The 144,179-nt window shown below is 38.4% G+C and overlaps 4 pseudogenes; all 4 read right to left on the reverse strand.

Annotated features, from left to right (window-relative positions):
• Positions 1–56,363: 56,363 nt before the first annotated feature.
• LOC149149021 (phosphoenolpyruvate carboxylase pseudogene) lies at positions 56,364–57,419 on the reverse strand (annotated as a pseudogene).
• Positions 57,420–57,667: 248 nt separating this feature from the next.
• LOC149149022 (kinesin-like protein KIN-14C) lies at positions 57,668–59,509 on the reverse strand (annotated as a pseudogene).
• Positions 59,510–62,383: 2,874 nt separating this feature from the next.
• On the reverse strand, positions 62,384–63,065 carry LOC149149023 (phosphoenolpyruvate carboxylase pseudogene; annotated as a pseudogene).
• A 695-nt stretch (positions 63,066–63,760) lies between these two features.
• Positions 63,761–114,231, reverse strand: LOC149149024 (kinesin-like protein KIN-14C pseudogene; annotated as a pseudogene).
• Between the last annotated feature and the right edge of the window lie 29,948 nt (positions 114,232–144,179).

Genomic DNA, 144,179 nt, shown 5'->3' on the forward strand with positions numbered 1-144,179 from the left:
AAATGATTAAATTTACAGAATAATTATTTTCATTTCATACATTAGATAATTTAAAGTCAAAAAATAGGTCTTTTGAAAAAAGGGTCTAAATCAGCATGAAAATCACTGCCATTATAAACACAATGTACATAAAAAAAATTAAAGTGCCAAAAACTATGCTCTAAAAAAACATGTGTGTTCTACATCACCCCTTTTCAAAATTAGGTCACTTTTTTGCTATCTCTACGAAACAGGTAACAATATCAGTTCTCGTTTCAAAGTTTACATTGTTAGCATTAGAAGTAAGAGCTCATGACATCATCATAGGAAACATGAAAGACGTCTGGAACAAAATCTATCACAGTCAACTATGAAGGATATACCTCTTGGGAACCTCATTGAAATCTCAAGTAACACTTATGGGAAAAAGGAAGAAGTCATCCATGACAAGGCACATCATACATCAGTCAAAAGGTAACATCTGTTGGATAGGGATATGCAAGATCCTGAAGGTTCTTTAATAGAATATTCATCATAATTTTCACCAATTTAGAGAGGAAGCAAGTGTTTCATGAGGAGCTCCAACTTGTGGAATTCATGGGATGATGTTATGATGTCATAAGAGATGAAGAATATCAAGGGGTTGAAGATCTTTTCAATCCAGGAAGCTACTGAAAGAAACCTAGATGAACTAAAGGTAAATGAGGTATGTATGCTTGTATTCAATATTATAAAGTCATGTTTTATGGTTGTAGGTAACCTGGATCAATGCTTTATCTTGAGAAGCATGATCAAAGGAAAGGAATCTCCTCCTATGAAAAGTTGTCGGAAGGCATAGCTTACACTAGATGAAATCAACATAATATGTCGTCATATGAAGTATGAGGTGGTTAAGGAACTCTGATTGAAATATCCTGGGAATGAAATGCTTGAATAAAGGAAGGAAGAGATCATGATATATAAAACCATGGTAAAAGAAATGAACATCTAAAAGGCGAAAAAGATTCAACTAGGATATCTCCATGAAAGATATGAAGACTTTGATGGAGTCTGAAAAGGAAAGAGGCACTTGATAATATATATATATATATATATATATATATATATATATATATATATATATATATATATATATATATATATATATTTGGGAGATATGTGTCAATAAGTATGCAGGATGTTGACGAAAACTTGTAGATGTCATGATGAAATACCATCACAAAGGTAATGTTGATTTTAATGTTCATTCCTTTATTTTTCAACAAATATATATATGAGTTTATGTAAGGTTGCCAAGTAAAAATCTATGGATGTATTCCACCACTGATGTGTATGTAGTACGATGAAAGTTCCTTAAGTAAACATGGCATGAAGAAAGAGGCATGGCATGAAGGAAGGCCATATATGGACTGATGGATCACTTTCTAATGATGACATGGTTGACTCATGAATGAAAGTGATGGATGGTCAGTGCCCTACGTAGAAGTCCCAAACATGAACACTCCTAGATAATGAAAATAAGTTCATTACATTATGAGGAGGAGTTATTCAAGTAGATGGCCATCCCATCATCTCGACTTGAGGAGCTGATGTAGGTCCCTAATTAAGAGGCAGTTTGGAAACAAGTTTCTTACTTGGAAGAAACTTGGAAATTCCTAAGCCAAGAAGGAGCTTATGTACATTCCTTCCATAGGAATGAGTACATTCCTTTATTGGAATAGATATTTGTTGTGGGGAAAAATGCCTATTTAGGACGATCCTATCCACCTAAGGTTTGATAGTGCCTTAGCAACAAACGAATGCAGCTATCATGATTTCTTCCTTTATGAAATATGAAAGAGAGGAGATCGGCAGACTTACCGTTATCTTCCGGTTGTCCCTCGAACTAGATCCTCTTCTCTTTGTGTGTCCACAGCTACTTGCCTCCTCGCTCGATCAAGAGAATAGCTACTTGAATCCCACGAGATCACAAGAGAACAGCTACCTGTGACAAGAGAGCAACTACTTGCAACAAGAGAAGAACACAATACAAAGGCAAATATACATATTCATAAATGATTTAGGATTAGAAGTAAATCAAATATACTAATGCAATTACACAAAATACACCAGCATATAGGAAAGAATCAAGATAGATTTATTGAAAGTAACAGTGTTCAGGAAGAGATACAACCCATAGGGCTCCAACCCAGCATCTCCTTCCCAGCAGAATGGACTTCCTTCTTCAGCTCCTTTCAAAGCATAACACACCCAATGTTTCTAGCCACAAACCAACACTAATTCTTTGCAAATACTAAATTCCAGCCTCCCTAGACCTCATGAGAGAGATCTATATATAGGAGTTTTGGAGAAAGGATGAGTCAGCTTGATGCTGGCATGAAGCTGACTAGTGTCCTCTCCCACTTCAGTTCTTGAGTCCACTTGGAGATTTGGAACCTCTTACTCATCACCAGTCGAATTCCCTGATCCAAGTGTCATTTTGGAAGCTTCCTGGGCATTGACACCTTGAGGAATGACTCTGCCACATGTCCAAACTCGCCCAACGCAGGTAGCCTTATTTGCAGTTGACATTCAACGCAGGTAGACAGTGGAGCACTTGACATTCAGCGCAGATGCTCAGTGGAGAAGTTGACATGATCCAGAATTGCCTTGTTTTTGAGTGTTTTCAGGTGGAGAACTTTTGTTAAGTGTTGTGGTTTGCTGGCCTTGTTCTTCTAGGGGTAAGAACAACATGTTTAGGGACTTTGGATCCCTTGATTATTGACATTTCATGCTCAGTGATGCGAGGCACAAAAATGTCTATAACAGTTGCCCCCTAAAGTATGAGGTCGTTTATTGGGTGAAATGCTTTATCCAGGAGGGTCCGAAGTTCATCCATCTGCTGGGAGGAGACCTGTAATAAAATACAATACAATACATTATGATTCATTCTGCTTTCATGATCTAGCTGAGGCGGGCATTCCCATGGTCGACTTTATAAATTCATTTTTGTACATAGAACAGACGATTGTATGATGGTAGACTGATAATTTTGGTGAAAATTATCATCCTTTGAGTAGGATGATCATCTGCTGCAATGATGTACATTTCAAATGTCTTTATATTTCCTGAATATATATCGCAGCCCGGACGGATGAAACTAGATCCGGGGTCTTCAAACTCGTTCGATCTTCACTCTAAGTACAAGTCGATCCATGTGAGAATTGCGCTGAAGTCGAACATGGAAAGACGTCACTTGATTACCGGTCAATGATGTAAACCGTTAACAAGCGCGAGAGGAATCACCGATAATGATAATGACCCTCAAGGTACTGCAGTACAATTCACGTGGTGTGAATAAAGGACTTGGCGTCGAACGCCACGCAAAATCTTCTGGTCGAAGGTCATTGATGTATACCTGTCGCCGGAAGTGTGAAACTTGCCATTGAGGCATGCAAGCTTCAAAGTACTGAAGGGGGTTGTTCCTAGATCAACTCCTTGGATAATGAGCTGATGTCGACAAGGAGCGATCCGTCAAAGGAGGGCCTTAATGAATCCCACATCAGTGACACGGAATGGAGCTAATGACTTTAATGGAGGTGAAAACAATCTGTGACATATGATTTAGGGTGGCGGTCATGAATGGATGAAGGATAATGTATGGCAGTGGATGGGACCCGGTTGACTCTTTCTGAACGAATTCTCTTGAACATAGGGCGACATTGATGCGATGGATCGGTAGAATTACCCCAAATATGGATGGTACGGCAAGACCATGGTGATGTGACCGGTGAATGAAACAACCCAACTTGAATGTGATACGGAGGAAAAGTGTCATGTTCAAGAGCGACCTGCTACCATCAAAGTTTTCTTGATCTTTCCCAATTTTTCCCCAGTCATTGCTGACCAGTACCTCTTTATTTTTGTTAAGCTTGAGGAGGATAACATATGCTTGTTCTATAACCTGCCCTTCGGGCAAGCCCATCGCTATGTTTTAACGAGCTTAGCGATAGGGAAACTCGTTCTCGTCTAAAGACAAGTTTGTCGCTATTTAATCATTTTAACGAGTCTAACGACAAGGAAAACTCGGTCCTTTTCATTTTTAGAGAGTCTGAAAAGGTACATAAAGTTAACTCCAAAATTCCTTTTTCGTCATCTAATCCTTTAAGTCCGAAAAAGTATAAAACAATACAGAAGGGATGAGTTTTTGATAACTTTAACGAGCCGAATAAAACAAGCGCTCGACCTTTTTGTGCAATAATCCCTCAGGTCCAAAAAGATTAAAATCTAGAGGAGGGATAGCTCTTCCGGTCCCTTTTAACGAGCTGGAAGGCCAAAACTCGGCAATCTTTTCATATTTTACGAGTCAGTTGAAAAGAGCTTAAAGAAGACTCGTCTTTTGAGGAACGAGTGATAAACAGGGATAGCAACTGATTCCAGGTACAGGTTGGAATTTTCCAATCACAGCAGTGTCACAAGGATGGCTAGGTGAAATCACTCTTCGCAGCTGTTCCTCAAAATGGGTAAACAATCATATGGAGGTGAATGATCGGCCAAATGAAGGTGGAGGTGGCAGGTGCAAACACGACCAAGGTTTTTATGGCTGATAAATTTACGATCACAATCGTTATTTACCGGGATAGGTTCATCTTTTAGTTAAAAATGAGCTTAAACTCTGGAGGAAACATTGCTCACTGCTTATATTTATTTTTTAACGAGCATAAAGACCGCGTTAAAACTGCTCGGATCTTGCGTTTATTTTTTAACGAGCATCAACTTTATGCTAAAACTGCTCGATTACCCAGTCATAAGATAAGAGTGTCTCATGAAAGATCCCATTTTTTATAGAGCTTGCGCCTTACCAAAGCTATGCTCACTCATCCTTTCTTTATGCAAGTTTGGAAACGGCTAATCCTACGAGTTTAAAGGGTTAGACCTACAGGTTTAAAGGGAGGACCTAAAAATTTAAAAAATAAATAGTCCCCCCTTGCTTGCACTCCAAAAGGTTGCATGCCCCCAAGTATAAAACAGAGTTTCAAGGTTACCTCTACTTTCTCTTCCGCCAAAACATTTGTTTTAATCGAGAGAGGCTTACCTCTTTCAGGTTACCCAAAGATTGTCCTGTTATTTTTTCAACAAAACACTTCCTCGGCAATGTCTACCGAAATAGACAAGGGTGAATGACCTTTGTCAAACACGTAACTTTGAATCTTATTCTAGAACAACCCCTCTTCCATCCACGGACGGGGTACGGAGTAGTCATATTCTCCTGTGGAAACCTACCCTATACCCACAGTTTCCCTGCCGAAGCAGGCCAGGATGTATGCCCCCTGGGTTCCAGTCATATCCTCTCGGATTACTCGCGCTCATCAGGAGGACGGACCGTGGGTTGAGACACTTCTTGCATGAATAGACCATATAGGGATGGCACGTGACTATTTGCGATGTGTGATCCGGGAAACGAAAGTTGGTCTACGAGCTTGACCATTCTTCCTCCATGCAGAAAACACATTACTCTAAAGAGTGAGGAGACTACAGCTCCCATGCAATATATATAGTCTCATCCAAGGAGTAGGTTATAATCCAAGGGTCCTTGAACGACCATCACGTTCATTTGAACGGTCTTCCCTTTCAATGTTATGGGCACATTGGGGAGGATCCCTAAAGGTCGACTGGTTCCTTTATCAAAACCTGATAGATTTCTCATCTCAGGTAAAAGCATCGGCGAACCAAGCGCTTTCCAAGAAATAGAGGAAAGGATACTCACAGATGCCCCCTCATCAATGATAGTGCCAGCCATTACCATTCTGTATATTTGAAAAATAATTCTGAATGGCACACTGGCTGGCAACTGGGGTCTACCTAGTTGGTTCCAATCAAAGGACACAACCAGGTTGCTTGGTGGTGGGACCAAATATACGACCGGATAGCGCTCTGATGGACTTCCTTCCTGTGACAAAGGAATGGTGGCATTGCCCCCTTGATCATCAGAGCAAGTGCTGATGAAGAGAACTTGGACGGTGTCGTCTGTATTCTCCTCTATGATGGTGTCATTCGAAGATGGAGCCTCTTAAGGAAAAATCGGGTCAACTGCCGTATCAACCTTTTGACTTTCGTCAGGCATGGATCCAGATGGTTCATCTTCAATGACAAATGCTTCGGCTGACCATCTAAGTGGCTAAGCCAGATTCTCAACTAGTGAGGGACTTGGCAGGAGTTTTTGATATCCAGGAGGAAGATTCGCTCGTAAAATCGGACGATCTTCCAGAACTCTTTTTGCCTCGTCTAAGAAGGGACAACGGTGGATGGTGTGATCACCTTCACACAGTCTGCAGGGAAATTTAACTTTCCCATTCGGTCCTGGAGCTTCACTCCCACTAGTTGACGGTGAGCAGTCGACATGGCTATCAGAGGTCGATGCTCCCGAATTGTGCAAACGGGGGGACCAGTCTCTTAGTATCTGTGGGATACAGGGACAATCTCTATGGAAGTGGTCTCCTCTGCATATGATGCATGGCAATTTAGGCCTTACAAGTGTGGTGTGTGGATTTTTGTTAGACGACATTTGTTTGCCCCCAGTCGGCTTAGGCTCCTTCTTCTTCTTTTCTTTCTTCTTCTTCTCCTTCTTCTCCTTAGGAACCTGATTTTTTGATCGACCAGTTCCGTCAAGCGAAGAGGAAGGAGGGGAGGAAGATGAAGTGGAAGGCTGGGAGGCAACTCTTGTCTGATCTAACTGTTGATTCGACTGTTCAGGAGTGGTGTTATTCTGAACAACATTGGTCGAAAAGAGCCAAACTGTTAGGCCAATTGTCAATCCTGGAAGTGACAATGTGGCCATGTGGGGCGCACCAACATCTCCCCAAGAGGAGAAGGGACTAGGATTTCCACCCAAGGGAACTCCTTGGTTGGTGTGCTCCATCTTTTCAACCTAAAGATCAACGGAGGATTAAAGGGTGATTGTTTCGTTTAAAATAAATTGTTAACGACGCTTTTAGACACAACTTGCTTTTTCAGTTTTAAAGAGTCGAGAAAAAGCTAAAGATGACTCTAGTCTCCTTCGATGTTTTAACGAGCCCGAAGTGACAAATGCTCGGATGGACTTTTTCTGTTATAGAGTCTGAAAAAGGCCAAAAGAAACTGCTCTGGAGATCTAGGCAGAGGGTGTGCCAAACCTTTCGCAAAACCACAGAATACGTTTTACGGTACGGGTGGTCGATCTTCGTGAATGCTGTGTTCACTGCATTGCGATCAGTAGGGCGGCCGACACGGCTTCCTAAGGATAAAAGATATATGCCTATAGGGGTCTCCCAATATATACGCGACGGTACGTGGGAGCGAAATCCGTATTAGTGCCACCGACTCTCAGGAGGAATCACCCACCTTCTTCGAGATCGACAGTCACTATGTTTAACGACGCCGGAACACGTCTCTACCTAGACCTCTACGATGAGCATTATGTTGCAAAGCATTGTTAGGTTCATTCAATATATTTTAAGTTGATCCTTTTAAAGTTTGCCTTTCAAGGTTAACCACGAGATGTATGATACCAATTCCTAAATGCAGTCTAAGATGATAAGCAAGCTTTACAATCTTTCAACTTTGAAAATCCTAGCTACTAAGGAAAAGAGAGCGACTATCTTTTCTCAAAGAGCAATCAACACACTCTAATGCACTTTCCCTAAATCCAACATGCAAACTTATCAGATGCAAAATGCACAATGCAGGTGTTTGTTTTCACTTTCTTAGTATAAATGCCTACCAAGAAAGCTTTTTGCACAACTTTGAATTCGCTTTTACAATGATCAAAATAAACAAGTTCACTTTCTTCGAAATCAACAAGGGTAGAAGAGATTACAATCACTTTGCGATTTTTGAAATAAAGACTCGTTTTGATACTTTGAAAAGAACAAATTCAAACCAATAAGCAAAAGTAAACTATAATCAATCTGAACAAACAACCAATGAGCTCTCTTCTAAGATCACTTTCAATCAGATCTGAATCAAAGGCTACAGAAAGACCACTTTACTCATGCAAAGGAAGACTGTAAATGACACCACAAACACATAAAAACATTTACAATCTTTTTGTACAAAAATTGAGGTGGAATTCAGGCAAAGAAAAGGGTTATCAGACCAGCACCTATACTTGGTTAAAGGCTGCAAAAACAGAGATCAAAACAGGGCAAGAAAGGACAAAGAAACCTAGCTGCACAAGGCCACACTGGTTCAACGCAGGTAGAACACTGTCAGTTTGACATTCAGCGCAGGTAGCCCCTTTGGGACTTGCGTTGAAATGCAGACTGCCTTCACAGTGCCTGCGATGAAGAGAGAAACTCTCGTTTCTCTGGGTTTCTGGGTCACAAAATGCTCAAAAATCGACTGTTTCAGGCCAAATCAGAAACACAAGCAAGGTATAAACAGAGGGATGCTTTGATAGGGTACTAAAGACTATCACAAGGATCAATCAAATCATTTGTGGATCTAGTTTAAATCATAGACAAGTCCAACATACTGGATCAAAGCAGCAACTTTTACTTTGCATCCGGGAAAGATGCAGTTCAAGAGTTGCTGTCAAGTCTATGAAGTAAACAACTGACGGAAACACAAATGAAATGAATAAATAAGTTCTTCCCCAGCGGAGTCGCCAATTTTTTGTGGGGAAAAATTCCTATTTAGGACGATCCTATCCACCTAAGGTGTGATAGCGCCTTAGCAACAAACGAATGCAGCTATCATGATTTCTTCCTTTATGAAATATGAAAGAGAGGAGATCGGCAGAGTTGCCGTTATCTTCCGGTTGTCCCTCGAACTAGATCCTCTTCTCTTTGTGTGTCCACAGCTACTTGCCTCCTCGCTCGATCAAGAGAACAGCTACTTGAATCCCACTAGATCACGCGAGAACAACTACCTGTGACAAGAGAGCAGCTACTTGCAACAAGAGAAGAACACAATACAAAGGCAAATATACATATTCATAAATGATTCAGGATTAGAAGTAAATCAAATATACTAATGCAATTACACAAAATACACCAGCATATAGGAAAGAATCAAGATAGCTTTATTGAAAGTAACAGTGTTCAGGAAGAGATACAACACATATGGCTCCAACCCAGCATCTCCTTCCTAGCAGAATGGACTTCCTTCTTCAGCTCCTTTCAAAGCATAACACACCCAATGTTTCTAGCCACAAACCAATAGAAATTCTTTGCAAATACTAAATTCCAGCCTCCCTAGACCTCATGAGAGAGATCTATATATAGGAGTTTTGGAGAAAGCATGAGTCAGCTTGATGCTGGCATGAAGCTGACTAGTGTCCTCTCCCACTTCAGTTCTTGAGTCCACTTGGAAGTTCTTGCTTCCACTTGGAGATTTGGAACCTATTACTCATCACCAGTCGAATTCCCTGATCCAAGTGTCATTTTGGAAGCTTCCTGGGCATTGACACCTTGAGGAATGACTCTGCCACATGTCCAAACTCACCCAGCACAGGTAGCCTTCTTTGCAGTTGAGATTCAACGTAGGTAGACAGTGGAGCGCTTGACATTCAGCGCAGATGCTCAGTGGAGCAGTTGACATGATCCGGAATTGCCTTGTTTTTGAGTGTTTTCAGGTGGAGAACTTTTGTTAAGTGCTATGGGTTGCTGGCCTTGTTCTTCTACGGGTAAGAAAAACATGTTTAGGGACTTTGGATCCCTTGATTATTGACATTTCATGCTCAGTGATGCGAGGCACAAAAATGTCTATAACAATATGTCCTCCCTAACTCAAAGGGAGAGATAGATACATCGTTTTGGTGCTCACCTAGGAAGACAAAATGGAGGATTGAGTAATCATATGACATTTGATGCTCTTTGAGGATGAGATAGGGAATCCAAGATAAGAGTAGTTGTAGAAGACTGATATTCTTTGAGCACTGGGAATTGAAGATAAGAATAGTCCTAGTGGAACATAACCATGAGAACCTAGGTGGGGTATGTCCCAGAAGAGACAATGATTAGGGTGTCTATAAATCATTGGTCTTGCCAGAATTGAGCTCAGATCTTGTGGAGAGATAGAGTTGTTATTCAAGGCCATGCTATGTGGAAATTTTGGTTGATATGATGCTATATAGATGGTTTACCTATCAATTCTTATTATGAGAAATTCTTCAGATTGCAAATTACCAAGTATGATTATGAATACCTCCCTAGTTAAGAGGGAGTGTTGAAAAGTGTAACTAGGTTCGGTCTTCATAATGACATGTAATTGTGATTTTTGAAAATGATGAAAATAAGAAAATAAAATTATTATTGTAATGCTTTCTTCATGGGTTTCATGTATGAATAACCCTTATTAGGGATATTACAAATGTACATGAGTCTATAGAATTTTATAGAATCCCTCCAAAGACAAGCACAAGTTCTCCTCTTCATGTCTGCCTCAAGATAAAGAAAAATATCATGTCATCTCACCTAAAGGAAGACAAAACAATTCATTATTCATGTCGTCTTATTTATGATGGAAATACAACTATATATAGGGACTTCGGCCTATTCCAAAGTGACAGAAGTTCATATCATATCTAAGATTGAAATGACCATTTCAGGAGGAAGTTTCGGTACCATACAATTCAGATGTAAAAGAAGGAAATTAGATAGACGAGGAAGGGAGAGTAAGCATCTTTTTGGGCTAGTCACAGTGAAGAAGTTCAGAGATATCTCTGAAATTTGGGATGAAAATTACAGAGGTAACTTCAGATAGGAGTGCAAAGACTATTTCGTTGAAGGATCTCGTTCAAGGGCACAAGATGGAATAGATAAGCTCGGTATTATCTCATAGTGAAGTGTATCTCAGTCTCGATGTCATAACAAGTTTAGAAATACAATCTTGGTGCCATAACATTTCATTGCAATCATAGTTTGTTGATGATGTTGCTGTGTTTCGGTACCATCTCACTGATAAGGCTCGGTGAAGGAATTAATGTTATCAAGAACTCGGTGCCATCACAAGGTATCGGTAATATGACAACAAGGAGGTCTCATGGGAAAGTAGATATCTATTTTAAGACAATGATAATATCTTTGTGGTTGAAATGTATTAATACTGAGAAGGTCTAACTGGAAAATGAGTCAAGAATAAGCTTGACTATCAAGAGAATTTGTGTCTTGGTCTTGATGTGGAAAATAGGTCAAGGGTCTTGGTCTTGGTATTCGTCAATTGTAATCTCTGTAGTAAGAATTTCTGCGGGTTTTTCTCTCAAAGAGTCAGAGATTTTGTCCCTTGCTGATAGCCTACATTATGTGTCTCTTATCTATTTATGTTCATGCATTGGTAGGTGTTTGATGAAGAATGACACTATTAATATAATTAGAAGAAGATCCTAATCTAAAGTTGTAAAAATCACTCACAAGTAGTTACTAATCAAGAGAAAACACCTAATTCATGATGCTGTAGATTTCTCAACATCCTAGATGTCTCCACTCTGATTCTCCATTTTTGGCTGCTCCACAACTCTCTAAGGCTTCTTGTGAGGCTGCATGTTGAGAGGTCTAACATGCTCCCTCTCAACCACCATATCTATAGTCTCTTCCTTGATCTTCAAGGCTTTGCATGAAACTTCTACCTAAAGTGCATAGAGGTTCTTGAATTGAACCCTGATTTATTTCACCTGCCTCGTGTCTATGTGTCTCAGGAAATCTATCCCTTTATTGACAATCACATCATAACCATGGTCTTCCAACACTACTACAGAGATGAGATTTGTCTTTAGATGAAAAACAAACATCACATCATTGAGCCTGAGAGGGGAGCCCGACTCCCTCTGAAAGGTGACTGTAGCAATCCCAACCTCATTGTACCTTCTGTCATCTCCAAAATCAATGTTCATCTAGAGATATTTCTCCTCCAAGTAACTAAAAAAATCATTATTTTGTGTCATGTGGGATGAGGCACCATTTTCTAGGTACCACACACTCCCCATCACTGTGCTTGACATGCATGCTATGAGGCTGAAGTCAATCTTGAAATGTGAAGCCAAAGCTTCACTTACTACTACTGCAGGCTCCTTCTTGCTTGCCTTCTTGTGTGGACACTTAGTGGCATAGTGCCCTTAGTGATGACAGTGAAACAATTTATTTTGGACAAGTATTTCTTCTTGCCCTCTTGGCTGGAATGAGCCTCACCTTGGGACTTCTTCCCATTGGCCTTCATTCCTTTACTTACTAAAGAAAAGTGTTCTTTCTCTTATTTGGATGAGGTCCCATCTCTGGTATGCTACCTTATTTCCTATTATATGAAATCAGACCATAAGAACTCCACATTTCATAGTTTCTCCCTCCCATTCATTGAATATTGATAGTTGTGCTAGCTCTTGGGAAGGCCAAGAAGGGATACACTTACCAAATCATCTTCAGCTATAATATCACCAACTTGAACAAGTTCATCATGACATTATGTGAACTTGCTTAGGTACTGCAAAATAGTCTCGTTCTTCTGCATCTTGATATTTCAATGTTTATCCTTGAGCGTCATCTTCCTGTGGTCACTACTATTCTCGAATAGATATGTCAATGTCTACGATATTTCATACATAGTCTCTTTCCCATGGATATCTGAGACAATATGATCTCGTACTCCCTCCAATATGATTCTCCTCGCCTTGGATACACACTTCTTCCACTATGTTAGATCCTGAGCATAAGATGTTGTTGGTTTCAGGATATCATTATCAATGAATTCCTTCAACCTATTATCTTGCAGCACTACCTCCATTCGGTCTTTCCAAGCAACATAATTTGAGATTCCCTCAAGGGAATACTTGATCCTTAGTCCATAGAAAATCATCATTTTAGCTCTGAATAATTGATCCTACAAATCTTCTCCTCCTGCAATTACAACTTCGAAATATCTCATCTACAATGAATCCTGCTCCGGTACCATGTAGAAATTAATGTGTAGATTTGAAATTGCTCATGAAATTTACTAAATCACAAGAGTCAAAGCTACTCTACTAGTCTGTGGAAGTTAATTCACCATTTTGAACAAAAACCATAGACATGAAAAAGGAAGCATCACACATGCACATAGATTTATCTAGGGGAATGCAAATTCTCAAAAAACCTTCCTATCTATATTCCATTAATCAAAGACTAGAGATGAGATACATATGCTTTCTCAAGCCTGAGGACACCTTGCATGTGTATACTTTTTCCCTCTACCTAACTAACTGACTATGGTCAGTACATACCCAATTTTCAATCCCTCCAAGCTCTTATTTCCTTGCATTGTTCATTAAGGAATTAGGTCCTTATTAATTATGAAATTACCTCATCGAGACTATGCAATTCCTGTAGGTCCTTCCTCTGACTGCGTGCACCACCTGTACACATTGGAATAGTCTACAACTAATAGTACATTACCTTGGAATCCCCATCTCAACTGGGTAACTCCAATTCTCTGATTGCATGAGCTAATTTAGGCTGATTGGTTAGTTATCTGGATAATCATTGGGTCTGGTTGAAGTTCCACTTCGACAACTTGACCTTCCACTAGTTCTTCCAATAGTTAGAACTAATTTAACTGTCCATAACTCAATTTGATTGAATTAAATTGCTACAACTAAGATTAACTCAACCTAGGCTCCTAAAATTTAGGAAGGCATTGCGCACAACTAAACTTCATGCCCCTAACTCGAATTAACTGAATTATACTCCTATTTTTTAGGAATCAACTCAAGTAAATTGAAGTAACCTGAACTTCAACCTGTTAACTCGAATTAAGTTTTCTTAACTAAGTGAAAAGAGCCATGTCACCTCAGTTAACTCGTCCAAGTTGTTTGTTGATGTGGAATTTTGAATTTCCTCAATTTGATTAAGGTAAAAATCAAAATTGAGAATTTCTCATTGCATTTTCAACAATTTGAGCCTCTTAGTCATAATTTGATCACAAATTGTTTTTATTGGTTACGAAATCTACAAAGAAACTTTAGATTCCAAGGATACCATAAAAAATTGTAACATTAAGGGGCTTACCATAATGCTCAGGTTGAAAAGCAACATAGTTACCATTTAGAGAGTACTCAACATGTTAATTCAGGTAAGTCAGTAGAATGAAATATTTCAATATAGGTAAATTTTTCTCAAATATGAATATGAATGGAATAATTATTTGACTTAGTCTATGTTATACTTCCTTGTTACATCATTCAACCCTTTTACTTATATAGATCCATCATAAGTAGGGATCTAACATGAGTCGAGAGGGATCAAATTTCTTCACATGCAAATTTCTTCCGTGTAAAATACAATGTGTTATTTTTCATTGTTTAAATTATATTTTTGAATGCTATATAGAATATATTTAGGACCAAATCAAATAAACTTTTTAACCATAAAAGACTTAATTTTTTCATGATATACACATAAAAAAATTTAAATGATATATACTTAATTTACATTAAAATATTTTACATCACATGTACATTGAGACACTTTATCTCACAAATTAAAATCATTTTTTATTATTAATATATTTTTAATTATATGTCAAAACTAATTCTTATTAATTCTTAATTTTTTTTCTATATATAGATATATTGACATAAATTAGTTAACATAGATATTCAAATAGTTTATTTAATTCTCCTGGTGAAATATGTTTGGAAAGTATAAGACTTAAACAGAATACTCATACATTTTTTTATTTCTATTCCTTTTTTAATTATAGCAGACATTATTTTTCTATTTAGAACATAATTTTTATTTTTGCTTTTTATTTTAAAGGGGAATGGAAAGAGAGACAACTTTACACATCTCCCTGATAGTAAGTTGTGAAATAAGCCTCTCCGCTCAATAAAATATTAATTTGACAAAGTCTATGTTAACCTTCCTGGTTACATCATTCGACCTTTTTATATTTACAAGAATTAATCACATATTCACTAATCTTCCTTTTTATATTGACAAGAATTCATAACATATTCACTAATCTTGTCTTGCAATAAATTCTTTTACATCACTCAAGCATGCTGGGGAAAGATAAAGTCATTGATTGTAAAATCTATAACCTAAAATTCTAAAGTTTGAATCATAATATTTAAATATGACAACATTTAAAATGGAAATTATGTCTTCTACACAAATTTATTCAAAATTTGTTAACATATTGAAAAATAAGAAACCAATTCATATTTGTATTGGAACGTCATGTTAAAATAAATTAACTATGGGTCATACAGTTTATTTTCAAACCAGTGACATGTAAAAAAGAACCAAAAACATCAACAAATGCTTGACAAGCATTGCTTCTATCATTATTGCTACGGTAAATCTCCATTGAAATAAGAGAACTACTATGGACATTGGAGGAAGAAGAACTGGTTCTAGGGTTTAACAAAGGAAGTGGCAAAGGTAAATAGGTAACCATGGAAGCGCAGGGAGGAGGGAGCTCCACTCCCTCCTACAGGAATGTAGTTTCAAACAGAGGAAGGGCAGGGAAAAAGAACAAGCCTCCACACTCCTCAGAGGACACGACAAAAAATACTGAAACCCAGAAGGCGGAAGGCAACAATACCCATGCATAGCAAGGGACCCACGAGGAAGATGACAGGAGGAGAAAGCAGAAGACAGAGGCCAGGGAAAAGAGAATAAAACCAAGATGGGGCCCTGTAAACCCAAGACCAATACTAAACCGCGGGTAATATTGAATGATCCAGCTCTGCAAGAGCAGAGGGATCATATGGCAAACTATGCTATAATATGCAAGTTTGTGTGAATCTGGCTGACAGAGAAAGCATTGTACACTTGGATAAAATAAAACTGGAAACCAAAAGGGGAGTTAAATATACATCTTGGATCCAAAGGTTTCTTTACAGTCGTGTTCATGAACATGGAGGACAGAGATAGGATTTTTGAAGGAGGACCATAATTCTATGCAGCAACGGGTCTATATATGTGGCCATGGACGATGAACTTTGTACCAGAGCGAGAAACATTCACATTGGTACCAGTATGGATTAGACTCTACTCGTTACCTCTAGGTTATTGGATGCCAAAGTCTTTAAAAGCTATAGGTAATAAATTAGGTCATTTTTTAAAGATTTCAGAGGCAACACTACGAGGTAAGTATACCTCCTATGCCTGTATATGTATGGAGATGGACCTATCAGGAGCTCTTCTAGATGAGGTCATTCTAGAAGTCTATGATGGCGAATGGGTTCAGACAGTTGACTATGAGCATATCCCGTTCAGATGTCGCAAATTTCATGAGCATGGACACCTATTCAGAGATTGTCCTCTTAATAAAAGGGAGGAGCATATAAACACCAGTAAAGAAAAAGACCATACAGGGTTTGCTAAAGTGGGAGGAAAAGGGAAAGGAGGGTAAGGAAGATAGAAAAGAATCCCAATGATAAAAAAAACAAGAAGTAACAATAGATTTGAGATCTTAGAAGAAAGAGAAGAAGATGAGGGCAATCAAAGGAAAATGGAGGATCGAGCAGAAAATGGGAAAGGACAAGAGACTAGCATGGAGTTCACATAGGAATAGAATGAACACACAACAGACTTATTGAGCACCATGGAAATAGAAAAATACCATGAAATGACTCAAATTGAAAGTGGTATAGAGGACCAAGACTTATAGGAGATCCTGGAAAGGGAGAACCTAGAGCTAGAAAAGTTTCTAGAATAAAGAGAAAAACTAGGAATAAACTCCATACCACAAGAGGAAGTAGACAAGGTACAACAGATATTCCTTAACAAGTCACACCAAAAAGCTGTAGGAGTCAAAAGAGGACATGGAAACCAGGAAAACAAAGGGGCTTCCTTAATAGGATTAATAACGGGAAAATTGGCAAAAAACCTAGGCAGGAAGAGAGGAAGAAGGAGACAGAAAGAATTGCTGCTAGAGTGTGGAAAACTCATGATTGACTCAGGAAGGATGAAAGACCTTTCCAGTTACTCCTTCAAAACCCCACCTCAATGAAGATCACAACCTGGAACATCAGAGGACTAGGGAGTAGAAGAAAACAGAGGAATCTAAGCAATAGGATCAAAGAGGAAAAGCCTGACATAGTGTTTATACAAGAAAACAAATGCTCAGTGGAGAAGGTCAGAGAAAAACATAGCAAATGGCTAAATAGATATGAATATCTTGAGGTCAAGGCAAATAAATCTAATGGTGGCATTCTCTCTCAATGGGATCCTCAGAAATTTGACATGCTTGACATGGAGGCATCTAGACACTACCTCTCCTTGATTATCCAACCTGTAGGTGACAGGTAGTGTTACATGAACACCAATGTCTATGGTTCTCAACCAGTGGAGGAAAAACATCGGCTCCTCACTACACTGGAAGATATGAAAAAGAGATACCAAGCTTTACCCTGGATTCTAGGGGGAGATTTTAACATGATAAACTCACTCACGGAGAAGAAAGGGGGAACTAGAACACTTGGTAGGGATTCAGTTGCCTTCTAGAACATTCTGACCAATATGAAACTGGGGTATATGGACACTGACAATGATATTTTCACTTGGAATAACAAAAGAGGTGGCTCTACCCAAATAGCCTTAAAATTAGATAGATTTATTATCTCCAAGGAACTTCTCCTCATGGGGAGTGGCCTAACAACATTCATCCTTCCTTTTGGAGGTTCAAACCACTAGCCCATCCAATTGGAAGCTTCTCTAATTAGTAAACCAGGGAATAGCCCCTTCAGGTTTGAGAATGTTTGGCTCACGCACTTAGATTTGCTCACAAACATTGAAAAATGGTGGAAAGAAGAGCTACACTTGCAAGGTAAAAAGATGTTCCTTCTACATCACAGGCTCAAACACATTAAAGGTAGACTCAAAGAGTGTAATAAAAATGAATTTGGTAACATATTCAAAGCTAAAGGAGAAGTGGAAAAGGAACTCAAGGAAATAAATCAAATTCTTATCAAAGAAGGCTACACAGAGGAAAGGAAAGAGATAGCAAAGTCACTTCAGCATGAGTGGGAAAATAGATGTCTACAAGAGGAAATATTCTGGAGACAGAAATCCAGAGTCCAATGGATTAAGGAAGGGGAGTGAAATACCAAATTCTTTTACAGATCCACCATAGCTCACAGAAACAACAACAAAATTGCAAAACTTACATATCATCATGGTGTAGAAAGAAACACTCATGAAGAGATGGAAGAGGTTCTAGTTCAACATTTTCAGAGAATTGCTGAGGAAACTACAATAGATAGATCACAGTTTACTGAAAAATTTACATAGTACATTCCTAAACTGGTCTCCAAAGAAGACAATTACAATCTCAACAGACCAGTGATAGAGGAAGAGCTTGAGGAAGTCATCACAGAGATGCACAATGGGAAAGCTCCAGGCTCGGATGGCTTCAACGTGGAATTTTTCAAGACATGTTGGAGGATTGTAAAGCATGATATTCTGGAGGTAGTAAAAGACTCACGTAAATCTAAAAAAGTCTTGAGGGCGCTCAATGAATCTTTCATAGCCTTAATCCCCAAATAGGAAAAGGCCACCTCTCCGGACAGATTTAGACCTATAGCATTATGTAATGTGGTGTACAAAATAATATCCAAAGTAATTGCAAACAGACTCAAACCTCTCCTCCCCACCCTGGTGTCTGAGGAGAAAATGAGCTATGTGGAAGGGAGACAAATTTTGGATAACATAATTCAAGCGCATGAAGTGGTTCATTCACTCATCACCAATAAGCAGGCATGGATGGTAATTCAGCTGGACATAGCAAAAGCCTATGATAAACTTAGCTGGACGTACATAAGAGCAGTACTAAAAGCATATGGCTTTGACTATAATTGGATTAAGAGGGTCATGGCTCTTGTTACCATTGATAGCTATTCAATTATTCTTAATGGCTTTCCCTAAAAAACATTCAAGCCTAAAAGAGGTCTCGGGCAAGGTAATCCTCTTTCCCCTTTCCTTTCATCTTAATGATGTAAGGGTTAGGTAGAGAAATTAGAACTGCTGAGGAAAGAAGAATTCAAGGTCTGAGACTCACTCGAGGAGGGGACATGGTGACACATCAACAATTTGTGGATGACACTATGCTTCAAGGCACACCTACAGTCAAGGAAGCCAAAGCATTCAAGCTAATTCTGCATGAGTTTGCTATGGCAGTGGGTACTAAGGTAAGTCTTACTAAATCAAAGATTTTCTTTTTCAATACTGATATTTCGATTCAAAGAAATCTATCCAGAAATTTGGGCTTTCAAAGAGATTCATTGCCCTCTAAGTATCTGGGAGTTCCCCTCACTAATAAACCATTGCACAAGGACATCTAGGAGCCTGTTTTAAATAAATTGAAAGACAAAATCAGCAGGTGGACAAACAGAGCCCTAAATCTAGCAGGAAGGCTAATTCTCACTAAGGCTATCCTCCAAACCATCCCTATCTATATGCAATCAGCCATTCTAGCAGCAACTGAGGTCACTATTCAAATAAGAAACATTCAAAGAGACTTTCTCTGGGGGAAAGGTGAAGAAAAGAAGAAATGGGCCCTGGTGGCGTGGGAAAGGGTATGCAAACCTAAATCTCATGGAGGCTTGAGTCTACATGACCTAGAAATTCTAAACAGAGTTCTGGGAGCTAAAGTTTGGTGGAGATGGCTAAAGGAAATACAATCCCCCTGGGCAAAACTATGGAAGAAAAAGTATGCAATGAATTGGTAGGACACGAACCTCATAAGAATGACAGGACAAGTAAAAGGTTCTCAAGTTTGGAATAGGGCTTGGGAGAACAAAGCCCTAGTTCAAAAAAATAGTTTCTGGGAGATTAGAAGTGGAAATTTGGCCTGGCTTTGGGAGGACAATTGGCAGCAGGAGGGAAGTCTCAATAGTGAGGATTTAGCTAGTATCCAAACAAATACCTTTAGCAAAGGATTAAGGAGGGTTGGTGACTTTTCGGATCGATCAAGGAACAATGGAAAATGGAGAATTTGGAAACTTCTAGTTTACAATGAGATGAGCATGCTGAATATTCAAGCTATAGCCCTCAAAGGTCTTTTGGAAAAAAGGAAAATCTTAATCTCAACCTTGGATGATCAATTAAGATGGGGAAATAACAAGGTAGGTGTATTCCCCTTAAAGAGGCCAAAAGAATAGCCATAGGGCTTAACCTTCCAAGCACTAACAAGACTTGGAAAGAACTCTGGGATAACCCTCATTGGATGAAGGTCAAATTGTTCAAGTGGCTGGTTCATTAGGGCAAGATTCTGACATGGGATAATCTAAGAAAATGAGGCTTTGTTATCCCCTCAAGATGTCACTTGTGTGGACAACAGGAAGAAACCACAAATCATCTCCTCAATAGATGCTCCTACATTGCCACACTATGGAACTGGGTTGGAGATGTCTTCGAGAAAACAGACAGGCACGAAGATGACATCATTGCTACATTGAAAAACTAGCTGAATTTTTTTTCAGATAATGATACAATAAATTTAGCCTGGGCATTGACTCTAGGGTTCTTAATCTAGAATGTATGGAAGGAGTGCAACAATAGAATTTTCAAAGACAAAATGGGCACGATGAGCAGCATCCTAAAGCTAATCCTTAAGCAAATCAATGAGACTATCCACATCCTGGGGGTGTTTCTACTGGAAAACCCATAGGACACAGAGAGGCCAGAATCCTGGAAAAGTTGGAGCTTCAGGTTCATCTCCCTGAGTATCCTCTGCAGATCAACAAGAATACCTCAGAAGGTAAGGCTTTCTAGCAACCCCCTTCTCTAGGTTTTTTAAAATTTAACATAGATGGAGCCTCAAAAGGAAATCCTGGAGAAGTAGGTTATGGACGGGTCATGAGAGATGAGGAGGGAAACATACAGGTCATTTCTACAGTTATCTAGGGAAGGCAACCAAAAATATGGTTGAGCTCATGGCGATGGAGCTATGCTTGGAAATATTGCTCGAACACAACATTCATAATGTCATCATTGAGGCTGACTCAGAGTTAGTAATTATTTCGGTCAAGCAGATAAGTGCAAGAGCAGCACTAGAGAAAATTTTAGGTCACTGGTGGCTTATACAAGTCTACCAAAGAATTCAATCACACCTAAGAATTCTAAGAACTCTTAGGTTTGTGCATGTTCGCAGGGAAGCCAACAAAGTGGCAGATTGGCTTGCCAATGAGGGGGTTAGAAGCAAGTTTACCAACATGTGTTGTTGCTGGGAGGAGGTAACAGATGACAAAATGAGAGCTGAATGCTTAGCATGGGCCCTCAGTGATAGATAAAAATATCAAAATAAGTAACGAGACAATATTTCACTTCCTGTCAATGAAGCATAAATATTTCTCAGAGGCTGAGCATTGTAAGTTCACATAGGAATCCCAGACAAAGACAGTCATTGGGCCAAAGGATTTCTGCTCAAAAGGAAAAAACTATGAGGAAATAGGCTACCATGAAGAAGGACATTCCATGCATGAGGTGACCCTTCCAAGCATGTCGTCCTCGTGTAACACATTGGAGGACAGAGGATCAGGGAACTGGAATCAAAAACTGCTTGAGAGAAACTACCCGCATCAAGCACCCCTTGACCCAGAAGCAGTTTTCCCGGATGGTAAGTGATGCCACTTAGCAAGCGATGCATGGCGGTGGAAGAAGAGATAATACTGCCCTCATTGCGTGGTATTCCTCGGGCTTATCAGCGACGCAATGTTGATAGTGGCCATCAGATTAGGAGGTGGGAGATCAACAGCCGTAGTTTGTCGTACAAGTTTGTGGGTCCGGAAGGTCAAAACTGCTTATGGATTACCACCTTCATCGGGCACCCTCAAAACAAAAGATGGTTTTCATGGAAAGCCGGTGATGCCACTCAGTGAGCAACACGTGGCGGGGGATGGGAAAGGAATACCACCCTCATTGCGCAGTATTTATCGTGCTTTTAAGCCGCGCGATATGGATACTAGCCGTAGGATCAAGGGAGAAGATCGATGGCCAGTGTTGGTCGAGAAGTTTAGGGGTTTTTCCGGGGGCTATTGCTCCACGCGATTTGGTTTTAGTCTGCTAGATAAAAAGGAGACAGTTCAATGGTGGCTAACTTTGGGGTCCATGTGCATGCTTAAGGTTCTAGGGCTGTCTTGGCCTTGGTTTTAGTTTGCCTATGGGCGGGTTTTTTTCGGGCACGTTGTGTATTTTTCCCTCTTCCTTTGTGGGGGTTTGCGCCACTGCGCACTTGTTGTAACCTTTGTAATTTATTTTCTTATCTAAGTCAATAGAAGGACCATCTCTTGCTTAAGCAAAAAAAAATGAAATAAGAGAACTTCTATGAACAAAATATATTGAGTGAAGAAAGAGCTACAAACTAACCTTTTTCATGCATTATTGTGCTCACAACAAAATTATACTAATAATCAAATAATCGTACCATTTTTTGTGATTGTCGTAGCATCATTAATTGATTTTGGATTTGAAATGGTTGGTTAATGTGTTTTATTGTGAATGTGCTTCCAGATTATAAATATCAACCATCTTAATGATAAAATTTTATAAATATAAGAAATTTTTCTAATATGAATGAAGCACTAATTTCGGTAAGAGTATGTTAACCTTTCTTGCTACTACATTCAACATTTTTATATGGATGAGAATTTATCACATATTCACTAAGCTTATCTTGCAATAAATTATTTGACATGAGTCAAGCATGTGTATATAATCTATAATCTAAAATTTTAGAGATTGAATTATCAAACATTAAATACAACAACATTTATAATGGATACTTTTCTACATCATAAATTTATTCAATTTTATTTCAAAATTTTAAAAATATTCCACACAAACTTAATTTCTATTTTATTAAACATCACATATCACATATAAATATGTTCAGTATTAATTTAAGATAGAAATACTATTTTAACCATAAAATCAACTAATCGAAAGATTATTTCAAAGAAGCACTAAATTAGGAGCTATTTTAGTTGGAGTAAATATTTCAAATCCAACTAACTAACTATAGAACAATATCATGTAAATTTTACATTTAATGATGAGTAACATGATTTAATATGGACAAGACAAGGAGGAGTTAAATCTCCAACACTTTCCCTTAATGAGTACTTGTCTTTGATCTTCTTGTGTGCCAATGTCTTGCATATGTAATCATTTTCAAAATCATGTAGAGTGAATTGCATCAAGCTCTCTCATAATCTTTGTTAAGGTGTAGTTATCAAGTTGAGTTCCCAAGATCCACTTCTAGATTCTCAAATGATAGACCTCCTGAATTCAATTACTTAATAACAACATCCACAAGATTTTGCATAACCTCACTAGAATACCACTCTCATGTCTTCAACAAATAATGAGGGATCCTTCCCTACACCCACAACTTCCAAAATAAATCGAAAAGTATCCATGTTGTGCTTTATATCAACTCAATCTCTTGAACATATAGATTCTTTTGATGACAAACAATTCCTTGTTTTTAATCACTGAACTACTAGTCGTTATATGGATGTCCTTCCATCTACCAACATACATGGGTGTCAATCATTATACATTCCAGTTATCTAGGTAAATAGTCTAGATGCTAAATTTATCCAAAGTTAGTTTTACAAAATGACATCTTTATCTAATTTTGGTAATTCTTCATCTCTTGTTTACAAAAAATAAAACATTTCTACTATTATAAATAACATAACTATATTATCATTGATACCTCCTCCAAATGACCTTCTTCCTCTTCTCTTTATGATATCCCCAATAATGGAGAAGTTGATTTCTAGCTTAGTAATAATTTCCACAAATAGATCGAACAAATTATGAAAAACCTTGTGACTGCATAGTTCTCCACATACATATCTAGCAAATTATTCCACCAGTGGGATAGGAATTAATCATTCCAAACCCATTTTCATCTCCTTGAATTGATTTCTTGAATTACTGCCAAAATTTTGAAAAATGGGAAATAGTCTCAATAATAAATTCCATTGCATGTAGATCAAAGTAATAAAAAAACAGAAGATCACATGGATTCTTTGAGTATGGTCTCTCTGACTACCCTAACTACCATGGTAAATGTACAATGAGGGAATGGAAATTGGTGGTGATGCATGATGATGTACTACATGGCAATCCCCACCATTAGGTATGCCCATCTAGTTTAAAATGTAGCACTAACTTTGGATAGCCATAACACTTTCTTGTAGCTCACTGAATTTGCTACCATTTCTTGCATTCGTGCCTTGTTATATGATATTATTGTAATCCCTCACATCCTTGAAAATTTCATGGTATATTTGAAACACATCTCTTGCCATTTGTCTGATCACCAATTAGTGATTTCTTTTCATTAACAACAAGAATGTTTTGGTTAGATTATTGAACAAGGTTGTGGGAATTCTGATCTAGTTTCATAGATGGTCCATAGATTCTACAAGTAATCACAAATCACATTCTCTCAACATCTCCAACTAGGAAAATTTTAGGGGATAGTATTCGCAAGTCAGCTAATTTTCCATGTTTTTTCCAAAAAAAAGATTCGCCAAGTTCCATTTTTTCTAAAAATAACTCACCCAAATTTGATAGTATAAAAGTATTGTAGCTTGAAAATCACCAAAATTTTCTATAGATTAATAATATATAAAAGTAGTGTACCTTGAAAACCACCAACATTTTCTATATATTAATATTGTATAAAAGTAGTGTACCTTGAAAATCGCCAAAATATGCACAGAACACACTATTCATTAAGCACATAAAAGTAGTTTGAGCATTAGTCAAACTGAATGGAACTACAAAAAGCTCATAATTCCCATACTTGGTCCGTAAAATCGTCTTGTAAATGTCCTCCTCTTTGATGCGTACTTGATGATATTTGGATCTCAATTCGATCTTTGAGAACACTATTTCTCCCTTTAACTAATCGAATAAGTCATCAATCCTTGATTATGGATACCTATTCTTGATGGTCACTTTGTTCAAATTCTTGTAGTCAATGCATAATATGAGAGTACTATCTTTCTTCTTCACAAACAATATGGTGTGCCCCATGGTGATACACCTAGACTAATATATCCCTTGTCCAACATTTCCTTCAACTATAGCTTCAACTCAATCAACTCAAGTATGCTCATCCTGTAAGGTGTTTTTGATGTTAGTGCTTCTCCTGAAACTAACTCAATAGAAAAGCCTACCTCCCTATGAGGTGGTAACTCTGTAATGTCATCAGGAAATACATCCTTGAACTGTTGTAAAATTGGGTACCAGCTCAACACATCTGCGTCTTCAACTTCCTTACCCTTATCATTAGAAATTTGCATTGTGAATAGCTTGCACCCTTTCCTGCGACTAAGCTTTTCTTGCATAGTCACCATCCTAACTGATGTGGCTTTCTTATTTCCATGTAAGATTCTTAGTTCTCCATTGTCATAAACACACTCAATAGCTTTGTCGTAACAATCCACCTTGGTTCTATGGTGATACAACCAATCCATGTCCAAAAACATATTGTATGATCCCAACAGTTATTAATTCTAATGTGATGTGGTAGGCATACCATTTAAATCAAATGCACAATCTCTTACCCAATGTTGAATTCGATTCTTCATACTTGTAGCAAACTGCACTAACCAATATTCTACATGCAATTCCTTACTCAAACCACACTTATCCACCAAGTCAAGACTAACATATTTATAATTAGATCCAGGGTCAATAAAAATAGAAATATCTTCATCAAAAAGCTTATTTCCCATCTCAATGATGGATGCATGATGGTCTACTTGTTTGTTATCTAATGTTGTATGAATGCCAGGAACACTCTGACCAACATCCCCAACAGTTTTTACCTCCTGCACACTATATATCTGAGGCCTACTACCCTGATTTTGCACACAATCTTTCCTGTGTTGATCTTTGCCAGAAGTCTAACACTTTATAGGCTTCCAACATGTCTCCTTATTATGTTCTCCTGATTGGAATCCTTGTCCTCTATCTGATGCATTTAACTTCTTATATGGTGCACCATTCTATTTACTATCTGTACCCTATGGTATTTCTCACTTTCTGTCCCATTTTTCTTTGTTCTTTTCATTACCCTTCCAATATGGTTTAGTCTCAAACATGTGCTTCGATTTTTCATAGCAATGCCTTAGATTTCAAATGGCATCCTCTAACGATCTAGGCTCATCGAAATCAATCATGTCTTTGAATGCAACCCCTAATCTAGTAATGAACCTCTGAATCTTAGCCTTCTCCTCTGTGAGATAAGGCACATACCTTAGTAACTCCAAGAACTTGCTAGTGTACTCATCATCTATCATCGATCACATATTTAGCGCATAAAATTCTTTTGCCCTGTCATCAAGGTATCTCTCTGATAGTTACTTATTCTTAAATAGATGCTCAAACTTACTCCAAATCAAATCCTCGTCATGAATACATTTGACATTCTTCACATCTTCCCACCAAATGTCTACTTTACCTTTCAGACTGAATGTAGCTACTCTGGCTTTCATGTTCTTTGAATAATAGTGAAACCTAAAGAACTTCCTCATGCCAAGTAACCATCCCTCTGCATCCTATGGTTTCTTCATCTCTCCATCAAAAGTAGGTGGCTTTTATTTCTTAAAATCACCTGGAAACTATCCCCTATCACTCCTCCTATAAGAATGATAATGATGACAATCATAGTGGCTATTTGAATCAGAACTAGAATAATACTTGTGTCTATCCCCTATCTTATCTGGAGTGTCCAACAACTTGTCATCTCAAATTGTGTCATATCTATTTGACCTATGATCACCATGCGACCTATTGCCATATGCCCCTTTAATTTTGTCCTATTGCTCATAGTTGATCCAGCGTGGTCCCTATCGCTGCAAATATGACAAACTCTGAAGTATCACTGCATTTACCTCTTCTTGTTTCTCATGTGCCTGTATGATTATGTCATTATCTATCTTACAACCCCTTATTTCTTCCTTTAAGATTCTCAGTGTAACTACCAAATTGAAAGAGTTCCCAACACCATACTACTCTTCTGATTCACAGGGATAGTCTTTGTAGTCTACCATCTTGCTAGCCATTTGATATTTCTTCCTGCAAGATATATCATGTCAGCTAAACCAAATCAAACTAAACCAATTTACCTTAGTATAGCTCAGGGAGGACAGCTTGTCTACAAAATCAAAAAATAATCCTGATACATGTATAACATAATCATGACAACATATAGAAACATAACACAAGCATATGACCATCAAACCATCATTCTAGCTAGGGTCCAGTCATCAATGCACATTGACCTTAACAACATCTCATACCACAACCTCAAGCATGACAAAAACCACTACATCATTGTACACTTGACCACATGCAAACATTAACATGCATAAGTAATGCATAACCAACTATACACATGCACAAACACATGTAATCAAAGCATAAACGAAGAATACTTGTAACCAAACCTACAAGAATGATACATGTAACCAAACATAGAAGAATGAAACCAAGTGATCCAAGTGGATATTTGTGGCCACCCACCAATTCCACTTGGACCCCCACCACTGCTTCTTTCAGTTTTTTAGTTTCCTTAACTGTAGCACAGTTTACTATTTTTAGCTATTTTTCGGGTCCTAAACTTTTGGAGCCGTTTTGCGGCCCTAAAAGATGTTTTTTGGAAATCTACTGCCAATGATTTTTTTGTCTAAAATCATATTTTTTTCATACTCCTCGGAGAGATCTTTCCAATGGGTTATCATGCACGTTAAACAGAGATAATATGACCAAGTAGTGACCCCAGGAAGTTGGCTGTCCAACTCACCCCAACTGGGCCCATAAACTCTTGGTGTTACATCTCCTTTGGTTAGGGTTTTGCTTGTTTAGGGTTTTCTCTTATTGTTCAATAATAAAAAGCCCTTGAGCCTCATTGTAAGGAAGTTCAGAGGCATGTAGCCACCACATATCTTCTCATAGATAAGCTACCCTTTCCCTAGTTGGTTTATTTGTAAGCATATTTTAGTATTTTACATTAATGAAATGAAGTATTATTTCCGCTACATCTCTGTGTTTATGGCTATCTTTGTAATTTCATGCGTTCCTATTTAAATCCAGATTATTGGTATCAGAGCGGTCTGCTTTTCTTCTCTATTTTTCTTTGCATGTCCCCAATCAGGTCGGGATATAAGGAGTTAGGGCTTGAACTGGTCGAACCTTTGTAAGACCGGCCTCGAAAATCCCGACGGCCTCCCATGGCGAATGAAAAGAAAGATGATGGGGAAGGAGATCCTATCAAAATCTTGCTCGAAGAAGCCCTTGAGCGACAAAGCAATGCGATGATGGACAACTTTGCCCAGATCCTTCAGTGGCTACACAGGGGCGATGCATCAGCTTCCAACAGCTACTCTGGAAATGCCACATTGTTTAACGTACAAGTTAATTTTGAAATACCCATATCCAAGGGTCAGATAGATGCAGATGTTGTCGATAAATGGTTAAATCTGCTAGAAGGTTATTTTTCTGTTCATGATTTTTCCAATCGAGAAAATATTACTTTCACTCTTCTCAAAGTAGACCCCATGTCAAGGACTAGTGGGAAACCTATTGCGAGTATAAGGATGAAAGTACAAGCTCACTATTTTCAGCTGTACCCACTTGGAATTCATTCTGGGATGCCATCAAGGAGCAATACTACCCCGTTGGAAGCTATGAGGATCAATACATAAAGTGGACCATGCTGTGGAAGGAAAGGGACCAAGACATACTGGAGTTTACCAATATTTTCCATACCCTTCGCACAAAGTTAGGTATCAAGGATTCGAAGTATCATTTGGTACTCAAATACCATGACTACCTGCCCAAGCACATCCAAGAAGAAATAGAATTCCTGAACATCTCCTCACTCGACATGGCATACCGATATGCTGTCAAGGTCGAGAAAAAGTTTAAACAAAAGAAGCGAGACTTTGGATCTGCGAATCTGAAGCAATGGAAAGGTGCCCCCAAACTACAGAACAAAGAAAAAAGCCAAGGCGGGGCATCCCAAAATAATCTGCCAAAGCTGCAAGCAAAGAATAGTGCTCTGAAGCCGAAAAAGGACACGGGAAAGTGGTGTGAGGTCCATAAGAGCTCCACTCACAACAAAATGTTGGCATTATGACATAGGTTTGGCACTATGACACAGGTGTTGTCCTTGATGGAAACTCACTCAGATGGAAGACCACTATTCAAGCTCTCAGAATGAGAGAAAAGGAGGTATACATAGTTTACCTTTGACTAAGTCACATAGACACGCGGGATTGTCGATAAAAAGTCGCGTATGTGTATGCACACACCTTCATGCACGAAAAAGCGCATACGTGTGGGAAAACTTATCTTTGGTTCATGGTATTTAGTCCTTGGTATTTGGAGCTATGGTTTTCGACCATGGTATCTCGTATGAAGTGTTGAACCTAGGTATTTGGTCCAAGGTATTGATTCTTTATGGTTTTGGACCATGGTATTGTGTAAGGCCTAAGACTATAAAAGGGGAAGGAGATCATTAGGCAAAGGTATTGTCTCACGCATTGAATATCTCATGAAGAACTAGATCTAGAACACTAGTCATTGGGTTATGGTGTATAGCTGGATCTGAATCAAGGAGGAACCTGAGTGCAAGAAGAAGGATAAGTACTATTGATGGATAAAGATCTTAAGGCTTGAATAGTAGTATCTTTGTGTGATTTTGATATGTTATTTTGGCACATGACTTGATCTATAAATCTGATAATCTGGTTATAACTGATGTCTGAATAAGTGAAAAGGATAAATTATCTTTTATAGATCTGTACACAACTTCAGCGAAGAAAAGGAGCGTATACACACTGGTTTTGTAATACAGAATAGTGTATACACTGGTCGGCCTTAATTCAGAAGCGTATGTATGCAGGGTGTACACATTGAAGTAGTGTACGTCTCTTGAAATATGTTTTATGTTGGGTCCCTATAATACTAGTGATTACCCCATTACTATTGTAGTTATACCCCTTATTTATATTGTTGTGCCCCCATTTCCCCCATATTGTTATTAATGTGCCCATATAATCCCTTTATTGTTATTTTTGTGGCTTTATATTATTATTGTTAGGTCGGCTGGATTATAGTGTGACTCCTTAGACTCCTATATATAGAAAGGAGGTTTTGTCATTTGAATCATCCAAGAATTGTTCATTTATGTAATGTAAAGGAGGTTTCCCCCTCGAAGAGGCTGAATTCTAAGACGTTGATCTATCTTTTCTATATTTTCTTGAGCTGGTTTCATAACATTTGGTATCAGAGCTTTGGATTCTAGGGTTTCACTGCTCCAAATAGGTCATCATGGCATTTTCGCTATAACTTTTTTTCTGTGACGTTTCAGAAGTCGCAAAAAAATCCCATTTGAGAAATCGCGCTGAACCTTGGGTCCAAATTTCAGAGCTTTTCGCGCGATATTTTTGGAGATATGATCTGAGGAAGTTGGTCTTTTTGCAGACTGCTGAATTACACTCAAAACAGGTGAGCTGGGGAAAATCGTCATAACTTTCTTTCTGAGCATCGGATTGAAATTTCGTAAGAAGGTACAGAAAGAGGACGAACTTTAGTTTTCTTTTATATATTTTTCAGAGTCAAAGGTTGAAAGAGTGACACGTGGCACTTCATACAAGTTCGTTCTACTGAACTAGTCTATAATCAGGTCACTGCGGGAGATTGTGCATAACTCTTTCTTGGAGAATCCAATTTGGATCAGACTAATGGAATTGGAAAGAGGACATAGAAGGATACTACAGGTCACAATTTCATAACTTGATGATTCGAAATTACAGAGGTACATCAGATTCAATATCAGGCTTCTACAAAGTAAAAAAAGGTGTGTAGTTTTTTTTTTTAATTTTTGCATAAGATTGGTTTGAAGGAATTCGAAGGGCATAGTAAAGCATTATTATTGGTAACTGATGCCTCGAGGAAAGAAAATGAAAACACCTAGTAAGGAACCTGAAAGCTCTAGCATGACTCATGAAGAAGAGGAAGAAATGCTACATGATATATCAAAATTACAAGAACAAGTGCAACAAATGTCACGCTCACAAAAGCTAACAGATGCTAAGATAAATGGCGTGGAATCTAAGATAAAGGGCATGAAAGCTAAGATGGATGATCTGAAGGCAGATTTGAGGACAGATTTAAAGACAGACATGGAAGATTTGAAGACAGATTTGACAAATTTTCTACAAGAAATACTTACTAATGGTGAAAAGGTTGTAAAGGAAACTCATGATGTGAACAAAAGAAAAGTTAATCATGATTCCATAGACTCTAATGTTGGATCAAAGACCCACCATATTCCAAAAATCGATATGAGGAAGTTTGATGGCAAGGATCCCGCTACATGGATATTATAGATGGAGCAGTTCTTCGATCTCAATAATGTGCAAAACACACAAAAGGTACGTATGGAAACTTTATATTTGGAACCAAATCAGTTTGTATGGTATCAATGGCTTTGCTCTCGTAAACAATTTATCACTTGGGCAATTTTTACGGAAGAATTGATAGCACATTATGAGGATACAAAAAGCAACACCTTTTTTAGCCAATTGATAAGTCTCAAACAAAAGGGTTCAATAATGGAGCACATTGAGGAGTTCCAAAATTTGAACATAAGGGTAAAAGATATTCTAGAGGAGCATAGGGTTGATGTGTTCACAGGGTCTTTAAAGGATAATATCCAACATGATGTTCGACTTTGGGAACCTGATTCATTAGAGAAGGCATTCAGGTTAGCAAGAAAAATGGAAAGCAAAATTATGGCAACCAGGAAGCATACCACTCACAACTATAAAGACGGAAGTGCAGTTGCCCCTAGTCTTTCACAACCTATAAGGTTGACACCACAACAATTGGAAGAAAAAAGAGCAAAAGGGCTTTGTTATAGTTGTGATAGCAAATACACTAAAGGTCATAAGTGTGCTGAGAAGAAATTATTCTACATAGATTGTGAAGAGGAAGAAGAAAAGGAGCAAGAAAGGTCAAAAGAACAGGATATGCTCCAGGAACAAAGCCTAGATGAAGAACAAATAAATCCGACCATATCTTGTAATGCATTGGCGGGAATTACCACTCCTCAAACCATCAATATAGAAGGACAAATCAAGGAGAAAAAGGTAATAGTGTTGATTGATTCAGGAAGCAACCACAATTTTATTCATTGTAGGGTAGAAAAAGAATTGAATTGCTTCCTATATCCAGCACCAGAGTTTCAAGTGATGATTGCAAATGGAGGAACAATAAATTGCTCTGGAAAGTGCCATAATATCAAGCTATCCATGGGAGAATATGTATTGACTAGCCCAATGCTTTCCTTTCCAATGGGAGGTGCTGATGTTATACTAGGAGTCCTATGGCTACAATGCTTGGGTACAATAGCTTTTAATTTTCAAGAACTTTTCATAAAATTTTCTACGGAAGGAAAGGAAATTGAATTAAGGGGTATTGCAGGGAAACCAGGAAAGATAATAAGCTCTAATGGTATGACAAAGCTTCTAAAAAAGGAGCAAAGGGGTGTAATTGCAAAATTATGTTCGCTAGATGTTTCCACATTAGAATCATCTATTTCTCCAGATCTCCAAAAAGTCGTGGACAATCATTCCAAGGTATTTGAGACTCCCAAAGGTCTCCCACCTATGCGTGATCATGATCATGCTATTCATCTGATTCCAGGAAGTGTTCCTGCAAACATCAGGCCGTACAGATATCCCTATGTCCAAAAAAGTGAAATTGAACGTATGGTTGCAGAAATGCTAGAGGCTGGTATAATTCAACCGAGTCAAAGTTCTTTCTCTGCTCCAGTAGTATTGGTGCACAAGAAGGATGGATCATGGTGCATGTGTCCGGATTATAGGGAGCTCAACAAGCTCACTGTTAAAGATAAGTTCCCCATTCCTGTCATTGATGAATTACTGGATGAATTGCATGGATAATTTACTTCACCAAGTTGGATCTTCGTTCAGGATATCATCAAATCAGAATGAAGATTGAAGACATTCCGAAAATAACATTTAGAACCCATGAGGGTCATTATGAATTTTTGGTCATGCCTTTTGGCCTTACCAATGCACCTTCAACATTTCAAGGTTTGATGAATTCAATTTTCAAACCATTCCTTAAAAAATTTGTGTTAGTATTTTTTGATGATATACTTATCTACAGCAAGTCTTGGAAGGATCATGTTGAACATGTTGACAGGGTGCTACAGCTATTGGAGGAGAAATAATTATATGCCAAAAGATCCAAATGTTTTTTTGGAGTCCAGGAGGTGGAATATTTGGGTCATATTGTATCTCATGAAGGACTTAAGGTAGACCCTAGCAAAATTAAATCCATTAAGGAATGGAAAATCCCCACATCCATAAATCATTTGCATGGATTTCCTTGGTTGACAGGGTATTATCGCAAGTTTGTTAAGAATTATGGGAGAATAGCAGCACCTATAATGACATTATTGAAGAAAGATACATTTTCATGGACTCCGGAAGCAATAAAGGCCTTTGAACATCTTAAAGAGGCAATGTGCCAAGCACCGATCTTAGCTACACCAGACTTCACAAAAACCTTTATTGTGGAATGTGATGCTTCAGGAAATGGAATTGGTGCTGTTCTAATGCAAGATGAAAGACCCATTGCTTTTGAAAGTTGTCCAATCAAGGGAAAGTTTCTAAGAAAAGCTATTTATGAGAAGGAAATGTTGGAAATACTCCATGCACTTAAGAAATGGCGACCCTACCTAATGGGAAGACACTTCAAGGTAAAAACGGATCATGATAGCCTTAAATAACTTTTAGAACAAATATTATCCTCTGAAGAGCAACAAAAGTGGGTCACAAAGATGTTGGGTTATGACTTTGAAATCATCTACAAAAAGGGAAGCAAAATGTGGCGGCAGATGCACTCTCAAGAAAGGATGAGGATGTGGAAGCATTGTTGTGCGCTATTTCTATCATCCAACCAGATTGGATAAATGAAGCAAGGGAGGAATGGAAGAATGACGAAGAAGTGTGGGCACTTATTCGAAAGCTACAACAAGATTCCAGTACGTCTGACACATTTATGGTACAAAGATCGCTTATACCTTTGTAAGAATTCCTAGCTAAAACAAAAGATTCTTATGTAATTGCACACTTCTCCCTTAGGAGGGCACTCAGGATTTTTAAAAACTTACCACAAGGTTAAGAAGGAATTTTTTTGGGATGGCCTTAAATCAGATATTCAAAAGTTTGTGGCAGAATGTTCGGTTTGCCAACAAAATAAAGTTGAAACAATTAATACACCAGGTCTATTACAACCTTTATCCATTCCAAGCCAACGTTGGGAGGAGGTATCAATGGATTTTATCACAGGTTTACCCAAGTCTGAGGGAAAGAGTGTCATCATGGTTGTAGTTGACAGACTTACCAAGTATGCACACTTTTGTGCATTATCACATCCATTTAGAGCCATTACAGTTTCTACTGCATTTATGGAAACAATTCAAAAGTTACATGGAAACCCAAAGATTATTGTAAGTGATAGAGATCCCATTTTCACTGGAAATTTTTGGACAAAATTATTTTCTCGTCTTGGTACTCAGTTAGCTCATAGCTCATCTTATCATCCTCAATCTGATGGGAAAACTAAGATAGTAAACAAATGTTTGGAAGGATATCTTCGTTGCTTTGTATCTGATAAACAGACACAATGGGTCAAATGGTTGCCTCTGGCTGAATGGTGGTATAACACTTCCTTTCATACAACAACAAAAATGACCCCATTTATGGCACTTTATGGGTATCAACCACCATCCATCACATCATATTTAAGAGAAAATTCTAAGGTTCAGGCAGTGGAACATCACATCGAACATCAACAACAAGTCCTCCAACTCTTAAAGGATAACCTCGTGTTGGCACATAATAGAATGAAACAACAGGCAGATTAACATCGCAGTGAAAGAAGTTTTGATGTAGGTGATTGGGTATTCCTACGGCTACAACCATATAAGCAAATGTCCCTCAAGCTAGCTAAGAAGGATAATAAATTATCACCAAAGTATTATGGTCCGTACAAGGTGTTGCAAAAGATTGGTACTATGGCATACAAATTGGAGCTTCCTGCAGCTTCTCGATTGCACCCAGTTTTCCATGTTTCATGCTTAAAGAAGGTTATAGGCGACAAGCTCCCAGTTCAAACAATATTGCCAGAACTTGACGAGGAAGGAAAAATTATATTGGAACCGGAAGCAGTTATAGAAACAAGAACTCGACAGCTACGAAATCGATCAATTTCAGAGTAACTTATCAAGTGGAAGAACTTATCCGCTGAAGATTCCACATGGGAGGATGAGAATTTTATGCAGAAATATCAAGAACTACTCAAGTGTTGAGGAAAACACTTTTTTGAAGGAGAGGGGCATGTTGGGTCCCTATAATACTAGTGATTACCCCATTACTATTGTAGTTATACCCCTTATTTATATTGTTGTGCCCTCATTGCCCCCATATTTTTATTAATGTGCCCATAGAATCCCTCTATTGTTATTTTTATGGCTTTATATTATTATTGTTACGTCGGCTGGATTATAGTGTGACTCCTTAGACTCCTATATATAGAAAGGAGGTTTTATCATTTGAATCATCCAAGAATTGTTCATTTATGTAATGTAAAGGAGGTTGCCCCCTCGAAGAGGCTGAATTCTAAGGCGTTGATCTATCTTTTCTATCTTTTCTTGAGTTGGTTTCATAACATTTTAGCTACTTCTGTTTATTGCTGCAGTGTTCTGGGTTTAGAATTGGTGTCTGGTTACTGTTACTATTTTCTGGGTACAATACTTAGATAAGTGACTATTTGATTTAGTTTTGTTTGGTGCAAAGGAGATTGGTTGATGCAGATATACTTGATGTTTGATTGATGTTATTCATGGATCCAGTCTAAAAATTTATGAAATGTGGTCCCTGAAAGAAAAGAGAAGGTTGTAGCCTTCTGTAGGTCAGCACGTATGCACTAGTACCTCAGCTAGTACAAGAGCTAAGGGGGTTGTAGTTCCCTTCCAGAAGAAGCTGGAGAACGAGAGAAGGTTGTAGCCTTCTACAGGTAGTAGCCTGCGTACTGGTATAAGACTGCACCAGTACAGAATCATTGTAAAAAGAAGTTTCTAATTAAAAGAAGATAGAGACGCGTTACAGCACGTGGTTTTCACCCACATTGGGTTTCCACCTTATATCTTTGTGTCCATGTGTGTGATGATCTATTCTATTTTATTGCTCCTGTTTACTGTTCTTATGATTAATGAATTCCTGATGCATTGATTAAAGATCATCAATTAATGAATCTTAAGCTTTCTGATATACGCTGGTTGCTTTAGACACAATAGTGTATATACGTAGTTTCCCATAGCTGAAGTAGCATATACACATCTGATTGTGAAATGAAAAATAATTGATTTGATAATACTGATTCACCCCCCCTCTTAGTATTATTTCCAACAATTGGTATCAGAGCAGGTCCTTCAAAAGAATCTTGGTCACTTGAAGGAAGATCTATCATCATGAGCAACTACGAGAAGGAAGCATCTATCAGGCCACCTATCTTTTATGGAAGCAACTTCATCTATTGGAAGGTAAGAATCACAACCTATTTTCAATCTCTTGGTACAGAAGTTTGGGATATCGTGGAAACAAGATACACATTTCCATCAGCAACTCCTACAGATACGATTTGTAAGAAGCAGTATGAAACAAATGCAAAAGCTATCAATACTCTATTAGGGAGTTTATCTCAATCAGAATTCATCAAGGTTATGCAACTCAAAACCGCAAAAGAAATATGGGACAAGATCGTTATGAGCTATGAAGGAGATGATCAGGTAAAACGTGCAAAACTACAAACTCTCAAAATCCAATATGAAAATCTCAGAATGCACAGTCATGAAAGTGTGGCTAATTATTTCTTACGTATAGATGAGATTGTTAATTGTATGAAAAACTTGGGTGAAGAGATAAAAGAAGCTACTTTGGTTGGAAAGGTTCTAAGATCTTTGTCTTCTAAGTTTGAATCAAAAGTTTTGGCCATAGAAGAAAAGCAGAATCTTCAAAGCATTACCATGTCACAGCTGGAATCAAACTTTGTCAAGAACCTTCAATGGGGTTCTGGAAGATTCAGAGGTAAGCTACCTTTTAAATTCTTTGCTTGTGGAAGAGTCGGTCACTATGTAGCCAAGTGTCCTCATAGGGACAAGCTTGACAAAGGTAAGGAACCAATTGGATGGAACAGAAAATAGAATGTAAGTAAGAAGAGCTATTATACACATGAAGATAGTGATGGATTTTCAAATAGTGATGAAGATGAACAAGGTAATGATTATAGACTTTTGATGGCTTCTCAAGGTGACGATTTCTTGGATGCTATAGGTGAAGAAGGTCTTTATGAAGAAATTTCTAAACTTAAAATTTGTTTAGAAGAAAAGAATATGATTATAGATACTCTGACATTCCAACTTGCTGAAAGGGAAAAACACAATGAAAAGTTAGAATGTGAAATTGTGGGACTTAGAAAAGATATTGAGAAAACAAAAGCTCTTAATCATAGATTTTCTAAAGGATCTGAAACTTTAGATGAGATTATCAAAGTGCAACGTTCTCCTCTAATCGGGATAGCTCTTGGGTATACTGAAGAAGCATCTCAAGCAAAAAATCCATCTACCTCCAAAAGTTATCTTGAAGCAGCAAGGAGAAGTGAACAGGTTGACAATCGACAATAAAGGCACAATGCAAATCACCAGGTAAATCAGGAATAATTTACTTCAAGAATGAACAGAGATCACCAAGTAAATCGAAGGAAATCTAGTTCAAGGATGAACAGAAGCTACGACCAACCACAAGTAAATCATTCTCAATTTGCCTCAAGAACGAATGGCTATTACAATCACCTAGATGGAAAGTTTGATCATCGCAGGAATTTCTTCAATGGCCAATGTTTCTCTTGTCATAACTTTGGACATAAAGCAGCTCAATGTGTTTCCTACAAGACCATCATGACCAGAGAAGAACAAAATCAAAGGAGTGTGACTGGAATCATGAAAAGAACCTACAATAACTTTTCTGCTCTTGAAAATGAAATAGAATGTTCTATTTGTAACAACTTTGGTTATGAAGATTCTGAATGCAGGAGTAGGTTTCGACAAAAAACTTAGAAGGAGAAAACTTCATTGAGTCCCAAAACATGGAGGAAGAAAGAACCGCAACTAGAAAGATGTGGTATAACCTTATATGCAGAAGGGCAGGAAAATCATTGGTACATCGATAGTGGATGCTTGAAACATATGACAGGTGATAAAGAAAAACTTTAATCATATACTGCCTTAGAAAAAGAAAAGAAGGTCTCATTTGGAAATGACACCCCTGCATTCACAAAAGGTAAAGGTTCTGTTCTTTTGAAAGAAAAGGTCAAAGCTGGAAATGCTATGTATGTTGATGGCTTAAAGCATAATCTCTTTAGTGTCAATGAAATGTGTGATCAAGGAAATGAGGTAATATTTCGTTCAAATGGATGTATTGTTCGTGAGCTTGATACAGGAGAAATAGTGATCAAAGGCATAATAACACCAAATAATTTATACATACTCAAGGGAGGACAACAACAATGCTATCTAAGAAAGAATGATGAACATTGGCTATGTCACAAAAGATTGGGGCATCTAATTGCTCTCAGATATGGAAAGCATGCAAATATTAGGCAGTTCGTGATCTTCCTAACATCAGAATTGCAGACAATACAATATGCAAATCATGTTAGTTTGGGAAGAAAACAAGAACTAATTTCCCTGAGAAGGAGGATCAACTAGTAGGCCACTTGAACTTGTTCATACTGATGTATGTGGTCCAACTAGGAAGAGGTCACCTCGAGGAGAAGAATACTTCATATTGTTCATTGACGACTTTTCAAGGATGTGTTGGATAGGACTTCTGAAGCATAAAGATGAAGCTTTCGAAAAGTTAAAAGCATTCAAAGCCTTGGTTGAAAATGAATCAGATCGCAGAATCAAATGCCTCAGGTCTGATCGAGGAGGGGAATTTACCTCGGATGAATTTTTCGATTTTTGTGAAGAACATGGAATAAGAAGGGAATTCTCTATTGCAAGGACTCCTCAGCAAAATGGAGTAGTGGAAAGGATGAACAGAACGGTTCAACAAATGGCTCGTGCTATGCTTGATGAGTCTGGAACTCCCGCAACCTTCTGGGGTGAAATTGCATTTGCTGCGGTTACTATTCTCAACAAGACAAATGTCCGGGTGAATAGCTCTCAAACTCCTCATGAACTTTGGTATGGTAAGACTCCCACGGTTAAATACTTCAAAATTTTTGGAAGCAAATGTTACATCAAAAGGACTAATGAAAACCTTGGCAAGTTTGAACCTAGAGCAGATGAAGGCATTCTCCTTGGTTACTCTCCGCACAACAAAGGATACAAGTGTTGCAATAAAAGACTTGGAAAAATTGTTGAAAGTATTGATGTAGTGGTTGATGAAGAAGGAAACATTCCTAGGCAGGTAAAATACGAAGATTTCGAAGATGATGAGGACTATCCTTCAAGATCAAATCAAAATTATGATGAAGAAGAAACCCATGAGGCACCAGAAGAAGACTCCATCCAGGTATGTTCAAAAGAATCATCCAGAAACTCAAATCTTGGGGCAGAAAGAGGAAGGTGTACAAACAAGAAGAACTATTTCAGAAGATTCAAGCTATCTAGCATTTCTCTCCTCCACTGAACCAAAAAATGTAAGAGAAGCATGCAAAGATGAATGTTGGGTCAAGGCCATGAATGAAGAACTTGTGCAGATTGAAAAGAATAACACTTGGGAGTTGGTTCCTAGACCAAACGATAAGAATGTCATAGGGACAAAATGGATATTCAAAAACAAACTGAATGAAAATGGAGATGTTATTAGAAACAAGGCCAGAATTGTTTGTAAAGGGTATTCTCAACAAGAAGGTATAGATTTTGAAGAAACTTTTGCACCAGTTTCTGGACTTGAGGCCATAAGAATGTTCCTTGCTGTTTCTAGCTTTCAGAAGTTCAAGGTTTTTCAAATGGATGTGAAATCTACCTTTTTAAATGGAGACTTGGAAGAAGAAGTGTATATTGAGCAACCAGATGGATTCATCCTTGGAAATTATCCAAAACTTGTATGCAAACTTAAGAAGGCACTCTATGGTCTTAAACAGGCTCCAAGGGCTTGGTATTATTGTCTAGACAAATACCTCCATCAACAAGGTTTCTCAAAAGGATCAACAGATAGCAATCTATATGTAAAAATTGATAATGATAAATTTCTAATACTTGTTGTGTACGTTGATGATATCATCTTTGGTAGTAATGAAGAAGCCATGAGTCAAAATTTTTCTTTGCTGATGCAGAAAGAGTTTGAAATGTCCTTGCTTGGTGAGCTGACATATTTTCTTGGTTTACAAGTCCAAAAAAATAAAGATGGTATCTTTTTGTCACAAACCAAGTATCTCAAGGAGATCTTGAAGAAATATGGCATGGAAGATTCAAAACCAGTATGTACCCCTATGGTAACAGGATGCAACCTCAATGCCAATGATGATTCAGCAGCAATACATCAACCAACCTATAGATCCATGATTGATAGTCTGCTCTATCTGACAGGTACCCAACTAGACATCATGCATGCAGTGGGAATAGTTGGAAGATTCTAGGTAAATCTGAAAGAAGCACACCTTCATGCAATTAAAAGAATTTTCAAATATCTTCAAGGGACACAAAACTATGGCTTATGGTATCTTAGAGATACATATCCCACACTTCATGCATATACAGATGCAAATTGGGTAGGAAGCGTGGATGACAGAAAAAGCACTAGTGGTGGTGCATAATATATGGGTTCCAGATTACTCTCTTGGTTCAGCAAGAAGCAAAGTTCAATTGCTTTATCTACAACTGAAGCGAAATATGTGGCTGCTGCATCTTGCTGCACACAACTCCTTTGGATGATACAAATTTTGCAAGATTTTCAAATCACTTGTACTCCACCTATCTCTATTTTATGTGATAATACAAGTGCAACAAATATTTCAAAAAATCAAGACATGCATTCAAAGACCAAGCACATACCTATCAAATATCATTTTCTCTGAGAACAAGTGCTTGAAAAAAAGGTCAAATTGGAGTATGTTCCCTCCAAGGAACAGGTTGCTGATATACTCACCAAACCACTGCCCATGGAGACATTTGAATACCTCAGACATAAGCTGGGAGTAGTTGATGCATCATCTTGCTGTTGAAATTTTTCTGTTTCAAAAAAAATAAAAAGATTGGTTGTACACAAGTTTAATGAGGAGAATCTGCATACATACGCCAGCTTATGTGGATACAGTCGGATATATGTTGGTTTGAAGACAAATAGTGGGCTAGGCTTAGGATGAAAGGAGTCTGATATGGGTCTGACAGAGACCATCTGGCACAGGTTCAAGGGGAGTATATATATTCTTATAATAATGCATTGTTGTCATTATCCTAGAAGATCTTGGTTCAAGATCACAGTGTTTTGGTTTCAAGGGGAACAAGTGCAGAAGGAGAACATGGTTTCTGGTCTGAATGATGATTGACAGATGCTGCTAATGATAGTTGTTGATAACTACCATAGTCTGGTTATAGATATTTCATCTCTATGTCATGTATTTATTTTCTTATCAAGGTCATGTAATGGCCTACTTTGGTTTCCCCACTATGCCTAGGATGGATAATCTAATGCTCTTGTTTATCTTGTGTAAACTTTTGGTGTATCCCCACTTGGTTGGGAGATGGTTGTATGTATGAGTCTTTGGTGGTAGGAAGGTTATTAATGATGTATAAAGTTATGTATCTTCTTGTAGAACATCTTCTTGCAGACCTTGCCTACAGTCAGGGGGAGCATGGACAACACAGTAGAGTAGAGATTTTAGCATGAACTCAGGGGGAGCATAACCCTTTTCCCTTGATGAAAAAGGGGGAGAATGACTTTGAGTGGCTTGGGGTTTCCATCAAGTCCAAAGGGGGAGATTGTTGGCATTATGACACGGGTTTGGCACTATGACACAGGTGTTTTCCTTGACGGCAACTCACTCAGCTGGCAGATCACTTTTCAGGCTCTCAGAATGAGAGAAAGAGAGGTATACGTAGTTTACCTTTGACTAAGTTGTGTATACACGCAGGATTACCAATCAAAAGTCACATATACGTATGCACACACTTTCATGCACGAAAAAGTGCGTATGTGTGGGAAAAATTATTTTTGGTCCATGGTATTTAGTCCTTGGTATTTGGACCTATGGTTTTCGACCATGGTATCTCATCTGAAGTGTTGAACCCAGGTATTTGGTCCAAGGTATTCATTCTTTATGGTTTTGGACCATGGTATTGTGTAAGGCCTAAGACTATAAAAGGGGAAGGAGATCATTAGGCAAACGTATTGTCTCACACATTGAATATCTCATGAAGAACTAGATCTGGAACACTAGTCATTGGTTTATGATGTATAGCTGGATCTAAATCAAGGAGGAACTTGAGCGCAAGAAGAAGGATAAGTACTATTGATGGATAAAGATCTTAAGGCTTTAATAGTATTATCTTTGTGTGATTTTGATCTATTATTTTGGCGCATGACTTGATATATAAATATGATAATCTGGGTATAATTGATGTTTGAATAAGTGAAAAGGATAAATTAGCTTTTATAGATCTGTACGTAGGTTCAACGTAGAAAAGGAGTGTATACACGCTAGTTTTGTAATGCAGAATAGCGTATACGCTGGCTGGCCTTAATTGAGAAGCGTATGTATGCAATGTGTACACATTGAAGTAGCGTACGTCTCTTGAAATATGTTTTAGCTACTTCTATTTATTGCTAGAGTGTTCTGGGTTTAGAATTGGTGTCTGGTTACTGTTACTATTTTCTGGGTACAACATTCAGAGAAGTGACTATTTGATTCAGTTTTGTTTGGTGCAAAGGAGATTGGTTGATGTAGATTTACTTGATGTTTGATTGATGTTATTCATGGATCTAGACTGAAAATTTATAAAACGTGGTCCTTGAAAGAAAAGAAAAGGTTGTATCCTTTTGTAGGTCAGCACCTACGTACTAGTACCTCAGCTAGTACAAGAGTTAAGGGGGTTGTAGCTCCCTTCTAGAAGAAGCTGGAGAACGAGAGAAGGTTGTAGCCTTCTGCAGGTAGTAGCTTGTGTACAGGTATAAGACTGCACCAGTACAGAATCATTGTAAAAAGAAGTTTCTAATTAAAAGAAGATAGAGACGAATTGCAGCAGGTGGTTTTCACCCACATTGGGTTTCCACCTTATATCTTTGTGTCCATGTGTGTGATGATCTGTTCTATTTTACTGCTCCTGTTTACTGTTCTTATGATTAATGAAGTCCTGATGCACTGATTAAAGATCATCAATTAATGAATCTTAAGCTTTCTGATATACGCTGGTTGCTTTAGACACAATAGCGTATATACACAGTTTCCCATAGCTGAAGTAGCATATACACATCTGATTGTGAAATGAAAAATAATTGATTTGATAATACTGATTCACCCCACCCAGTATTATTTCCAACACAAAAGTGAGTGTTGAGCCAAGCAGTCACTGGTGGCCAAGCTAAAGGTTTCAGAATCAGATGCATGTTCTGACTCTGAGTGAGAACCCGACAAGGGGAATGACAAAGGGAAGCAGATTATTGATGTAGAGCCCAACGTCACTATTTCCACCATGAAGATCCAAAAGGAGGAACTCAAGTATCCAAAGGAGGAGGAGAATTTCTTCCACTCCCAGATGTGGGTAAAGGGCTCCCTGCTACAGTTCATTGTTGAGAGCGAGAGCCAGTAGAGGTCGTGAAGCAGCTGGGCTTATTGACCACAGCACATCCACAGCCGTACACCATCAGGTGGCTTCACCAAGGATGGGATCTTCACGTGAGCCAGTAGTGTCACCTTCCATATAACATCAAGCCCTTCAAAGATGAGGTATTGTGTGGCATTGCTCCCCTTGAAGTTTGTGATGTATTATTAGGACAACCATACTTCTGGAAGCGACATGTTGTGTATGAATCAACACCCCGTGCTATTACTGTTACTTTGGAAAATATGTTGTACAAGATACTGGACATAACACCTCCTACCACCATCTCTTTGGTTACTGCAAAAAAATGTAGTAAGCTCATTTCCAAAAATGGGAAATTTGTTTTCTTGATGATACGCCCTCAAGGAAAGAAGAAGACGGTGGCCATGATCTCCAGACAAGGCCCCTCTACACGACAACTATTTATGGACAAGGTCGTGGAGGAGTACAAGGACATCTTCACCTCCCCTGCAGGGGTTCCTCTGCACTGTCACATCAAGCACTCCATCGATCTGATCCCAGGTGAACCACTTCCCAATGGACCAATCTATCGGCGCTCTGTTCTGGTGAATAATGAAATCAGGAGGAAGATTTAGGAGCTGCTATAGAAAGGTCACATCTGTCCGAGTCCATTGCCCTGTGGGAGCATGATCGTGTTGGTACAGAAGAAGGATGGAACTTGGAGACTCTGTATTGACTATCGAGCACTGAACAAGATCACTGTCCATAATAGGTGCCCGATCCCATGGATTGATGACCTCCTGGACCAACTGAAGGGGGAAAGATATTTCAGCAAGATTGATTTGAAGTCAGGATATCACTAGGTACCAATCGAACACTTCAATGTGTGGAAAACTACCTTCAAAGCCAAGGAGGGCCTTTTTGAAATGGTTGGTTATGCCTTTCGGATTGACGAATGCTCCTGCAACCTTCATGAGGCTAATGGATGACATCTTGTAGCCATACGCCAACTCATTTGTAGTGGTATACTTGGATGACATCCTGATCTTTAGCCAGAGTTGGGAATAACACCTCCACCACATCTGAAAGGTTCTCCAAACACTTCGGCAACACAAGTTATGTGCCAATTTGGAGAAATGCACTTTTGGCATGACCCAGGTTCAGTATCTAGGATACATTATTGGTGAACAGGGGGTGCATATGGATCAAACCAAGATCCAAGTCATTCAGGATTGGCCATCTCGAACCACTCTGATAGAGCTTCACAACTTTCCGGGTCTTGCCAACTTCTGCCACAAGTTCATGTTGGGATTTTCTTATATCACTTGGCCCTTGAGTCAAGTCACCAAGGGAGGAGCGAAAGAAAAATTCTTTTGGTCTGAATATCAACAGAATTCATTCAAAGAGTTGAAAGATCACCTCTGCTCGGCACCAGTGCTCGCATTACCAAACTTGCAACAACCATTTGAGGTCGAGACAGATGCCTCTGACTGTGCTATTGGGGCAGTCCTTACTCAACATGGGCATCTAGTGGCATATCACAATGACACACTTTCAGACATAGTCCAGATGTATCCCGCTTATGACAAAGAGATGTATTCCATTGTGCAGGCCTGTCGACAATGGAAGCATTAAATTTTTGGGAAGGAAATGATCATCCACATAGATCACCAACCCTTGCAGTTCATATAGACCTAAGGGAAATTTCAGAATGATTGTCATCAGAAGTGGTCCACATACCTACAACAGTTCCATTTGAATATCAAGTATAAGAATGGCAGCACCAATAATGTTACAAATTTCCTTAGTCGACCACCGATCATGGCGTTAACCACCGTGCTCAACTCTTGTGGGAACGAGACTTATGATTGGCCACTTCTCTACTAAAGCGACCCAGAATTCGGCCATACATACCAAAAACTCTTGGAGGATCAGCATGTTCCGGATTTTCACCTCCAAGATGCCCTGTCATGCCACCTAGGTCACCTTTGTGTTCCTTCAAGCGAGCATGCCAAGATGATTTGGGAAGCACATTACATTCAAGCTATTGGGCATTTCAGGGTCGAGAAAATGGTGGCATTGATGTAGAAGTATTTCTATTAGCTGAATCTTCGACAGGATGTTGGGAAGTACATTAGATCATACCCTTCTTGCGCCATTTCCAAACTAACCATCAAGAAGAAAGGCCTCTATACCCCATTGCCTACCCCTAGTTGACCCTAGGAATCCATCTCCATGGATTACATGTCAGGCCTTCCTTCCACTAAGCATGGAAATGACTATGTTTTTGTGGCCATCGATGGGTTCTCAAAGATGGCCATTATGGTGGCCTGTAAGAAGAATATCACAACAAAAGCCACTACTAAACTCTTCTTTGAACGAGTGTCGGTACACTTTGGGATCCCATAGTCTATCATCTCAGATCAGGATAGTAGGTTCCTCAGTACATTTTGGTCCAGTCCCTGATCGATGCTGGACACCAAACTCACTAAGTCCACAACCTTCCATCCTCAAACTAATGGCCAGACAGAGGTTGTCAATAGCATGATCATACACATTCTATGCATGTACAACTCAAAGAATCCCCGCACATGGGACAAGAGCCTCCCCTATGTTTAGCATAGCTATAATCAGGCTCTCCATAGTTCGATTGGCCATAACCCTTTTTAGGTGGGCTTGGGATTCCAGCCACTATGTCCCATTGATGTGGCCATGCCATTTGCAGCTACTCACATAGATTCGGCTCATGTCCAGTATGAAATAGATAAGGCAAAAAACTTCATTTAGCACATCTAGCATATTTGCCAGTAGGTCCATGACATTCTATAGAAATCAAATGCCAAGTAAAAGTAGCGATATGATCAACATTAGGTGCCACACAAGTTTCAGGTGGGCAACAAAGTCTGGTTGCATTTGCAAAAGGAATGCCTTACCATAGCCTATCAGAAACTCAGACCACTCCAATATGGTACTTACACCATTACCAAGGTTGTGGGAGACAACGCATTTGAGCTCAACATTCCCCCATTCCTTGGCCTGCACCCAGTGTTCAATGTGCACCGTCTTCGACCATACTTTCCACCATTACTAGACACATCCGACATTGCAAAACAGCTCACGCCCATAGAGTTAAATCCATATTGCATGAAAAATGCTACAAATAATCAAATCATGGACACATAGATCAAGCATACTCACCAACAGAATATCCAACTATATCGAGTCGTCAAAGCAGGCCAACTCCTTCACTAGGGCAAGTGGCTCACTACAAAAGTTTCCTCATCTCATGGAGGAACTCAACGCAATGGGGACCATTACTTCCTAAGGGGGGAGGAATGATCCAGGTGGATATTGGTGGCCACCCGCCAATTCCACTTGGACCCCCACCATTGCTTCTTTCAGTTTTTTAGTTTCCTTAATTGTAGCACAGTTTACTATTTTTAGCAGTTTTTTGGGTCCTAAACTTCCGGAGCCATTTTGAGGCCCTAAACGCCATTTTTTTGGAAATCTACCATCAATGCTTTTTTTATTTTAAATATTCTCTTCCGTTTTAGTCCTCTGAGGGATCTTTCCAACAAGTTATCATGCGTGTCAAACGGAGATAATATGACCAAGTCGTGACCCCGGGAAGTTGGATGTCCATCTCACCCCAACGGGGCCCATAAACTCTTGGTGTTACATCTCCTCGGGTTAGGGTTTTTGGTTGTTTAGGGTTTTCTCTTATTGTTCAATAATAAAAATGCCTTTGAGCCTCATTGTAAGGCAGTTAGGAGGCATGTAGCCACCACATCTCTTCTCAGCGATAAGCTACCCTCGCCCTAGCTGGTTTATTTCCATTTTTGTTTGTAAGCATATTTCAGTATTTTACATTAATGAAATGAAGTATTATTTCCATTGCATCTTTGTGTTTATGGTTATCTCTGTAATTTTTTGTGTTCCTGTTTAAATCTGGATCACCAAGCGACATATAACAACATGTAAGCGACATATAACAACATTAACCAGTCATACACTCATGACAATGCACTCCTGTTGGGCCTAAGAATTATCCTTAAAATACATCCACTTTCACTCCATTCAACATCCACTTTCTCTCCATTCACAAATTTTCTCACCTCTATTCCACCACTATGTCATCACATTAGCTTCACTTTCATCATTAAATGGGTTACCATTGTGTTTTCCAAAACATTATTAATTCTTAGTATTTTTATGAGAATTTGTGGTTAAACTTTCGAAAATAATACCCATATACTTATACCTAACAATTAGAATGCGTTTTTTGACATGTGTAGGTACAAAGGAAGCTTCTAACGCACCCTTATGTGGCACTCTATGTTCAAATTCGAATTTGAGGAGATCATGGACCTCATGGAGAAGATCATGGAGGATAGGGTTATGTGTCACCATTGGTTGAGAGATATGTGGATTTGAAGAGAGAATATTGGATCCACATTTATGAGTTTGTTATCATAACTTTTGTATAAATAGGAGTGTTATCTCCTTCATTTGTAATCTTAACTTTCTTTAGAATTTAGAAACTTAGTCCTTCATTTGTAATTTTAGATTTAGATTCTCTTGGAATGTAGAACTTGGAGCTTGTAATTGAAATTTGCAATTAATGATAAATAAAGTGGATTGGATTTTCCTCTACATTTGACTTCTTTCTAGGTGTGCTTGTGGAGCTATGGAGGGCCCTCATTGCCTCACTTGCATACTTGTTTTGGTATAGTAAGCTTTCATTTATGTTTTTAATTTCATTAGTTTAAAGATCATGATGTTGGAAATATAAATGAATAGTCTCTTGTAAGAGAGCTTTAATATTTCCTGTAATCAATTTCAATTATGTTTAAATGCCTCCATTTCTTAGTTTATTGATTAAGATGGTTAGAAATATTAATGAATAGTCTCTTATGATGGAGCTTCATTATTTCTTACACTTGTCATAATGTCTTTTAATTTTTAGATTTCATTTTGTTAAATGACTAAATAGGTGCTAGAGATCCCAATGATAGAACTCCTGTAAGGGAGCTTTGGCATTTATTCACCTAGCTTAGTTTAGTTTCTCTCTAAGTCCATATATATTGGATGATCCTCGAAGTTTACTTACGTGGATTGATAATAAATGAAACTCTAATTTGCATCTGCATTTTAGACCCAACATTTTAGCGTTGTTGCCGGGGAGGATGATTTGGAGATGGACTTAGGAAGTTATTTTTATTGAAATTTCTTTTTATGGACTAACCTATGAAACCTGGTGACAGCAGGATCTTCATAAAGGAGTTCAAGTTTGAGATTTTTGAATTTTTTTCGTACTTTGTTAGTTTCAAATTCAGTTTTTAAACCCCCCATTTCTTACTAATCCATCTACGGGTGAGAAAATTGGAAATGTTGAACAGGTACTTCTTGGAGAGCAAGAAAAATATTGATGATTGGTTTCAAAATAACCTTGCACCAACTCCAAGAATAAGATAGGTTACTCACGTGCTTGAAATTAATCAAGTAAAATCTTTAAATTTGGATGTGAGCATTTTTGAATTTTTTGTCCGTAGATGGCTTCACTGGAAGCATTCTTTTACCTAGGAAACAAAAAAAAATCTTTCAAGTTAAGGTAGAATATATTAGAAAAATAAAACGAGATATCGTGGACTTTTCTTTTAAAAAATAAAAATAATAAAAAAATATCATCATCATTTTTCATGAATGAGCTACTCCATCCACGCTAACCCGCAAAAATAAAATAAAAACAAATAAATAGGTTAGTATGCTCTCTTCCTGCGGGTCGAGCGATTAGGAAGATCAGAAAATCTATTGACTTATTTTCAAAAATAATATAAAAATATCTTGCTTGGAAATTTCACAAATCATTAAAACTACAACATTATAAGAAATCAAAATCATTTTTTTTAAATTTCGATTTCAAATTTAAAAATGAAATCTATAGTTTAGTGATTTCATAGAAAAAAAAAATTTCCTCTTAGGCTTGGTATTGTATGAAAGCAAGCCAAGTCTGCATATAAACAATTCAAACAGGAGGTTGAATCTTCTCTACATTTACTTTATTCTTGGCTTCTAAATTTTTGGAGCTCATAATTTCTGTAATAATGAGATCCTTCTTTTCATTTGATCTTAATTGTGAACAAAGTGTGCCATGTTGGGTTGCATAGCTAGGTCTCCTGGATCCCTTTCCCTTCATCAAATTATCAATCTTGCTTGATTTCCCGTTTCGATGGTCAACCTCAATCTCAACATCATTCTCACTTTCTTATCAATCTTGTGTCTCATTTTGTTGTGACTCTTCCGTATGGGCATCACTGCTATCTCGATGCATTTCAAAGTGGCATTTCATGTGACCATGAACTAGTTTCATTCCCATGCAGATCACAATTTATAGAAGAATCGATGGGTTTGGAATCGAGTTGTGACCTAACTGATTTGATTTTGTTACAACATTGCTAGAAGACGCAACATTTTTGACACGTCATTTTGAAACATGTTTGGTGATCAAACCAAAACAAATCAGGAAAAACAAAGACATGGGTTTTTTTTAAAACAGAATAAGTTACATAACCCAGAAATCATTTCCTTGGATTCCTAACGGTTTGAGAGGAAATCATGGTTCTTTGGGACCCTTACATTCATGCTTGAGTAAACTATGAAACTTGTTCCAACTAGTGAATTGTTGAACTTGAGTTGTAAAGGATTATTGGGTTCCTATGCTCAATAAAAATTACAATATCACGTCAGATTCATCGAGAACACTAGCATGCAACCCAAAGATTCATCTGCGTGTGAATCCGGCTTCTGCGAGTTAGAAACAACTAGCATGTGAGACTAGCTTTGGAGCTTCAGAACTGGAGTTGTATTGGGAAGTGCATAAGAGAATTTGGTGCCTCGGCTTACACTTTCTTGCAATAGAGTGATTGCCAGCCAGCTACGTGAGAATAGGAATTGTCACTTTGACGATGATTGCATAAGAGCGCTCAGAAATGAAGGGCCATTGCTAAAGGGTGTTGAGATGTTATTGACATGGAGAAAAGATTCTAAATTAAACTCTGCTTGGTGTTTTCTGTTTGTTGAATTAAGTAAAGGGTTTCTGCCAAATTGGGCTAGCTAAATTAGGTTCCGTGGAACAAGCTCCTTCCTTTGGTCTCTTATTCGAGTCACTGCAACTATATCCTTATGATTAGCTTATATGACTCTTCCTCATTCTGCTATCTCGACTCGCCTGTCCACTACATCTACACTTTCACTACATAATCTCATTTCATTCCTCAAGTCTTGATTTGATATGCTTTCGGTTGATCCATTTTTAGCGATTTCATGATTGCATACAGATTTGGTGGCATGATTTGAGGGATTTGATGATTTGATGATTGCATGTATATTTTTTGAAGCTACTAATTAGAAAAGATATTGATCTTGGCATCTGTTGCTCCAACTAAATATTCAATTGTGCCATAACCTCTGCATCAATTATTCATAGAAACATGGGAGCATTATTTCTTTAAACATGTACTAATGATTTAACATCACCTTCAAGAACAACAAACTATGACTCTCAATCTACTAAAGAAAATGGAAAAAACAACAATGGATATCCAAATGTTTACTATCTTACCAATTCTAATTTTGTTGACATTGACAACAAATGTTATCGCTCCGGTGAGCCTTAATGATGCAGGAGCATCTGGACTTAGCAAGAAATGTGAAAGTCTGTTCACATGTTGTGGCTAAAAAATTTGAATTTCATTGACCTGAGTGGTCAAAAGTCAGTTTTTACTGAGAGGGTTCGATCCCTCAAGAAATGAGTTGTATTTCATTATTGTAATAAGTAGAAATTATCTTATTTTAGATTCAAAGATACGTTGTTAGCATCAGTGTGTGATATAGATGGAAAATACTAATTTGACTATTATATTGTTTAAGAATAGGGATTGAGTTGTTAGACAAGATTGGATTGATAACATGAAGAAAACGTAATGTAGACAAAAACGGAGGGATAAGAGAGGATTGAGTGAAGTAGGAGTCATGTGACAAAGCGAGGATTTTCATATTGAACAGAGGTCTTAAATCATTGTAATCGGGCTAAAGGGAGAGACTCTATAACCATTTTTTATTATGAATAATTGATGCATGTGTATGATTATATATTAATGCTATGTGTGATTAAACATCAGATTTGTGGAGTCCCTCGTTTGCCTTTTTTTCTTTGTATTTGGGATAGACTTGAATATTTCTCTGTTTTCATGTTCTATGATATAAAACACAAAGTTAAAAGAAATTGCAGCCCTTTGTATTATTAATAGTGTTGAGTGCTTAAGATCTCAACCATTGGATCCCCTCTATCGCATCGCAAATATGCACTACACAGGGTCAGCTCGCAAGTCTTAAGAAGTTGCAACATGTGATCGCGATTATCGCATCACAAGGAAGCTTATGTGTTATCGGACTCCAGTCATGGACAGTGCAATATGTGATTGCGAGACATCGCATCAAAATATTTCATTTGAAAGGAACTGGGCCTAGAGAATTGGAAACCTGCGATATCCGATGGAGGTGGGACCACTGATTATATCGTATCGCAACACTTTGTTTGTATGTACCAAGACCTGAATACTTTCCCATAGTGACTTGCGATTGTGATAAAATATCTAGACCGTTAGATCTAAATTTGCTATGATCTATGGTGAATCGTGAACGATTCTATTTAAAAAGGGGAAATATCATTGTTTTGGGCTTTTACAACAGAGGTCTGATCATAGCAGAAAAGGTTGGACTATAAGGGAAATAATAAACGTGTGCTGATTGCTGAGATTTCTCAAAACGATTGTCACCTACGTCATTTGTGGTATCAGAGCAAAGATTAAATATTGATGCAGTAAACATGCTGCCAAGGAGAGGAGATGGCATTGGTCGAGGAAGAATGGAAGCAAATGTAGTTCTGCTGGAAGAGATCTGAAGTCTACTTACGAGGATGGAAACAATTGACATTGCTCAGAGAAGAACACCTGATGAAGGGGAAGATAGTGCTAAAGAAGAATCTTTTGAGGAGGAAGAAGAGGAGGAAAATGAAACTACAAGAGTTATTAAGGTGCTAGCGAAAGTAGGAGGAAAACCAAAGGTGGAAATTCCTACATATGAAGGGAGTCTCAATGCAGAAGACCTAATGGATTGGATTAGGTCATTAGATAAATATTTTGATTATGAAGAGGAAGCTGACGATAAGAAGAAGGTGAAATTTGCAGTTACCATATTGAAGGGTCATGCAGCTATTTGGTGGGATGAGCTACAAACATCTAGAACGAGGAAAGGAAAGTCCAAGATCAAGCAATGGGACAAAATGTAAGTAAGATGAAAGCCAAATTTATGCCTAAAGATTATTAGTTAAATATTTTTAAACAGTTGCAGAATTTAAGGAAAAAAGCAATGTCTGTTAAATAGTACACAGAAGAGTTTTATAGATTGAGTATTAGAGCAGGACATGAAGAAGATGACATGGAGAAGGTAGCCAAATATATCAATGGCTTAGGATATGACATACAAGACAAGATCATCTTGTTAAGTATGAAGACTATTGAGGATGCTTATCAAGCAAGTTTGAAGGCAAAGGAGAAGATGTTGAGAAAACAACATCAAAGGAATAGAGGAAGAAGCTCAGTAAGAGGTAGAGGAACTACCAGACCAAGGGGATAGAAACATCAACATGAAGTAGGTAGTTCAAGTAGTAGACCACCACAAAGAGGGGATTTTAATACAAGAATATTTGCACCCAAAGGAAGAGGCCGAGGTAGAGATATTCGGTGCTACACATGGGAAGAATGGGGACATGTGTCATGGGACTATCCTCATAATAAACCAACAAGTCAGAGGAATGTGAATGTGGCTGAGGCAAAGCCCGAAACACCTCGACTTGTAGAAAAGGAAGAATCTCCTCAAGCAGGAGAATCCCTATTTTTGAGATGGAAATTGCTCAAGGCAGAGAAAGAGATTGAAGAACTAGCACAGAGGAAGAGTTTATTCAGAACTACCTGTAAATCCAAAGGTAAGTTCTGTAAAGTAATAATTGACAGTGGAAGCACTGATAACCTTGTTTCTACAGAGATGGTGGACAAGATCGGATTAGCGAAGGCAGTGTAGTCTACTCCTTACAAAGTGTCCTGGTTGTAGAAAGGACATCAGATCATTGTGACAAAACAATGCAAGGTTGAGATACAAATTGGTATGTATAAGGATGTAATATTATGCGATGTAATGCCAATGGATGTATGCCATGTATTGCTGGGAGGAGTGTGGTAGTTTGATGGAAATATATTCATGATGGGAGGAGAACACTTATACTCTGGAGAAGGATGGAACTAAACATACATTGCTATCATTGAAGGATGACGCTGACAAAGGAGCGCTTGGAAGTAGTGTTATGCTGATGAGTGGAAAGGAGCTATTGCAAGAGATTGGAAAAGGTGAAGAAATGCATTTTTTTGTCATAGGGAGACCGAAGGAAATTTTAACTTCCACGAACTTGGATGATTTTCCTGAAGAAGTTAAAATTATGTTAGATGATTTTTCTGACATTGTTGTGGATGAGTTGTCGAACGCGTTACCACCTGTTCGGAGTATCAGTCATCACATTGACTTAATATCGGGAGTGAGTTTGCCAAACAAAGCCACTTACAGGTTGACACCTCAAGAGAATGCAGAAGTTAGAAGGAAAGTGTAGGAACTGATGGATAAGGGACTAATCAGAGAGAGTCTTAGTCCGTGTGCTGTACCAATATTACTCAATCCAAAGAAAGGAGGTGAATTGCGTATGTACACAGATTCCAGAGCCATAAACAAGATCACAATCAGGTATAGATTTCCTTTTCCATGCATGGATGATTTGATGTATTGTTTGAGTGGGTAAAATTATTTTACTAAAATAGATTTGAAGAGTGGATATCATCAAATAAGAATTCGAGAAGGAGATGAATGGAAGACCGCATTTAAAAAAAATAGTGGGTTGTATGAGTGGTTAGTGATGCCTTTTGGACTCACTAATGCACCTAGTACATTCATGAGATTGATGAACGATGTCTTGAAGGAATATGTAGGCAAGTTTGTTATTATTTATCTTGATGATATTCTGGTTTTTAGTAAAAGTAAGGAAGAACATCTAGAGTGTTAGCACTCAGAATTAACCTTAAGGCCGAGAAAAGGCAATTTCAAGGTAACCACAGACCAAGCTTTTGATTTGGCATCTAGCCCTGCAAGACCAGAGAGGGCTCTCTCTTTGCCAACAAGACGTGGCTGCAATAAATTAAATTTTAGGCTAGCTATTGAGTGCGGGGATTTGTTTGAAAGGTTTTGGGTCGAAATAGGAAGATAATGGACGATTGGGCTATGGATTCGATGCCAGTTTCTATCGGAAAACTTGGGGCAAAGTAAGTGCCATGTTCAGCCAGATAAAGATTTTGAATGTAAGAAGAATAGGGGAGAAAGCCCGCTGCCCTACAGGCATCAAACAAGGGATGGATCTGCAGCAGAAAATTTAGACGAAAGAGAAACACAAGGTTTCTCAACAAATCATCTAGCATAGGATGAATTCTGCAAAGACAACCATTACATCTAACAATAAAATCATCATGAAAGGAGCATCATTACAGATGAATTCCTAACACATCTCTTAGATAATGTTGTAACAAGGTAGAAAAACAAAATGTGTAAATGAATTTATGAGGAAAACATATTGGACATTTAAGCACCGTGATAAATCCCAGGTCCAAAGGGCAGAAAACTACTTTATTAAAATGATATTTAGGAAAATCTTACATAGTGCCAAGCGGCCTCTCTGCTGCCAAAATAGAACCCTTACATCTTAAAATTAATCCTAATTATAATATTACGTACTAATTATGATTTCCTAAACACAGGAATCAAAATAATAAAAATAAAAAAGAAAACAAAATATGTGCTACTGTCAAATTACATAAATTAAAATCATAACTAAATAATCTAATTAGATCTCATCAAAATAGATTTGCTACAATATTTTGAACTGGAATTGTTGAAAGTGTCATCGTTGGAAATCTGGAAGGTTTTAATAACTGTTGATTTTAAGCCTACAAACTTTGCCACCTGTTCGTTGGAATATTTGAATGCTGCCATCTATCCCCTTCAAAAAATCAGGCTACTGATTTCATGGCTAAAACATTTTCCATTGATTCCTAGAAAAATTCGAATAATGCCACATGCGTCTTTCAAAAATTTGATTTACTGGTCACCTTGCACCCACCTGCACGAATTTTGGAGTTGTTTGATCGATCTGTTGTTCTTGTCCCTCCTTGGATGTTCTCTGATTGTGTAAATTTCGAGCCCCGGTTCTACCCCACGATAATCAATATCAGATAACAACTCATTCCTCATAGGCAATGGATCAGCAGGAGGTAGGACCTGCCTCTGGTATGCAAAAGTATATGGATTTGATGCTTACGAAGGATAAACATCAAGCAATGGTGTATGTTGAGGCAACACTGTGTCAGGTCAATATAGTGGAACTAGGCGAACCTGATCAACAAATGGTACACATGTTGCTGCAACGTATGGAGATTTCTTATATCCTTTTCCATAACATGCTTGAATGCTCCACCAATCCTAGCCAAATAGGAAGATGAAATCGAGTTTGTGTCCAAGCGAATATCCATGGGATGGCATGGAGTGACTCAATTCCTCCACTTGGCTTCCTTTTTGAGTGGTGACTCTCGACATTCATTCGACCATACTCCAATTCTGGTGTTGCAGAATGAAAACATTCAATGAATCTCGAGTTATGGAAAATAATTGATCTGTACTCCTTTGTAGCAACAACAACCATTTCATCCATAAATGTAAGCTAGTCGAGCTTTGGTGCAACTGGAGACCACATTCCATGCTCCAGAGTAGCAACAGTAAATCATTGGAGAGTTCTGAAACACCAATGTTTCTCACCAAAAGACTTTTCTATAACTTCCACTTGAATAGTGACTCGAAAAGAACCATGAATTGTATCTGGAGGTTGTGACAATATGGCTAGATGGGTTGGGCCTTCCCCCCTACCTACAGTTCCTCCACGACCATGGAACATTGTCAACTTAACACCAAATTCTTTAGCAACCTTAATAAGGTCCTCTTGTGCCTTGTACAAATCCCAAGCTACATTTAACCTACCAGCATCCTTTCCAGAATCAGAGTAACCAATCACGACTTCTTGATTTCTATCAATTCTATTTTCTGTACCATTTTATTGAAAATAATCTAGCCAGAGGGGCAGGAGAAACCTCTAGATCTACAGGTTTCTCCAATAATGGTAAAACATTTAATGGCCTTTTTACATGGAATTCCCATTGTAATAACTCAACTACTAAAACATATGATGCTGCAAGTTACCATCTAAATAATGTAAGCTCCAAAGTTGTCAGCATGAAGCTCAGATATCACATGAAATGTGTCTAGAACATCTCAAACCTCATTTGTTTTTGGGATATCTGGCCCAAGCAAGGGACATTTCCCTTGTAGCTCTGACAAAAGCCATGCTTGTCGTTGTTCCTTTGACCACTCTTTGTAGGATCTACCATCTTTTATCCATGTGAAAACTAGCAGCTACAGCTTAAGCAAAGACCATTCCTTATTCTTTTTGTAGCACCATCTTCCGTGTCTCCAAGACTCTAAGCAAACATGCTTTGGAATTTTCTCCATGTGTAGGTTCAATTCCGATCACTTTCAGAATTTTTTATTGGATGGCTCTATGAGCAGCACCAAAGGGCTTCGTGCAGCGCCATAGTCCAAAAGCACAATGCCACAGCCAGGATCACAGCGCCACACTCTAGTTGTCGATCTTTTGACTTGGTTTTAATTTTTTGACTTGTGTGTGTTGTGGATGCCAAGGCGTTGATATTTGGAGATGAGCTGGGCATTTAGTCCTAAGTTTGTTACTATTAGAATTAGTATCTTGAGCATGGAGTCTTGACTCCTTTAATGTCTGTAAGCGTTCAATCTCAGTATCTTTCTTTGTAACAACATCCTTCAGTGTTGCAATCGGATCCTTCAGATCCTTAAGTTCCTTACTCTCCTTGTTGCTTTGTGCAACACCTCGCCCAACATCAGACACCCATTCTAAGGAATCCTGAAGAATCTGAGTAGGCTTGTTGTTATGATATGGTACACGAGCACTTTTGTTGGCTAAAGCGGATATGACATCCCCAAGAGCTGACAGAGATTTATTGATATGTTGTGCTTCTCTAAGTCTATCACCAGTAACTTCTAACTTGTTAACCCTTTCGCTACCAGTAAGGTCAACCAAATGAAGGCACCCATGAAGAATAGCTCCAGAAGACAAGTCTATTCCTTGCACATGCATAGTCAAGACACTGTGAGAATGACTACTATGTTCATTGAGAGCAGTAGCACCTACTGCCATGTTATTTTATCCAAATTTCACTAAATCAAAAACATATGTTGTTGATTCAAAAGGCAACATAATAGCATCAGGAACACTGAGGCCATTGGGTTGGGATATTCTTCTGATCACAAGCCTTTTATTTGAGCCATCACTTGCAAGCAGATCGCGTACTTGCTCATTATATATTTCTATCATTTGAACACCAACTTCATACAGAAATAAGTCTCTTCTTTTTGTGAAATCTGAAAAAGGTCATTTAATGCTCAGTAATTAACTCCCTAGTCGTCCTCTGATGATGAATTTGGACCATTCATTGTAAAAGTCTTTCCAGAACCAGTTTGACCATATGCAAAGATGCAAACATTGTAGCCATCTAGAACAAACCGTATTCTAAAATCACTTGCTCTTGAGATGCAGAAGGACCAAAGACTTTGTTGAAGGTAAATATTCTTTGGGCTTCTTTCCCTTCTTTGTTGGGATTAACAATTAATAACTCTCCATTTTTACCAATGTAGTCTATAGTAGTTTGGTTTCTAGACTAGCCTGGGAGAAAAGGCCTCACTCTAGAGTACACCCTAATATTTCCTTTCAAGTTTTGAACTTCATTGTACAATTGTCGATTCTCTTCAAGAACCTTGTGATAGTTTGAAGCAACAATTGATAATCTGGTGAGTTGGTTCTACATATGGCAATACATAGCATACCGAACATTTTAATTTCCATTTTCCAGTTCTTTTGCACTTCTATTACTTCTTCTTTATCCAGTTGAGAGACAACCTTCACCTCTTGCAGTGTTTGACAATGGACACACAAGAACTTTTGATAGTTAGAATCTTTCTGCTTCAATTTTTTCATCTCCATAACAGATAATTCTTCTAGCTCTTTGGTTTCCTTTCTTGAATGAGCCAAAAGATCATCCATTTCACTTAATTTTTCCTGCAAGTCTTGTTCAACCTCTTGTTGAAATTGTTTCCACCCTTGGGTTGCATCTAGGTGAAGATCCTTGACAGCCACTAGGCTATTATCCAATGTACACTTGTAGACAGACCCATATGAGCCCTCTCCAACCTTATTTGATACTTAAAAAAAAATCTGTTGCTGCCTCAATTTCTTCTATTTTAGCCACTCCTTCATGTCTGCATCATGCCTTAATTTCTCTTCTACTCTATCACAATCTAGCCACAATGCCAGCCACTGAAATCTCCTAGCTTCCTCTGGATCATTCAATACTTGAATTGCTGCATGGGAGGCCTTTGAGTCAACCATTCATTCGGTCATATCTTTTGATCCGGGAGCCGGTTTTTGGACTGTGATATACCGTTGGAAAGCTCTTTCCAAGCTGCTCCTAATAAATGTACTTATGACATGTTTTGTGCTAAATATGATGTGCAAAACATCTAAAAAAACCAGACATAGTAAGAGCTCATGTTGATCCCTGCTGACTGACTGCGAAGACTGCACTAACATCAGCCTTATTGGGGATGGCAGCTCCTTGGAAGTGTCAAGAACACCATAGACCAAGTGCCTCATCCATTGGGAAATACGGTCAAACAACTACAAACAAAAAAAAACTTATACCAATCCATAAAACATACACATACTGCAACCTATACATAAACAAATATCGGAAAATGAAATGTTGCATTAGGTAGCTTATTTATACACAAACCTACTCTACTTTGCAGCAAAATCAATAGATCAAGTGATATTGTAATGCTAGATAAAACATTCAAGTAATTGTGACAAGGATGCTGCTTGGAAGTGCTTGAACGAGGATGCAAATGTAAATGCTGATAGCCATCCATGCACATAAGGAGTCTAGTTGTGTAAAAGACAATCTGACCTATCATTCAAACTGAAATTTTTTTCCATGTACGCTACAATAGGATCAAAGAAACCATACTCTGTTTGCTGCCCCAACTCCTCAATACATGCTTCCAGCTGCAAATTATTAATGCAAACATCCAAGGGCAACCTTACCTTTCCCTCATTTTGCTAGAAAATGTCCCCAAAGAATGGGACTTAACAATCCAGATCCTGGGACTGTATTTGGGTCTCCAATTCAGTTAGATCTTCTTCAAATTTGAAGGAAAACTCTTACAAAAATTTGAGCTTAACTTCATGGCTACATCAACAAGACTTCAAATAACAAGAAAGAGATGAAGCAAAGTTCTCATCTATCATCCGTGCACATATCTTCCATTCTCTAAATCATTGAATAGAGGGCACCTCTATTTTGAATTCTTCATTTTGCTCCATCTGTTTCAAGAAAGATATGCCAAAAATCTACAAATGACTTAATAGATCTGATAGGGAAACTTTCAATCCATCTTCTACATTTGACTTGAAACGAATCAAAGAACAATCTGATGAAGACATCTTCCTTTCTAACTCTAAGAATTTGCACAAATGTTTTAAAATTGTCAATATGTTCAAGAGTCAAGGTCAGACCTTCCCCATTGAATTTAGGGCCACTACTCAAAATATATGCATCCTTTAGTAATTGATTAGGAAAACCAGGAAGATTAGAAAAATTGATACATGAATACCTTGAACAAATAGAAGCAACATCTGAGTCCTTCATTTAGCCAGTAGAGCCACCATCAATACTTTGAAACTCGAGATTTCGAACAATGGAGTTGCCAGGCAGATGTTTCAGCCTTCCTATTTATTTGACTACTGTCAACCATTACCAATCAGATCTGCAACTTGAACGATCTTTCCTGGAGAAGAGTTGTCACCTCGTCCCCGGTAGAAGCACCAATATGTTAGCACTCAGAATTAACCTCAAGGCTGAGAAAAAGCAATTTTGAGGTAACCACAGACAAGCTTTTGATCTAGCATCTAGCCCTACTAGACCAGTGAAGGCTCTCTCTTTGCAAACAAGATGTGGCTGCAATAAATGAAATTTTAGGCTAGCTATGGATTGCGGGGATTTTTTTGAAAGGTTTTGGGTCGAAACAACAAGAGAAAGGATGATTGGGCTATGGAGTCGATGCCAGTTTCTGCCGGAAAACTTGGGGCAAAGGAAGTTCCATGTTCAGCCAGATAAATATTGTGAATGTAAGAAGAATAGTGGAGAAAGCCTGCTTCCCTACAAGCATCGAACAATGGATGGATCTGTAGTAGCAACTTTAGACGAAAGAGAAACACGAGGTTGCTCAACAGAGCATCTAGCATAGGATGAATTCTGCAAAGAAAACCATTACATCTGATAACAAAATCATCATGAAAGGAGCATCATTACAGATGAATTCCTAACACATCTCTTAGATAATGCTGTAACAAGTTAGAAAGACAAAATGAGTAAATGATTTATGAGAAAAACATACTGGACATTTAAGCACCGTGATGAATCCCAGGTCCAAAGGGCAGAAAACTGATTTATTAAAATGATATTAAGGAAAATTTTACACAGTGCCAAGTAGCCTCTCTACTGCCAAAATCGAACCCTCACATCTTAAAACTAATCCTATTTATAATGTTACATACTAATTATGATTTCCTAAACATAGGAATCAAAATAATAAAAATAAAAAAGAAAACCAAATATGTGCTACGGTCAAACTACATTAATTAAAATCATAACTAAATAATTTAATTAAATCTCATCAAAATAGATTTGCTGCAATCTTTTGAACTGGAATTGTTGAAAGTGTCATCGCTGGAAATCTGGAAGGTTTTAACAACTATTGATTTTAAGCCCACAAACTTTGCCACCTGTTCGTTGGAATATTTGAACACTACCATCTATCCCCTTCTAAAACTTAGGCTGCTGATTTCATGGCTAAAACATTTGCCATTGGTTCCTTGAAAAATTCGAATAATGCCACATGCCTATTTCAAAAATTTGATTTACTAGTCACATTGCACCCACCTACATGAATTTTGGAGTTGTTTGATCGATCTGTTGTTCTTGTCCCTCCTTGGATGTTCTCTGACTGTGTAAATATTCAAGCCCCGGATCTACCCCACGATAATCAATATCAGATAACAACCCATTCCTCATAGGAAATGGATCAGTAGGAGGCAGGACCTACCTCTGATATGCAGAAGTATATGGATCTGATGCTTGGAAAGCATAAGCATCAAGCAATGGTGTAGGCTGAGGCAATATTGTGTCAGGTTGATATAATGGAACTAGGGAAACCTGATCAACAAATGGTACACATGTTGCTGCAGCGTATGGATATTTCTTATATCCTTTTTCATAACATGCTTGAATGCTCCACCAATCCTAGCCAAACAATAAGATGAAATCAAGTTTATGTCCAAGCGAATATCCATGGGATGGCATGGAGTGACTCAATTCCTCCACTTGGCTTCCTTTTTGAGGGGCGACTCCCGATATTCATTCGACCATACTCTAACTCTGGTGTTGCAGAACGAAAATATTCAATGAATCTCGGGTTCTGGAAAACAATTGATTTGTACTCCTTTGTAGCAACAACAACCATTTCATCCATCAGTGCATGCCAGTCAGGCTTTGGTGCAACTAGAGGCTGCATTCCATGCTCCAGAGTGGCAACAGTAAATCATTGGAGGGTTTTGAAACACCAATGTTCCTCACCAAAAGATTGTTCTATAACTTCCCCTTGAATAGTGACCTGAAAATAGCCATGAATTGTATCTGGATGTTGTGACAATATGGCCAGATGGATTGGGCCTTCCCCCTGCCTATAGTTCCTCCACGACCATGGAACATTGTCAAATTAACACCAAATTCTTTAGAAACCTTAATAAGGTCCTCCTGTTCTTTGTAAAAAGCCCAAGCTACACTTAGCCTACCAGCATCCTTTCCAGAATCAGAGTAACCAATCATGACTTATTGCTTTCCATCAATTCTGTTTCTGTACCAATTTATTGAAAACAATCTAGCCAAAGCAGTAGGAGTAGCCTCTAGATCTGCAAGTTTCTCAAATAATGGTACAACATGTAATTTCCTTTTTACATGGCATTCCCATTGTAATAACTCAACTACTAAAACATCTGATGCTGCAAGTTACCATTGAAATAATGTAAGCTCCAAAGTTATTAGCAGGAAGCTTAGATATCACATGAAATGTGTCTAGAACATCTTGAACTTCATTTGTTTTTGGGAGATCTGGCCCAAACAAGGGACATTTCCCTTATAGTTCTAACAAAATCCATGCTTGTCGTTGTTCCTCTTACCACTCTTTGTAGGATCTGTCATCTTTGATCCATGTGAAAGCTAGCAGCTACAGAAGCAAAGGCCATTCCTTGTTCTTTTTGTAGCACCATCTTCCGTGTCTCCAAGACTCTAAGCAAAAATGCTTTTGAATTTTCTCCATGTGCAAGCTCAATTCTAGACACTTTCAGAATTTTTTATAGGATGGCTCTATGTGAAACGCTAAAGGGCTACGCTTAGTGCCATAGTCTAGAAGCACAGTGCCACAACCAAGGGTGCAACACCACACTCCAACTGTCGATATTTTGACTTGGTTTCAATGTTTTGACTTGTGTGTGTTGTGGATGCAGGGGCACTTATATTTGGAACTAAGTTGGGCCTTCCGTCCTAAGTTTGTCGCTATTAAAATTAGTATCTTGAGCATGGAGTCTTGACTCCTTCAATGTCTGTAAGCATTCAATCTCAATATCTTTCTTTGTAACAACATCCTTCAGGGTTGCAATCTGATCCTGCAGACCCTTAATTTCCTTACTCTCCTTGTTGCTTCGTGCAGCACCCAACTCAACAATAGACACCCGTTTTAAGGAATCCTAAAGAATCTGAATAGGCTTGCTGTTACGATATGGTACACGAACACTTTTGTTCGTTAAATCAGATATGACATCCCCAAGAGCTAACATAGATTTATTGATATTCTGTGCTTCTCTAGGTCTATCACCAGTAACTTCTGACCTGTTAACCCTCTCGCTCCCAGCAAGGTCAACCAAATGAAGGCACCCATGAAGAATAGCTCTAGAAGTCAAGTCTATGCCATGCACATGAATAGTCAAGACACTGTGAGAATGACTACTACGTTCATTGACAGCAGTAGCACTTATTGCCATGTTCTTTTATCCAATTTTCATTAAATCAAAAACATCTGGTGTTGATTCAAAAGGAAACATACTAGTATTAGGAACACTGAGGCCATTGGTTTGGGATATGCTTCGGATCACAAGCCTTTTATTTGAACCATCACTTGCAAGCACATCACGCACTTGCTCATTATATATTTCTATCATTTGAACACCAACTTCATACTGAAATAAGTATCTTCTTTTTGTGAAATCTGAAAAAGGTCATTTAATGCTCAGTAATTAACTCCTCAGTCATCCTCTGATGATGAATTTGGACCAGTAATTGTAAAAGTATTTCCAAAACCAGTTTGACCATATGCAAATATGCAAACATTGTAGCCATCTAGAATGCACCGTATTCTAAAAACACTTGCTCTTGAGATGGAGAAGGACCAAAGACTTTGTTGAAGGTAAAAATTCTGTGGGCTTCTTTCCCTTGTTTGTTGGGATTACAATTAAACACTCTACATTTTTACCAATGTAATCTATAGTAGTTTGGTTTCCAGACTAGCTTGGTTGATAGTCCAGTGAGTTGGTTCTACATATGGAAGTACATAGCATACCCAATGTTTTAATCTCCATTTTCCATTTATTTTGCACTTCTATTACTTCTTCTTTGGCCAGTTGAGGGATAACGTTCACCTCCTGTAGTGTTTGACAATGGACACACAAGAATTTCTAATAGTTAGAATCTTTCAGCTTCAACTTTTTTATCTCCATAACAGATAATGATTCTAGCTCTTTGGTTTCCTTTCTTGAATGAGCCAAAAGATCTTCCATTTCACTTAATTTTTCCTGCAAGTCTTGTTCAACCTCTTGTTGAAATTTTTTACACCCTTGGGTTGCATTTGGGTGAAGAGCCTTGATGGCCACTAGGCTATTATCCAATGTACACTTGTAGACAGACCCATATGAGCCCTCTCCAACCTTATTTAATACTGAAAAGAATTTTGTTGCTGCGTTAATTTCTTCTATTTTATTCGCTCCTTCATGTTTGCATCATGCCTTACTTTCTCTTCTGCTCTATCACAATCCAGCCACAAGACTAGCCACTGACATCTCCTAGCTTCCTCTGGATCATTCAATACTTGAACTGTTGCACGGGAGGCCTTTGAGTCAACCATTCATTCAGTCAAATCTTCTGGTTCGGGAGCCAATTTTTGGAGTGTGATATACCGTTGGAAATCTCTTTCCAATTTGGTCTAGATAAACATACTTATGACATGTTTTGTGCTGAATATCATGTGCAAAACATCTAACAAAACCAGACATAGTAAGAGCTCATGTTGATCCCTGGTGACAAACTGTGAAGACTGGAAGAAAGAGAAACTACTGATAAATCTGAAGAAATGTAGCTTCATGAAGGAAGAATTAATTTACTTAGGATTTGTATTTTCTAAAGAAGGATTGAAAATGGATCTAGAGAAAGTCCAATCAATTTGGAACTTGCCTATGTCTAGAAATATATTTGAGGTAAGAAGCTTTCATGGTCTTGCAAGTTTTTACAAAAAGTTTATCAGAGGTTTTAGTCAGATTTTTGCACCAATTCTTGAAACAATTAAGGAGACTAATTAGCTGTTCAAGTTGACAGAAGCAACAGACATGAATTTTAAACTGTTGAAGAGGAAAATCACAGAGGATCTGATTTCAACTTTGCCTGATTTTGAAAATGTATTTCAAGTTGAAACAGATGCCAGTTGGCGCAGTTCCAAGTCAGGAACAAAGACTGATAGTGTAGTTCAGTGAGAAATTGAATGAAGCGAAGAAGAAGTATTCTTGTTATGATAAAGAGTTTTACGCTATTTTACAAGCCTTGAAAAAATGGAGACATTATTTGCTGCCAAAAGAATTCATATTGTATTCGGACATTCATGCATTATAGTTCATAAATAACCAGCCAAAATTGAACCAGAAACATGACAAGTGGGTAGAATGTTTGCAGAGATTTACTTTTGTGATAAAGCACATAAGTGGTAAGTTGAATAAAGTCATTGATGCGTTGAGAAGGGTAAGTTTTATTGTGCAAGAATTCAAAGTTGGTGTTGTAGGATTTGAAGAAATGATTGAAATGTACAAAGATGGTGTAGATTTTAAAGATGTCTATACAACAGTTCAAAATCCAATACTTTATATCAGTGGTTAGATTATCTCATACAAGGAGGCTTATTGTTTAAAGGCAACAAGTTGTGTATTCCCAAATGTTCTATGAGGGAAAACATAATAAAGGAAAAACATAGTGGAGGATTATCTAGTCACTTTGGACAAGATAAAACCTTTGCTTAGGCGAATGCTTTTTATTATTGGCCAAAAATGCAAACTGGTGTTAAGAAATTTGTTGAGAAGTGTAGGATATGTTAGCATGCTAAAGGGAGAAGTCAGAACACAGGATTGTATCAACCATTACCAATACCAGACTGACCGTGGGATGCAGTTATAATGGAATTTGTTTTTGGATTACCTAAAAATAAAAGAGGGAATGATTCCATTTATGTTGTGGTAGATAGATTTTCCAAGATGGCACATTTCATTGCTTGTAAGAAGACTAGTGATGCAACACATATAGCTAATCTATGTTTTTCAGAAATCGTAAGATTACATGGATTACCTATAAGTATTGTGTCCAATCGAGATACAAAGTTTGTAGGGCATTTTTGGAGAACTCTTTGGAAGAAACTAGGAGCTAACCTCAGTTTTAGTTTAGCATACCATCCTCAAAAAAATGCACAAACCGAAGTAGTAAACAGGAGCTTGGGAAACATATTGAGAAGTTTAGTGTATCATAATCCTAAATAGTGGGATTTAGCACTAACTCAAGCTCAGTTTGCTTATAATGCCACTTCAAAACGAAGTATTGGAATGAGTCCATTTCAGATTGTTTTTGGAATGAATCCAAGAGGTGTGTATGAGCTCAGAAATTTGGATAAATAGGAGACAAGAAGTGCAAAAGCTGAAGAGTTTTCAGAACATATGTAAAGACTACAAGAAGATGTCAAAGGAAGATTTCAAGAAATAAGTGGTAAATACAAACAGACAATGGATATGAAAAGAAGAGAAAAAAAATTCTTCGGTGATGAGGCTTATGTGGCTAAATGATAGATCTTGCTATGATACTTGGGGTCACATCGTTGGTATTCAGATCAGATTCATGGATGATCACTTAAGTGGCATATTATTGTTGGTTAGCCAAGAGAATGGTATTGCAGGTTACAGGTCTAAATGTTGTTGACAGATGCTTATGGTGCAGATCATATATGTTGTATGATAGTTGTTGATGACTATCATGGTATTGTTAAGTCTTTGGTCTTTTTTAAAAATGTCATGTATATATTTTAAAGACCCATGAGTCATATGATGTAATTTGTAACCCCACTATGCATGGGATGGATGATGTAATGTTTCTTGTTTTTGATATGTATAAACAATTGGTATATCCCCACTTGGTTTGTTAGATGAGTCAAATTTGGTATATCCCCACTTGGTTGGGAAATTGATGTATGTATGATTCATTGGTGATAAGAATGTCATACTCACTTAGTTGAGTTATAGAGTCATGTTATTCTTTTGAAAAATATTTTTTCAGACTCTACATGTGCTTAGGGGGAGCATGGATGGTTTGGTGCACCTAAGCATGTTCAAAGGGGGAGCTCAATCAGAGATTTCAGCATGTACTCAGGGGGAGTATTGTTATAGTAATTTTTGGTCACTACAACCCCAATCATACATGTCCATAAACCAAGGGCTCCTAAGTCCATAAAAGTGTTGCTTCACACCCTAAAATAACAAGTTCAGCTGATTACATCATCTCCCAGAAGTTCTCCACAAAAAACGGCTCAGAACTGGTCAAAGTTGGACCATACAGACTACCCAGTGCAGAGGGTGCGATGCATCTCACCTGCCCAGTGAAAAGGGTGCGATGCATACTGGAAAGCCCTTTTCTAGGGTGCGATGGGTGAGAGTAGAAAAATGTCAGAGACAGTTTGCAAGGTGGATCGTCATGGAATCTTCCAGAAACTCCTCCTGTGACACTTGCCTCTCTGAATTCGCCCAGGGATGAGTAAGAGATCATCAATCTCGAAGTGGAATCAAGAACTATCAGATAGAAGACACTAATCAAAATCCTAGATGCTAACTCACCCCACTGCAATCATCTATATATGGATCCCTTATCCAAGAGATCCGGGGGGCTGGAATTTTGTATCTTGTAAGGAAGTGTTGTTGGTTTCTTGGTGGAATATCATAGTATTTGGTGATATAAGCTTTTCATGAGGTGAAGAAGGGCTTTCATGCTGGGAGGATGATGCTGGGTCAGAACAATTGGTTGTAATCCTCTTTGCTATTCTTGATATTAATAAAGCTATTCAAGTTTTCCTCCACATTCTTGTGTGTTTGATGATATATGCATTTGTGTGGTCAATATATATCTGGTCCTATATTGTTTATGATTGTAGATCTCTGTTTTTCGATAGTATTATGTTGCTTTGATTCCACAGGTGCTCTTTGAAGCTGGGTAGATGAAGGCAAAGTGGCAAGGATCTGTCAGAAGGGAGAGGAACTATGCAAGGAACTAAGCGCAAGACTAAGGTTGGTGTCCTTTGTTCCCCTCTTATCTACTTCTCCTAAAGGAAAGCGAAAGTAGCTTTAGTTTGTTTGTTTCTAAGATAGCTACCAGTCTTAGTGGGACTAGTAGCTCCGAGTGGACACTAGATTTCCCGATAACAAAATGGCGACTCCACTGGGGAACGAATAGATTATTTGCTTGTTTATATTTGTTTTTTTATAAACTTATAGATGGAGCCTGAAGTCAAGTCAGCTAGCCTTCGAACTGCATTTGCTATGCAAGTGCAAAGTAGATCAATGCTGCTTCAGTCTATCTCTGGGTTTTGTTTATAAATTGGACAATCGATTTGAAAACTTTCTAATTTCCCTAGTGGTGGCTCTAGTAACCTCATTAGATCAACCCCTGTGATTTATATTTACTAAAAATCATTAGCTCGGCCTAAATCCCTGAACTAAGCTGCAAACTGTGACCCGGAACCAAGTTGAAGTCTCGTCCCTAGACCATCGTACTTTCTCCTCTTGGGAATCTGGATGAATCACACCTCCCGTGTGCAATAGGTGTGATGCATCGCACTTTCCCTATGTTGCAGGTGCGCTGATCAGATAAGACCTCTTCTGCTCTCAGATTTTAGTTTCTGTGTTCACTCCCTTCAGCTTTATTCAGGAGTTTTGTTGTCTGTGATCAGTATACCAGTGTAGAAACTCCCTTCTTTTGTATGATTCCGCCTCCATAGTACAAAGAATTTTGAATGTTTTTATGTATTGTGCGCCATTTACACTTCTCTTTTACAAAAAGTAGCATAATCAAACTATCATATTTTGATTTGAAAGTGTCGCAAGTGTCGTTCTCAGTCAAAGAAAAGAATTCTATTGTTCTTGACAGTTGATTATACAGTTACTCTTGTATTTGATTTGAATTAGTAGTTTTTCAAGTGTCGAAAGTAGTTTTCAATTCAAAATAGCAAAGTGTCGTCATTATCTTCCTTTTGTTTTTGAAGAGAAATTTGTTAGTACTGTCACTTTTAAAAGATAATTCAGATTTGTACTTAGCATTCTTCTTGTCATTCACACATTAAGAAAGCTAAAAAAAATACATACATGTGAATTTGCATTTAGACCGCTTGTTGGTTTGATTTAAGACAGTGCATCTAGTGTGTGCTCTCTGCTCTATGTTGAAATAATATCGTCTCTCTTTCTTTAGTAGCTAGGATTTTCATTGCAAAAAAGAAGATTAAATGATTGTTTATCATCTTAGATTGCATTTTAGGAATTGTATATCTACATCATGCGGTGAACCTGAAAGGAAAATTTCTTAAGAAAGATCAACTGTAAAATAAATTCAATGAACCTAAAAACTCTTTGGAACCTAATGCACAACATTTAGAAGTCTAGGCTAGAGATGTATTCCGGCGTTGTAGAGCCTCGTAACTGTCGCTTTCAGTGTTGGTTGGGTGATTCCTCCTCTTTGAGACGATAAGTGCTAGTACGGACTTGTGCTCCCACATACCATCAAGTATATATTGGGAGACCACAATAGGCTATATCCTTTATCTATAGGAAGCCATGTCTACCGCCCCATCACTTGCAATGCACTGAACATAGCATTCAGGGAGATTGATTGCCGTACCATAAAAAGTATTCTGTAGTTTTGCGATTGGTTTGGTAATCCCTCTGTCTAGATTTCCAGAGTAGTCTCTTTCATTCCTTTTCAGATTCCTTAAAGGAAAAGGTCCATCTGAGCACTTGTCACTTCAGGCTCATTAAAAAGCGAAGGCGACTAAAGTCATCTTCTGTTTTCTCTCGACTCTTAAAAATTGAAAAAACAAGTTGTGTCAAAGCATCTAAAATTTATTTTAATCGAAATAATATCACCATTCCCACGTTGGTGTTAGGTTGAGAAAAATGGAGTCCACCAACCAAGGATTTCCCCTTGGAGGAAATCCTAGTCCTTTCTCCTGTTGGGGAGATGTTGGTGCACCTCATATGGCCACATTGCCACTTCCAGGATTGACGATTGTCTTTCCAATATGGCTCTTCTCGACAACTGTCGTTCAGAACACCGTGATTCCTGAACAATTAAGTCAGAAACTGGATGATACTAATGTTACCCCCCAACCTCCTACTTCATCTGATTCTCCCTCTTCTCCTTCCTCTTCGCTTGATAAAGCTGGTAAGGCCAAAAATCAAGTAACTAAGAAGGAGAAGAATGGGAAGCAGAAGAAAGAGAAGAAGAAGGAGACGAAGGCAAAAAGGCGTAACTAGGCATCATCTAGTGAAAATCCACACACTGCACCATCCAAGCCTAAATCTCTATGTGTCATTTGTAAATGAGACCACTATCATCGAGATTGTCCTTGCATCCCTCGGATCTTAAGGGAGTAGTCTCCTCGTTTGCACAATCCGGTGTCATCAACCTCTGAAGATCATGTTGAAAGTACACCATCAACTAGTGAAAGCGAAGCATTTGGACAAAAAAGGAAATGTAAATTTCCTTGTAAATTGTGTGAAGGCAATCACGTCGTCCACCGTTGTCCCTTCCTAGATGAAGCTAAAAGAGTCTTGGATGACCGTCCTGCTTCACCACTACGGCTTCCTCTTGGATACAAGAAACTCTTGCCGAGTCCATCACTAGTTGAAAATCTGACCGACACGCCATTGTGGTTGGTCAAAGCATCTGTCATTGAAGATAAACCCGCTGAATCCATACCAAATGAAAGTCAAAAGGTTGAGGTGGCAGTCGACCCCGTCTTGTCTTTGGAAGGTCCATCTTCAGATGACACAATCACTGAAGAGAATGAGAACAACACCGTTCAAATTCTTTTTGTAAACACAGACTCCAATGAACATGGGGCCAGTCTACCCGTTCCTTTACTAAAGGAAGGAAGTTCATCAGAGTCATATCCGACCATCTATTCGATCCCAGCTCCAAGCAACCTAGTTGTTTCCTTTGATTGGAATCTACTAGGCAGACCCCAGGTATCGACTAATGTACCATTCAGAATCATTGTACAAGATTACAGAATGATCATGGTCCGTACCATCATAGATGAAGGGGCTTCTATGAGTATCCTTTCCTCAACTACTTGGGAAGCGCTTGGCTCGCCATCACTTCTGCTTGAGATGAGAAATCTGACAGGCTTCAACAAAAGAACCAATCGACCATTAGGGATCCTTCCTAATGTGCCCATAAAATTGAGAAGGAAAACCGTTTACATGAATGTAATGGTTGTCCAAGGACCTCTAGATTATAATCTACTCCTTAGGTGCAACTATATTTATAACATGAGAGCCATTGTCTCCTCACTCTTTAGAGTAATGTGCTTTCCGCATGAAGGCCGAGTGGTCAAGCTCGTAGACCGACTTTCGTTCCCTAGCTCACACATAGCTTAGTAAAATGCCATCCCTAAATGGTATTTTCACGCAAGGAATGTCTCATCAATCTCCAGTCCGTCCACCTGAAGAGCACGAGTGATTCGGGAGGACATGATTGAAACCCAGGAGCATGCACCATGGTCTGTTTCAGTAGGAAGGCCTTGGGTATAAGGTAGGTTTCCTCGGAGGATATATGACTAGTCTGACACACCCGTCTGTTTAGGAAAATGGGATTAGACTGGAATAAGATTCCTTCGTCAAAGTTATGTGAGTGGAGGTGACCGCGCCACTCACCTTTGTCTATTTCGGTAGGCATTTCCAAGGAAGTGTTTTGTTTGCAACGCGGACGGAGCAATCTTATGGTAACCAGGAAACTCTACTTTGCCATGTTTGGGGGCCTGCAAACCTTTTTGACTGAAATCAGAGAACGACCATTTATTTTCTTAGTTTGTAGTTTCTCAACCCTTTAAACTCGTAGGATTGGTCGTTCCTAGCTTGCATAATGAAAGGATCTGAAGCAATGTTTCGAATGGTGCAAGCTCCCTAAAAATTGAACCTATCGATGAGACATCCTTATTATATGACTGCCACAAGTAGTTTTTATGCGAAGTTCAAGCTAGTTAAAAATTAAACCTTAGCAATGAGAAAATATTTCACCCAAAGTTTAAGCTCATTAAAAATGAACCAATTTCCGGTAGATAACCATTGTGAATGCATTATCATCAGCTTTTGAGCCCTGGTCGTGTTCTCATCATCACCTCCACTTTGTTTTAGCCGATCATTCACCTCCATTTGATTTTTTACCCCTTTTTTGACGAACAGCTACAAAGAGTGATCCTGTTAGCCATCCTTGTGACACTGCCGCGATTGGAAAATCCCAAACCTTAACTGGAATCAACTACTACCTGAAATTATAACTCGTTCATCAAAAGATGAGTCTCCTTTAAGATCTTTCACCTGACTCGTAAAATATGAAAATATTTCCGAGAAATTGGCCTCTCCAGCTCATTAAAGCTACCGAAAGTGCTATCCCTCATCTAAATTTTAATCTTTTTGGACCTGAGGGATTATTACACAAAAAGATCGAGCGCTTGTTTTATTTGGCTCGTTAAAATTACCGAAAATTCATCCCTTTCGTATTATTTTATACTTTTTCAGACTTAAGGGACTATATGATGAAAAATGATTATTGGAGTTTCCTTTATGTCCCTTTCAGACTCTCTAAAATTGAAAAGGACCGAGTTATCTTTGTCGTTAAACTCATTAAAACCAAATAGCGACAAACTTGTCCATTCAGACAAGAACGAGTTTCACTGTCGCTAGGCTCGTTAAAACATAGCGACGGGTTTGCCTTAAGGGAAAATTATAGAACAAGCATATGTTATCCTCCTCAAGCTTGACAAAAATAAAGAGGTACTGGTCAACAATGACTGGGGAAAAATTGGGAAGAAAACTTGAAAAAACTTTATTGGTAGCAAGTCACTCTTGAACATGACACTTTCACTCTGCATCCGAGTCGAGTTGGGTTGTTTCGCTCACCGGTCATATCACTGTTGGTCCACCGCACCATCCATATTTGGACTTAATGCTACCAATCCATGTCAGTGTCCTCGGTATGTTCAAGAGAATTCGCTCAGAGAATTCACTTGTGTCTCATCCGCTGCAATACATTCACGCTCCATTCTTTCATGACCGCCACCCTAAACCCTATATCATCAGATCGTTTTCACCTCCAAAATCATTTACTCCGTTCCGTGTCGTAGATGTGGGATTCATTAAGGCCCTCCTACGATGGGTCGCTGCTTGTCGACAACAGCTTATTATCCAAGAAGTGGACTTAGGAACAACCCTTTCAGTACTTTGAAGCTTGCATGCCTCAAAATGGCAAGTTTCTCACTTCTGGCGATAGGTTTATATCAATGGCCTTCGATTTTGAAAGATTTTGCATCGTGTTCGAAGCCAAGTCCCTTTTCACACCATGCGAATTGTACTGTAGTACCTTGAGGGTCATCATCATTATCGGTGATTCCTCTTGCACCTGTTAATAGCTTACTTCATTGGCTGGTAATCAGGCGATGTCTTTCCATGTTCGACTCCAGGACATCTTTCACATGGATCAAATTGTACTTCGAGTGAAGATTGGACGAGTTTGAAGACCCCAGATTTAGTTTCATCCATCTGGGCTGTGATATATTCAGGAAAATAAAAACATCAAATGTACATTGTTGTTGCGGAGATGATCATCCAAACTGAAGGATGGTGACTCTATCAGAATCATCAGTCTGCCACACAGACACTTGTCTATCTTATGTCCATGAAAATGAATTTATAAAGTTGAGCATGGGAATGCTCGCCTCAGCTAGATCATGAAAAATATTTTGAATATAATGTATTGTATTGTAGCTTCTTACAGGTCACCTTCCAACTCGAAAAAACTTCGGATCCTCATGATAAAGAATTTCACTCGACATCAAAAGATTAACGACCTCATGATTTAGCGACAATTGTTATAGACATTTTTGGGCACTGCAACCCCAATCATACATGTCCATAAACAAAGGGCTCCTAAGTCCCTAAAATTGTTGCTTCACACCCTAAAAGAACAAGGTCAGTTGATTACATCATCTCCCAAAAGTTCTCCACAGAAAACTGCTCAGAACTGGTCATAGCTGGACCATACAGACTGCCCAGTGTAGAGGGTGCACTGCATCTCACCTGCCCAGTGAAAAGGGTGTGATTCATACTGGAAATCCCTTCTGTAGGGTGCGATGGGAGAGAGTAGACAAATGGTAGAGACATTTTTCAAGGTGGATCATCATGGAATCTTCTAGAAACTCCTCCTGTGACACTTGCCTCTCTGAATTCACCCAGGGATGAGTAAGAGATCATCAATCTCCAAGTGAAATCAAGAACTATCAAAGAGAAGACACTAATCAAAATTCCAGATGCTGACTCACCCCCCTGCAATCATCTATATATGGATCCCTCATCCAAGAGATCCAGGGGGCTGGAATTTTGTATCTTGTAAGGAAGTGCTGTTGGTTTCTTGGTGGAATATCATAGTATTAGGTGATCTAAGCTTTTCATGAGGTGAAGAAGGGATTTCATGCTGGGAGGATGACACTGGGTCAGAACAATTGGTTGTAATCCTCTTTGCTATTCTTGATATTAATAAAGCTATTCAAGTTTTCCTCCACATTCTTGTTTGTTTGATGATATATGCATTTGTGTGGTCAATATATATCTGGTCCTATATTGTTTATGATTGTAGATCTATGTTCTTCGATAGTATTATGCTTCTTTGATTCCACTGGTGCTCTTTGAAGCTGGGTAGATGAAGGCGAAGCGCAAGGATCTGTCAGAAGGGAGAGGAACTATTCATGGAACTAAGCGCAAGACTAAGGTTGGTGTCCTTTGTTCCCCTCTTATCTACTTCTCCTAAATGAAAGCAAAAGTAGCTTTAGTTTGTTCGTTTCTAAGATAGCTACCAGTCTTAGTGGGACTAGCAGCTCTGAGTGGACACTAGATTTCCCAATAACAAGTATGGATAGCATAATGTATACCAAAGGGAGAGAATATCTTGGTCCACCCTTTGCCCTTGATGTCAAAGGGGGGGAGTGACTTGGTGTGGTTATTGCCATCAATTCCAAAGGGGGAGATTGTTGGCATTATGATTTAGGTGTTGTCCTTGATGGAAACTCACTCAGATGACAGTTCTCAATATAGTAGTAAAGGATTACAAATCAGACTACAGAGAATGATGAAAGAGAGGTATACGTAGGTTCACAATGACAAAGAAGGGTATACACATAGGTTAACAGACCAAAAGGAGTGTATAACATACACATGCACTTTCATAGAATGAAAAGTGCGTATATCTTGGAAAACTAAGTTTTGATCCAAGGTATTTGGTCCATGGTATTTTGATCCATGGTATTGGTCAATGGTATTTGGTCTGAGGTATTGACCCTAGGTATTTGGTCCAAGGTATTGGTCCTAAGTGGTTTTGGTCCATGATATTGAGAAAGTCGTAAAATGATATAAGGAGGAGAAGATCATTAGGCCAAGTGTGCAAGGTGTGCAAGTATTGAATATCTAATGAAGTGGGAGATCCAGTATGCAGGTTATGAGTTTGTGATGTTGTGCTTGATCCTAACTAAGGATTCACCTATATGGATGATGATGGATCGGGATCTTAAAGCTTGGAATGTATTATCATTATGTGGTTTGATCATGGATATACTAGATCTAATTACTGACGCATATTTTATTATATAAATGTTGTGGTCTGGGTATGACTGATGTCTGGCATGCATATCTGTACATGGGTTCGCCTTGGTAAAACCGCGTATACATGCTGGTTCGGCTCATCAGAATCACGTATACATTATGAGATTTGATATTTGAGGTTGTTGTAGAGTTCTGGTCTCTACTCTATGTTTTCGTGACTACATTTTGATGACAGGGTTTCAGTGATTCAGTTGTTGGGTGATTCAGAGATTGATGATGTAGACATAGTTGATGGTTGTATTGCAATGGTGATAGATTTTGTGCTTCAATGTTGTTGATGGGTCTAGTATGAAAATTGGATGAAACATGGCCTTCAGATTATGTTGTTGTGTTCCAAGAGTATCCAATATGAAAATTTATGAAACATGGTCCCTAGAGGAAGAGTGAAGGTTGGAGCATTTAGTAGGCCAGTGCCTACATACTGGTAAAAATATCAGCCAGTACAAAAGCCAGGGGGTTGGAGATCCCTTCCAGTAGCAGCTGGAAAACAAGAGAAGGTTGTAGCCTTCTGCAGGTGGGTGCCTGCATACTGGTATGAGTCTACGCTAGTACAAGATTGTAAATAGGTTTTTCTTTCATTAAAGGAAGACAAGAGTAGGTGGTTTTTGTCCTGCATTGGGTTTCCACCTTATATATTGGTGTTCATATGTGTGATGATCTTTTCTGTTTTTACTGCACCTGGTTACTGTTTATATGGTTAATGAAGTTCTGATGCACTAATTAAAGATCAACATATCATGAATTAACTGAATCATAAGTTTGTTGGATATACACTAGTTGCATTAAACACAATTGCGTGTACATGCGAGTTCCCTTAACTGAAGTAGCGTATATGAATCTAATTATGGAAATGAAAATGTTATTGATTTATTAATATTGATTCACCCCCCCTCTTAGTATTATTTCCAACAATTGGTATCAGAGCAGGTCCTTTAGAAGAAACTTGATCGCTTGAAGGGAGATCCATAAAAATAAATAATCAAGAAAGCATGGGATCCATCAGACCGTTGTTGAGAGATAAAAGGTGTCTTTTTAACTCCTATTTATCTTCACATTAATTGTCAACCCAGGGACAACTTTTTATTTCAAGAGTGTACTTAGTCTGAGGCAGCTATTTACTCAAGAGTAATGTTTTGCAGTATAGTGCTTAAAATCCAAAAGTAAATGAATGCTGGAAACAAAATCTAATTGGAACAGCAAGAAACTGAAATGTTTTGAACTAAATCATTCACTCAAACAACCATCAATTGAGGATACAGTAGCAACAACTCATTCCTCTAGAAATTGATGCAATTGAAATCAAACTGGAACAAGACAATCAATATGGGAACGAGGAAGCAATAACCAATGTTCTCTATAGTTGGCAGTCTTACTTTAAAGCAATTAAAAGGATATAGAAATTGAACAAAATTTGCTATTGAAAGTAAACTAGAAAAACTCTTTGCAATTAATCAATAGAAATGAACAACAAAGTAAATGGACAACAAACTGTAATTAAAGGAATTAAACAACAAATCCTATTTAATAAATCTGAACAACAAACTCTAATTAATGGAATCGAATAACCAATCCTATTGAACAACAATTTGTAATGAATATCAATCAAATGGAATAGTAAGTGGAATGAAACCATAATTGAAATAGAACAACGAAGCTCTATTAAGGCATTAACAAGATAAATTATATAGTGTTGAGATTCTTCTTAAATAATAAGAGAACAACAACGCGATTTGTTGATATAAAAAGTAGAAAACATCCATCATGCGTAGCAATTCCTCCCCCTCTCTGAAAAATTAGCATGCCCTCATGCAATTCTAGAAAACAAGTTGAGGTGGTTGCTACCATCTTTGGAATTCTATGCTTGGTGTAAAACAACATGGAACAAGGGAGGTGTTGAGAATGAATAAGAATATCAATGGATGATAAAGAATATGAATGACATGGTCATAAGAAAGAAATGAATGAAAACAACACTCCCCCAAACTGAAAGATGATATGCCGCTGAAAAATGGGAAGTGGTAAAGATGTGGAATGAAGGATGATAAATAATGCTCAAAATTGATTTTCATTAAATTCTCCTAAATTCGTAATAAATCAGAAAATTATGTTATTTTACCTCGAGTTGTACCTCCAAAAAGAAAAATGTGGAATGAAATATATGTACTGGCATTTGTTGAAGTTGATGTAGGCAGAGTTGGTGCTGAAAGTGATGCAAAAGGTGGAATCTAGGCAAGCACATCATGTCTGCAGAATTGTTCGTGTGCACGAGTTGTTCAAGCCTCTTCTGTTAGTTGCAATAGTGTGGTCATGCTGCAAATAGAGTTTCCCTCCCATTCTTGTTGTTCTCCTGTAAACAAATCACTATTTTGCATACAATGTCCTTGAATCCACAGTGTTAGTTTTGAATAGCAACAGATAAGATGCATGCAAAATTTTAATCAGAAAAACTTTTGTATACATGCAATACTAATCTTTTGTCAAATCAACAAGTTATGGCAGAGTGCAGTAATCATATCGCATGCTATCCCATAATGCATACATTCCCCCCTTCAATTGGAAAAGGGATTCCATGACCATAAAGCATATGAAAGGTGTTGTGCTGACGACAAGGCAAGGGAATGAACAATACAACAGTAAATGAAGCAGAGTACATATATCAATGATACGACGATGAGAGTTATGGTTATAATAAGAGCAGAGTGTGTAAAGATAGTTATGAATAAAATTTAGGATGCTTTCGATTGATGATAAGTTATGTGAAAAAGAAAAATGACAACAATATGCCAAAAAGATGCTTTGTTGATGGTATTCTAGCTGAAAAATGATGTGATTGATCAGAAAATAATTTCCCATGCGTAAAGGTTCAAAATAGGGAAAAAATTAAGGAAATAACTTCTCTAATAAAAAAATAAATAAGAAAAGGGTATTATAGTAATAATTGACGATAATATATAACTTCAATACCATAAAAAGAGCCTCTGCTGCCAGCAGGCGTCCATAGCCTCAGCAAGGTTGCTTTTTAACCCATATGAGCCAGGATCCTCAATTTACAAATGAAGAGTTCCAGTGTTGTTCTACAGAGGATATCAATGTGCTAGCGTGGTAACCAAATAACTACACTGCCATTCACTGGGATGTAGCAAAATTGATCAGGCCGGCTTGTGATGAAACCTCCTGTTCCAAGGATAATTTGGCTATCCAATGGATCATAACCCTGGTGTGTTGGCCATAATGGGAATTGATCCGGATTTAAACAGGAACGCAACAGATTACAGAGATAACCATAAACACAAAGATGCGATAACCATAAATACAGAGATGCAACGGAAATAATACTTCATTTCATTAATGGAAAATACTGAAATATGCTTACAAACAGAAATGGAAAGAAACCAGCTAGGGCGATGGTAGCTTATCTCTGAGAAGAGATGTGGTGGCTACATGCCTCTGAACTGTTCCGAACTGTGTTACAATGAGGCTCGAAGGCCTATTTATTGTTGAGAAACAATGGAAAACCCTTCACATCCCGAAACCTAACCCTAGAAGATGAAACGCCAAATTATGGGCCCCCTTTGGGTAAATTGGTACATCAATTTCCCGGGGTCGTAACTTTGGCATACGATCTCCGTTTCACGCGTACGATAGCTCGTTAGAAAGATCTATCCGAGTACTACCACTTTGGGAGGCAACATGGGTATGACCCATGTTGCCCCAGATTCCAAAAAAAACGTCGTTTAGGGCCTCAAAACGGCTCCGGAAGTTCAGGACCCGAAAAACTGCTAAAAATAGTAAATTGTGCTACAATTTAGGAAACTGAAAAAGCTGAAAGGGACAGTTGTGGGGGTCCACATGGGATAGGTGAGTGGCCACCAACATCCACCTGGATCAGGAATGCCACTTTGTTATAGCCTTATGAATATGGTAGGCTGGCTCGTAATGAGACCCCCTATTCTCCATCTACGAACAAAATTTTGTTGTTATTGCACATTTTTATGATAAAAGGAGGGAGGTTCAGTACTCCTTGAGAACAGGAATGGTGGAACAAGTTGAACATGTCAATAGAAAAAATATACCAATAGTCTCATTTATTATAGACAGAGAATATTATAACCAGGAAAGGTGGAACCAGCATGGTATTAAGATGATCAATCAATATTATGTTCAACAGAAAAAAATGCAGTAAAGTGGTATATAAATAATTGTGTCCCTTTTGAAAAGAATCTATCATCAAGGAGTTGTCCTGTTAAAGATCATAACGTGAATGATATTAACTTGCTTCAATAGAATCTATAATTCTTGTCCTCATAAAAGTAGTGTACTTCATGCCATGAAAGGGAATCAGTAAAATGTGGTTGAGATGAACTAGGAATAATCCCACAAGAGGAAGGAAGGGTTGCTCTCGAAAATACTCCCAAAGTGTTGCTCCTTTGAAGGAACAACAAAAACACTCAAAAAAAAGTGTTGTTCCTTGTAGGGAACAACAAAGAAAATGCATGCCAAAAAGAAAAAATACACACGAAAAGGTGTTGTTCCATGTAGGGAACAACAAAAAAATGCATGTGAAAAAGTGTTGTTCCCTAAGAGGAACAACAAAAAATGCGAAAATGATGTTCTTTTGAAAAGGAATAGAAAAAATGTGAAAGTGTTGTTCTTTTGGAAAGGAGCAACAAAAACGTGAAAGTGCAGAAGTGATGTTCCTTTCGGAAAGGAACAACAAAAACATGAAAGTGCAGAAGTGTTGTTCCTTTCGGAAAGGAACAACAAAAACGTGAAAGTGCAGAAGTGATGTTCCTTTCGGAAAGGAAAATAAAAAATGTGAACGTGTGGAAGGGTTGTTCCTTCAGAAAGGAACAACAAAAACATGAAAGTGCAGAAGTGTTCCTTTCGGAAAGGAATAGCAAAATCGTGAAAGTGCATAAGTGATGTTCCTTTCGGAAAGGAACAACAAAAATGTGAACAGGCAGAAGTGTTGTTGCTTTGGAAAAGAACAACAAAAATTCAGAAGTGTTGTTCCTTTGAAAAGGAACAACAAAAGTGTGAAAGTGTTGTTCCTTTGAAAAGGAACAACAGAATGCAGAAGTGTTGTTCCTTTGAAAAAGAACAACAAAAGTGTGAAAGTGTTGTTCCTTCGGAAAGGAACAACAAAAATTCACAGTCATAAAATGCAAGCACACAAAAAATGAATTGGTTGTTCACTGCATTGATGCTAAGGATGGGCTATAATTTGAAGGAAGCAACACCCGAAACAAAAAAATATAAGAGAAATCAGAAAAGAAACAACATTTTATTTAAAAACAGTATTAAGTTACAACGGCGATGATGTTATTTCTTAAGGCAAGGAAAAAATGATCTCTTTGAAAATGTTTTGGCAGCAGTGACAAGCCATGAATCTTCAAATTGAAATCAATTCTTCATTTCTTCTATTATGAATCTGTTGGGTAATGAGTTGGATGAAATTCCCTTGTTTTATTAAAATTTCTTTCAAGAATCGCTCGTTCATAAATTTACCTTCTTTGTTCTTCTAAGACCTGCAAAAATGAGTATCTACCTACAATAAAACATTAAATCATGGAGAAATATAGGTTTGTGGGATCCCCGAATCCAAGAATTATGAAAAAAACTAACAAGTAGTTACTCTGTAGAACAAATCCATGGACAAAGTAAAATTAATTTATTACCTGCGGAAGAGCAGTGGCCAATCATGCTAACCAGCAGAGTTTCAATCATAACTTCTTTGTTTTTCATCTGATTTGAGTGATTCCAAAGCCAAATGAGATTTGATTCAAAGGTTTATCTTTAGTAGCAATATGTTTTAAAAATTCAATGCTATGATATGTCAAATTTGCTTAGAACAACCTGCATAATAGAGTCATTTTCGATTACCCCACTTAGAACAACAATGGATATTTTAAGCATAGATTCTTCATTTGATATCGGATTCAAATGATTAAAATTGGAAATAAAATTATATTAATTTATTTATCTCCAATAAAAATAGGTTTTAAAGACAATAAGAATTGATAGGTCAAATACTCTAAGGAACAACCGGAAAGACAAAGTTTTAAGGATGCTGATTTACGATAGACAATCCCTATTTTGATCATAACTTCCTCATACGATATCAAAAATGAGTGATTCAAATTGCCTTGTAAACTATATTCATAGGGGAATCAGCCATAGAAAAAGGTTTTAAAAATATGATCATTTAGGTCTCGAAAAATTGATTGTCCCAACTCTGTTCCTGAGCTGCCCGCTAGACACCCTGTCAATGTTTTGGTTCTAACTTTTTCGTTTCAAATCAAAATTGAGTGGTTCAAATTGGGTTTAAAAGAATACATCAATGGCTACTTAGTATAGAAATAGGTTTTAAAAATATTTTCATGTAGTCCTTCAAAAACTAACTGTCCGAACTCTATTCCTTAGCTGCCCACTAGACACCTTGTCAATGTTTTGGTTCTAACCTTTTCGTTTCAAATAAAAATTGAATGATTCAAATTGGGTTGGAAAGTAGACAGAAAGGGCTAATTAGGATAGAAATATGTTTTAAAAATGTTCCCTTTTGACCCCTCAAAACATGACTGTCTCGACTACATTTTCAGAAATTCCATCAAGCCCGCAAGCTAAAAAAAATGATATTCAAGCAATTTTCCATATTGATAATAAAAATGAATATAAGTGTTTGTAGAATTTTTATTTGAAATATATTGCATCTACATATGCATAAATTAGAATATTTATCATCAATGTTGATTTCACAACGTGTTGCAACAAAGAAACAACTATTTTTACAAAAATAAAAAAAAATGTGTTTGTTTTATTTCTTATTTTATTTTCTCCACTATCCTATTCTTCTTTGAGAGTCGAATATGTTTATGTATAAGAGTATTTCCAATGGAACCATTTTAGAAATAAGGCCTCTAGTATGTACATACCTAAATTTGAAAGATGCATGTTGATAAAAATTAGGGTATGAGAAGCCAACTTCCCTTGAAAAGATGGTGCCAAAAATTGTTGAAGCATAGAGTGATACCACAAACAAATGATGGAGTAAAACCAATCTTCAATATATCCCTTACTTTCTTGATTTCCCATGGCGATCATATCATGAAGTTCTTGAGCTTTTAATATGACTTGTTGATGCATATTAAAAGAAACCTCATTTTCCTCCATAACTTCTACAAGTTTTGAATTTGAAACATTATGAATCTCAATATGAGTTTTATCCAATGGTGCATGTGAGATAGAATGGGTGGGAAGGGTGGGTAAATTTTGCAGTTCAACACTGTAAGCATGTTGTACTGGTTTATTGTGGTGAGGGTGTGGAATGATTTGAGCAGGAAATTGTGTACAGAATGGAGCATTTTGATGATGTAGATGATTGGGTTGAGTGAATGGTTTTGATGGGAAAGCAAGATGTTGTGGGAGAGCTGGTGAAGAATATGGAGAATGTGTTTGTAATACAAGATGAGGGAGAGTAGTCATGCAATCATAAGGTGAACCATGCCAAACTTGTAAACAATATTGGTGGTGGTTATATTGAGATTGACATGGCTGCCCCAACACAATAGTATTCCATAATGGATTATGCATGTAAGAGAATGGAGAAGAAGTGTTTTGAACCATACCTGTAGGCGATGATTTCCATGGTTTTGACCTTGTTGTAGCTTCCTCATCTCTTTGATATGCTACTTCCATCCTAGATAAGGAAGAACAACTATCTATGGGATGCTCCTTTTGATAATGAGGGAAAAACACTTCTTCAATTTCTTGATTTTTCTGAACCTGCAAAACATCCAATTTTGACCTTAGAGAGCTAATGAAATCAACTTTCAAATTTTCAAATAAAACATTGATTTCAGCTCTTATGTCTCTTGTTCTTGTAGCAGATTTGGAAAAGAAAGAACAAAAATCTCTAGGATTCTTACGAGCCTTGGAGATTCCTCTTAAATATCTTATGCACAATTCTTAAACATAACCTTTTCCTATCAGATTTAAGAGTTCTAAAGATTCATCTTCGATTCCTTTGATTAGGAGTGTTTTTAAGATCTCTTTTCCCAAATGCTTATATTTTGATTTTTGTAGGTTTTAATGAAATCGATCTACATAGTCCTCCAAACTTTCATCTTCTCCTTGTATCATACTAAAAATATCTTCATTGGATTTGCAATAGTTTTGGTACTACTTCAATAATATGTTCTTCATGTCCTCCCATGTTTGGATGCAGTTCCCACCTAGGCTCATGAACCATCGGAGAGCTGCTCCTTTTAGAGTAAGAGGAAACACTTTTAACCTTTGATCGTTAGTGTAATAATCATATCCTCTACAAAGTATTTCGAACTCAAATAATAATGTATCTGGGTCTTCATTTGTCAAGCCATGAAAATTTGGTAGAGAAGATGGGGGAATTATGTGCATTTGTGTCACTCCTCCTAGATCTTTGATAGGGAATTCAAAAGTAGAAATGTGAGCCATTTCTTACCATAATAGAAGATGTTCTTCATGTGTTTCTTTGAGGCTCCTTCTTCAAATGTTCCTGTCAATTAGTTAATGAAATGGGTGGTTCTTACATCACCACTTAAGAGAAATCATGAGATTTGTTTTTCAAAATTTCTATTTTATTTTTTAGTCATTCACACAGAAATTCAAACATCTATTTCTACCCTAAGTTATTTAATAGTTCTGTTGGAAAGTGGGTGGGGGAGTAGGGCTTCTACATGCTCCTGTATGCAGGTTCTTACCTTTCGTTTTTAATACCCGATTATTTCCTAACAAGCACTCATCAGATGCACACTACTCTTTAGAAATGGCTACACTCTCCCCGGCAATGGCGCCAAAATGTTGAGCGATAAAAGGTGTCTTTTTAACTCCTATTTATCTTCACATTAATTGTCAACCCAGGGACGATTTTTTATTTCAAGAGTGTACTCAGTTTGAGGCAGCTATTTACTCAAGAGTAATGTTTTGCAGTATAGTGCTTAAAATCCAAAAGTAAATGAATGCTGGAAACAAAAGATAATTGGAATAGCAAGAAAATGAAATGTTCTAAACTAAACTATTCACTCAAACAAACATCAATCAAGGATACAATAGCAATAACTCATTCCTATAGAGATTGATGCAATTGAAATCAAACTGGAACAAGACAATCAATCTGGGAACGAGGAAGAAATAACCAATGTTCTCTATAGTTGACAGTCCTGCTTTAAAGAAATTAAAAGAAAATAGAAATTGAACTAAAGTTGCTATCGAAAGTAAACTAGGAAAACTCTTTAAAAGAAAACTCTTTGCAATTAATCAACAGAAATGAACAACAAAGTAAATGGACAACAAACTGTTATTAAAGGAATTAAACAATGAATCCTATTTAGTAAATATGAACAACAAACTCTAATTAATGGAATCGAATAACCAATCCTATTGAACAATAATCTATAATGAATATCAATCAAACGGAACAACAAGTGGAATGAAACCATAATTGAAATAGAACAGCGAAGCTCTATTAAGGCATTAACAAGATAAATTATACAATGTTGAGATTCTTGTTAAATAATAAAAGAATAGCAATGCGATTCGTTAATATAACACACTGATATCAAAGCAATTAAACAACTAACTGATTAACTTGCAGACTGTAATAAAAGCAAATATGAACTATCTCACAACAATAACGAAAAGGTAGAGATACAAACAGTGGATCAATCCACTAGGGCCAGGCCCTCAACCAGCGGTGAAACGCCGCTGAGCTACTGCAGAACTATGAAGTTAAACGACAACACGTTCTTGTATTAATCATCCATAATAGCGTTTATAAATAGTCTATCTCTGTTTAATCAATGAGAGTCAATGAGGAATTGTATAATTACAACAAGAAATCTCTCCATCTCTTAGACATCCACCCCAATACGTAATACATGCTCTGCTTTTATAATCACAAAGAGGAGAAATAAGATAGTAAATATGATCTCTCATAACAATATTGGATTGTTTCTAGTCAATTTATCAACAAGAAAATATATTTCCATCCATCTTTCAACAAGAGCAAGGCAAATTTGGCTTTGCAGCTGAAACTTGGAGGATGGCCGCAACAACAAATCTGAGAAAATCGTGCTCAAAGAACCCTGCATCTCTCAATACAAGCCAAATTTGGGCAAACCATTCTTTAAAAAAAAGCTAATTTGATCTGTTCTAGACAAAACCCATGTTCCCAGAATCTCAACCGCAAAACTGTCACTTCTTATTGCAACGAATTTCTGAGTTGGAATATTTGATGATGATTTGGAGATGAAATCTATAATCTGGCAAATATCTTGGAGGCTAAAATGGTGAGTGATGTTACAAAATATATTAAAAAACTATCATTGATAAAATCATGCATAATCATCAATTTATTAAAAATAATGGAGAATAAATAATATTTTTCCATAAGAGCATAAATTATTATAAGATAGAATTATATGATAAATTATGAAAATGACATGATGAAGAATGGTAGAAATGGGTGGAATAAGCATTCAAAAGTGATAATAATAATGGCATATTAACGGCCCAACAACTGCCAATCTTCGATGGGAGCAATTTTGTTTACGGAAAATAAGAACCACAACATATCTACAATCGCTTAGAATGGATGTTTGGGAAATTGTGGGAAAAGGATATACATTTCCAACAACAATTCCTACAAATACGCTAGGTAGAAAGGATTATGAAACCAATGCCAAAGCTGTCACTATTTTATTGTGAAGTTTGTCAAAATCAAAGTTTGTCAAGATCATGCAGCTCAAATCATCCAAATAAATATGGGACAAAATCATTTTGAGCTACGAAGGAGACTCTCAGGTAAAATGTGCTAAGCTTCAAACTCTCAGAATTCGGTATGAAACTCTTAAGATGCATAGTGATGAAAGCATAGCTAGTTTGTTGGGTCCCTATAATACTAGTGATTACCCCATTACTATTGTAGTTATACCCCTTATTTATATTGTTGTGACCCTATTACCCCCATATTGTTATTTCTGTGCCCCATAGAATCCCTCTATTGTTATTTTTGTGGCTTTATATTATTATTGTTAGGTCGGCTGAATTATATTGTGACTCCTTAGACTCCTATATATAGAAAGGAGGTTTTGTCATTTGTATCATCCAAGAATTGTTCATTTATGTAATGTAAAGGAGGTTTCCCCCTCGAAGAGGCTGAATTCTAAGGCGCTGATCTTTCTTTTCTATCTATTCTTGAGCTGGTTTCATAACATTTGGTATCAGAGCTTTGGATTCTAGGGTTTCGCTGCTCCAAACAGGTCATCGTGGAATTTTCGCTATAACTTTTTTTCTGTGACGTGTATGAAGTCGCAAAAAAAACCCATTTGAGAAGAATAGGCGCTGAACCTTGGGTCAAAATTTTAGAGCTTTTCGCGCGATATTTTCGGAGATATGATCTGAGGAAGTTGGTCTTTTTTTAGACTCTTGAATTAAAAAAACAGGTAAACTGGGGAAAATCGTCATAACTTTCTCTCTGAAGATCGGATTGAAGTTTCGTAAGAAGATACAGAAAGAGGATGGACAGCAGTTTCTTTTGGGTGTTTTTCAGATCCAAAGGTCAAAACAGTGACTCATGTCATGTCGTACAAGTTAGCTCTACTGAACTAGTCTATAATCAAGTCACTGTGGGAGATTTCACATAACTCTTCCTTGGAGAATCCAATTTGGGTCAGACTTGTGGCATTGTAAAGAGGACATAGAGAGATACTACAGGTCACAAGTTCAGAACTAGATGATTGGAAAGTACAGAGATACATCAGAGGAAATATCGAGCTCCTACAAAGTGAAAAAAGGTGTGTAGATTTTTTTAACTTTTTGCTTAAGCTTGGTTGGAAAATTTATTTTGAAGGAATTCAAAGGGCATAGTAGAGCATTATTATCGGTAACTGATGCCCCGAGGAAAGAAAATGCAAACACCTAGTAAGGAACCTGAAAGCTCTAGCATGACTCATGAAGAAGAGGAAGAAATGCTACATGATATATCAAAATTACAAGAACAAGTGCAACAAATGTCACGCTCACAAAAGTTAACAGATGCTAAGATAAATGGTGTGGAAGCTAAGATAAATGGCGTGGAAGCTAAGATGAATGGCATGGAAGCTAAGATGGACAATTTGAAGATAGATTTGAACACAAATTTGAAGACAGGCATGACAGATTTGAAGACAGATTTGACTAATTTTCTACAAGAAATACTTACTAATGGTGAAAAGGTAGTAAAGGAAACTCATGATGAGAACAAAAGAAATGTTAATCATGATTCCATAGACACTAATGTTGGATCGAAGAATCACCATATTCCAAAAATCGATATGAGGAAGTTTGATGGCAAGGATCCCGCCACATGGATATTACAGATGGAGCAATTCTTCGATCTCAATAATGTGCAAAACACACAAAAGGTACGTATGGCAACTTTATATTTGGAACCAAATCAGTTTGTATGGTATCAATGGCTTTGTTCTCGTAAACAATTTATCACTTGGGCAATTTTTACGGAAGAATTGATAGCACATTATGAGGATACAAAAAGCAACACTTTTTTTAGCCAATTGATAAGTCTCAAACAAAAGGGTTCAATAATGGAGCACATTGAGGAGTTCCAAAAATTGAACATAAGGGTAAAAGATATTCCAGAGGAGCATAGGATTGATGTGTTCATAGGGTCTTTAAAGGATAATATCCAACATGATGTGTGCCTTTGGGAACCTGATTCATTAGAGAAGGCATTCAGGTTAGCAAGAAAAATGGAAAGCAAAATTATGGCAACTAGGAAGCATACCATTCACAACTATAAAGACGGAAGTGTTGTTGCCCATAGTCTTCCACAACCTACAAGGTTGACACCACAAAAATTGGAAGAAAAAAGAGCAAAAGGGCTTTGTTACAATTGTGATAGCAAATACACAAAAGGTCATAAGTGTGCTGAGAAGAAATTATTCTACATAGATTGTGAAGAGGAAGAAGAAAAGGAGCAAGAAAGGTCAAAAGAAGAGGATATATTCCAGGAACAAAGCCTAGATGAAGAACAAATAAATCCGACCATATCTTGTAATGCATTGGCGGGAATTACCACTCCTCAAACCATCAAGATAGAAGGACAAATCAAGAAGAAAAAGGTAATAGTGTTGATTGATTCAGGAAGCACCCACAATTTTATTCATTGTAGGGTAGCAAAAGAATTGAATTGCTTCCTATATCCAGCACCAGAGTGTCAAGTGATGATTGCAAATGGAGGAACAATAAATTGTTCTGGAAAGTGCCATAATATCAAGCTATCCATGGGAGAATATGTATTGACTAGCCCAATGCTTTCCATTCCAATGGGAGGTGCTGATGTTGTACTAGGAGTCCAATGGCTACAATCCTTGGGTACAATAGCTTTTAATTTTCAAGAACTTTTCATGAAATTTTCTGTGGAAGGAAAGGAAGTTGAATTAAGGGGTATTGCAGGGAAACCAGGAAAGATAATCAGCTCTAATGGCATGACAAAGCTTCTAAAAAAGGAGCAAAGAGGTGTAATTGCACAATTATGTTCGCTAGATGTTTCCACATTGGAATCATCTATTTCTCCAGATCTCCAAAAAGTCTTGGACAATCATTCCAAGGTATTTGAGACTCCCAAAGGTCTCCCACCTATGCGTGATCATGATCATGCTATTCATCTGATTCCAGGAAGTGTTCCTCCAAACATCAGGCCGTACAGATATCCCTATGTCCAAAAAAGTGAAATTGAACGTATGGTTGCAGAAATGCTAGAGGCTGGTATAATTCAACCGAGTCAAAGTTCTTTCTCAGCTCCAGTAGTATTGGTGCACAAGAAGGATGGATCATGGCGCATGTGTCCAGATTATAGGGAGCTCAACAAGCTCACTATTAAAGATAAGTTCCCCATTCCTGTCATTGATGAATTACTGGATGAATTGCATGGATCAATTTACTTCACCAAGTTGGATCTTCGTTCAGGATATCATCAAATCAGAATGAAGATTGAAGACATTCCGAAAACGACATTTAGAACTCATGAGGGTCATTATGAATTTTTGGTCATGCCTTTTGGCCTTACCAATGCACCTTCAACATTTCAAGGTTTGATGAATTCAATTTTCAAACCATTCCTTAGAAAATTTGTGTTAGTATTTTTTGATGATATACTAATCTACAGCAAGTCTTGGAAGGATCATGTTGAACATGTTGACAAGGTGCTACAACTATTGGAGGAGAAACAATTATATGCAAAAAGATCCAAATGTTTCTTTGGAGTCCAGGAGGTGGAATATTTGGGTCATATTGTATCTCATGAAGGAGTTAAGGTAGACCCTAGCAAAATTAAAGCCATTAAGGAATGGAAAATCCCCACATCCATAAAGCATCTGCGAGGATTTCTTGGGTTGACAGGGTATTATCGCAAGTTTGTTAAGAATTATGGGAGAATAGCAGCACCTCTAACAACATTATTGAAGAAAGATTCATTTTCATGGACTCCGGAAGCAACAAAGGCCTTTGAACATCTTAAAGAGGCAATGTGCCAAGCACCGGTCTTAGCTACACCGGACTTCACAAAAACCTTTATTGTGGAATGTGATGCTTCAGGAAATGGAATTGGTGTTGTTCTAATGCAAGATGAAAGACCCATTGCTTTTGAAAGTCGTCCAATCAAGGGAAAGTTTTTAAGCAAAGCTATTTATGAGAAGGAAATGTTGGCAATACTCCATGCACTTAAGAAATGGCGACCCTACCTAATGGGAAGACACTTCAAGGTAAAAACGGATCATGATAGCCTTAAATACTTTTTAGAACAAAGATTATCCTCTGAAGAGCAACAAAAGTGGGTCACAAAGATGTTGGGTTATGACTTTGAAATCATCTACAAAAAAGGGAAGCAAAATGTGGTGGCAGATGCACTCTCAAGAAAGGATGAGGATGTGGAAGCATTGTTGTGTGCCATTTCTATTATCCAACCAGATTGGATAAACGAAGCAAAGGAGGAATGGAAGAATGACGAAGAAGTGTGGGCACTTATTCGAAAGCTACAACAAGATTCCAGTACTTCTGATACATTTAGCTGGAAAAATGATTCGTTATGGTACAAAGATCGCTTATACCTCTGTAAGAATTCCCAGCTAAAACAAAAGATTCTTATGGAATTGCACACTTCTCCCTTAGGAGGGCACTCAGGATTTTTAAAAACTTACCACAGGGTTAAGAAGGAATTTTTTTGGGATGGCCTTAAATCAGATATTCAAAAGTTTGTGGCGGAATGTTTGGTTTGCCAACAAAATAAAGTTGAAACAATTAAGACACCGGGTCTATTACAACCTTTATCCATTCCAAGCCAACGTTGGGAGGAGGTTTCAATGGATTTTATCACAGGTTTACCCAAGTCTGAGGGAAAGAGTGTCATCATGGTGGTAGTTGACAGACTTACCAAGTATGCACACTTTTGTGCATTATCACATCCATTTAAAGCCAGTACAGTTTCTACTGCATTTATGGAAACAGTTCAAAAGCTACATGGAAACCCAAAGATTATTGTAAGTGACAGAGATCCCATTTTCACTGGAAATTTTTGGACATAATTATTTTCTTGTCTTGGTACTCAGTTAGCTCATAGCTCATCTTATCATCCTCAATCTGATGGGCAAACTGAGATAGTAAACAAATGTTTGGAAGGATATCTTCGTTGCTTTGTATCTGATAAACAGACACAATGGGTCAAATGGTTGCCTCTGGCTGAATGGTGGTATAACACTTCCTTCCATACAGCAACAAAAATGACCCCATTTATGGCACTTTATGGGTATCAACCACCATCCATCACATCATATTTAAGAGAAAATTCTAAGGTTCAGGCAGTGGAACATCACATCGAACATCAACAACAAGTCCTCCAACTCTTAAAGGATAACCTCGTGTTGGCACAAAATAGAATGAAACAACAGGCAGATCAACATCGCAGTGAAAGAAGTTTTGATGTAGGTGATTGGGTATTCCTACGGCTACAACCATATAAGCAAATGTCCCTAAAGCAAGCTAAGAAGGATAATAAATTATCACCAAAGTATTATGGTCCGTACAAGGTGTTGGAAAAGATTGGTACTATGGCATACAAATTGGAGCTTCCTGCAGCTTCTCGATTGCACCCAGTTTTCCATGTTTCATGTTTAAAGAAGGTTATAGGCGACAAGCTCCCAGTTCAAACAATATTGCCAGAACTTGACGAGGAAGGAAAAATTATATTGGAACCGGAAGCAGTCACAGAAACAAGAACTCGACAGCTACGAAATCGATCAATTTCAGAGTATCTTATCAAGTGGAAGAACTTATCCGCTGAAGATTCCACATGGGAGGATGAGAATTTTATGCAGAAGTATCCAGAACTACTCAAGCATTGAGGACAACACTTTTTTGAAGGAGAGGGGCATGTTGGGTCCCTATAATACTAGTGATTACCCCATTACTATTGTAGTTATACCCCTTATTTATATTGTTGTGCCCCTATTACCCCCATATTGTTATTTCTGTGCCCCATAGAATCCCTCTATTGTTATTTTTGTGGCTTTATATTATTATTGTTAGGTCGGCTGGATTATATTGTGACTCCTTAGACTCCTATATATAGAAAGGAGGTTTTTTCATTTGTATCATCCAAGAATTGTTCATTTATGTAATGTAAAGGAGGTTGCCCCCTCGAAGAGGCTGAATTCTAAGGCGTTGATCTTTCTTTTCTATCTTTTCTTGAGCTGGTTTCATAACATAGTTACATCCTACGTATAGATGAGGTTGTCAATTGTATGAAGAATCTGGGTGAAGAACTGTCTTAGTTGAAAAGGTTTTGAGATCCTTGTCTGCTAAATTTGAACCCAAAGTGTCTGCCATAGAAGAAAAACAAGATCTGTGGAATATCACTATGATGCAGCTTCACAGAATCTTAATTACCTTTGAGATGAGAAAAGGAGGACCATCAGATAAGAGAGAAGCAACATTTAAAGCATCAACAAAAGGAAAAGAAATGCTCTATGAATCAGGACACATCTCAGAAGAAGAAGATGAGGTAAATTTTGTCAAGCAGTTTCAACGGGGTTCTGGAAGGTTTAAAGGTAAGCTACATCTCAAATGTTTTTCTTGTGGAAGAGTTGGTCATTATGCTGCTAGATGCCCTCATGACAAAGGGAAGATGTCTAAAGAAGGTAATAGAAGTTATTATACTCATGATGATAGTGATGGCTTGTCCAATAGTGATGAAGACGATCAAGAAATAAGACTACTCATGGCATATGAAAATAATGACTCAGAAAAAGAAGATTTCCTTAAAGAAATCAATCAACTTAAAATCAGTTCGGCAGAAAAGGATACAGTCATAAACGCAGTGACAAATAAACTCACTGAAAAGGAAAAACACAATGAGGTGTTAGAATGTGAAGTGGTAAGTCTAAGAAAAGAACTTGAAAAGACAAAGACTCTGAATCTTAGATTTGCTAAAGGATTAGAAACATTAGATGAAATCCTCAAAGTTCAACATTCGCCCATTATAAAGATGGGTCTTGGTTTTCATGAAGGTGAATCTAGTTCACAAGGTAAGGTAAGAAAATCCAATGAAAAATCTGAGATGCTCAACAAGGAAATAGAAATTCAACCACATCAACAACTAAGGAAAGAGATTCTTCAAAGAAAATATGTTATGCTTAATTGTGGAAGTAATAGTCAGTTATTTCCTTCAAAGAATGATGTTTAATGTTTTATATGTTATAATTTTGGACATGTTGCAACAAAATGTAGAAGAAGAATGGTTCAAGATAATTACACAAAAAAATCATCAAGTTCTAGGTACTTTAAGGGATATTTATTTCCTTGCAATATGTTTGGTCACAAATCTATTGATTGCAATAAAAGGAATATGAAACATATAAGATGTTATCATGTAACAAGTTTGGACATAAAGTAAAGGAGTGCAGGAGAAAAATTCAGACACCAAACCAAAAGAAGCATACATCATCTCAATCCCAGCTATTGAAGAAGACAAAATTATTGTCAGAAAGATGTGGCATAGCTCAGTTTGCAGACATGACAGACCCAGGGGAAGCTGAAAGTGTAAAACTTTAGTATTCCAATTTTCATACACACTTATTATGAAGAGAAGTTGTGTATATACGTGAGTTAGACATTGCACAGTCGCGTATATGGTGTTCTGAAGAAAAATCAATGGTACAGACTACGGAAAAGGAGTCTGATATGATTCAGTCACTTATCTTCTCTAGTTGATCATGGTATGGCATAGGTTCAGGTGGATCATATGCTTCGAATAATGCATTTGTTGGCATTATGATGTATGTGTTGTACTTGATGGTAACCCACTTGTAGCATAACAACTCACTTGTATATGGTAACTAGAGGAATCTACATAAGAGATATCAGATGTGACAGAATGCATGATAGTAGTGTTTATAGATGTGATGAAATGTAGGGAAACTTCAAGGAATCAGTTTAGAAGGCAACTCACTCTGATGAAAGATCATAGTATAGCAGGTAAACAATAAAGAATTGCAGATCAGACTACATAGAATGAAGAAAGAGAGGTATACATAGGTTCCCCTTGACCAAGATGCATATACACGTAGGTTAATAGAACAAAAGAAGCATATAATGTACACATTCACTTTCACAGAAGGAAAAGCACGTATACCTTGGAAAGCTAAGTTTCTAGTCCAAAGTATTTGGTCCATGGTATTTTGATCCATGGTATTTGGTCCGAGGTATTGACCCTAGGTATTTGATCCAAGGTATTGGTCCTAAGTGGTTTTGGTCCATGGTATTGAGAAAGGCCTAAAACTATATAAGGAGGAGAAGATCATTAGGCCAAGGCAAAAGTAATTGAATATTTGATAAGGTGTGAGATCCAGTATGCAGGTTATGGGTTTATGAGGCTATGCTTGGTCTGAGCCAAGGAGGAACCTTAGCGGTTAATGGAGCACAAGATCTAATGATGGATTGGGATCTTAAGGCTTGGAATGAATTATATTTATATGGTTTGATCATGTTTATTCTAGATCTGTATACTGACGCGTGTGTTGTTCTATAAATATTATGATCTAAGTATAACTGAAGTTTGGAATAGCTGCAAAATTATGAATGAATATTTACAAATGTATACGCTGGTTGACTTTGGTAAAAGCGCTTATACATGCAGGTTCGACACATATAAGCAACGTATACTTTATTGACTATGATGTTTGAAGTTGCAGTTGGTTTTGGTTGTTGATGCAGATGTTATAGACATTTTTGTGCCTCACAGCATGGAGCATGAAATGTCAATAATCTGAGGGATCCAAAGTCCTCAAACATGCTGTTCTTACCCTTAGAGGAACAAGGTCAGCAAACCACAGCTCTGCAAATCAGTCTTCCACTGAAAAAACACTCAAGACAGGTCAATTTTGGATCAAAGCAGCTGCTCCAAAGGGTACCTGCGTTGCATAGCAGGTGCAACAAAGGCTACCTGCGTTGCAAAGCAGGTAGGACAAAGGCTACCTGCGTTGGGCGTAACTGGACATGTGGAGGAATCTTTTTCTCGAAGTGCCAGTGCCCAGGAAGCTTCCAGAAAGGCATGTGATCAAAAGATTCGCCTAATAATGAGTTAAGAGCTTCTAGAACTCCAAGTGGAAGGTAGAAACTCCAAGTGAAGGACTGAAGAACAACTGGAGTTGAAGAGCACAGCAAGTCACACATCAACATGACTTACCTTCACTCCAAAACTCTATATAAGGATCTCATCCCATGGGATCTAGAGGGCGGAATTCAGTGCAAAGAATCGCTGTTGGTTTGCAGTTGTGAAGTATTGGGTGATTGCTTGAGGGAGGTGAAGAAGAGATTTCTCTCCGTCGGGAAGGTGATGCTGGATTGGACCTCGCATGGTTGTATCACCGCCTGAACCTTACTTCCATATATTAATAAAGCATTTGAGGTTCTTCTATTCGCATGTGTTTCAATGATGTATTGTCTTACTTGCGTCTTTGATTTATGCTAATCCTTAGATCGATTATGAATGCATGCTTCTTGTAGTTTCCTTTTCTTGTCTTATTTGCAGGATCTCGTGTAGCTGGGCCCGTGAAGAGACTTGGAGCTGGGAGCAAACGGAAAACAAAGGAGATAGGATCGACCATTTGCGCAAGACATCGGTAAGTGGATCTATCCCTTTTTATCTCTTGCATGTCATAAAGAAGAAACTTTAGATAGCTTTGCTTTCAGCTGTTGCTAAGGAACTATCACCCTTAGAGTGGGTTAGGGTCATTCCGAGTTGGATACTTTCCCCCACAACAGACTGGCGACTCCGCTGAGGACCGTGTCTTGTTGGTAGCTTGTGTATTCTTGCTATTCATCTCTTGAACAAAGGGAGTACCGAATCGAACTGCATGCGAGTCCTTCGAATGCAAAGTAGAGGGCAGCTACTCTAGCCCAGTGCTGGGCATGTTCATGATTTGAAGAGCTGATCCACAAGGACTCTTTTTTGCTCTTTGTGATAGTGTTCATCTTCCTTAATCATCCTCTAGAGTATACTTGACTGATAGCCTCTGATTTGGCCAAAAACCGTTGAGTTTTGAGCAAACTGTGACTCGGAATCTGGGAAGGACGAGAGTTGTCTCGTTCAGTGCAGCTGCAACAAAGGCTACCTGCACTGCAACGCAGGTCCCGAAGGGGCTACCTGCGCTGCATCCCTGTTTGACAGTGCAGTACCTGCGCTGATCCAGTTTTGCCTTGTGCAACTGGGGTTCCCCACTGTCTGTTGCCCAGTTTTCACTATTGTTTTTGCAGCCTGCTGTCAACCTGTATACCCAGCTGAGACCACTTTTCTTTGCCCTCATTCCGCCTCAGTTGTATGTTGAAACCGTGATTGTTCTTATTGTATTTCTTGCTTTCATTCACAGTTTCTCGTAGCGAAAGTGAGCCAGTCTTGCTGTGACCTCTTAGATCTAGACCTTTGAGAAAGCGTCATTGTGATCCTAAGAGCTAGTTTATCGCTATTCATAGCTGCTTGGGCATTTACTTTCGTTTTCTGGTTCGAATTTCAGTATTTCTTGTGTAGAAATGAGTAAATCTTAAGGTGTTCTTTTGATTTTTGGACAATACTCGTGTGCTTTCGCTTGAAATTGAATTCGAAATCGTACAACAGCTTTCTTTTTGTCATACACAACATTAAGAAAGAAGAAAAGAAATACTTGCATTGTGCATGTGCATTTTGACAGTTTGCATGTCGATTTAGGGAAAGTGCATTAGTGTGTGCTCCATGATCTGTTTGAAAAGATGATGTCTTTCTTTTCCTTCAGTAGTTAAGGTTTTCATAAGTTGAAAGAATTCAAAAAAGCTTGCTTATCATTCTTAGACTGCATTTAGGAGTTGTATATACATCACGTGGTGATCCATAAAGGCAAACTGCTAAGCAAGATCAACCTAAAAAGAACTGAATTTATCTAACAACGCTTTGAAACATAACGAAACACAGTAGAGGTCTAGGTAGAGACGTGAACCGGCGTCGTTAAACATAGTGACTGTTGATCTCTACGAAGGTGGGTGATTCCTCCTGAGGGACGATAGCACTAATACGGACTTGTGCCCCCGCGTACCGTCGCGTATATTGGGGGACCCCTATAGGAACAAAGCCTTTATCCATAGGAAGCCGTGTCGGCCGCCCTACTGATCGCGATGCAGTGAACACAGCATTCACGAAGATCGACCACTCGTACCGTAAAACGTATTCTGTGGTTTCGTGAAAGGTTTGGCACACCCTTGCCTAGAACTCCAGAGTAGTTTCTTTTGGCCTTTTTCAAACTCTATAACTGAAAAAGTCCATCCAAGCATTTGTCACTTCGGGCTCGTTAATACATCGAAGGAGACTAGAGTCATCTTTAGCTTTTTCTTGACTCTTAAAAAGTGAAAAAGCAAGTTGTGTCTAAAGCGTCGTCATATAAAATTCATCTTAAATGGAACATAATCACCCCTATTCCTCCATTGATCTTCGAAGTTAGTCTTTTGGCATCGTAAGTTCTTGTAGAATCGCTAAGAAATCTTTTGGATAGACTAGATATGTCTGAACAACCGTCGACATCTAGGACTGTGTAGTCTGACACAGCAGCAGCAGAACCTCCTGCTACTACTCCAACGATGTTCGCTGGTATACCATCTGTCCCGGCAAATTGTCAACCACAAGTCGGAGTCCAATCAGGGACGACAATATGGTTAGTTCCTTTTTCTTCATCCAGATTATCATCTGGTACTTCTTATGTTGAAACTCAACAAATTGATCCAATGTGTCTTCAAGGGCCAATTTGCCCTTTAAGTACTGGATTTCCACCATGTGGAGGGCAGTATGCTCTTTCATTGTTCCCTCCTAGAGAACAACCATATGAAAGTTTACAACAAGGATCAGGTCAAACTAGAATTACATCCAGCGGTTGGGTACCAATACTGCCTCAACGATCAGGAGTTGCATATTCATTGCGACCAGTACACCCTGTGTCGAATATTACCACCACACCTGCTATGGCGAATGCGTCGCAAGTACAAGCGCTACCTGTTGTAATACAACAACCTCTTGTCTCAGCGGCTCAATCACAACCTCAGGGTAGTGCCTCCTTATCTGGAGTGACTCAGGCTCAAACAAGTACTGTGACTCCTCATCTTGGTCAATCATCCAGTATTGGTCAACAACAAATGGTCCAACAACCACAACTGGTTCAATCTCAGCAACCGCCATTCCAGCAATCATATCAAGGACCTGAGCAACAAGTCTTTGTAAGTAATGGGCAACCATGCTATAATGGTTATGCCCATCAACCTTGTCAAAGTTGTCAGCATTATGCTGGTCTGCAAAGACCCATTGCTCAGGCGATACCATCTTATCCTGGATATGCTTCACCTAACCTGAACCAACAGTTGCCCTTTGTAGCAGCTCTAGAATTGCCAGATCTAAACCGGCTGACGAATGATCCAATTGCTTATGCCCCTTGGTGGCCAGCGATTCCGCATAAACTTCCATCAGACATTCCTAAATTCAATGGAAATCCAGGTGAAGATCCGTCGAATCATGTGATGACATTCCACCTATGGTGTTCATCAAACACCCTGAATGATGATTCGATAAGACTTCGCCTCTTCCAGAGGACATTGACAGGTCCAGCGGCTAAATGGTACATTGAATTGCCAAGAGCCTCTTTCGACAATTTCAGCTCCTTAGCCACGACTTTCTTAACCCATTTTCGATTACCGATAAGGTATGAAACAGGAACAGAACTCCTTACCAACTTCAAACAGACAACGGCCACTCACATATCTGATCATATACATGAGTGGCGACGTCGTCGTAGGATGGTGAAAACTTACGTTCCCGATCAGCTGTTAGCTGAATGGTTTATAAAGTCATTACTTCCGGTTATAACGGAAGATGTGGCCAAGGGAGGAGTCGTAACAGAGGAGCAAGTCATTGCTCGTGCTCAATACTTAGACTTAGTATATACTCAGTCGGGCACGCTCTACGACAAAATACCTGACGCCCCTAGACCTGAATTTTCATTTCCTCCCCCTCCTGAATCGAATACTAACTCTCACGCCAGTAATGGCGTGACTGGCAAACGCAAAATTTCTAGTCAAAATGCAAATGAGGAACTTCTTGCCTCAGAAGTAAATGCCATGTCGACCGACAAGGGCAAACAACTGAAGCAACCAGGGGGCAAGAAGAAAAAGAAAAGGAAAGGGAGACCCCCGACAGGGTGTCATATATGCAATGAGGATCATTGGACAAAAGATTGTCCACATATACCTGAAGTTAAGAAACTCTTCAAGAGTTCAAAAATCCCGGCAGTATTGACTGATCCGTTTCCTAATCCAAGACAAAATCTGGTTGCGAATCAAAATGCTTCCCGATCCCAAGTGCTTATGTTGTCCACCTCAAAGCAGCAGAATAATGCTTTGACAAGGAATAAAGGTTACCGGAATCCACAGCGGTCGAATAACAAGGCTGATAAACAACCTAGTAGTTCGACAACAACTTTGAACGAAGTTGTGCCACCCATCGTTCCTAAGCCAATAATAAACTCGCCAAAAGGAGTAGTACACAAATCGACATTTAATCCTCGTGCAAAAGTAGCACAGAATTATAATATAATAGAGGACCTGACCCAATCGTCATCCGCTATGTCGACACTTGAGGTAGCGCAAAATTGCACCTCCCAAGAGCAAGCTTTATTATCAGCCATAGGTGGGATTGGCCCAATGGATTCCAATCTTATGGCCTTTGATCATAAAGGATATGACCCTCAGTTACCAGCTCAACAAGCTTTCCTTATTCAAGTGAAAGCCCTAAACAAAACTGTTCATCGAACAATTATTGATGAGGGGGCATCTACATGTCTTATGTCGATGAGTTGCTGGAAAAATTTAGGCTCACCACCCTTGTCGAAATCGTCAACGACGTTAAAAGCATTTGATGGACGATCATACACTCCATACGGGATTTTAAATAACTTGCAAGTTGAACTGGGGGGCAAAACAATAGAAGTTGATGTTGAAGTAATCGACGGAAACCTCGATTACAACATCCTACTGGGAAGGCCTTGGATATATGCCATGGCTGCAGTTGTGTCGACCTACTTCAGGAGGATTGTATTTCCTTTTCAAGGAAAATTTACAATCGTCGACCAACAAACATTTCTCCCCAACAGTTCTCAAGTTACGGGAAGCAGCACAATGATCCATGAAAGTAATCAATCACTCCAAAATATCGGAGTAGGTCTCCTAAAAGACCCTGCCTTAATGGGTACTTTTGCCCTACCGCCGGCGAGTAATCTGGCGGAAGTAGCCACAGTGGAAACCTACAATATGAAATCTTCTATATCCAACGGATTCAGAAGATTCCTAAATATTTTGTCAGCATGGATCGTCGCCCTAATGGAAATACTGTAAATACAGTGGGCCCCGAGGACGGTTCTTATATCGTGTCAACCTCGTTAAAAAATGAAACAAGGAGTCATGAGGATAGTTCTTTTACTATGTCAACCTCATTAAAAAATGAAACAAATCCCCTTTTCAAAATTCAAAGGTAAACCTTCATTCCAACCACCAAGTTGAATGCAATGAAGCTTGGGGGGCACCCTCCTTTGACATGCGTTATTATGATGCTGGGGGCATGCAAGAACCGAGCAGTTTTAGCACATAGTTCATGCTCGTTAAAAAATAAACATAAGATTGAGCAGTGTTTTGGAGCATTCGAGCTCGTTAAAAAATGAACCGGTAAATAACCATTTGAGACCGTAAATTCATCAGCCATAAAAGCCTTGGTCGTGTTTGTGCACCATCACCTCCACTTTTCATTTGGCCGATCATTCACATCCACTTGATTGTTTACCCATTTTGAGGAACAACTGCGAAGAGTGATTTCACCTAGCCATCCTTGTAATACTGCCGTGATTGGAAAATTCCAACCTGTACCTGGAATCTGCTGCTATCCCTGTTTATCACTCGTTCCTCAAAAGACGAGTCTTCTTTGAGCTCTTTTCACTGACTCGTAAAATATGAAAAGATTGCTGAGTCTTGGCCTTCCGGCTCGTTAAAAGGATTGGAAGAGCTATCCCTCCTCTAGATTTTAATCTTTTTGGACCTGAGGGATTATTGCACAAAAAGATTGAGCGCTTGTCTAGTTCGGCTCGATAAAGCTATCGAACATTCATCCCTTCTGTATTGTTTTATACTTTTTCGGACTTAAGGGATTAGATGATGAAAAAGGACCTTTGGAGTCCACTTTATGTACCCTTTTCAGACTCTCTAAAAATGAAAAGGACCGAGCTGTCTTTGTCGCTGGGCTCGTTAAAAAGGGGTGATAATCGACAAACTTGTCTATAGACGAGAACGAGTTTCCCTATCGCTAGGCTCATTAAAAGCATAGCGATGGGCTTGCCCGAAGGGCAGGTTATAGATCAAGCATATGTTATCCTCCTCAAGCTTGTCAAAAATAAAGAGGTACTGGTCAGAAATGACTGGGGAAAAATTTGGAAGAACCTCAAAGCTTAATGGTAGCAAGTCGCTCTTGAACATGACACTTTTGCCTCCGTAAATATCGGGTTGGGTTATTATCATTCACCGGTCCCTTCACCATGGTCTCGCCATACCATCCATACATGGGGTAATGCTACCGATCCATCTCATCAGTGTCGTTATATGTTCAAGAGATGTCATTCAGAAAGTGTCAACCGGGTCCCATCCACTACCATACATCATCTTTCATCCTTCCATGACCGCCACCCTGAATCATATTTCACAGATCGTTTTCACCATCATCACCAGCTCCGTTCCGTGTCACTGATGTGGGATTCATTACGGCCCTCCTTTGACGGATCGCTTCTTGTCGACATCAGCTCACTATCCAAGAAGTTGATCTAGGAACACCCCCTCAGTACTTTGAAGCTTGCATGCCTCAATGGCAAGTTTCTCACTTCCGGCGATAGGTATACATTAATGACCTTCGACCGGGGGACTTTGCGTGGTGTTCGACGTCAGATCCTATATTCACGCCACATGAATTGTGCTGCAGTACCTTGAGGGTCATCATCATTATCGGTGATTCCTCTCGCGCTTGTTAACAGTTTACATTATTGACTGGTAATCAAGCGATGTCTTTCCATGTTCGACTTCAAGAAATTCTCACATGGATCGACTTGTACTTAGTGTGAAGATCGGAAGTTTGAAGACCCCGGATCTAGTTTCATCCATCCGGGCTGCGATATATATTCAGGAGATAAAAACATAGACATGTGCAACAGATGATTATCCTACTGAAAGGATGATAATTAAAAGCAGAGAATTATCCGTCTCTTATCAGACGATCTTCTGTTTATGTACGGCAAATGTATTTATAAAGATGAGCATGGGGAATGCCCGCCTCAGCTAGATCATGAAAAGAAAGTATGAAAAGATAATGTATTGTATTGTATTTTGTTACAGGTCACCTCCCGACGATTGAATGAACTTCGGATCCTCCTAATAAAGCATTTCACCCGATAAACGACCTCATACTTTAGGGGGCAACTGTTATAGACATTTTTGTGCCTCACAGCATGGAGCATGAAATGTCAATAATCTGAGGGATCCAAAGTCCTCAAACATGTTGTTCTTACCCTTAGAGGAACAAGGTCAGCAAACCACAGCTCTGCAAATCAGTCTTCCACTGAAAAAACACTCAAAACAGGTCAATTTTGGATCAAAGCAGTTGCTCCAAAGGGTACCTGCGTTGCATAGCAAGTGCAACAAAGGCTACCTGCGTTGCAAAGCAGGTAGGACAAAGGCTACCTACGTTGGGCGTAACTGGACATGTGGAGGAATCTTTTTCTCGAAGTGCCAGTGCCCAGGAAGCTTCCAGAAAGGCATGTGATCAAAAGATTCGCCTAATAATGAGTTAAGAGCTTCTAGAACTCCAAGTGGAAGGTAGAAACTCCAAGTGAAGGACTGAAGAACAACTGGAGTTGAAGAGCACAGCAAGTCACACATCAACATGACTTACCTTCACTCCAAAACTCTATATAAGGATCTCATCCCATGGGATCTAGAGGGCGGAATTCAGTGCAAAGAATCGCTGTTGGTTTACAGTTGTGAAGTATTGGGTGATTGCTTGAGGGAGGTGAAGAAGAGATTTCTCTCTGTCGGGAAGGTGATGCTAGATTGGACCTCGCATGGTTGTATCACCGCCTGAACCTTACTTCCATATATTAATAAAGCATTTGAGGTTCTTCTATTCGCATGTGTTTCAATGATGTATTGTCTTACTTGCGTCTTTGATTTATGCTAATCCTTAGATCGATTATGAATGCATGCTTCTTGTAGTTTCCTTTTCTTGTCTTATTTGCAGGATCTCGTGTAGCTGGGCCCGTGAAGAGACTTGGAGCTGGGAGCAAGCGACAAACAAAGGAGATAGGATCGACCATTTGCGCAAGACATCGGTAAGTGGATCTATCCCTTTTTATCTCTTGCATGTCATAAAGAAGAAACTTTAGATAGCTTTGCTTTCAGCTGTTGCTAAGGAACTGTCACCCTTAGAGTGGGTTAGGGTCATTCCGAGTTGGATACTTTCCCCCACGACAGCAGAGTTCTGGTTTTGCTTTATGTTCTGGTGACTGCATTTTGGTAACAATGTTCAGATTGATTGATTGTGATTTGCTTCAGAGATGATGGACACGATCTAATAATGGATTAGGATCATAATTAATTATCATTATGTGATATGATGGGCTAGATCTAGTTGCTAACACATGTATTATACTTTATATGTGATGATCTGGGTATGTCTGAAGTCGGAAAGTGCAGTGAAGTTACAAGTAAGTATTTGAAGATCTATACGCTGGTTCGCTTTGATGAAGTTGCGTATACATGGTGATTCAGCTCTTCAAAGTTGCATATACACTCTGATGTATGGTTTTGAGGTTACAACAGGTTCTGAATGATGATGCAGTGGTCTAGGTACAAATCTGTGTACTAGTTACAGTAATCTCTCTGTTCCAATTGATTTGTTGAATTTGATTAAAGTATGAATGAATGTTTGATTCAGTTGTGTCAGAGATTCATGCATTGATTGATTCAGAAATTAATTATTGAGTTTCAGTTATTAGTTGATGTAGATGTATTTGATGGTTGTATTACAGTGGTGATTGATTTTGAGCTTCAATGTTGTTGATGGGTCCAGTATGAAAATTGGATGAAACATGGCCTTCAGATTATGGTGTTGTGTTCCAGGAGTATCCAATATGGAAATTTATGAAAAGTGGTCCCTAGAGGAAGAGAGAAGGTTGTAGGCTTTTGTAGGTTGGTGCCTATGTGCTAGTAAACATATCGGCTAGTACAAGAGCTAGGGTTTTGTAGCTCTTTTCTAGTAGAAGCTGGAGAACGAGAGAAGGTTGTAGCCTTCTACAGGTAGAATCCTGCGTATTGGTATGAGTCTGCACCAGTGCAATGTTGTAAATAGATTTTATTATTATTAAAAGAAGACAGAGATGACAACAGCAGGTGGTTTTCACCCACGTTGGGTTTCCACCTAAAATCTTTGTGTTCATGTGTGTTTCTTATGTGTGATGGTTCGCTCTGTTATTAACTGCATATGGTTACTATTTAATGTTTAATAAAGTATTGATGCACAGACTAAAGATAAACATATGATGAATTAACTGAATCATTAGTCTCTTGGATATACGCTTGTTCCCTTAAACACAGTTGTGTGTACATGCGGGTTGCTCACATGGAAGTAGCGTATATAAATTTGAGTAAAAAAAGAAAAAGATTATTGACTTGACTAATACTAATTCACCCCCCCTCTCAGTATTATTTTGAACAATTTTTATCAGAGCTAGGTCCTTTGGTAGAAGCTTGATCGCTTGAAGGAGTTTCGTAGAACAATGGGAAAGAAGCTAAAGAAGAAAGCATCTCAGAAAAAGAAGACATCTCAAAGGAAATATGACAGTGGGAGAATTGATTGGGGATTATGTGGAAGCAACTCTTCAGATTCAGAATCATCTCAGAATGAAGAACTACTCCAAGCTCTTGAAAAACAAGAAAATGAAGTTCTTGAATTAAGGCAACATATGGAAGAAGGAAGAAAAGCTGAAGAAATCATGAAGAAGCAGTATCTTGAAAAGGAAGAGCAATATCAAGTTGAGGTAAATATACTAAAAGGTAAATTAGAATAAAAGGATAAGCTCTTATGATTTCAAGATAGTACTAAGGTCTTGGATGATATTCTTAGTAGTCAAAGGTCTCTTGCCATCAAAACTAGTGTTGGTTTTCGTGAATCTGTTGAAGGTGAATCTAGCTCACAAAGTGAGGCAAGGAACTCGAATGCAAAATCTGAAATGCTCAATAAGGAGAAGAGAGGTGAATCCCATTAACAACCACAGAAAGAAATTCTTTCAAGAAAATATTTTACTCCTAACCATGGAAATGATAGTCTGTTATTTCCTCAAATGAATAATGTTGAATGTTTTATATGTCATAATCTTGGACATGTTGTAGCAAGATGCGGAAGAAGAATGGTTCAAGACCATCACATAGAAAGATCATTAGCTTGTAGGTACTTTAAGGGATATTGTTTTTCTTGCAATATGTTTGGTCACAAAGCCATTGACTGCTATAGAAGAAATATGAAACATGTAAGATGTTATGGATGTAACAATCTTGGACATATAGCAAAGGAATGCAGGAGAAAATATCAGGCACCATACCAAAAGGAGAAAACATCATCACGCTCTAAGATATGGAAGAAGAAGGAAGTACATTCAAAAAAATGTGGCATGGCATAGTGTACAGACATGACAGAATCAGGAGAAGCTGAAAGTATGAAACTTCAATGTTCTAAATCTCATACACAAGTTTCATGAAGACAAGTCGCGTATATACGTGAGTTCACAGCTACACGGTCGCGTATATGAAGTTTGAGAAAAATGTTGTGGGACAGTCTCAGAAAAACTGATGTGATATGATTCAAAAAATTATCAATTATATTTTTTGTTGTAGATGACTACAGTCTGTGGATATTATTTAGAAGCGTTTTTATCCTAGCAAGTTGTTGATAACTTGATGTATTGATGATGATGCCTTGATACTTCTTATTGATATATGCAATGATTAGATCTAACAGTGAACAGGTGGAACAAGTTCAGGGGGAGAACATGATATGCTTCTAACAAAGCATTGTTGGCGTTATGTTTAGAAATATTTTCAATGATGATGATGCTTATGTTTCTAAAGAGTTTAAATTGATGCATCTTGCTACGTGACGGTTATATGTTTCCCATGATTAAATCTTAGATGATACTTATATTTATTGGGGTTACATAGTTGTTATTCAGATCAGATTTATGGACGATTGTGGATGACTTTTTTATGATGTATATATATGTTGCTTACATGGTGATCTTCATAAGGACAAGGAGAAGTAAAAAGCTTGAGTACACAACTTCATTAATGATGATGAGCCACTCATTTCTTCTATGCTGCAGTCATCATGCCTTCAAAGATGCATAAAGTTCATATGGTGCAGTTATGATACAGGATTCCTATAGATCTTGGCTCTCACACAATTGAGGATTGTTACGGTTGATGATATCAAGAAATCTTGAAAATTAACCATGAGCTCATGGTTTTCTAGATACGTATTGATATCTCTTTGATGGATACATGGATGATTACTTAAGATGCATATTGTTGGTTGGCCAAGAGAATGGTGTTATTGTAGACATAGCAATTTGAAGACATGGATTTTCAAAGACATGGCTTACTTAACCACATAATGATGATGAGTTCTTATCTTATGATGATAGGTTGATACTCACATATATTGATTATCATGGTTGATGCTTATCAGATATGGGATGTTCCCTAGTGATGATACATGAAGGTCCTTGTGGAAAGATCATGCAGTTCTTGATGATGATGTGAAAGATCATAATGTGATGACTATGGTGTTTTCACATATGATATGGTGTGAATGATTTTGTGTTACTGCTTGGAGATATGACATATGCTGAGTTGATTCATGGAAGGTTATGATAAGGCTCTTTCTACTAAGGAAATGAAGCAAGTTGATCTTGATGAGATCAAGAGGTTGAGTTGATATCTATATGCAGACATACTTTGTCACAAGTTGATGATATTTACTCTGTCATATCTTAATGAACATATATAGGTTGCTGGTTTGGATGCTGACATATGCTTATGGTGCAGATCATACATGGTGTGTGATAGTTGTTGATGACTGTCATGGTCTTGTTTAGATGTGTGATATCTATTATAAATGTCATGTATATCATTCGATGTAAAGGGAATATAAATACCAATGATGTAATAATTTGTCTCTATCTATCGTAGTCTTTTGATGAGTCCTTTTTGGTCATATGATGTAATTTCTATAATGTATAAACAATTGGTATATCCCCTCTTGATTCGGAGAATGAGTCAAATTTGGTATATGGATGTATGTATGAGTCATTGATGATAGGAAGGTCAAACTCACATAGTCGAGTGATATATTCATGTTATTATTTTGAAAAATATTTGCAGACTCTGCATGTGCTCATGGGGAGCATGGATGATATAATGCATCTCAACATGTACAAAGGGAGATTTTAATCAGAAAATTCAGCATGTGCTTAGGGGGAGCAAGATCAATGTTTATATTCAGTTGTTCAGATATGGAAGTCCTCTTTTTGGTTAGCCCTTTTCCCTTGATATCAAAGGGAGAGAATAACCCGGTTTTCCCTTTGCGATTGATGTCAAAGGGGGAGAGTATTTTGGTGTTGCTTGTTATCTCTAACAGTTTCTACAACTTGCAATAATCAACACCAACATGGTTGCCATCAAGTCCAAAGGGGGATATTGTTGGAATCATGATGTATGTGTTATACTTGATGGCAACCCATTTGTAGCAGAACAACTCACTTGTATATGGTAACTAGATAAATCTATAGAAGAGATATCAGATGTGATGGAATGCATGATAGTAGTGTTTACACATGTGATGAAATGCAGGGCAACTTCAACGAATCAGTTCAGAAGGAAACTCACAATGATGAAAGATCACAGTATAGCAGGTAAACAACAAAGAATTGCAGAGAAGACTACACATATTGAAGAAAGAGAGGTATACGCAAGTTCCCCTTGACCAATATTTGTATACACGTAGGTTAACAGAACAAAAGAATTGTATAACGTCCACACACACTTTCACAGAAGGAAAAGCACGTATAACTTAGAAAACTAATTTTTTGTTCCAAAGTATTTGGTCCATGGTATTTTGATCCATGGTATTGGTCCATGGTATTTCGTCTGAGGTATTGACCCTAGGTATTTGATCCAAGGTATTGGTCCTAAGTGGTTTTGGTCCATGGCATTGAGAAAGGCCTAAAAATATATAAGGAGGAGAAGATCATTAGGCCAAGGAAAAAGTAATTGAATATCTGATAAAGTGTGAGATCCGGTATGTAGGTTATGGGTTTATGAGGCTCTGCTTGACCTGAGGGAAGGAGGAACCTTAGCGGTTGATGGAGCACAAGATCTAATGATGGATCGGGATCTTAAGGCTTGGAATGAATTATATTTATATGGTTTTATCATGTTTATTCTAGATCTGTATGCTGACGCAAGTGTTGTTCTATAAATATTATGATCTTGGTATAACTGAAGTATGGAATAGCTCCAAAATTATGAATGAATATTTACAGATGTATTGGTTGACTTTGGTAAAAGCACGTATACACATAGGTTCGACACACCTAAGCAGCGTATACCTTATGAACTATGATGTTTGAAGTTACAGTTGGTTCTGGTTGTTGATGTAGAGTTCTGGGTTTTGCTTTATGTTCTAGTGACTGCATTTTGGTCATAGTGTTCAGATAGATTAATTGTGATTTGCTTCACAGATGATGGATGAGATCTAATAATGGATCAGGATCATAATGAATTATCATTATGTGATCTGATGGGCTATATCTGATTGCTAACACATGTATTATCCTTTATATGTGATGATCTGGGTATGTCTGAAGTTGGAAAGTGCAGCGAAGTTATAAGTAAGTATTTGCAGATCTATACACTGGTTAGCTTTGATGAAGTTGCGTATACACTCTGATGTATGGTTTTGAGGTTATAGCAGGTTCTGAATGATGATGTAGTGGTTTGGGTACAAATCTGTGTAGTCGTTATAGTAATCTCTCTTTTCTAATTGATTGGTTGAAGTTGATTAAATTATGAATGAATGTTTGATTCAGTTATGTCAAAGATTCATGGATTGATTGATTCAGAAAGTGATGATTGAGTTTCAGTTAATAGTTGATGCAGATGTATTTGATGGTTGTATTGTAGTGGTGATTGTTTTTGAGCTTCAATGTGTAGAGCTGTAACAAGGGCCTTTTTCACCTCTAGTTATCTCACATTACAAGTCAATCCGGGAGCGTTTTGTTATTGCAAAGGGTATCTCAATTTGAGGCTATTTGTCAGAGTAATGCTTCGTAGTATAGGCCTAAGAAATACAAGAGTAAACGGATGCTAAACTATGGCTAGATTACTTTTGCAGAAATAAATTACACGCAACAACTTTACCAGTCGAGGGTGCGGAAGTAGTAACCCATCCCTCTAGAAACTGTTGAAAGAAAAGAAATTAGAGTATGGATCACGGATATGGGAGCATAGTAGCATCTGTTGTGTCTCACGACAGCCTTGATCCTCCTCTCACACCAAACCAATGAATGTGAGTAAAAAGGAACAGCAGGAAAGTAAAATGGAACGGCAATGCAGAAATGGAACAGCAGTAAAAGGAACAGCAGTAAAGAAACTAAGTCTCGCGAGTTCAACACTCTCAATCCTTTACATCAACTTATACACAAATACAGAGCAATCTTTTATACAAGTAAACAACTTAACCAAATGGAACAGCAAACCATCATAAACAGGAAACGTCAATCATATATAAAAGTAGACAACTAAATCAAATAAACAGGAAACGTCAATCATATGTACAGATAATCTGACATGATCACCAGCAGTCCACCTACAGCGTTAATTCCATTTTCTTATGATCATCACTCCAACTATATGTAGCTAAAGCATTCCACTTATAAATTCTGTAACATAAGTGAACAACTCAGAACAATCGTTATGTGACCAATTCTGGAAATATGATGTGAACCTGTTATAAAGATTTACAATCGGAAAACTACTGATGAACGAATATGGAACAGCATGTGAAATATGTCAAATTATTAAGAATGATAAACAAACCACACAAAGCCAAACTGTAATGATACAATCAGCCAGTGTCCGTTGGAGCCGGGCCCTTAGCTTCCAATGGCACACCGCCGGAATTTACTTCAGACGCAGAGGGGAAATAATACCAAATATATTATATTAACGCATCAACGATAGTACAGCAAAAACTAAGTCTCAAAGAGACTCGATAGTCTGAGTTTCAACTGACTGTGAAGTCTGTAAACAGAAAATAAAGATACAAGATAAAAACCAGAGTCCCTCAAGTCTTCAATGCTACCCTTTTTATACTAGTAATGGCGGAGTTAACCAGACAACAAAATAATTGAATGTAATGATCCCTCAGGATCAAAGATCCTGAGGGATCTGTCAAGCTGTTAACTCCTCTCTTTTCTTTGCCTAGCCTTCCGAACTGACAGTCCCTTATCTCGTCCCAGATTGATTTGCCGAGATTTGCTCGCCCTGGTCTGGACTTTAGTTAGTTTCGAAGGGACAACCGTTATCTTTTCATGGAACTCCAGTTTTGCACTGCGTCTTCCTCCTTTTGTAATTTTCTGCATAGAGAAGACAACTATTAGTAATTGGTCATTCGTGCTCATTCTTATTACATTCTTCTTACTTTATAACAAAGAAAAGATTACAAACATTGCTTGAAACATCACTAAATTATGCATCAAAACATACCTTTCCAATGCTCTACACACCCCCCAGCTTACCCTGTTTCATGGCCTCATGAAAACGTTATAGTTAACATGGAGAGCGGTAAGAGAATAAGTGGGAGAGGGTATCTCGTGAGGAGGTCTGCAACCATGGTGAGCAACGAGATTATCAAAGAAGTAATTCAATTGATCTGCAGGCATGTCATACAAGGCCTGGTATCCTAGTGCAGGGTGCCAAATAATTGGGCTACGGAACCGGTATCCTAACCAAGACGGCCCAGCTTGCAAAAGGTGTTGGCCATAAAGGCTCAACCGTTCAGCAGCCAGCTCAAAATTCTCATAGTTGAATGGCTCCCTGAGCTGGATGCTTGGGGTGGAAACCCGATAACGGAATTTGGCAGCATCCAGGGCAGAATCTTTAATAGCCAGAAAGAATTCCACGCTATTTCGGATCAAGTCCTCATGCATGGGTCCTAACAGTTCCATGACGCCCTGGGTTCTCATGAGGCTTTTGTGTGATTGCCATAGGTGAACTGGGTCTCTAGGCTCGGCCCTGACCCATAGATCTAGTTTGTGCTCCTGCCTCTGAGAGGCATTGTAAGCCCTGAGCCACTGTAACTAATTGACCCCAAACGAGACAAAGGCTTGGAGTTGAATATCTCCCACGAAGGGCCCCGGGTTTAAGTCAGTTTCCTGTTTGAGCACCATATTGTGCAAATAGAATTCACATAGCAACCGTTGAACCTTAACCCCATAATGTTTGCAACAATCAATAAAATCATTAACAGTATTAATCTGAATAGGGGCACCTGCCCTGACAGCTTTTATTTTCAGTCTTAAGTATCTTTCAAGGAGAAATAAAGCATAATTCTTTGCAGGGGCCCTGCAAGTCAAAACATCATCATACAGCGAACATACTGTGTCAAATTGTTTAATAACAGCATCTAATCGACGTGTTACCTTGGCAGCCTTTTCCTGTTCCTTCTGCCATCCTTCAAAGGCCTGACTCTCTGATTGACTCATGTTGCGCAGTTGCTGCTGCAATTCTTCATATTTTGCCCGAGGGATCATTTGTTCTTTCAACTGTTCAGCTTCCTGCTGCAACTCCTCGTATTTTTCTCGAGGGATCATTTGTTCCCTCAGCTGGTCAGCCTCCTGTCGGGCTTGCTTCATTTTGTGGTGCAAGGCCTTGGTTTTTGGATCCCTTTTCCATGAATTCTCAGAGGCAGGGAGTCTTACCTGTACCTTCACGTTTCGCTGCCTGGAATTCGTGTCCCGAATTATCCCTAACGGTGATGCCTCAGTTTGGACCTCTTTGTTTTCCTTTTCTTTCTTCACCTGGATAAAGGGGTACGGTGACCCCTCTATAAATGGAATATCGTCTTGCGGCTCAGTTTTGATTGGAACAGCAGTTGGTCCCAATGGGCTATTTGGTACAGCAGTTTGTTCCGGAACGACATTCTGCTGTTCCATATCAGATGGAACGGCATTTGGTTCCTCAGTGCTGGTCGGACCAGCCGTAGGTTTATCAGCAGAGTATTGACCTACGAAACGCCTATAAGCCCCTTGCCTTCTCTTCTGACAGGACCCTGCTGCATTTGTTCTTCTTTTTCTCCTTACGGTCCTTCTTATTCTCAGACTGGCTTTCAAACTTCTAATTTTCTGCCGAAGCTGGGCTATAATATTCAGCAGTCTCTGCTGTTTCTTTCTCAATTTCTTAATTTCTCTTACCTCGGCAGTGGGTGTATGAGTGGCCCTCAGCTCTGTCCCTCTTTCATCGAGGGTTTCTTCTGGCATTCTGGGAACGGACTGTTCCCGATAAGCATTTTCATTCCCCACATCATCAGCAGGTGGGTTTTCTTCTGGTGTCTTGGGAACGGATTGTTCCCGGTCGGTATTTACATTCTCTCCATCAACAACAGGGAGGTTTTCTCCTCCTGCTATCTCTTCATGCAGTTCTTCATGTGCCTCTTCCTCAGAGGGTCCCTCAGGAGGGCTTGCTGGACTGGAAGGTGAAGTATAATCTCCCAAGCTGGCCAAGATAGTGGCCAGCTCTTCTTCCTCCATGGCGACTTGTGGAGGGCTGCCTCCCAATTGTTCCATCTCCTCCTCCTGAATTGGCTGCTCAATGGCTGCCTTCGGGTAGTCGGCTTCGGCCTCAGAGTCAGAAGGTTTCTTTCCTTCCTCGGCTTCTGCTTCGTCCTCAGTTTGTTCCACATTTTCCCTCGAAGGTTCCCATTCTGGCATAGGTGGCTCATCTGTTATTTCGATCGGCTGGTCAATGCTTGGCTGGATTTTCTCCAGCCTGCCTTTTATTCTTGCCAGCCGAGCTGACTTCCTAGGTCTCTCGGGTCGCTCAGGTGTACTGGCCACCTGTTCTTCCACCACCACCTTTTTACGTTTTTTAGATTGTTCTGTCGTGCCAAAGGGATGCCTACGTTTCGAGGCAGCACGCTCTTCTGCGGCCCGTTCCTTATGTTTTTCTACATGTCCAGATGCCCTAGAGGAGCGTTTTCGTTTTAATAACTCCGTGTTTTTCTTGGGTTGCTCGGGTGTATCCGAGGGACGCTTAGGTTTTGGTGATTCTCTGGGCTCCTCGGGTGCTTCAGAGGTACTAGCAGGGTGCTTAGCCTTTGGGGATGGTGATGCTCTGGGCTCTTTGGGTGCTTCAGAGGTACTAGCAGGGTGCTTAGCTTTTGGGGATGGTGATGCTACTCCCCCTCCAATTGCTGTAATAAGCTCCCCCCAGCTACTCTGCTGCTGAGTGAGACTGTAGCTCACTATCAGGCGGATCAACCCATGGTGGCTAACTACTGCGTCTTCATGGTGTGCCTTTTCCAGGCTCCGAGAGGCATCATGCAATAATGAATTTAACAATGTAGGGAGATGCACAAAACATTTTCCTTTTAACACAGCCAAGAGATTAAGATGACGCGGTCTTACCACATCTTTTCGGCCCTCGCAGGTGATGTAGCTCTGCACTACTTTTGCCAATTCGCTCCAGGGTTCTCCCAAGGTTGCCAGCAACATTCCTTTCCCTTTTACTGTTAGATTCTGTCCTTCGTCTTGGAAAATCTCTATGAACTTCTGCAGCCTCTCTTTCTTTGTCATCCATATTGGTCCTGAGGCTGGTAATCCTGTTACCTCCGCGATTATTTCCTCCGTGACGGTTATCTGCTTTCCACCCACTACGGAGTGTTCTTCCTGCAAGTTCTGCAGAAATTCCATGGCCACAATTTCATTTGATTCACGCAGGCGGCTAAAATAAGTTAACCACCCCGCCCTTTCTAGGATCTCCCAAGCAGCTTCGGAGACTACTAGCTCACTAGGCTTGCTTCTGATAGCCTTGCCTCCCATGGTTCTGTTTCGGGCTCCTAGATGGAACAGAAATTACCTGTCGCAAAGAACGTAATCGCAGCTAGAAAAACACAGAGCATGCATGAAAAATTGATTGTAAATAACAACTTATTGCAAAAATAGTATTATCATGCCGTTAGCCCATATCGTACCTTCATACCATATCATTTCCGAATGGTGTGTTACCACGTGGCCGGTGGAGTAATGAGGTCACCTCCCCCCTCGCAATATGATAGGATGTCCCAGCCGTCAAATGGAGGAGGAGCCGCCATCCCGTCACCAAGTCATAAAGGAACAACATGTAGAGTTTTGCCATGTTTCAGATTAGACAAAGAAATACCGAGATCGAGGCAACAGGTAGATCGCGTTTTGCATAAGCCTTCGTGATGTGATGCAAAGCAGGAGGATAGGACGTCTGGCACTCATATAAAGTCTAAGGTAGTCATAGTCAATATCTCTGCCATGATTGGTAGTGATAGATATTCATGTGACGTATCCATCAAAATGTAAGATATCATTATTACAAGGATAGAAGGAAGTATTTAATATCATCCAAATTGGTGTATATATTACGACTCCGATACCACTAACAGAACTCTGCTGCCGACAGGTGTTCATAACCTTGGCAGAGTTATTTATTTCACCCTGGAACCATGGTTCTTTGTGTGTTTTTGAAGAGTAATTCTTGTCAAAATGCAGGCCATCATGCTGGCTTGGTAACCAGATAACCATGATGCTATTCACCAGAGAGGCGCGAATCGTGGGCAGGCCGGCTCGTGATGAGACCCCCTGTTCCAAGGTTTGTTTATATAGTGAACCTGTTGGACCATATCCCTGGTGTGGTGGCCATTATGGGAATGCCACTTCGCTTCCAATCTTATGATCATAGTAGGCTGGTTCTTTAATGAAACCCCTTATCCTGCATTTGACAAATATATATATATATATATATATATATATATATATATATATATATATATATATATTTGAAATAATAGATTGTGCTCTTGTATAATTACACATAAGAGTGGTTCAGCCCTCCTTAAGAGTGGGAATGGCAGAAGAAGTCTTGTCATCTCAATTTGGAAGATATAAATCTTCTGTTCTTATTTCCAAGTAATAATAGAGAAAATTGTAGGAACTCAACATGATAAAAATATCCAACAAGGCAGAGGAGGTGAGACTATGACAGCAAAAATTATGAGTGTGTGGATCCTTCCTTTGTTGTTGCATCAATACTAGGCTTGTTAAAGATAGCGATTCATGATATTCTGATCTCGATATGTCCTGACTTTTATATTCATTGCATAAAGGTATAGCTGCTACTTATGACCTTGGAAAGAGGATGGACAACACATCCTTTTGTTTTTGAAAGGAAGGGTGAGGAGGAGTTCATTTGATGCATTGCCTTAAAAAATCAGCAAAAACACACAAATGCTGCTTCCTTTTCAAAAGGAGCAACAAAAACCCAAAAGTGCTGTTCCTTTTGAAAAGGAACAGCAAAAAACTCAAGTGTTGTTCAAACACACAAATGTTGTTCCTTTTGAAAAGGAACAGCAAAAACACACAAGTGTTGTTCCTTTTGAAAAGGGACAGCAAAAACGCAAACAATGCTGTTCCTTTTTTGAAAAGGAACAGCAAAAACACACCAGTGCTGTTCCTTTTGAAAAGGAACAACAAAACGCAAAAGTGTTGTTCCTTTTGAAAAGGAACAGCAAAAACACACAAGTGCTGTTTATTTTGAAAAGGAACAGCAAAACGCAAAAGTGTTGTTCCTTTTTGAAAAGGAACAGCAAAAACACACAAGTGTTGTTCCTTTTGAAAAGGAACAACAACACGGAAAAGTGTTGTTCCTTTTTGAAAAGGAACAGCAGAAACACACAAGTGATGTTCCTTTTGAAAAGGAACAGAAAAAACGCAAAAGTGCTGTTCCTTTTTGAAAAGAATCAGCAAAAACACACAAGTGTTGTTCCTTTTGAAAAGGAACAGCAAAACGCAAAGGTGCTGTTCCTTTTTGAAAAGGAACAGCAAAAACACACAAGTGCTGTTCCTTTTGAAAAGGAACAGCAAAACGCAAAAGTGTTGTTCCTTTTGGAAAAGGAACAGCAAAAACCCAAAGGTGCTGTTCCTTTTGGAAAAGGAATAGCAAAAACACAAATACTAAAAACATATATACAAAATTTACAATTTTATATACAAAATGTGGTAATAAAAAGTAAATTCTTACTGATCTATAGGTGAGGAATTTTTTGCTTCCTCGCCCATAATCTCAATGTTAGTATCTTGGCGTAGCTGCTGACAAAAAGATTCCCGAGTGAGCGGTTTGTGATACAGACGAACTCGATGACCGTTTACCTTAAATGTATATCCAGATCCATCGATTGTGGTCAGTGTAAGGGTCCCATTGTCATGGACTTTTTGAATCTCATATGGTCCCAACCAACGAGTCTGAAGCTTCCCCGGGAAATCCTGAAATCTAGAATCATATAACAGAGCCCAGTCTCCTTCATGAAATATCTTGTTTTTGATAAGCGCATCATGCCATTTGGCTCGCTGCTGTTGAATGAGTGCCGTATTCTGTAATGCAGAGAGCCTTATTTCATATAATTCATTAGTTTGGTGTAATCAATTTTTCTACGCTTCACTTAAATCCAATCCAACTTCTTGGGCCATTCGCAGCGTTTCGATTTCGAATTCTATAGGAAAAATGGGCTGCTTTCCAAACACTAAGTGATATGGTGAGTAGCCGGTGGTGCTTCTCCATGTGGTTCGATAAGCCCACAGTGCCTCGGGTAATCGGGCGGCCCAATCACGCCGATGTGAGGCAATTGTTTTTGTCAAAATCGACTCTATTACCTTATTGCTGCTCTCCACTTGCCCATTTGCCTGAGGATGGTATGGGGTAGTAATTTTATGTTGAACACGATAATTATTGAGTGTTGCAGCTAATTGGTGCCCTACAAATTGTGGTCCTCCGTCTGTAATTACTTCCCTTGGGAGACCATAACGTGCAAACAAATGGAGCAAGAACTGTATTACCGAATCTTCTGTAGCTCTAATCAATGCCTCCGCTTCAACCCATTTGGTAACATATTCAGTTGCTACCAAAATGTAGGTTCTTTGATTTGATGGCGGGCTGATGGGGCCGACGAAGTCCAGAGCCCAGCGTTCGAAAGGTTCGATCACTAATTGGGGCCGCAAAGGCATTTCGTCGGCTGGACCAGGTCGTCCTACACGCTGACAGCTATCACAGGCCTGGACAAATTTTTTCGCATCTTTGAAAATTGTAGGCCAGTAATATCCCGTTTGTAATACCTTGTGTGCTGTTCTTCGTTCAGCAAAGTGTCCTCCACATGGCCCGTCATGGCAGGCTTTCAAAATATCAAAGATTTCATCCTCCCGGATACATCTTCTGATTTCCATATCTTCTCCTGTGTGAAACAAATAGCCCCCAACCCACGAAAATCGATTGCTTCTCTGAACAATTTGTTTCCGTTCATTGGGACTTAAATGTTTTGGAAGCTTACCTACTGCAAGATAATTAGCAACATCAGCGTACCAGGGAGTCTGAACAGCGACAGCGAATAAGTGTTCGTCTGGAAATTGGTCCTCGACTGCTGCTGCTTCAACTGACTTTGGTATTCGTGAGAGGAAATCGGCTACAGGATTCTCCTTCCCCGGTCAATCTCTGATTGTAATGTCGAACTCTTGCAACAAGATCAACCACCTGGTTACTCTTCCATTTGTAACAGGCTTGTTTGCTAAGTACTTAATAGCAGAATGGTCTGTATACAAAATAACAGGATAGCCTGTAATATAGTGTCTAAATTTATTAACAGCGTGTATCACAGCTAAAAATTCTTTTTCGGTGACAGTGTAATTTAATTCAGCTGGAACCAAATTCTTGCTGATATAATAGATGGCGTATGGTTTTTTATCCTCTTCTTGGCCCAGAACTGCACCGATTGCTGTGTCTGAGGCGTCGGTTGAAATTTGGAATGGTAAATTCCAATTAGGTCCTCGGAGAACTGGAGCTGTAGATACCATCTTCTTTAATTCTTTGAAGGCCCGATCACATTTCTCTGTCCATAAGAAGTCAACATTTCCAGTTAATGCATGTAAAGGTGCAGAAATATGTGAATAATGTTGTATGAATCGTCTATAATAGCCAGAAAAACCAAGAAAATTGCGTACCTCTGTCTGATTAGTGGGGGTTGGAATAAGCAAAAGTATTTGAATTTTAGCCAGGTCTACCTGAATACCAGCTGCTGAAATATAGTGTCCCAGAATGAGTCCTTCAGTCATCATCATGTAACACTTTTCGTGACTCAAGCAGAGTCTGGTAGCGATGCAGCACTGTAGGACTTTTTCGAGAGTATCTAGAGCTGGATCAAAGTCCTCTCCATATGGTGTGAAATCATCCATGTAGACTTCCAATCCATCATTAATTAGATCTGCAAAGATGCTAAGAACAGCCCTTTGGAATGTGGCTGGAGAATTACATAAACCAAAAGGTAAGACTCGATAAGCGAACGTTCCCCAGGGGAAAGTAAAGGTAGTCTTATCCTGGTCTTCAGGGGCAATCTGAATCTGATTGTATCCGCTGAAGCCATCCAGGAAAGAGAAAAATTTCTTGCCTGCTAAGGTGTCCAGTACCTGGTCTATAAACGGAAGAGGGAAATGATCTTTTTGTGTGGCTTTGTTTAATTCTCTGTAATCCACACAGATCCTCCATTTCCCGTTCTTTTTAGGTACTACCACCAGTGGGGAGACCCATTTGCTGTCAGAAATAGGATAAATGAAATCAACATCTAAAAGTTTCTGAAGCTCATCTTTTACAACATCTTTTAAATGGGGGTTGAGTCTTCTTTGCGGTTGTCGAACAGGTCTTGCATCTTTTTCAATATAAATATGATGTGTACATAGCTGGGGGTCAATCCCTTTCATATCGGGATAGTCCCATGCAAATGCCTCCTGATACTTTCGTAAGAGCTTGATGAGTTTTGTCTCTTGTTCTGGTGTCAGATTAGCGTTAATATTTAAAGTTTTCCCCAGTTCAATTTGCACCACTTTGCTATTAGCGACAGAAGTCGCCGGTATATTTTGGTCATGTTCGTTCTTCACGGGATCCTCTTCTAATTCATTGTCAAATGTCGCCTTTATCATAAAACATTGTGTATACGATGTGGATTCTGTTTGATTAATGAATTTATTAATGGCATCGTCTTCGGCTTGATCTTTGAAATCTAGCGCTTCCTGGACTGTTAATGGAGGTCTAATGTTGTCTGTGATATATGAGGCAGGGCGCAGGTTGGCTTTCATCATCGTGATGCTTGGCTGAGCTGGAGGGTACAAAATTAAATTTTTGATATCCGGCCCTCTGGTTATGGTCATGTTTCCCTGCCTGCAACCAATGTAGGCGTCAGCAGTAGTGAGCCACGGTCTACCTAGAATTAGCGGATGTCCATCTAGTCGGGTTCTCGGATTAATTATCAGGAAGTCGGTTGGGTATTCCCAGGAATCTACTGAAACCATGACATCATACAGGGTGCCTTCTGGTCTAATTACTGATCGGTCAGCTAGTTCTAACAAAGTGGAAGTAGGTTCTACCGATGTAATTCTGAGTTTCTGGCAAGCTGATGTTGTCAGGATGTTAATTGCAGCCCCTAGATCAACTAAGACGTTGCTCAAGGTCTGCCCATAAATTTGAACAGTGACTATTGGGTTCCCAGGGTCCTCGTATTTAACTGGTGTTTCTTTTCCTGATAGGAGGTCGGATAAGGTGCCGACTACCTAGACTCTTGGGTTAGAAGTTACATTTCCTTTTGGTTTTCTGCTACACAGGTCCTTTATGGTTTTTGCATATATGGGGATATCCTGTATAGCTTGAAGGAATGGAATTCTTATGTACAAATTTTGTAGTTCTCCCAGAATATCAAAGTCTGGATATTGTGTTGGTCGTGGAATGGCTAATCGTTCTGGGAATGGTGGAGGAGATGTAATTACTTGTTGATGAGCCTGGTCTTTATTTACATCTTCCTGTTGTGACGGCTGTTCTATAGGTAACTGATCTTCAATGTGAGTTGTTCTATGTCCCTCAGTTTCTATTATTCGCCCAGATCTTAACTGAAGATCGTTGCACTCCCGCAGATCAGATTCAATTTCTGAGGATTCTATAATTTGAAGAGATTGAACTGGTCTATTATTTGGATTAGGGTTGGGTTGGGCTGGGAGCTGCGGTCTCAGATTAGGCTGGGGGTTTTGTTGTAAGGCTGGCAGAGTCGGTTGAGGGAATGGAATTGATCCTACTGGCTGATATGTCGATCTTGGCCAGCTTGTCTGCCAGGATGAGATTTGCGAAGTGGAAGGGGTCCACTGCGGAGGATATGAATTATTCTACCAATATGGTGGAGGATAAGGGCAGTTTGGCCAACCAAATTGGGACATCCAAGGATTCGGAGTAGGAAACATTTGAGGTGACCAATTTGAAAACGGGGGTTGAGACTGGTTTTGCCACATATTCTGTTGCTGGGTATTGAACTGCGGGGGTTGAAAAGAAGAGGAGGGGTTTGAAAACATACCTGATTGCCTAGGCTGCCATTGACGACACTGGTTAATAAAATATGCTGATTCTGGCTCCTCTTCTGCTTCTTTGTATACTGCCTTCAAACCAGGAAGTGAGGGGCAGCTTTCGGTCAGGTGGTCCTTGGTACAGATAGCACATATTTGGACTGTATCCAGCGGGCATTCCTTGTGGCTGTGTTTCTTCCTGCATCGTGGGCAAAAAACTGCTAGATTCTGTTCCGCCTCGGCTTGCTTCTGTTTAGCCTGCACAATGTCAAATTGTGTAGTTAATGTTCACAGGATATCAGTTTTAAAATTTTCTAGCAAATTTCCAAGTTCCACCCGTGTTACTCCCTCTGTTGATGTTCTGTTATCTCTGGTGAAGCGATCACATTCTGCTGGTTTTATCCTCGTGCTGCCTCTTGAGCTCCTGATACACAGATCAATGATATCAGCAAAATTTTCCTGTTAAATGTCTCCTTTCCTCATAATGTTTAACGTTTCGATCCATTGTTCTTTCATACCTATAATTAATGCAGTTTTCAACACGTTATCAGGCAGAGGTAGCGATGCATAAGGGGATCTTTGCAAGTTATATTGGAAACGTTCCACATATTCTTCTAGGGTTTCGTTTGGTCTGGCTAACATTTGAAAAATTTCATCTTTTAGTTCTCTTGACCTACAGTAATCTTGATATTTCTTTAAAAAGGCTTCTTTCATTTGATCCCAATTGTTAATAACCCCACCACCTAAGCCCATAAACCATCTTAATGCAGACCCTTTTAATGTAGAGGGGAACAATTTCAGTTTCTGGGGATCGGTGGTGTAATCGTATCCTCTACATAATACATCAAATTCGAACAAGAATGCGTCCAGATCTTCTGATGTAAGGCCATGAAATGTGGGGATATGCTGGAGAGGGATGGCTTTCATGGGCGCATTTGCTGCAGAATCTACTATAGGATATTGCAATGTGGAGGTCTGGGTGTTTGGCTGATTCTGCGCCATGGGATCAAATATATGCCAGTAATCTTCAGGAATTTCCAAGAGAGTGTTCCTTGGTTGAGGAGGGGTAGTCTTAACAGGGATTGTCTTGACACCACTCCCTTGATCAGGGATGATAATGGCCCCAACTGTCTGCGGTGAATGGATTCCTTCAACAAGGATTTTTACAGTGCTTCCCTTGTCCGGGCTATTTAAAGGCTGGTTTAATTCAATAAGAGATCTAGGTTCCTCGATTTCCCCTGTTTCCCCTTCTCCTTCACAAAGGTTACTTTGGGTCCCTTCGTGCAATGGTCCAGGAGTCAAATTTTCAATTTCTTGAAAATCCTGCTCCTCTGTTTGACTGTGCACTTCAGCAAAGGCTTCAGATGGTGATCCCGAGGCCTGAAGGGAACTAGTAGGCTGTTTAGAATTGACTTTCTTATAACCTACCGATGGCTGAGAGTCGGATTTCTTATAGATTTTGTCTATGAAGGTTGTTTGTCCAAGGGTCACCGGCCCCTTGGCTTTGGATGGAGGCTTTTGATCTTTCTCTAACTTTTTCTGCTTAGTCATGCACTCCAATTAAACTGCTAAATCCTCTTTAACCAATCAATTATGCTAGGAAAGCGGACGGTGGAGCAGGGCTTTTACATGCTCCGTATGCAGGTTCTTACCTTTCGTTTTTAAAATCCAACTCTCCCCTAGCAGATTCGCACACTACCCTGTTTAAAAGACAAATGGATATACCCTTCCCTAGCAACGGCGCCAAAATGTAGAGCTGTAACAAGGGCCTTTTTCACCTCTAGTTATCTCACATTACAAGTCAATCTGGGAGCGTTTTGTTATTGCAAAGGGTATCTCAATTTGAGGCTATTTGTCAGAGTAATGCTTCGTAGTATAGGCCTAATAAATACAAGAGTAAATGGATGCTAAACTATGGCTAGATTACTTTTGCAGAAAGAAATTATAGGCAACAACTTTACCAGTCGAGGGTGCGGAAGTAGTAACCCATCCCTCTAGAAACTGTTGAAAGAAAAGAAATTAGAGCATGGATCACGGATCTGGGAGCATAGTAGCGTCTGTTGTGTGTCATGACAGCCTTGATCCTCCTCTCACACCAAACCAATGAATGCGAGTAAAAAGGAACAACAGGAAAGTAAAATGGAACGGCAATGCAGAAATGGAACAATAGTAAAAGGAACAGCAGTAAAGAAACTAAGTCTCGCGAGTTCAACACTCTCAATCCTTTACATCAACTTATACACAAAGACAGAGCAATCTTTTATACAAGTAAACAACTTAACCAAATGGAACAGCAAACCATCATAAACAGGAAACGTCAATCATATATAAAAGTAGACAACTAAATCAAATAAACAGGAAACGTCAATCATATGTACAGATAATCTGACATGATCACCAGCAGTCCACCTACAGCGTTAATTCCATTTTCTTATGATCGTCACTCCAACTATATGTAGCTAAAGCATTCCACTTATAAATTCTGTAACAGAAGTGAACAACTCAGAACAATCGTTATGTGACCAATTCTGGAAATTTGATGTGAACCTGTTATAAAGATTTACAATCGGAAAACTACGGATGAACGAATATGGAACAACATGTGAAATATGTCAAATTATTGAGAATGATAAACAAACCACACAAAGCCAAACTATAATGTTACAATCAGCCAGTGTCCGTTGGAGCCGGGCCCTTATCTTCCAATGGCACACCGCCAGAATTTACTTCAGACGCAGAGGGGAAATAATACCAAATATATTATATTAACGCATCAACGATAGTACAGCAAAAACTAAGTCTCAAAGAGACTCGATAGTCTGAGTTCCAACTGACTGTGAAGTCTATAAACAGAAAATAAAGATACAAGATAAAAACCAGAGTCCCTCAAGTCTTCAATGCTACCCTTTTTATACTAGTAATGGTGGAGTTAACCAGACAACAAAATAATTGAAAGTAACGATCCCTCAGGATCAAAGATCCTGAGGGATCTGTTAAGCTGTTAACTCCTCTCTTTTCTTTGCCTAGTCTTCCGAACTGACAGTCCCTTATCTTGTCCCAGATTGATTTGCTGAGATTTGCTCGCCCTGGTCTGGACTTTAGTTAGCTTCGAAGGGACAACCGTTATCTTTTCATGGAACTCCAGTTTTGCACTGCGTCTTCCTCCTTTTGTCATTTTCTGCATAGAGAAGACAACTATTAGTAATTGGTCATTCGTGCTCATTCTTATTACATTCTTCTTACTTTATAACAAAGAAAAGATTACAAACATTGCTTGAAACATCACTAAATTATGCATCAAAACATACCTTTCCAATGCTCTACACAATGTTGGTGATGGGTGATATGAAAATTGGATGGAACATGGCCTTCAGATTATGGTGTTGTGTTCCAGGAGTATCGAGTATGAAAATTTATGAAAAGTGGTCCCTAGAGGAAGAGATAAGGTTGTATCCTTATGTAGGTCGGTGCCTATGTGTTAGTAAACATATTGGCTAGTACAAGAGCTAGGCAGTTGTAGCTCCCTTCTAGTAGAAGCTGGAGAATGAGAGAAGGTTGTAGCCTTCTACAGGTAGAAGCCTGCATATTGGTATGAGGCTGCACTAGTACAATGTTGTAAACATATTTTATTATTATTAAAAGAAGATAAAGATGACAACAGCAGGTGGTTTTCACCCACATTGGGTTTCCACCTTAAATCTTGTTGTTCATGTGTGTTGCGTATGTGTGATGGTTCACTCTGTTATTAACTGCATATGGTTATAGTTTAATGTTTAATAAAGTATTGATGCATAGACTAAAGATCAACATATGATGAATTAACTGAATCATTTGTTTGCTAGATATATGCTTGTTCCATTAAACACAGTTGTGTGTACATGTTGGATGCTCACATGGAAGTAGCGTATATAAATTTGAGTAAGGAAAGAAAAATATTATTGAATTGACTAATACTGATTCACCCCCCCTCTCAGTATTATTTCCAACAATTGGTATGAGAGCTAGGTCCTTTGGTAGAAGCTTGATCGCTTGAAGGAGATCCATAGAACAATGGGAAAGAAGCTAAAGAAGAAATAGCCTCAGAATAAGAATACATCTCAAAGGAACTATGACAGTGGGAGAATCGATTAGGTATTATGTGGAAGCAACTCTTCACATTCAGAATCACCTCAGAATGAAGAACTACTCCGAGCTATTGAAAAACAAGAAAAAGAAGTTCTTAAATTAAGGCGACAGATGGAAGAAGGAAGAAAAGTTAAAGAAATCATAAAGAAGCAGTATCTTGAAAAGGAAGAGCAATATCAGGTTGAGGTAAATATACTAAAAGGTAAATTAGAAGAAAAGGATAAGCTCTTATGATTTCAATATAGTGCTAAGGTCTTGAATGATATTCTTAGTAGTTAAAGGTCTCCTTCCATAAAAAATGGTCTTATTTTTCATGAATCTACTGAAGGTGAATATAGCTCACAAAGTGAGGCAAGGAACTCTAATTCAAAATCTGAAATTCTCAACAAGGAGATGAGAGGACAATCCCATCAACAACCAAAGAAAGAATTTCTTCAAAGAAAATATTTCACTCCTAACCATGGAAATGATAGTCATTTATTTCCTCAAATGAATAATGTTGAATGTTTTATATGTAATAATCTTGGATATTTTGCAACAAGATGTGGAAGAAGAATGGTTCAAGACCATCACATAGAAAGATCATCAGCTTGCAGGTACTTTAAGGGATATTGTTTTTCTTGCAATATGTTTGGTCACAAATCCATTGACTACTATAGAATAAATATGAAACATGTAAGATGTTATGCATGTAACAAGCTTCGACATATAGCAAAGGAATGCAGGAGAAAACATCATCACGCTCGAAGATATGGAAGAAGAAGGGAGTACATTCAGAAAAATGTGGCATGGCACAGTTACAGACATGATAGACTTAGGAGAAGCTGAAAGTATGAAACTTCAATGTTATAAATCTCATACGCAAGTTTCATGAAGTCAAGTCAGGTATATATGCGAGTTCACAACTACACAGTTGCATATATGTCGTTTGAGAAAAATGATTTGGGACAGTCTCAGAAAAACTGATGTGATATGATTTAGACAATTATTAGTTATATTTTCTGTCATAGATGACTACAGTCTATGGATATTATTTAGAAGTGTTTTTATCCTAACAATTTGTTGATAACTTGATGTATTGATGATGATGCCTTGATACTTCTTATTGATATATGCAATGATCAGATCTGACAGTGAACAGGTGGAACAGGTTCAAGGGGAGAACATGCTATGCTTCTAACAAAGCATTGTTGGCATTATGTTTAGAAGTCTTTTCAATGATGATGATGCTTATGTGGCTAAAGTGTTTAAATTGATACATCTTGCTATGTGAAAGTTATAAGTTCCCATGATGAAATCTCAGATGATACTTATATTGATTGGGGTTACCTAGTTGTTATTTAGATCAGATTTATGGATGATTGTGGATGAATTTTTGATGATGTATATATATGTTGCTTACATGATGATCTTCATAAGGACAAGGAGAAGCAAAAATCTTGAGTACACAACTTCATTAATTGATGATGAGCCACTCATCTCTTCTATGCTGCAGTCGTCATTCCTTCAAAAATGCATAAAATTCATATGGTGCAATTATGATAGAGGATTCCTATAGATCTTCGATCTCACACGGTTGAGGATTGTTACTGTTGATGATATCAAGAAATATTGGCAAATGACCATGAGCTCATGGTTTGATAGATACATATTGATATCTCTTTGATGGATACATGGATGATTACTTAAGATGCATATTGTTGGTTGGCCAAGAGAATGGTGTTATTGCAGACATAGCTATTTGAAGACATGGATTTTCAAAGACATGGCTTACTTAACCACATAATGATGATGAGTTCTTATCTTATGATGATAGGTTGATACTCACATATGTTGATTATCATGGTCGATGCTTATCAGATATGGGATGTTAACTAGTGATGATACGTGAAGGTCCTTGTGGAAAAATGATGCAGTTCTTGATGATGATGTGAAAGATCATAATGTGATTACTATGGTATTTTCACATATGATATGGTGTGAATGATTTTGTGTTACTTCTTGGAGATATGACATATGCTGAGTTGATTCATGGAAGGTTATGATAAGGCTCTTTCTACTAAGGAAACGAAGCAAGTTGATCTTGATGAGATCAAGAGGATGAGTTGATATCTATACGCAGACATACTTTGTCACAAGTTGATGATATTTACTCTGTCATATCTTCATTAACATATATAGTTTTCTGGTTTGGATGCTGACAGATGCTTATGGTGCAGATCATACATGGTGTATGATAGTTGTCGATGACTATCATTGTCTTGTTTAGATACATGGTCTCTATTATAAATGTCATATATATCATTCGATGTAAAGGGCATATGAAGACCAATGATGTAATAATTTGTCTTTGTCTGTAGTAGTCTTTTGATGAGTCCTTTTTGGTCATATGATGTAATTTCTATCATGTATAAACAATTGGTATATCCCCACTTGATTGGGAGGATGAGTCAAATTTCGTATATGGATGTATGTATGTGTCACCGATGATAGGAAGGTCAAACTCACATAGTCGAGTGATAGAGTCATGTTATTATTTTGCAAAATATTTACAGACTCTGCATGTGCTCATGGGGAGCATGGATGATATAGTGCATCTGAGCATGTACAAAGGGAGAGTTTAATTATAAAATTCAGCATGTGCTTAGGGGGAGCATGATCAATGTTTATATTCAGCTGTTCAGATATGGAAGTCTTATTTTTGGTTAGCTCTTTCCCCTTGATATCAAAGGGGGAGAATAACTTGGTCCACCCTTTCCCTTGATGTCAAAGGGGGAGAGTATTTTGGTGTTGCTTTTTATCTCTAACAGTTTCTACAGCTTGCAGTAATCAACACCAACATGGTTGCCATCAAGTCCAAAGGGGGAGATTGTTGGCATTATGATGTATTTGTTGTACTTGATGGCAACCCACTTGTAGCAGAACAACTCACTTGTATATGGTAACTAGATGAATCTATAGAAGAGATATCATATGTGACAGAATGCATGACAGTAGTGTTTAGAAATGTGATGAAATGCAATGAAGATTTAAGGAATCAGTTCAGAAGGAAACTCACTCTGATGAAAGATCACAGTATAGCAGGTAAACAACAAGTAATTGCAGATCAGACTACACAGAATGAAGAAAGAGAGGTATACATAGGTTCCCCTTGACCAAGCTACGTATACATGCAGGCTAATAGAACAAAATAAGTGTATACCGTACACACGCACTTCCACAGAAGAAAAAGCATGTATACCTTGGAAAACTAAGTTTTTGGTCCAAAGTATTTGGTCCATGGTATTTTGATCCATGGTATTGGTCCATGGTATTTGGTTCGAGGTATTGACCCTAGGTATTTGATCCAAGGTATTGTTCCTAAGTGGTTTTGGTCCATGGTATTGAGAAAGGCCTAAAACTATATATGGAGGAGAAGATCATTAGACCAAGGTAGAAGTAATTGGATATTTGGTAAAGTGTGAGATCCAGTATGCAGGTTATGGGTTTATGAGGTTCTGCTTGATCTGAGCCAAGGAGGAACCTTAGCAGTTGATGGAGTACAAGATGTAATTATGGATCAGGATCTTAAGGCCTGGAATGAATTATATTTATATGGTTTGATCATGTTTATTCTAGATCTGTATACTGACGCATTTGTTTTTCTATAAATATTATGATATGGGTATAACTGATGTTTGGAATAGCTGCAAAATTATGAATGAATATTTACAGATGTATACACTGGTTGACTTTGTTAAAAGTGCGTATACATGCAGGTTCGATGCATCTAAGCAGTGTATACCTTATGAACTATGATGTTTGAAGTTACAGTTGGTTCTGGTTGTTGATGCAGAGTTCTTGGTTTTTCTTTATGTTCTGGTGATTGCATTTTGGTAACAGTATTCAGATTGATTGATTGTGACTTGCTTCAGAGATGATGGATGAGATCTAATAATGGATTAGGATCATAATCACTTATCATTATGTGATTTGATGGACTATATCTGGTTGCTAACACATGTATTATCCTTTATATGTGATGATCTAGGTATGTTTGAAGTCAGAAAGTGCAACGAAGTTATAAGTAAGTATTTGCATATCTAGACACTGGTTCGCTTTGATGAAGTTGTGTATACACGCTGGTTCGGCTCTTCCAAGTTGCGTATACACTCTGATGTATGGTTTTGAGGTTACAATAGGTTCTAAATGATGATGTAGTGGTCTGGGTACAAATCTATGTACTGGTTACAATAATCTCTTCGTTCCAATTGACTTGTTGAAGTTGATTAATGTATGAATGAATGTTTGATTAAGTTGTGTTAGAGATTCATGGATTGATTGATTCAGAAAGTGATGATTTAGTTTTAGTGATTACTTGATGCAGATGTATTTGATGGTTGTATTACATTGGTGATTGATTTTGAGCTTCAATGTTGTTGATGGGTCCAGTATGAAAATTGGATGAAACGTGGCCTTCACATTATGATGTTGTGTTCCAGGAGTATCTAGTATGAAAATTTATGAAAAGTGGTCGTTAGAGGAAGAGAGAAGGTTGTAGCCTTCTGTAGGTCGGTGCCTACGTGCTAGTAAACATATCGGCTAGTACAAGAGCTAGGGGATTGTAGGTCCCTTCTAGTAGAAGCTGGAGAACGAGAGAAGTTGTATCTTTCTATAGGTAGAAGCCTGCATACTGGTATGATTCTGCACCAGTACAATGTTGTAAACATATTTTCTTATAATTCAAAGAAGACAGAGATGATAGCAGCAGGTGGTTTTCACCCACATTAGGTTTCCACCTTAAATCTTGGTGTTCATGTGTGTTGCTTATGTGTGATGGTTCACTCTGTTATTAACTGCATATGGTTACTGTTTAATGTTTAATAAAGTACTGATGCACAAACTAAAGATCAACATATGATGAATTAACTGAATCATTAGTTTGTTGGATATATGCTTGTTCCCTTAAACACAGTTGCGTGCACATGTGGGTTTCTCACATGGAAGTAAATTTGAGTAAGAAAAAAAAAAGATTATTAACTTGACTAATACTCATTCAATCCCCCTCTCAGTATTATTTCCAACATTTCAAGTGGGAGATTTAGTGATGGTATATTTGAGAAAGGAAAGATTTCCTACTAAGACTTACAATAAACTAAAAATGAAAAAGATAGGACAATGTAGATTTGTAAGAAAGTCTTCAGCTAATGCATATGAAATTGAATTGCCAAAAGGGATTGGAATATCACCTATTTTCAATATTGTAGATTTGTATCCATACAAAGGGGAAAAGACAAAGGTACATGAGGAAACTATAGAAGATGAATTTCAAACCTAGAACTGGGAAGAACAAATGCCAAACACTGTTAAGAAAGAAGTAGAAGTTGTTTTGGAGAAAAGAGTATCCAAAAGAACCAGAGGATAGACTTATTTTCAGTATCTAGTCAAATGGAAAGGACAGCTAGTGGAGGATGCTAGCTGGTTAACAACAACAAAGTTGTAGAAGTATGGAGTAAGCCCTGAAATTCTAAGGGATGATTTCTCTCTTCCCCGGGAGTCTGATGCAGGAGCATCTAGACTTAGCCAACAATGTGAAAGTCTGTTCACATGTTGTGGCTAAACAAGTTGAATTTCACTGACCTGAGTGGTCAAAAGTCAATTTTTACTGAGAGGGTTGGATATCTCAAGAAATGAGTTGTATTTCATTATTGTAATAAGTAGAAATTGTCTTATTTTAGATTCAAAGATAAGTTTATAGCATAGGTGTGTGATATAGCAGGAAAATAGTGATTTGATTGTTAGATTGTTTAAGAATAGGGATTGAGTTGTTAGACAGGATGGGATTGATAAAATGAAGAAAATATAATGTAGACAAAAAAAGGATGGATGAGAGAGGATTGAGTGAAGTAAGAGTCATGTGATAGAGCGAGGATTTTAATATTGAACAGAGGTCTTAAATCATTGTAATGGAGTCGAAGGGAGAGACTTTGTAACCATTTTTTATTATGAATAGTTGATGCGTATGTATGATTATATATTGATGTTGTGTGTGATTAAACATCAGATCTATGGAATCCCTCGTTTGCCTTTGTTTCTTTGTTTTCGGGATGGAGTTGAATATTTCTCTGTTTTCATGTTCTACGATATAAAACACAGAGTTAATAGAAATTGTAGCCCTTTGTATTATTAATAGTGTTAAGCGCTTAAGATCTCAACCGTTGAATCCCCTATATCGCATCGCAAATATGTGTTACACTGGGTTAGCTCACAGGTCTTAAGAAGTTGCAACGTAAGATCGCGAGTTATCGCATTGCAAGGAAGCTTGTGTGTTATCAGACCCCAGCTGTGGACAGTGTGATATGCGATCACGAGACATCACATCACAACATTTCATTTGAAAGGAAGTGGGCCAAGAGAATTGGAAACCTGTGATATGTGATGGAGGTGGGACCATTGATTATATTGTATCACAAAACTCTATTTGTATGTACCGAGACCTCAATACTTGCCCATAGCGACTTGCGATTGTGATAAAAGATCTGGATTGTTAGATCTAAATGTGCTATGAGCTATGGTGAATCGTGAATGATTCTATTTATAAAGGGGAAATTGTTGAAAATAATACTAAGAGGGGGGGTGAAACAATATTATCAAATTCTTTTCAATATATCATCCAGATTTATACTTTAAGTTATTCTTCAGATATTGATCATTAGTTTTTATGTCAGTACCATATAATAATGAGCAAGAACAGGAAAAATAGATAATCACACCAAAGAACACCAGATATAAGGTGGAAACCCAATGTGGGTGAAAACCACCTGCTGCAATACATCTCTATCTTCTTTCAATTAGAAACTTCTTTTACAATGATTTTGTACTGGTGCAGTGCTTTACCACTATGTAGGCTGCAACCTGCAGAGAGCTACAACCCTCTCTCATTTTCCAGTCTCTCCTGGAAGGGAGCTACAACCCCCTGCTTCTTTTCTTCCAAGGACCACTTTTCATAAATTTTCAAACTGGATCCATGAACATCAAATAATCATCAAGTACATGTAACTCACCCAATCAAAATTTTTCAATCAACCAATAACTTCTCAGAATGCAGTAACCAGATCAGTAATGCCAGTAATCTAAACCCAGAACTCTTCAGCAATAGATAAAAGACAGCCAACAAATGTTTCAAGAAAGGTCCGCAACTTCACCAATAGAGGCCTGCGAATATCAGCAGCTCTTCCGTGTCTAAACTGTGCAGATCCGCACCTGGTCCTTCTTCTGCTCTGAGTACCCCTGCACCTACTCCTTCTGCTGCTTTGTGTGCCTCTGCTCAGATCTGCAACTGCACTGTCTGCCTGATAGCGTACCTCCGCGCCTAGTCCTTCTGTTCCAGTGCGTACCTCCGCACTATGCCTTCTTCTGTGTTGCGTACCTCACACCTGTGCCTTTTGCTATGCTGCGGATCCTCGCACCTACGCCTTTTGCTGCATTGCAGAACTCCACACCTACGTTGTTGATCGTGTGCAGACCTCTGAATAGAGCCAAATTAACAGTCCTCCAATGTGCCACAGTCAGTCAGATCCACAGATCTGATCATGTGCCTGAGAGATCACAACCTATCAATAGATTCGCCTTAAAATTCACCTTGATTTAGATCTAGCTTTTAAAACTGATCACCCAAAATTTCAGATCTTAAGATATTCAATTTTCACAAGTTTATAGCCAAGTGATATCCTTTTCTTTTTATAGGCAAGCCCTTATTCACACCATGGGACAAAACCATCAAAAACCAATACAAGGGATCCAAACTGGGGTTCAATACTTTAGATCCTATACCACGGACCAAAACCATAGGATCATGATCGACGGGCTAAATACCAAGGGCCAAACATAAGGAACCCCACGTGTGCGCTCTTCTCTGCATTGGAGTTAGTGAACTAGGGTCCGCACCTTCTGAACGGAGCACCTGCGGATATGTCCGCACTTCTTGGTCGGCGTACCTGCGGGTCCGCAACTTCTCTTAGGATCACCTGCGGGTATCTCATTTTCTATTATTTTGAGATCTTGAACATAGATCTGCCACTTGAGTGAGTTTCCATCAAGTACAACACCTGTGCCATAGCGCTAAACCTAAACCATACTGTCAACAATCTCCCCCTTTGGACTTGATGGCAACCCCAAGATCCTCAAAGTCATTCTCCCCCTTTGACATCAAGGGCAAAGGGAAAACCAAGATATTCTCTTCCTTGCTGTCCATACTCCCCCTAAGTGCCTGCTGAAATTTCTAAATGAGCTCCCCTTCACAATAGACCAGATCTGCAAAAGAAAAATTCTTCAAGAAGAACCATAAACTACCATACACCATACATGACTTTGACAAAAGAGATAGAGACATATTAGCAGCAATATTCGGATCAACATCCATGTTCTCCTTCTGTACTTTTTCCTCCAAGATCTTCTACCATAATGCCAACAATGCATTATTAGAAGAATATATGCTCCTCCTGAGCCTGTGCCATTCTATCTTCGACCAATCCATAACCCAGAAAATGTACGCGTATACCCCATCTGAAACTCGTGTACAACCAACACTCTCTAAGACAGATGAGATTCAACAACAAGATGATACATCAACTACCCCCAACTTTTGCCTGAGGTATTCAAAGGTCTCCCTGGGTAATGGTTTGGTGACTATGTCAACAACTTGTTCCTTAGAAGGAACATATTCCAATTTGACCTTTTGTTCCAACACTTGTTCCCGGAGAAAGTGATACTTGATTGGTATGTGATTGGTCTTTGAATGCATGACTGGATTCTTTGAAATGCTGATTGCACTTGTATTATCACATAAGATGGAGATAGGTGGTGTACAAGTGATTTGAAAATCCTGCAAGGTATGCATCATCCAAAGAAGTTGAGTGCAGCAAGATGCAGCAGCCACATATTCTGCTTCAGCTATAGATAAAGCAATCGAACTCTGTTTCTTGTTGAACCAAGATACTAATCTAGAACCCATAAAGAACGCACCACCACTTGTGTTCTTTCTGTCATCCACGCTTCCAGCCCAATCTACATCTGTATAAGCATGAAGAGTGAGATCGGTATTTCTAGGATACCATAAGCCATAGTTTTGAGTTCCTTGAAGATACTTGAAAATTCTCTTCACTGCCTGAAGATGAGTTTCCTTTGGATTTGCCTGAAATCTTCCAACTATTCCCACTGCATGCATGATGTCTGGTCGGGTACCTATCAAATAAAGTAGACTTCCAATCATAGAGTATAGGTTGGCTGATGCACTGCTGCTAATTCATCATTTTCACTGAGGCTGCATCCTGTAACCATGGGGGTACATACTGGTTTTGCATATTTCATGCCACATTTCTTCAAGATCTGCTTGAGATACTTGGTTTGAGACAAAAGATACCATCTTCATTTTGCTGGATTTGCAAACCAAGAAAATATGTCAGTTCTCCAAGAAAAGACATTTCAAATTCTTTCTGCATCACCAAGGCAACGCTTTGACTCATAGATTTTTCATTGTTGCCAAAGATAATATCATCTACATACACAACAAGTATTAGCAATTTGTAATTTTCAATTTTTATATGAAGATTGTTGTCTGCTGATCCTTTTGAAAAAACTTGTTGATGAAGATATTTGTCCAAACGGTAGTACCAAGCCCTTGGAGCCTGTTTAAGACCATAGAGAGCCTTTTTCAATTTTCATACAAGATTTGGATCATTCCCAAGAATGAAACCATCTGGCTGCTCAATGTATACCTCTTATTCTAAGTCTCCATTCAGAAAGGTTGATTTCATATCCATTTGAAATACTTTGAACTTCTGAAAGCTTGAGAGAGCAAGGAACATTTAGATGGCCTCAAGTCTTGCAACAGGAGCAAAATTTTCTTCAAAGTCTATTCCTTCTTGTTGAGCATACCCTTTACAAACAAGTTTGGCCTTGTTTCTAATTGTTTCCCCATTTTCATTCAACTTATTTTTGAAGACCCATTTTGTCCCTATGACATTCGTATCTTTTGGTCTAGGAACCAATTCCCAAGTATTGTTCTTTTTTATCTACTCAAGTTGTTCATCCATTGCCTTGACCCAGCATTCATCTTTGCATGCCTCTCTTACATTTTGTGGTTCAGTGGAAGAGAGTAATGCCAAATAGCTTGAAGCTTCTACAATTGTTCTTATTGTTTGTACGCCTGCCTTCTTTTGCCCCAAGATTTGAGATTCTGGATGATTATTTTGAACATACCTAGATGGAGTCTTCTCTTCTATCCTTGTCTGTTCCTCTGGTGCCTCTTGAGGTTCTTCTTCATCTTTAGTCTGATTTGGAGGGTAGTCTTCATCCTCTTCAATATTTTCATGATTTACTTGCCTAGGAATGTTTCCTTCTTCATCAACCACCACATCAATGCTGTCAACAATTCTTCCAAGTCTTTTATTGTAACACTTATATGCTTTGCTGTGAGAAGAATAACCAAGGAGAATGCCTTCATCTGCTCTAGGTTCTAGTTTGCCAAGTTGTTCATCATTATTCTTAATATAGCATTTGCTTCCAAAAATTTTGAAAGTCTTTACCGAAGGAGTCTCATCATACCAAAGCTCATGAGGAGTTTGAGTGTTGTTCACTCGTACATTTGTTTTGTTGAGAATAACAATCGCAGCAAATGAAGCTTCACCCCAGAAGGTTGAGGGAGTTCCAGACTCATCAAGCATAGCACGAGCCATTTGTTGAACTGTTCTGTTCATCCTTTCCACCACTCCATTTTGCTGAGTCCTAGCTATAGAGAATTCCCTTATTATTCCATGTTCTTCACAGAAATCGAAAAATTCATTTGAGGTAAACTCCCCACCTCTGTCAGACCTGAGGCACCTAATTTTGTGATCAAATTCGTTTTCAGCCAAGGCTTTGAAAGATTTGAATTTTTCGAATGCTTCATCCTTGTGTTTCATAAGTCCTAACCAAACCATCCTGGAGAAGTCGTCAATGAATAATATAAAGTATTCTTCTCCTCGAGGTGACCTTGTCCTAAATGGACCACATACATCTGTATGGACTAGTTCAAGAGGCCTGTTGGCTGATCCTTCCTTCTCAGGGAAGTTGGTTCTGGTTTGCTTACCAAACTGACATGATTTGCATATGGTTTTGTCTGGAATTTTGATATCTGGAAGACCACGAACTGCCTGGTATTTGCATTCTTTCCTTATTTGTGAAAAGCTTAGATGCCCCAACCTCCAGTGCCACAACCAATGTTCATCATCCTTGATCAAATAGCATTGTTGTTGTCCTTCTTCAAATATGTATAAGTTATTTGGAGTTCTTTTGCCTTTGATCATTGTTTTTCCTGTATCAAGATCACGAACATTACATCCATTTGATCAAAATATTACCTCGGTTCCTTGATCGCACATCTGACTGACACTAAGAAGGCTATGCTTCAAGCCATCAACATACAAAACATTTCCAGCTTTGACATTTTCTTTCAACTGAGCAGTGCATTTTCCTTTTATGACTGCAGGGGTATCATTTCCAAAAGAAACTTTCTTTCCTTTTTCTAAAACACTATATGATTCAAGTTTTTCTTTATCACCTGTCATATGCTTCGAACATCCGCTGCTGATGTACCATTGATTTTCCTGTCCTTCTGCATAAAAAGCTATCCCACATCTTTCTGGTTGTGGTTCCTTTATTCTCCATGTTCTGGTACTTGAGGCTTGTTCCTTTGTCTGTCAAAACCTGCTCCTGCATTCAGAATCTTCATGACCAATGTTATTACAAATAGAACATTCAATTTCATTTTCAAGGGCCTAAAAGTTGTTATAGGTCCTTTTCGTGATCCCAGTCATACTTCTTTGTTTTTGAGCTTCTCTAGTCATTATTGTTTTATAGGAAACAAATTGAGCTGCTTTGTGGCCAAAGTTATGGCAAGAGAAACATTGGCCATTGAAGAAACTTCTGCGATTATCAAATCTACCTACCAAATGATTGTAGTTTCTATTGTCATCCGTTCTTGAGGCAAATTGAGAAGATCTCACCTGTGGCTGGTTGTAGCTTTTGTTCATCCTTAAGGTGGATTTCCCCTGATTTACCTGGTAGTCTTTGTTTATTCTTGATGTAATTCCTCCCTGTTTTACCTGGTGATCTCCATTGGGATTTTGCTCATTCCTCCTTGCTGCATCGAGATAACTCTTTGAGGTGGATGTTTGAGATGCTTCTCCATTATACCCTAGACCTATCTCGATTAGTGGATAACGCTGTACATTGATAATCTCATCCAGAGTTTCAGATCCTTTAACAAATTTAAGATTAAGAGCCTTTGTTTTCTCAATTTCTTTTCTAAGGCCAACAATTTCACATTCTAACTTCTCAAGAAATTTTTCTTTTTCATCAAGTTGGAATTGCAGAGTATCAATGATCACATTCTTTTCTTCTAAACATGTTTTGAGTCTAGAAATCTCCTCATATAAGCCATCCATATCTATAGCATCCATGTAATCATCATCTTCAAAAGCCATTAAAAGTTTATAGTCATTACCTCGTTCATCTTCATCACTATTTGAAAGACCATCACTATCTTCATGAGTATAGTAACTTTTCTTAGTTACATTCTATTTCTTGTTCCATCTAACAGGTTCCTTCCCTTTGTCAGTTTTATCCTTATGAGGACATTTGGCAGCATAGTGACCGACTCTCCCACAAGCAAAACATTTGAAAGGTAACTTACCTCTGAATCTTCCAGTACCCGGTTGAAGGTTTTTGACAAAATTTGATTCTTCTTCCTCTTCTGATGCATGTCCTAACTCATAGTAGCCTCCTTTGCCTGAAGCCTTGAAAGTTGCTTCTCTCCTGTCTGATGGTCCTCCCTTTCTCATTTCATAAGCAGTTAGAATCCCGTGTAGCTGTGACATGGTAAGGTTTCGTAGATTCTCCTTTTCTTCTATTGCAGAAACTTTAGATTCAAACCTAGGGGACAAAGATCTTAAAACCTTTTCAACCACAATAGCCTCTTTTATTTCTTCACCCAAATTTTTCATACAATTAACAATCTCATCTACACAAAGGAAATAGTTAGCCACACTTTCATCATTGTGCATTCTGATATTTTCATACTGAATCCTGAGGGTTTGAAGTTTTGCTCGTTTTACCTATTCATCTCCTTCATAGCTCATAACAATCTTGTCCCATATTTCTTTTGCAGATTTATACTGCATTACCTTGACAAATTCTGATTGAGATAGGCATCCTAATAGAGTATTGACTGCTTTTGCATTTCTTTCATTTTTCTTCTTCTCAGCCGGATCTATAGGAGTTGGTGAAGGAAAAGTGTACCCTGTATCTATGATATCCCAGACTTTTGTACCAAGTGATTGAAGATAGGTAGTAACTCTTGCCTTCCAATATACAAATTTTGTCCCATCAAAAATTGGTGGCCTGATAGATGCTTCTCTCTCGTAGTTGCTCATGATGATGGATCTTCCTCCAAGCGATCAAGCTTCTTCCGAAGGACCTGCTCTGATACCAATTGTTGAAAATAATACTGAGACGAGGGGTGAATCAATATTATCAAATTCTTTTCAATATATCATCCAGAATTATACTTTAAGTTATTCTTCGGATATTGATCATTAGTTTGTATGTCAGTACCATATAATAATGAGAAAGAACAGGAAAAACAGATAATCACACCAAAGAACACTAGATATAAGGTGGAAACCCAATGTGGGTGAAAACCACCTGCTGCAATATGTCTCTATCTTCTTTCAATTAGAAACTTCTTTTACAATGATTTTGTACTGGTGCAGTCCTTTACGAGTACGCAGGTTGCAACCTGCAGAGAGCTACAACCCTCTCTCGTTTTCCAGTCTCTCCTGGAAGGGAGCTACAACCCCTTGCTTCTTTTCTTCCAAGGACCACTTTTCATAAATTTTCAAACTGGATCCATGAACATCAAATAATCATCAAGTACATGTAACTCACCCAATCAAATTTTTTCAATGAACCAATGAATCAACCAATAACTTCTCAGAATGCAGTAACCAGATCAGTAATGCCAATAATCTAAACCCAGAACGCTTCAGCAAGAGATAAAAGACGGCCAACAAATGTTTCAAGAAAGGTCCAAAACTTCACAAATAGAGGCATGCGAATATCCGCAGCTCTTCAGTGTCTAAACTGCGCAGATCCGCACCTAGTCCTTCTTATGCTCTGAGTACCCCCGCACCTACTCCTTCTGCTGCCCTGCATACCTCCGCTCAAATCTGCAACTGCACTGTCTGCCTGACAACTTACCTCTGCACCTAGTCCTTTTGTTCCCCTACATACCACCACATTGTGCCTTCTTCTGCACTACATACCTCGCCCCTGCGCCTTTTGCTGCGTTGCGGATCCCCGCACCTGCGCCTTCTGCTGCGTTGTCGATCACGTGTGGACCTCTGAATAGAGCCAAATTAATAGTCCTCCAATGTGCCACAGACAGTTAGATCCACAGATCTTATCATGCGCCCGAGAGATCACGACCTATCAATAGATTCACCTTAAAGTTCACCTTGATTTAGATCTAGCTTTTAAAAATGATCACCCAAAATTTCAGATCTTAAGATATTCAATTTTCACAAGTGTATAGCCAAGTGATCTCCTTTCCTTTTTATAGGCAAGCCCTTATTCACACCATGGTACAAAACCATCAAAAACCAATACAAGGGATCCAAACCGGGGTTTAATACTTTAGATCCTATACCACGGACCAAAACCATAGGATCATGATCGACGGGCTAAATACCAAGGGCCAAACATAAGAAACCCCACGTGTGTGTGCTTCTCTGCATTGGAGTTAGTGAACTAGGGTCTGCACCTTCTGAATGGAGCACCTGTGGATATGTTCGCACTTCTTGGTAGGCGTACCTGCGGGTCCGCAGCTTCTCTTAGGATCACCTGCAGGTACCTCATGTTCTATGATTTTGAGAGCCTGAACAGAGATCTGCCACTTGAGTGAGTTTCCATTAAGTACAACACCTGTGCCATAGCGCCAAATCTGAACCATACTGCCAACAGAAATATCATTGTTTGGGCTTTTACAACAGAGATCTGATCAGAGCAGAAAAGGTTGGACTATAAGGGAAATAATAAACATGGGGCCGCTTTTTGAGATTTCTCAAAATGATTGTTACTTGCATCACTTAACTATCAAAGAATTCAATGCCGCAAAGATTTCCCAAAATTCTGTGATCCCAGGTAGTATTGTGAGCATGCTCCTAGTTATGATACCGATGTTTGTTGTTAGCCAAAGTGGTATCCCCCAGCTACGAAGACACACAAATTGGACAAGCCTAATGGGAATTATCACAACATTTAGCGACATCTAGTAACAATATTGTGTTGTTGTTTGATGTTATAGATTGTGATTTACTTACATGCATTATACAAATAATGCATCAAATGAACGTTATATAATAGATTTATTTTAATATATACTAATAGATTTTATGTTAAAAAAAACAATTAAAAAATAATAAATAAATCAAACAATAGTTAAGTTATTTTTCATGGATATTTATTAAAAACGGATTATTATCAACATCATGAAATGTACTAAAATTACACTTTTGATTTTCGTTAATCCATTTCATTTGGCATTAATTTTTCTGTAAGAATCAAAAAGGAATTGGCCATTCCTTTTTGAACACACTAATGTTCTTTATGTCAAGTTCTTTTTTTGCATATTTCAGATGATCAACTGATCATTAAGGAAACTAATTCTGCACAAAATTGGTCTTCAAAATACTAATTTCATGAGAAATTCTAAAGAACAAGTCCATGATCATAAACAAAATTTCCATAAAATTACAAGTTCTTGCAACTTCCTGTAATAGCTTAATGGTTTGACATGTTGCATGATAGATAAGAATATTTGAAGATCTGGGGTTTGTTCATAAATGTCCAAGGATGGTGAAATACCTATCCACTCTTGAATTGAAAGTCTACAGGTGGCTGGTCAATGCTATTCAAACTCATCTCTTTTAGTAGAAATTCCATAATTAATGAGAAAATTTGCTATTTTTGAGATTTTTCATGCCATAATTCACTTTTTCCCAATAAGAGTCATTATCCATTTCTCATTATCGACATACACTTCACTACATTATTTTCAATCCTAAGAAGCTCATTTACAAGTTTTTTGTTCCACTTTGGCGCAACACATTGCTAGTTTCCTTTTTCCTACCCCTGCAAATAAAGCGTTGCTTCCATACACCATTGAGTCCATAGTACTTGAGTCTAAATATTTTTCTAAAAACACCTTGAAGCTTGCATGCCTTAAGGGCAAGCTATCATGCCGATAAAAAATGGAATACATTAATGTCCCTTGTTCATCGGATCTTCTCAGTATTCGACAACAACAAATTCATTCATACTTAGAAAGATGTGTTCGGGGGATATTGACTCTCATCCACATCAAAGATGGGAGCTCTTGTGTTGACAAGCAACATCCATCAAAGACCTCTAAGTTAACAATTTCTTGTTATGTTCGACAACAAAACATTTATTCACATGACAAGAATTGTGCCAATGAGCTCGTTCCGTTGAAGACTTGAAGACCAATCATTTAGTGGTAGATGAAGCACAATAAGTTTCATTAGTTTGCATTTTTTGATGTAAATGAGTTGAGGACAAGTCAAGAAATAAGGCTAGGGGGAAGTGTAAATTCTAAATTTTTTATACCTTCCAGGCCTTATACATTTTCAGCCATGTTCAGTAGCAGATTTTAAACATTCAACAGAAGATCCAGCAGCAGATTTAGTATCAGATGCAACAACGATAAAAGATTCACATTTTCGACTTCATCCAGCATTTTCACATCCAAGTGAAGAAGACTATGATCAGAATTTTGTAGCCACACATGCACAAATCTCATTAATTTTTTTAAGGGTAAGTTGAGGTATGGTATTTTCTAATTTTTAATCATTTAATTCCTTGAAAAACTAGAATGATAATTTTTGGAAAAAAAACTTCCTTTCCTCATTTCACAAAATTGCTAAAACCATCAGTTTGGGGGGGGGGGGGATACATTTACATTCATACTTTGTCACCTTCATATTTTTCCATATTCATATATCACATTGTAAAACCCACATACTTTCAAAATATATTCACTATTACATGAGCATATAAATGGCTTTGTAAAAAAATATGTAAAAGCTAATTGGATGCAGCACAATCATGGTTGTTACACAAGAACCAACCATGAGGGATTCTGGCAAAAATACTTTGTAATAAAAATCAAATTATCAATATGCAAAGATCATACATTAAAATTGAATGCAACAAAGAAAATATGGTTGAAACACAAGAACCAACCAAGTTGCAGTTCATCAAAAACACTTTGCAAAAGTTAGGTAAACGATATCATGCAAAGTTTAAGCCAAAGCTCAAGTATAAAGGAAAAGTAATGTAATAGATTGCATGAGGCAATGCGATACCTTTATTTTGGGGGTATGTTGGGCCTAAGAATTGTGCTTAAAATACATCCACTTTCACTCCATACAACATCCACTTTCTCTCCATTCACGCATTTTCTCACCTCTATTCAACAACAATGTCATCACATTAGCTTCACTTTCATCATTAAATGGGCTACCATTGTGTTTTCCAAAACATTATTAATTCCTAGTATTTTTAAGAGAATTTGTGGTAAAACTCTAGAAAATAATATCCATATACCTATACATAACACTCAGAATGACTTTGTTGACATGTGTAGGTACAAAGGAAGCTTCTAAGGCACCCTTTTGTGGCACTCTATGTTCAAATTCGAATTTGAGGAAATCATGGAACTCATGGAGAGGATCATGGAGGATAGGGTTATGTATCACCATTGGTTGAGAGATATGTGGATTTGAAGAGGGAATAGTGGATCCACATTTATGAGTTTGTTATCATATCTTTTGTATAAATAGGAGTGTTATCTCCTTCATTTTTAATCTTAATTTTCCGGAGAATTTAGAAACTTAGTCCTTCATTTGTAATTTTAGATTTCAGGATCATTGTAATGGAGATTTAGAATCTCTTGGAATGTAGAACTCAGAGCTTGTAATTGCAATTTGCAATTGATGATAAATAAAGTGGATTGGATTTTCTTCTACATTTGACTTCTTTCTAAG

Source organism: Pinus tabuliformis, chromosome 9, assembly GCF_031772625.1.
Source record: "Pinus tabuliformis cultivar Carrire ecotype Pingquan chromosome 9, CPIR1, whole genome shotgun sequence".
In the NCBI taxonomy this organism is placed as follows: domain Eukaryota; kingdom Viridiplantae; phylum Streptophyta; class Pinopsida; order Pinales; family Pinaceae; genus Pinus; species Pinus tabuliformis.